This window comes from Drosophila grimshawi, unplaced genomic scaffold (genome assembly GCF_018153295.1).
Source record: "Drosophila grimshawi isolate 15287-2541.00 unplaced genomic scaffold, ASM1815329v1 contig_848, whole genome shotgun sequence".
Lineage (NCBI taxonomy): Eukaryota > Metazoa > Arthropoda > Insecta > Diptera > Drosophilidae > Drosophila > Drosophila grimshawi.
The window spans coordinates 12,100,006-12,225,000 of NW_025063692.1; the positions used below are offsets into that span (position 1 = coordinate 12,100,006).

General features: G+C 39.8%; 15 protein-coding genes across 22 annotated transcripts in view; 7 read left to right on the forward strand and 8 right to left on the reverse strand.

The window, feature by feature from the left end:
• Positions 1-4,587: 4,587 nt before the first annotated feature.
• Positions 4,588-22,217, forward strand: LOC6565980. Its single transcript, XM_001992566.3, has 6 exons — positions 4,588-5,178; positions 18,806-19,104; positions 19,501-19,679; positions 20,013-21,096; positions 21,281-21,904; positions 21,977-22,217. Exons 1-6 carry the CDS (start codon positions 4,764-4,766, stop codon positions 22,103-22,105), a joined length of 2,730 nt encoding a protein of 909 aa, XP_001992602.1. The 5' UTR covers positions 4,588-4,763; the 3' UTR covers positions 22,106-22,217.
• A 1,588-nt stretch (positions 22,218-23,805) lies between these two features.
• On the forward strand, positions 23,806-26,359 carry LOC6565981 (cleft lip and palate transmembrane protein 1-like protein). Its single transcript, XM_001992567.2, has 2 exons — positions 23,806-24,891; positions 25,001-26,359. Exons 1-2 carry the CDS (start codon positions 23,980-23,982, stop codon positions 25,832-25,834), a joined length of 1,746 nt encoding a protein of 581 aa, XP_001992603.1. The 5' UTR covers positions 23,806-23,979; the 3' UTR covers positions 25,835-26,359.
• A 253-nt stretch (positions 26,360-26,612) lies between these two features.
• Positions 26,613-28,794, reverse strand: LOC6566036 (brahma-associated protein of 60 kDa). Of its 2 annotated transcripts, none has more exons than XM_032739076.1 (3): positions 28,533-28,794; positions 27,191-28,477; positions 26,613-26,964 (listed from the first exon to the last, which is right to left on the reverse strand). In XM_032739076.1, the coding sequence occupies exons 1-3, from the start codon at positions 28,644-28,646 to the stop codon at positions 26,809-26,811; spliced, it is 1,557 nt and encodes a 518-aa protein (XP_032594967.1). In that variant the 5' UTR covers positions 28,647-28,794; the 3' UTR covers positions 26,613-26,808. The 2 variants fall into 2 exon arrangements, with proteins under 2 accessions (XP_032594967.1, XP_001992604.1); XM_001992568.2 differs by having other exon boundaries at positions 27,191-28,468; positions 28,533-28,756.
• A 346-nt stretch (positions 28,795-29,140) lies between these two features.
• LOC6566037 (26S proteasome non-ATPase regulatory subunit 5) lies at positions 29,141-31,319 on the forward strand. The gene is made up of 2 exons (XM_001992569.3): positions 29,141-30,396; positions 30,452-31,319. Exons 1-2 carry the CDS (start codon positions 29,261-29,263, stop codon positions 30,810-30,812), a joined length of 1,497 nt encoding a protein of 498 aa, XP_001992605.1. The 5' UTR covers positions 29,141-29,260; the 3' UTR covers positions 30,813-31,319.
• Positions 31,320-31,430: 111 nt separating this feature from the next.
• LOC6566038 (relaxin receptor 2) lies at positions 31,431-56,510 on the reverse strand. Its single transcript, XM_001992570.3, has 18 exons — positions 56,498-56,510; positions 44,809-45,261; positions 44,360-44,471; positions 43,803-43,874; positions 41,887-41,964; positions 41,618-41,689; positions 38,854-38,925; positions 38,595-38,666; positions 38,382-38,525; positions 38,173-38,244; positions 37,112-37,255; positions 36,558-36,674; positions 32,762-32,997; positions 32,593-32,707; positions 32,280-32,424; positions 32,055-32,209; positions 31,820-31,893; positions 31,431-31,748 (listed from the first exon to the last, which is right to left on the reverse strand). The coding sequence occupies exons 1-18, from the start codon at positions 56,499-56,501 to the stop codon at positions 31,459-31,461; spliced, it is 2,427 nt and encodes an 808-aa protein (XP_001992606.3). The 5' UTR covers positions 56,502-56,510; the 3' UTR covers positions 31,431-31,458.
• Positions 56,511-57,610: 1,100 nt separating this feature from the next.
• Positions 57,611-59,697, reverse strand: LOC6566041 (extensin). Its single transcript, XM_043216053.1, has 3 exons — positions 58,966-59,697; positions 57,906-58,899; positions 57,611-57,834 (listed from the first exon to the last, which is right to left on the reverse strand). Exons 1-3 carry the CDS (start codon positions 59,695-59,697, stop codon positions 57,611-57,613), a joined length of 1,950 nt encoding a protein of 649 aa, XP_043071988.1.
• Positions 59,698-61,349: 1,652 nt separating this feature from the next.
• Positions 61,350-62,745, reverse strand: LOC6566042 (2-methoxy-6-polyprenyl-1,4-benzoquinol methylase, mitochondrial). Its single transcript, XM_001992574.3, has 3 exons — positions 62,493-62,745; positions 62,004-62,422; positions 61,350-61,923 (listed from the first exon to the last, which is right to left on the reverse strand). Exons 1-3 carry the CDS (start codon positions 62,617-62,619, stop codon positions 61,621-61,623), a joined length of 849 nt encoding a protein of 282 aa, XP_001992610.1. The 5' UTR covers positions 62,620-62,745; the 3' UTR covers positions 61,350-61,620.
• A 433-nt stretch (positions 62,746-63,178) lies between these two features.
• Positions 63,179-81,860, forward strand: LOC6566043 (homeobox protein 5). The gene is made up of 7 exons (XM_032739074.2): positions 63,179-63,733; positions 74,911-75,243; positions 75,733-75,866; positions 76,055-76,931; positions 77,472-77,849; positions 80,442-80,696; positions 81,138-81,860. Exons 2-7 carry the CDS (start codon positions 74,926-74,928, stop codon positions 81,744-81,746), a joined length of 2,571 nt encoding a protein of 856 aa, XP_032594965.2. The 5' UTR covers positions 63,179-63,733; positions 74,911-74,925; the 3' UTR covers positions 81,747-81,860.
• Positions 81,861-83,738: 1,878 nt separating this feature from the next.
• Positions 83,739-85,793, forward strand: LOC6566044. The gene is made up of 4 exons (XM_001992576.2): positions 83,739-84,045; positions 84,504-84,626; positions 84,723-84,854; positions 85,653-85,793. The coding sequence occupies exons 1-4, from the start codon at positions 83,821-83,823 to the stop codon at positions 85,734-85,736; spliced, it is 564 nt and encodes a 187-aa protein (XP_001992612.2). The 5' UTR covers positions 83,739-83,820; the 3' UTR covers positions 85,737-85,793.
• Positions 85,794-86,004: 211 nt separating this feature from the next.
• Positions 86,005-93,361, reverse strand: LOC6565997 (tetraspanin-9). Its single transcript, XM_001992577.2, has 5 exons — positions 93,280-93,361; positions 88,837-88,937; positions 87,981-88,172; positions 87,709-87,903; positions 86,005-87,042 (listed from the first exon to the last, which is right to left on the reverse strand). Exons 2-5 carry the CDS (start codon positions 88,897-88,899, stop codon positions 86,638-86,640), a joined length of 855 nt encoding a protein of 284 aa, XP_001992613.1. The 5' UTR covers positions 88,900-88,937; positions 93,280-93,361; the 3' UTR covers positions 86,005-86,637.
• Positions 93,362-95,719: 2,358 nt separating this feature from the next.
• Positions 95,720-96,725, reverse strand: LOC6565998 (protein THEM6). Its single transcript, XM_001992578.3, has 2 exons — positions 96,622-96,725; positions 95,720-96,450 (listed from the first exon to the last, which is right to left on the reverse strand). Exon 2 carries the CDS (start codon positions 96,411-96,413, stop codon positions 95,832-95,834), a length of 582 nt encoding a protein of 193 aa, XP_001992614.1. The 5' UTR covers positions 96,414-96,450; positions 96,622-96,725; the 3' UTR covers positions 95,720-95,831.
• Positions 96,726-99,873: 3,148 nt separating this feature from the next.
• LOC6565999 (protein THEM6) lies at positions 99,874-101,174 on the reverse strand. Its single transcript, XM_001992579.3, has 3 exons — positions 100,991-101,174; positions 100,710-100,924; positions 99,874-100,630 (listed from the first exon to the last, which is right to left on the reverse strand). The coding sequence occupies exons 1-3, from the start codon at positions 101,148-101,150 to the stop codon at positions 100,154-100,156; spliced, it is 852 nt and encodes a 283-aa protein (XP_001992615.1). The 5' UTR covers positions 101,151-101,174; the 3' UTR covers positions 99,874-100,153.
• Positions 101,175-103,931: 2,757 nt separating this feature from the next.
• On the reverse strand, positions 103,932-113,614 carry LOC6566000 (regulatory-associated protein of mTOR). 5 transcript variants are annotated; one of them, XM_001992580.2, is made up of 5 exons: positions 113,269-113,614; positions 112,716-113,146; positions 106,279-106,640; positions 105,584-105,772; positions 103,932-105,508 (listed from the first exon to the last, which is right to left on the reverse strand). In XM_001992580.2, exons 1-5 carry the CDS (start codon positions 113,462-113,464, stop codon positions 105,340-105,342), a joined length of 1,347 nt encoding a protein of 448 aa, XP_001992616.1. In that variant the 5' UTR covers positions 113,465-113,614; the 3' UTR covers positions 103,932-105,339. The 5 variants fall into 5 exon arrangements, 4 of the variants coding, with proteins under 4 accessions (XP_001992616.1, XP_032594961.2, XP_043072238.1 ...); XM_032739070.2 differs by lacking the exons at positions 112,716-113,146; positions 113,269-113,614 and adding an exon at positions 107,063-107,285; XR_006246891.1 differs by lacking the exons at positions 103,932-105,508; positions 105,584-105,772; positions 106,279-106,640 and adding exons at positions 111,859-111,925; positions 112,042-112,566.
• On the forward strand, positions 113,614-116,308 carry LOC6566001. Of its 2 annotated transcripts, XM_032739078.1 has the most exons (5): positions 113,614-114,346; positions 114,434-114,823; positions 114,918-115,154; positions 115,366-115,397; positions 115,950-116,068. In XM_032739078.1, exons 1-5 carry the CDS (start codon positions 113,924-113,926, stop codon positions 115,996-115,998), a joined length of 1,131 nt encoding a protein of 376 aa, XP_032594969.1. In that variant the 5' UTR covers positions 113,614-113,923; the 3' UTR covers positions 115,999-116,068. The 2 variants fall into 2 exon arrangements, with proteins under 2 accessions (XP_032594969.1, XP_001992617.2); XM_001992581.2 differs by lacking the exon at positions 115,366-115,397 and having other exon boundaries at positions 115,950-116,308.
• A 69-nt stretch (positions 116,309-116,377) lies between these two features.
• The window catches only part of LOC6566002 (neprilysin-1), a 15,044-nt gene continuing 6,426 nt past the window's right edge, over positions 116,378-124,995 (forward strand). The window contains exons 1-2 of one of the 2 annotated variants that reach the window (XM_032739073.1): positions 116,378-116,476; positions 120,722-121,360. In XM_032739073.1, the coding sequence (XP_032594964.1) occupies positions 120,826-121,360 (535 nt within the window). In that variant the 5' untranslated portion in view covers positions 116,378-116,476; positions 120,722-120,825. Of the gene's footprint in view, positions 116,477-118,263; positions 118,283-120,721; positions 121,361-124,995 lie in introns of those variants that run through there. The other variant, XM_001992582.2, reaches the window with a different exon arrangement.

Consider the following 124,995-nt stretch of genomic DNA (forward strand, 5'->3'; position numbering starts at 1 on the left):
CCAGAAAGAAACAGTGAGAGAGAGAGAGAGAGAGAGAGAGAGAGAGAGAGAGAGAGAGAAAGAGCGAGACAGTCCAACATTTAGTCGGTCAAACTCGTTTCAATTATGTATAACTTACTTAATCAATCGTATTTCCCCCTGTAACTTAGATCAGTATAATAAAACCCATTGACCTCAAAAAAGCGAGCAAATCGTTGTGTAATATCTTTTCAAAAAATTCTGAATCAGAGTTTTAAGTATGCACATTAAATTCAACGATTAAAGGGACATACGATAAACTGCAAAAGGGAAAATGACGCTGATATATATATAGATATATAGATATATATATATTTGATGTGTTTACCATAATTCGCAAATGAAATGTTAAAATTTCACTTTATATCGGGCGGTGCACTATAAAAGGGAAATTTCAAGGCAATTAAGGCAATAACTTCCGTTTTTATTATGATCGTAAATATATGTGATTAAGTTGGGAAGTCGATAGCAGTAAAAAAGAACAACCGTTAATTGATTAGGTAAATCGGTTTTACGATGTGAAAACGTTTTCTTTGAATACCATAGAAAAATGGAGATCATAGATTTTAGTTAAGGACTATGTATAACCCATTCTGTATTCAATAATATCACAAGAATAAATAAATATTTGAAGAGTGAACTGAATTACAGCCAAAAGCAGTGTTGCAAAAGTGTCGCAGTCAAAATTGTCGATTTTCACACATTTGATTTGGGTTTTGAACATTAAGTTCAAGCATTGTCAACGATTCCCAATTCCGATTACGCTGAAATCCAATGGCCCTAGGCCTGAGAGTGTGGATATCTGCGATGGTAGTTTTTACATATTCCAATTCGTATTCGTATTCGTATTCGAATTTGTATTCGTATTCGAATTTGTATTTGTCTTTGTATTTGGGCTTTAGTAGCACTTTATTATTTATTCACTGTTAAGCTGAATTTGAGTTGTTGTTGTCGTTGCGGCCTTTTTTTATATTATTTTTTGTTTTTTGACACTTTCACTTTTCTCATTAAAATATGAGACCGAGCAACGACAGGTTTCTGCTGACAGCATTACAATACGAATACAAATACGAATACGAATATGAATACTTGCTTACACTCGCATACATACACACATACATACATACATACATAGTATGTAACCTTAAAACATACATATGTTTTTCTGTTTTTTTTTTTTGTGTAGATTTCGTTTGCATCTTCATTCATTATACCCGTCACTGTCACACACCCCTCCCCCACCTTTCACCTCTCCCTGCCACCCACTCTCCACTTCCTATCTCTTCTCTGGGCACATTTGCATTCGTTACCGTTGCTTTTGGTGTCACATCAGACACCCTGCCCCCATCTCACTTTTTACACCTTATGCTCTTAAGTGAATGCTCGAATCACCTAGATACATACGAGTATGTATATATGTGGTTAGATAATTACTCAAGCACTTAGATATTATTAAGATACCCATGTCAATATTCAGTAACAAGATCTTGACTATAGCTATATTCTTTCGTCAACCATCAGCATTTAAGCCGCTTTCTTATCTCCTAGGGAATGTGGAAGTGTTTCACTTACAGGGTATGCGCACATGATGTGTATGCCTATCATGGCATGTGATGCTTATTTATCTTGATTTCTGAAATTGTGTCAATCTTCGGTAGCAGCAATAATAGCCTCCCTCTGCCTCTGCCTGTCCCCTCTGAGATACTTTGCATCGTCTCTTTTCCATTAGCATCGATTGAGAAAAACCCGTTTACAATTACCCGCCGCCAGTCAGCACTGAATTCTGTTTCGATTTGCTGATGCTTCTGGTCACATCTTCCAAAATGCACTTTTTGACTTGCCCTTTACACACACACACACACATACTCACACACTCACACACTCACACTCACACACTCACACTTGCACTCACATGCAAACACTCACAGCACTCATGCTCAAAGACACAAGCATGGAGAGAATTCCAGTCATGCCTGCAGTTTTTGGCAGCTATTTTATTTCAGATTTTTAAGAACTGGTTTTATATATTTTTTATTTAATTTTTTTTTTTTTTGAATCTGAAGTACCAAAGCGGTGAACGGTTAGGCTAAAGCTATAGCCAAAGCTCAATTGTGGCCTAAAACGTATTTTCTCAACTTTTCATGTTTGCCTGTTTTTGGAAAATTGAAAAAGCATTGCACGACATTTGGGGGATTTGTTTTCGAGTATTACACAATGGGCTTCAGTTAACAGATTTAGAGAGGGGAGACAAAAATAGAGTGTGAGAGAGAGAGGGCGAGGGAGAGAGAGAGAGAGAGAGAGAAAGAAAGAGAGAGAGAGAGAGATACAACGACGAGAAAGACAACTTGTTAAAGCTGTAGTTCGTTTTGTTGTATTTATTGTTGCTGTTTACAACTTGGCTCGAATTGGGAACCTGAGACTGGATATTGAATCTATATATATATATCTGATGCGGAGGCAGGTGTGCGAGTGTGCGTGTGTGCGTGTGTGTGTGTGTAAACGGGTCAGCATAAAGATAACAGTTGCAACACTTCTTAATCCTGTGTCTGAGTAAGCTATGAATCAATCGAGTGCACATATTTCAATCGGTAGCATCCAAATTAATTGGAAAACAACAAATCTAAAAGCCCTCTTAGAGATAAAATTAATGATCTTAAAGTTTGCTTGAGCACGGTTATTAACAATTTATTCATTTGTCATGGCATTCAGTGTGAATGCGTGATGAATTAAAAAATTGATATGATTTGTTTGCTATACTTTAAGTAACATTAGTTCATTGATTTAACTCATTGATTTGAAGTTTTTCTAGCCTTGCCTTCATCATACCAATAGTTGGATTAGTTTGATTGGTTATTCATTCAGTTGCATTAATCATTAATTTGTTTAATTATTATTTTCGTATTTTAGATAATTTTTTGTGAAAATAATATTTAATTCGTTTTGTTTTTTTTTTTTTGTTGCTTTATTCCCTTGCTAGTATGTATATTCATTTATTTTTTGCTATTCATATGCGCAATTAATATTGATGTGATGTGCGATGACAACTTGGGAATATAAGCTTAAATTGCTTTAAGCATTCCTTATTGAAATTAAGAATTACTGAGTAAATAATTTGCTCATATTTTTTAATTCATTTTCAATACGAATAATGAATACTGTTGTATTCGTTCCTATTCAGATTCAACTCAGATTCAGATTGAGATTCAGACACCAATCCAACCAAAGGTATTTATTTGTTTTGATTTATGCTCATTGGCCATTGATGTCATTATTCACAAAACTCAATTCAGCTATTCACTCACAATAGCCTAGTTCCTTTAATTGATTGATTTCGAGTTATTCACACAGAGTGGCTCACTTATTCATTCTCCCTTTGGATTATTTTGGTGCTCTTCTCTTTCTCTTTCTTTCTTGCTTTCCGAATTTGTCGTTTTGCTTATTTTTTTGCGGCCAACTTTTGCAATACTTGCATGGCAGCAGCATAACACATAAATACCAACAACAACAATAGCAACAACGACATTCGTTTGTTAACAAAATGCTTATTACAACATCGGCGATGACGCAGGGCTTTTTTTTTCTTTCTTTTTTTTTTTACTGTCCAGCAGCAGCAAGAGTTGTTGCTCTCTATTTGCTTTTGTTGCGCTCTCTTTTGCTCACTCACACACTCTCGCTCTCACTCTTATGGCTCTCAATACCTCGCTCTCTCTCTCTCTCTCTCTCTCTCTCTGTCTGTCGGTCTCTCATTTCTTTTGGCAGCACTTTCAATGCGCTTGTATCAATGGTTAACGGTAAAATTTTGCACTGCCGTCGCTCACTTGCGCTTTCAAGCTCGCCGCTGAGCTTGAGCTTGAGCCGCAGCCGAAGCCTCAGTCAACGTCGCCGTCGCCGTCGCAGTCGGGCCTATGCTGCCGAGATTTTCGGTTGTTGTTGTTGGTTGCTCTCGTGCTGCTGCTGCTGCTGGTGTTGCGCAGCTGCGACTTTTTAGGCTGCGTTTTTGAAATTGTTGGCATATTTTTACAGCTGTCCAAGACGCGCAGCCGCAATTCGTTAACGTGCGTTCATGCCAAGCGGTCGTCGCTTGTCGCAGCTCCCGAAACCTTAAACCTTAATTAACCCCTTCCTGCCCCTTCGACGCGTGTGCAACGCAACGAAAGTAAAAGTGCCAAAAAATAAATGTAAAAAAAAAAAAATACGAAAAATACGACAGCAAAAAAGTAAAAAAAAAACACAACAAAAAACAAACCACAAAACTGAGAAATTCTAACGGTTAAAAGAGCCAAGCGTCGCTTGAGCTGCGCTTATTACACAACTGGCGCCCCAAAAGTGAAGACGAAAAGAAGAGTTTTTTTTTTGGTTTTTTGTTTTCTTTGTATAATGTGTTATAATTAAAAAATCTATACATCTTTTTTTTTGGTTTTTGTCAACGCTTTGCTTTGCTGTGATAATGATTTAAACAAAGTGTGCTCAAAGAAATCTTACAGAAATATTTAGTCACAATAATCAAAAATAAGAAACACACGAAATCGAAACCGATATATATTTTGGGATATTTTTGGAGTGTAAATCATTTTTTTTCTTTTGGTTTTTTCAACATTTTTTCTTGTGATTTCCTGTTGAGTGAAAGTGAAGCACACAGGGCAAGCGACGCGCGTCAAACGTGCCCCATCAATTTGTGGGATATTTGCTTCTTTTTTTTTTGTTTTTTTTTTTTCTATTTGGATTTGTCGTGCATTATTCTTTAAATGATGCGCTTACGCGTGCTGCTGACGGTGGCACTGACGCTGACGCTGGCAGCGACTCTCACAGAGGCGGCCATCAGTAGCCAGGACAACAAGTCCTTGCCGGTCATCATTAACCCCGATCAGCACAATGTCATCAATTTGAGACTACACACAGACAACACCAACACCAACACCAACAACAACATTAACAACAACAGCAACAACAACAGCAACAACAGCAGCAGCAACAGCGACGTCAGCTTCGATCTGACGCGAACGCTGCGTCTGCGCGATGCTCTAAATGTGTTCGATCTGTCGCTGCTGGCGTCGCAGTGGCCACGCCTCGAAACTACACGCATGCTGAGCGTCAACTGCACAAAGGACATGCGCCGTTATCTGCACGGCCTGACGGACGCCAAAATGTGGGCAGTAAAAAGTAAGTGGAAAACCAATCGATAAATCTAACTGCAAATGCGAATCTGGATACGAAATGGAATTGGACCAAGTAAAATCATTTTGTTAATGCAGATATATTCCGAGTACAATTCGATTTGATATACAGAAAATATTGCATCGTTTCTATTAGTTATCCATATAAAAGAAATATATTTTTCGTTGTCGCTTATTGAGTGATCAGGCAGCAACTGGCAAATCACTTTGCATTTAGATTAATATACGCTTTGCATTGATAGCTATTCAAATAGCACACACGCACACACACACACACACACAGATAGACACACACACACACATAGATACATGCATGTGTATTGCATATTTAGATTTCTCGCTGGTTTTGGTTTGGTTTGATTATGAATTGAGCCGCTGTTGTTGCACTGGTGAACGTGTTATTTCTGGCGTGGAGCGCGTTTTGGCTGCTCCGCATTCTCAACATTTTGAGTTGAGATTTCGGATTTATCTATATAGTTGTTGAGATATGCATGCGCCGCTGCAGACGCCAAGGTCGCAATTAGTTCTTGCCGGACTGCGGCGGCAATTTGCTGCAACAACAACAACAATAATAACAACAACAACAACAACAACAGCTCGACTCAATTGTGTGCAGTTTTATTTCTTCTTTTTTGATTTTGATTTGTTGCCCAGCTCAGTTTGAGTTTGAGTTTTCAGTTTTGAATTTTGAGTTTTGCGTGCAGTGTGTTCAGGTTTTTGGCAAATTGTTTGGTCATTATGTCAGCACCCCGTGTCAGTTTTGAACAATGGCCCCTAACTATAATTGGATATTGCACATAATGCAATACAATACTCAGTTAAGGCACCGTTCACTCCTGACCAAATTTGTTGGCCAACAACGGCTTAACAACAACAACAACAACAACAACAACATGCTGCCCAATTTAATTTCGTCTACTCATGCTAACTGTCTATCTTTCAAAATTTGACTAGGTACTGCATCTAATTGCTGAGTATTTGAACATATCACAACATATCTCGCAATACTGACCCTTTTTTTCTTTCTTTAAATCAAAAACAGCATTAATCACCCTGTCAAATGAATGGCATTAAAGCGCTGCCAACTTAGCCACATTAACAAGCAACTTCAACATCTACTTGCGTCTAAAGGCAAGTTTTAAAATGCAGATTCGGTGGTAGAAAAAAACCAAAAATACTTTTTGTCTTCTGCCTTTGAGAGGAACTGCAAGCTGCAAGTTTTGCACTGCTTGCTTGCTAGTTGCGCCGCTTGCACTGCTTGCACTTCAGTGGCGATTCAACGTTGCAGCAGCTGCAATCAAAAATATTATGAATATATGTTGTACGACTAGTTTTTGGTTTGATTCGATTTGGCTTTTGCTGTGTTGTTGTGTTGCTCCACGTTGCAGATGGCACGCCCCCTTGGCCGCCTCACACCGACCACTGACCAAGTGAGTGAGCAGCTGACCAGCTGACCAGCTGACCAACTGGTAGACTGACTGACCAACTGACTGACCGACTGACTGCCTGACTGAATAAGTGAATGAATGAGTGAGTGTCTGTTGTCCACACTCTTTGCGACGGTTATGCAATCAATTAACACAAAATACCGTCAAAGACAAAGCGAAAGAAAAAGAAAAGCGAAAGAAGGCAACGGCAAAAATTGAAGTCTTTCATTCGCTTAGTTTCTTTCCAAAGTTTCACTAAGTGTAACTAAAAATGACCAACAACAACAAAATAGATGGCGTTCAAAGCTTGCGCCCAGTTTAAATATTATTCTAGCTTTTATTCCACAAGTATTCGTATTGGCGTCTATTCATTCATTTATAACTGGCTTATAATTGTGATATAAGCGCTTTTGCCGCTGACCACATCGTTCTTTAAGATCTGACCAGCCACTTTAATGGCCAAGATCAATGGCCAAGCAATGCGGTTGAGTTTTCTTTTTGGCAATTGACTTTACATACCCGAACCCCACAGCCAAATGGGACTTTTTGGTTTGTCATAAAATGGTAATATCTTTAATATAAAGATTTGATTACATATTTAATTTTATATTTGATATTTCGCTTATACTATAGCTATAAAATATAATATAATACAATAATTTCCAATTTCTTACAACATATTTAATATAAAATGAATATTAATTTGTATTTTTTTTTATTTGGAAACGTTCTGAATGAAGTCATACCACAATTCCTGATTATTATAGTATCTGACAAGACGTTTTCAAATAAGAGGATTATTAGAATTAAATTGAATTTGAATGTAGATTTTTATGAATTTTTGCCAGATATTAAACAATTCTTGAATTAGATAAAAACGAATTTGATTAACTGCTTTCAAGCAAATTCTAACTGCGAGTTTGCTGTTGAGATATGCATTTGATAACTTGTTCATCGGGTTCGGGTATATGTCAAGTCGGGCCAGCTTTACTTTTAGGCTCTACGTGCGTTCTGACTTGTTGTTGTTGTTGCTGTTTATTTTGTTGTTGTTCTTATTGTTTTTCTTAGTTGCAACTACGCTTGGTTGCTTTGTCTGATTGCTGCAATCGATTGCTGTTGCTGTTGCTGCTGCTGCTGCCGGCCGACAATTGCCACCAACTGTTGCTTCCGCTGCCGCTCGCCACCTCTCCCCATATCTTTGTTAATAGCTGTCTTTGTTTGGTTAGCGCTTTTGCAGCTTGGCGACTTAGTTGAAGGCCAAACGTTTTAGCCATGGCTGGCTTGGCTCGGCTTGGCTGGTTCTGGGCCACGGCATATGTGGAAATCCTGGCAATGAAATACCTCTAAGAGCACAACACCAGAAAAAAAAAACCATTCCATATAGCGTCAAATAGAGCAGACATGATTTGTTTAGTAATCAAGCCCATCATTTTCATTCTACAAGGTCGATTTTTCTAAAATTGCACATATCGAAATATAAAATCGGAATTTTTCCATCTTTTTGTACAGTTGAATGAGCGCAGAAATTACCTAAATCCAGCAAATATTAATAATTTTCTTTTACTGGGAATTTGGGCAAACGAAAAGTTATTTAAGAAACAACATTTTTGGGCTTATTTTAATTCCTAAGAAATTGTTGTTGACTTTCTTATTCTAAGCACTTTTGCTTTAGTTCTTGATCGCTGCTCTCTGCAAGTCTTTGGCACTTTTTTCGATTCTAACTTTTGTCAAACAAAAGAGTTTTGAGGCTTAAAGAGGAAGTGTAAATGTTTGCTTTAACAATCATTAACAGCATTAGGCCCAATGCGAATGATCATTAATGTGTGTGTGTGTGAGTGTGTGTGTTGTGCAAACTTCCTACTCGTGGCTTTCACAGCTTATCGGGCCTTTTTAACTTTCCAGGAAACATGACGCGCGTTACAAAAACACCGGCTTTTTTTGGCCACAATTGCAATTGGCCATTAGCAAATCCCAATAGTTGACCTCGTCTTGCATTTCACAAAAAAAAGGCAATGTTAAGCAAACCAAACAATAAACACACACACACACACACACACAGACACACACAAATCATAATGAAAAGCCAAAATTGTCGTTGGCCAACTTGTCCGTCTTATTGGCCAGCTACCAAAATTGGCAAAGCGACTTCTTGCAATATGCGCGACTCGTGCCTGGCCTGTTTTCGATGTTGCTTGTATTGTTTTTGTTGTTGGTCATTAGCTTAGACACAATAGCCGCATTTTTAGGCCAATATACTTAGCCGACTTTTAGCTGAAAAGGGGCTGTTCGAAGCGGCTTTGTGGGTAGGCTGAGGAGGAGGGGGGAGTGGCTTAAGGAGGGAGGGGGAAACCTGCAGTTACCAATTACAGTCTTTGTGCAAAATGAAACGTCACGCAACATAATTTCTACTGCTTTCCCATTGTTGTTGCTGTCCGTTGTAAATATCAACAATAAAGCAATATGAAAATGAAGAAGCAGACAGACAGGCACAAACACACACACACACACACAAGCACACACACACACACACACAGCGGCACACACAAATTGCACAACAAATAAACACGGCAAGTCAGCGCATGTTGTTATTGTTGTTGCTCTCGCTGGAATGTAAAGACAACAGCAACATTAACATTAAAATCAACAGCAATAACAATAACAATAACAACAACAACAACAACAACAACCACTGCAGATAAGCGCCGACGCCGAAGCTTATGTAATTTAACTTTAATTTTGTTTGATTGTTGCAATGTCTTGCAGTTTTTTTTTTTCGTTGTTTTTATTATTGTTGTTGGCAAAAATGAAATTATGGCCCAAAGCAGGCAAATGTGCGTTTGCCTTGCTGCTGCTGTTGTTGTTGTTGTTATTTTTATTAGCAGCAATAACGGTCAATGTGTGGCATCTGTGAGTGTTTGTGTGTGTTTGGAACACTTTCAACTTTGACCGAGTTTTTCCGCCATGCGTTTTATTTTCATTTATGTTTTCAGTTTATCAGTTGCTGTTGTTTGTTTTGTTTTGTTTTTTTTCAGCCTGCCCCACACACACACACTAAAGACTTAGGCAACAAACTTGCAACGAACTTGCCACGGCTTAGCGGAGCTCAGGCAACACTGTTTGCAAGCGCGCAATTAACGCAATTCAACTTGGCATTTGATCATGAATTATGGCCTAAAACTCTGTGGCAATTGGCGTCTTAAGAAACCAGTTAGCTTCTGCCCAGTTAACACGCTTTAGCCAAGGCTTACTTAGTGCTAAATATGTGCAAGCAGGATAGAATCAATAGATTAAATGCAATCAATTATTTTGTTAAAAACAAAGCTTTTATTTTGCAATTTGCACAGCATCATTTTCAGCGAATGCATTTTGTAGGCCTACAACAACTATTCATCTTACTTATAAACTTAAATAATAAAATTCAAGCAAAGCGGAGATGTTTGCATAATATTATTAAAGTATTTTTGTGACTAACACAGATTTTGCGGCTAAGGATGCGAACCAGTTTCTGCATGAATCAGTTTACATAAGTTCACTCTATGAATTTGGTTTTATCATTTTTATTATTTTTGTTTTTTGTTTTTTGTTTTTTTTTTGGCAAACAGACACAATATTTGCACTTGAGTTGCACTTTGGGCCTGGCCAAAAGAGCTGGTTGACTAATGTGAGTTTGGCTGGCGAATACAAAACTGCGTAAATGACGGCACCAATTTTGAGATACCGTCAGATCGACAGATCGTCAGATCGTCAGATCGTCAGTTCGTCAGTTCGTCAGATCGTCAGATCGACGATGTCTCGCCTGAAATGGAATTACGAATTGCGAATTGTGAGTTAAAAGTTACGAGCTACGAGCTACGAGCTAAGAGTTACGAATTAAGAGTTACGAGTGCGTTGTGTAAACTTATGATGGCCAAAGAGACGTTCCCATCATCATCATGATGATCATCATCTTAATCATCGTCAGCTTCATTATGCAGTATCGTAGATGCTCACATAATCCATTTGTTGTATATATATATATATATATATATATGTGTGAGTGTCTGCTTAGGGCATACGGAATGGCCAGCGTTTATCGCTATTGTTATCGTAATTGCAATCGTTAATCGAATCGGTTTTCAAGTTTAATACGCAACTTGGTCTTCGATTTTTAATCAAGCGATTTCTATGTCGCACTCGTTGCATTCAATTGAAGGTCAATAGACGACTATAGATTTTAGACTCTAGACTACATAATATAGTATATATATATATATATATATACCGTTTATATATAGTGTATACTATCGGCTAGAGTTTTAGTTAGTTGTCTTCAAGTGCATTCCCAGACGAATGTTTGCCCCGTTTTTGGATACTTTGACACTGAGCGGTCGAGGTAAAAGTATCGCAGAGTAAAAAGCACTTCCGTTGGGCAAAGCATTTGCGCGACGTGTTTTGCATTTGGAAAACAAACACTTATGAAATTTGCTAATTGCAATTTTGCATGCCGCTCTATTTTTGGGGTTATTGACCATAATCGCATTTTTTCTTTCTATTTCTATTCGGCTTAATTGCGCACTTAAGACGTCCATTTAAAGTGGGCGTGACTGATTATATAACTGATTATGTGCACAAAAAATACGAAATTTAATTTCAGAAAGAGACAGAGACAGAGAGAAAGGTTTTCGTAATGGGTTATTACGTGCCAAAATCTAATAAAAAATTTATGGTTCTGTGTCGTAGATTATGCTTTCAAAGGGTGTTTAGCCTGACAATAAATTTACTATCTCAGAAGTTTATGAGTTCTTACATTTATGACTTTGAAGTTTCTAATCATAGTCTACAAGTCCAAAGGGTTCGACATAGTTCAGTGATCAAGAATGCTTCACTTACCTTTTTATCTTCAACAATGAATCGCTTAAGAAAATACTCAAAAACTAGCTGAGGCATTCTTGAAGAACTTGTAAGATAATATAGCTATTTTATAAAGTAAAAATTAATTTTCCATTATTACTATCAGTGTTTTGTGCATTTTCATGATGACTTTTGGCATTTGCGTTCGTTCACAAGTTCATCGCAAGATTATTGCTTTGGCTAATTATAATGCCAGTGCAAATGACTGAGGCAGCGAACGCGATTCGAAGTGCTGTTAATGGCACCAAGAAATGCAGCCCTGAAAATGCGCTTAACTACTATATATATATATATATGTGTCTGTGTGTGTGTGTGTGTATGTATATAGATGCCATATTGATTCAATCTGGCACGCACATTACGCAAAGCACACCAACAAAACAAAATACTGTCCATTGCCACGTGTCCGAAGACAGTCTGAAGACAGAGCGCAGCAGCAGCGGAAATGTGGCGGACGGGTCGGGAGAGAGGGGGAAGTGAAGTTGGCGGTGGAGGTGGAGGTGGACGTGGAAGTGGAGGTGGGGTCTGATCAAGTGAAATACCAGTTAGTCATCAACCGAAAAAAATATAAACGGGTCGACAATGGCAATGGCGCTGTAGCTGTAGCTCAAAACTGAAGCTGAAGATGCAGCTGACCTTGTGCTGAATCTCCAAAAAAAAAAAAAGAAAAAAAAATGCTGCGAGCCGAAAACGTGTGTGTGTATTTGTATGTGTGTGTGTGTGTACCTATATATGAAATGGAACTCAAATTAAAAAGAAACTAAACCAAACAGAAAATGAAAAAAAGATACACGTAACACACACACACACGCACACAGAGACAGAGACACTCCCTTCCTCCCTGCCTCTCGCGCACTCTCTCTGTCACTCTGTCACTCTCTCTCGCTCTCCCTTTCGCCTAAAGTGGAGCACAAATTTGCTGTCAATGTTCGCGAAGCTTTCGCCAGCGGCAAAATCTCATACTCATAATAAATTTGTTGTTGTTGTTGTTGTTGTTGTTGTTGGTGCTTTAGAGATGATGACAGTTTCAGACTCAATTGTCAACAGTTTGGCAATGTCGCCCACAGCAACAACTATTGCACTTGAACTCCAGCAACAGCAACAGCAACTCCAACAACATCAGCCCTAACAACAACATTGACATTGAAACTCTGCATTACAAATCGAAGCAACAGCAGCAACAGCAATAACAACAACAATGACAGCAACATCTCAACAACTCAACGATGTCTCCAATTCAAGACCTGAATAACAATCGTTGCTCAGGCATCGCGGCAATTGTTTGCTGTTAAGCAGGAAGTTAAATATCTGATGATTGCCCGACGGGAAGATTGACAGATTGGAGCATCAGACAGGCAGCCAGCCAGCCAGCCAACCAGCCAGCCAGGCAGACAGCCAGCCAGCCAGACAGCCAGCCAACCAGCCAGCCAACCAGACAGCTAGCCAGACAGCCAGCCAGACAGACAGTTAGCCAGGCACGAAGGCGCTTAGATAGTCTTTGTAGACGCGTCTTCAAGCTTGACAATTATCAAAGTGCGTGCCTTAACTTTGATGTGACTCAATTAGGCAAAAACAACACAGCAACAACAACGATCAATTGTGTCTCGAGATATTTAAGCAGCTCACTTCTTAGGTTTAGATCCATAAAGTTGATTAGCCTTTATTTCTGACCAGTTACAGATCACTTTGAGTAACGATTAGAAACCACCCATTCGATTATCGTACTCAGTTTGATTCGTTATCAGTATCAGCAAAGAATATAACAAAGTCTATAGTAAAGTAAACAAGTATTAGTAGAGCTTAGCTATAATATCAAAGATTAACTAAAGGCGAATAGAAGCCACAAAACTCGACAGCTAAACGAACTGTTCCAACCTCGCTTCAGACCTCCAACTAAATGTGCAACACACGCCTCTGATTACCCATCTGTAAGTTTACTGACTCAAAGTTCTTAAATTGTCGTTATGCCCAAAATTGCAGTCAAAGTTCACGTTTTTAATGCCTCACAATAAACCCTAAGTTGTTGGTCATTATTTGAAGTAGTAAAAAAAAAGAAGAAATTAAAATTAAAATGTTAAAATGAAAAGGAAAATGAAAAGGAAAATGAAAACAGTACACCTTGAAAAGCAGTTAGGTAATCGAATTGATGACTGAAATTCCATAACAAATTCCACAAGTTCAGTAATGCGTAGAGATATTGTCGAGAATCGGTTGGCAAGATTGCGAAACTGTTTATAGTAGATATGTTTATTATATCTATCTGACTATATCTGAGTATCAGTGATCTAAGGCACAGATTGTTTATATGATCTCAGTTGCTCAAGTGCTTGGACAGAAGTCTTGAAACCGTTTACCTGCTGGCACAGCGATATTTTGCTATTGAATTTGTTTATACAGACAATCAGAGAGATCTGGACAATAACAAGAATATGAAATTTAAAAAATACGAACATTCAGCAGACCATTTATCTATATATACAGCCTGTTTCTAAAGATAATCAACATTCGTAGCTAACCAATCGAATGGAACTAATATATCTGTTTAGTTATATACATCGCGATCTTAGCCAAAAGATCGCTTGGAACGCATTTAACACTGAAAATCCACAATCATGATTATCTACATGATACTGCGTCTATAAGATAATTCTGAATATATTTACCAATGATATTGAGCTCAAGTTGAGTTTTCCAGGGCGTTGGCCGTAGGCTACATTAAACATTTACAAAATACTTAGATACTTGGATACTTATTGGCTGCTAGGCTAAAAGATATATCAGTACAAAAACTTTTACAGATTCGTTGAGTAGTTTTTGAGAAACTTAATTATATTGATTATATATCTGGAGAAATCTTCAAATAATTAAATATGATTACCAAGTACTCTTCTGACAACATTTTTCGAAATTCCATCGAAATTTTTTTCTCAAATTTACACAATTCTGTTCGGAATTGTTAAGAACCAACAGAATTTCTTGACTATTTACTTAGGTCTTGAGCCTTACGAATTACAATATTGTGTACAAAGATCTTTTCACACTTATTTATTGACTAAGTCGGACAGTTTGACAGTTTTGCTGGAACATAGGCATCGTATTGATATTGTCCCATCATTTGGTTGACAATCGATTAGAGATTTGCTTAGTATTTGTATTGACTTTAATAAATTTGACACCGCAAGTGGCAAAAATCGGAAAAGTTCTTTGGCTTCTTTGGCATAAGCATTATAATTTTTGGATTGGCTGGATCGTATCCCGTCTAAAAGACAAATCCCACGTAAAAACCATTAATCAAATTCAAAAACTGAAATACGTCAGCTGAGCAGTTTTTGGGCATGCAAAAAAAATGTATTAATTGCTCGGGAAAACGATTGCAAATGCGATTTCAAAACATAAAAAATAAAACATAAACAAAATAACAATAATCATATTTGTTTATGGGACTGCAAATGGTTCTGACGCACGTTTGTTGTTGCATTAATTACATGCTTTAAATTTGAGACGCGTAGCAAATAAAAAAATATAACAAGAAATGAACACAAAACGTTTTTATTTTTTTATTGTTTTGCATTTTTTTCTCTTTTTTTTTGTTTTTGTTTCATTTTTGTAACTTTTTTTTTGCAAACCTTTCGCAATGGGCGGCAGTTTTATAATAATAGTAATAATAATAAGTGTCAGACGACTATACAACTACTTATTTGTTGCTGTTATTTCGGTTGTGGTTGCTATTGTTGTTGTTGCTGTTGTTGCTGTTGTTGTTGCTGTTCGTGTGTTAAGCACATTATTTATTATTATTTTTTTGTACAACGTTTCATCAATCAAACACACCAAAAATTTCAACAGCTCATTTTTTTTTTTTGTCGCTGTCATTTTATTGCGCCCTCGGGGCGTGGTACATACTCTTCCCCCCATCCTTTGTTGCTGTTGTTGTTGTTGTTGTAGTTATTGCTGTCGGTTTGTGCTGTAATCGGTTTTAGTGTTAACACCTTTGTTGCGCAGGCGCCGTCGACCCGATTCAGATAAACCCCAATGCGATAACAATTTTTTTCTTGGATTTTTTTTCTCTCCAACCTCCACAGACTCTGCCTTAACCTCCAAGTCTTGCCCAAACGCCTTCTCCTATGCGCCCTCTTACCCCCAACTCCTCCCCCGCCCCTTCTTCCTCCTAATTATGACAAGTTGCTGATTGTTTTCAATTGGCGATTTCATTGACAGCCAAATAGCACTGAGAAAAAATAAAATAAAATAAAAAAAAAGCAGCCAGCAGAAGAAGAGAAAGAGAAATACCCAATAATTGAGCATAACAAGTAGCTGACAGCTATGAAACCTGACGCCTAATGCATGTTTAGCTTCCTATAGACAATACTGATTCTCAGTTGGGCGACAATTATTTAGCCACATATTCAACACGAGTCTTCTTTTACTCTCTCAAGGTGTGAGCATGTTATATATGCCACCAAATATGCCACACTTGCTGTGTGGTCAGGTCAGATAGGGTATTAGATGGTCGCCAGGCGCTGTCCGCTTAGCTGTTCACTAAAAACAGAAATTATTGTCAGCAAAGTTGTGAACAACTCTTGGATTTGTTTATTTCTAATTGTTTATCAACAAAATCATATTCTTTAAATTGTTAACAAACATCACTTCCAGTTGATATGCTGAAGCATGAATGCCAAATATAAATTATACATTTTCGAAACTTATAAACGCTTGTACTTGTCTATTTTATTGTGACTGCATGGCTAAAATTGAATTTAAATATTCCATTTAGAGTTGACTTTCAATAGTTTTTCTTTGCAGGAATAAATTCAAATTAATATTTGTTTATTACTTGCAACAAAGTGAATGATAACTTTTACAAGATTTAATATATTATGAATTAATAGAGTAACTTAAGTATATTACGTGAGTGGTAATTTGGGGGAAATTGAACTTGAGAAACTTCGTTTTTGCTAGACTATCACGTTTTCACTCAGCTATTTCCGCTGTAAGCCAAATTCAACATTGACCTAAGCACTTAGTAATATATTTTTAAGCGATTTAAATGGGGTTCGTGATTAAATCAATGTGCTTTATGTTTACAGTTAATATACAAGAAATGTGGTATGATCATGATTTTGTGAGTTTTCGGTATTATCTCAAAAATGATTTAAGTCAGGTTTTATTAATAGATATATCAAAGTAACATTCAATTAACCTCGCAGCTGTTAACTGCTTGGACACTGATTAACTACCGTAACTACCATTCCAATTGGACAAGTTTTTTTTGTGCATTTTTTTTTTTGTTTTTGTTTTTTTGGTTTTTGTTTTGTTTGGGATCTTGAGTGTGCAGCGAAGAAAGACCTTGTCACTAGACAAGAATTGATATGGGTAAAGCAGCGAGTACATGCGAGTACATGAGGCAAAAAACCGAAGTGTTTTTCTTATGTTTTACTTAGTGTATTGCAGCTGGGGTTAAACGGTAGTCAAGAAGAGACCTAAGAGTGTGTGGTCCATAGACCATAGACCACCTGGTTGGGTCTGGCTGACATTTTCCGGCAGTTCGCTTTGGTATTAAGTCATGTACGCAATCACCTTGATGAAGAGCCCGTCCGTGTCTGTCGCATTGGAGTCTGTTTTTTGGTCACTGCTGCTGTTTCATCGGTTGATCATTTTTGTTAAACGCTTGAATGACACGTTCAATTGAATATGAGACATACAACAAAATAAATTTAAAAAATAAAAATACAACTACATCAACATCAACAAACAAACAAGCAAATGGACAAATAAAAACCGAAATCTGACTAGTTAGAGGTCCCACCACAGATTCGAGCTGAGGTCTTCAGCTGTTACCACCAAAAAACTATATAAAAGACTGGCCTAACAATTACATAAAAGCCAAAGCAACAACACCGACCAGCCGAAATCAAATGACCTCAATCGCAAATTAAACTGAAAAGCAAAAAAAAATAAATAAAAAATAGTAATAAAAATAAAAATATACACATTACAAAAATTAAAAAGGTATAGACAAGGAGAGGGAGATTGGGTGGGGCTGTTATAGGGAAAAAAGGTTTTTGATGCAAGCAAAAATAGGTCAACGATTTTTTGGCACATTTTTTAACAGCTGGCCGAGAATTGATTTTATTAAATGGAGGCTAATTTAAACGATATGTGATATATGGCTTCATCAATTAACACTGCCTCAAGTTAAGTAATTCTCCTTGTATTTAGCATTTAGTGTAGCTTATTGCCAAATTATATCCCAATCTTTCCCCGCTCCTCGTGCTCGTCAGCAAGCCCAAACTGCATTTGCTGCAGACTGGGCAAAAGGCTACTGACTACTTCATGGTCATGGCCATTGGCGCACTCAATCAGCCCACTGGCCGATCACAGCATTTGCCAGCACCGCCCGTTTGCAGCCCCTTTGCAGCCCCTTTGCAGCTTCGCCCCACATTCAAAATAGATGTTGCGTATGGTTTTGACGAGAGGAGAAGTACAATAAATAAACACTCCAAAAAGTTGTCAACTGAAATGCCAAAAAGTGTGCAAAAACAACAACAACAAGTTGTTGCCTCACAGTTGCAGCTTCAGATTTTGTTATGTTTTCAGTTACGAATTCAGCAAACTGGTTACTACAACAACAGCAACAACAACTGCAACAACAGTTGCTGGCCAACCAGCCAACTGGTTACAAGATAAAAAAGAAAAACAATAACAACATCAAACAACAACAATAAACAGCAAAATCACTGTGCAAATAATGCAGGGGAAGATCGCATGATAAAAAAAAATACAAATCTGGAAATCCACAGGCTGTGCGCGCAACATGTTGCAAGCAGGGAGAGTGCAGTGCGGGGGAGGGGATGTGGAGGCGAAACTGAGGCAAGCAACATTATATAATAAACTGCAGTCGCCGCAGCAGCAAAAGCAACTTTTCACACACACCAAACAAAAAGAAACCAAGAAAAATAAGTAAACAAGTAGGAGTGAGCCCGACTAGCAGATACCCTGTATGCCGCAGAAAAAACTTACACACAACGCTGTAATTTAACTTCTAAAAAATTTTCGTATTAATATCACAAGGCATTGATGCGATATAATAGAAAATTTCGAAAAACTGCAGGTTGAAAACCATTTATAAACGTATTTGAATGGTTACAGGGTATTGAAGAAGGAGAGCCAAAAGTGAAAGAAGGCGATGTAGGGATTGGCACAGCCGGGCTTACATGAATTAAACATGCCCTTCTCTTTAAACAATTTTTTATTTTGTTTTTCTTATTTTTTTTTCTTTGACTTTTTTGTCCGTTTCAGTGGACGATGCTTCCGGCCATTATACATCCGGTTTCTTCTATGGCAACAACTACTGGATGGGTTCGTTGGCCCTTTGCGATGCTATTTACGATGGCAGCAGCACCCTCTCCGGCGACTCCAGCACCGCCAGCAGCAACAAAAGTGATAGCAAGGACACCAAGGATAATCGCAACAACGGTCTGCCCTTTGCCGAGGCCTATGCCGAGGCCTACAGCAGCGTCTACAATGCGCCGCCTCCATTTGTGCCCGGGTTCTACGTGCTCAAGATGCAGCTGAATGAGACGATGCCAACGCAGATGGTAAGCGAACTTATCCAACTATTCGCCAGTCGAAGCGATAATTAATCAATTCAATAAAGTTAACAGAGTAGTAACTAAGCACACAACTAATTGATGTCAATCGAAAAGCTTCTTTATTGCAAATTGTGTTCAAATCACTTATCAATCTTGTTGGGCTTATGTTAATACTTCAAATCCGATCCCTTTTTGTAGTAATTAATAGAAACAATGCTTCTTCGGCCCTTTTGATCTCAAATAATTGTATTTGCTTATCAACTCCTTAACTTATCAATAACTCTATCCTAAACCATCTTCTTCCGTTTACTTTGCTTGTCGCAACTCGGCTGTTAAGATTGGAACTATAGATTTATATATTTGTTATAATATCAATTGTTAACGTGTCTTTCTCTCTCGTAGCTGCGCACCCTTTATATGGGCATGTGTCTGCCATCGAGTTGCAGCATTGCCGACGTGCATCAGATGAGTGGCTATGCTCGTAGGGATTTACCCAGTCGGGAGCTGAGGGTTCTGGACATACGGGTGCCGACGGACAAGGAGTTTAACATTTGGTCAGACAAGACCTTCTGCTTGTTGCTGTAAGTAATGCAATCGCTTCAATCACTATTTCGATAGCCAAACAAAACTCACTTTCAAAAATAAATGGCGCTAATGCTGAGCACAAACACAGTGTGAGTTTTTAACTTGGCTTTAAGCATTAGCGGCCCCCAAATATGTATATACATAAAAAGCGAAACTATCCATTCGGGTGCCAACCAGACCCTCCCTTTTTTTTTTATTTATTTTCTTATTTGTGTAGCTAATTAACAAAGCTCTACCGATCTCCTCTACCCTCTCTTTTCTCTCTCTCTCTCTCTCTCTCTCCCTCTCTTGCTCTCTCTTTCTCTATGTGTATTCTGTGTCGTCTTTAGTGTTGTCTCTTGCATTGTGCTGGGTTTGATTTGCTGCGGCACCCTCTACGAGATCTATTTGACACGCCAGCTGCAGGAGGCACTGCGTCTGCAGGACAAGGAGATGATGAACAACAGTGAGACGAGCTCGGGCATTGGGTGTGCCTCCTCCGACTACAGTGACACGATGACCGCCCACGATGAGGCCCTAAAGCAGTCGGGTCAATCGGATTCGCTGAAACAGCTCGATCAGCTGGTGCTCAATCTGCCACCCAATGCTGACAATGATAGCGGCAATGGTCTGGCTCTGCATCATCATCACGAGCTGGAGCTGGAGGATCATCATCATCATCATCATCATCACGATCATGATCATGATCACGAGCTGGAGCTGGCGCATCATCATGACCATGAGCGGATGACGCAACTGCAGAGCGTTAGTGCCAGCGGCAGCAGCAGCGGCAGCATCACCAAAAATAACAACAAGAACAACAGCAACTCCGATGAGCACTTGGAGGGTCATCTGCATGAGCCGGAGAAACTGAGCATCTACTCGGAACTGCTATTATCCTTCTCGGCCATCACGAACTTCAATGCGATCTGTGATCGAAATGTGGGCGCCGACACGATACCCTGCATTCATGGACTGCGCGCCTTCAGCATGGCTTGGGTCATCTTGGGGCATACGTGCATTGTGGTGTTCAAGTACTCCGACAACATGGAGATGCGCAAGGAGGTCGAGCAGAACTTCTTCTTTCAGGCGATCACCAATGGGCCATTCAGTGTCGACACGTTCTTCTTCATCTCCGGCTTCCTCATCTCGTATCTGTACTTCCGCACGAATGCGAAGGGAAATCTGAACAAGCTGAGCAAGGGCGCCAATGAGTTTACAGCTGGTACCGCTCACTTTTTTGGACTGGTCGCCTATCGGTTTATGCGCCTCACCGCCCCCTATCTGTTCGTCCTTGGCGTCGTTCAGGTGACAATGCGCTATCTGGCTGCCTACTCTATATTCGATCCGCCCACAATGGATCACATCACCTGCCCGGATTACTGGTGGCGCAACATACTCTACATCAACACCCTGTTTCCAGTTGATGAGATGGTAAGATGCTCACTTATCCATAATATATATATACATATAAGTCAACTTACAATTCTGATCAGATCAGAAAATCTAGCTGAGCTAATAAGAAATTATCACAGATGCTGGACACATTTCTCAATTAATCAAACCTTCTCTCTCTCTCTCTCTCTCTCTCTCTCTCTCTCTCTCTCTCTCTCTGCAGTGCATGTTGTGGAGCTGGTATCTGGCTAATGATACACAATTCTATATGATCGGCGCAATTATTCTGATTGTGGGCGTGCGCCACTTCAAACTGTCTGCGATAACGACTCTGGTGTTTCTGGTGCTGTCGTGGATAACGACGGCAGTGATTGCCTTTACGAACAACCATCGACCCAACACCGATGACCCCCTCGCCCTTTTCGACAAGATCTACGATAAGCCCTGGACCAGACTGGGCCCATATCTAATTGGCATGGCCGTCGGCTGGATACTGTTCCGCACCAATTGTAAAATCCGTTTGCCTAAGCTGACTGTGGCCACTGCCTGGACTCTGGCCATGCTGAATCTGTTCGTCCTGGTCTTTGGGCTGTATCGGACGGATCTCTCTCAGTTTATGGCCGCCGCTTACAGTTCGCTGAGTCATTCGGCGTGGGCGCTATCCCTGGCATGGATCACCATCGCCTGCTCGACGGGCTATGGCGGCTATATCAATTCGTTGCTCTCCGCCCCCTTTCTCTATCCCTTCTCCCGTGTCACCTACTGTGCCTATCTGGTGCATCCCATCGTCATACGCTCGATGGCCCTCAACTCGGATGCGCCACTGCACCTTGGCGGCGATTTGATGGTAACTTCAAAACTCTCTCTCTCTCTGTCTCTCTTTTTGGATTATAATTCTGATGTTCTTCTGTATTTACAGGTCGTCATGTTCTTTGGTCTATCGGTCGCCTCCTATTTCCTGTCCTTTGTCGTCTCGATGTCCTTCGAGGCGCCGGTGGTCACAATGCTGAAAATCTTGTCACCTAGTCGAAAAAAACGTATCGCCTAAGCCGGCGTCCCATCACTCTATTTATGCGTTATACTATACTATAAACGAGTACATACTATATAAAAACATATACCATATAGACAACCTTTCCCATTCAAACATACCCCACTCATGCATATATATATATATATATATATATATATATATATATATAAATATATATATATACCTAATATTCTATTGGAAACTTATCTATTCCCTTCGTTTAGCACATTCCCAATTGTCCACATATTTATAGCATCGATTGTTCATACATACATACCCATATATATATATACATATATATCTATCTCTGTCTCTATCTCTATCTTTAACTAACTCCATCTCTGCTTAGTCGATTTTTATTAATTCATTTCGCATTCCACAGACTTGTATTTGCCTCTATCTTTTCTTCTTAATTATTTTTTTTTTGTTTCATAATGTGTACATTTTAGTCGTTTAATTTATTCCAAAGGTTTGGAAATTTTGTGCGTGACGAAAAGTAATAGTACTTAATAGCTATAATTATAAACATAATATACATATGTTAAACAAAAAATCACAACTCTAGTACCTAATTTTACAAGTTCATGTTGTATATATACTATATATGTAATGTGTATAAACCTTTAAATAAAACAGCTACCAAATAAAAATAAGAACTTTAAGTTTAAATTTAGTTTCGATTTCGATTACTAACTGCCACAAACATGAGCTGTATGGATTGACGTAACCCATTGAAACAGATACATTTGTATCTTACAAATACTTTTTGTTTCCTGCAGATACTTTTGATTCCTACTAATACTTGTGCATCTTACGGACTCTTGTGAATCTCACATACTCTTGTATCTTACTGATACTCTTCAATATTACAGAGACGTTCTGCATTCTACAGATTTTTTCTGTATCTTACAGATACTTCTTATACTTATTATAGACTTACAGATGCATTCAAATCTGATCTGATCGGATTCGTAACATAAATGAGATACAAATTACTTAAGAGGGTAAATTTGCCGTTTTAGTGAATATCCGGATGTCCTTGGCCTGCCGATTCGAATAAAGCAACGAAAATTGCGAAAATCCTTTTCTGAATTCGACTAATTTTCTCTTTCTTTTTTGTCGCGCCTAAAAGAATGCTTCATTTATTTGCTAGGTGGCAATTTAGCCAATGCAGTAATCCAATTTGAATCGCTGGTGCATGCACATGCTATCATCCTATACAGCAACCAGAAAGTAAATCGATACAATGTGACCACACTCGCATCTCCATTATAACAACACAGGCAAATGCAGGTATGCAGGTATGCAGTCGATGGGAGTGTATTTTGTTTGCGTTATATATCATATAATGATATCGCAACCTGTCTAAATTTATCATATATTGTATTCCATACAACCAAAAATCGGTATATTGTCATTCAAAATGTTCAAATCTTTAAAGCTACTGCATAAATTAAATTAAAGCCGCTCAACTCTGTTAAGAGTAGCGCTGTTATCGCACTGCAAACTCAAACAAAAATCAAAATACTTCTGGTTCGCATTGCGAATGCATCATTAAATCGTCTCACAGTTAAAAATAATTTGAAAATTTGTTAATTAAATGTACTTACCTTATCTAATGTTAATTTAATTAAATTCTCTCAACGCTGCACTGTTATGAAGCTGTTATCGATGTGTGGTCGAGGCGCGGCATTTTACAGCACTGCTCGCCCCACTGCCAACACACAAAAACTGAGATACGCCGGCATTTAGCGCACAACGATGTGCATTAATTATACATTTTCGTAGTTGCTTGCATTGCAAATCATTTAGCTGCCAACGCCACTCATACAATCCTTAGTTACTTTTTCAGGCGTTCGGTAAATCCATCATTGCCATCCGTCACCATCATGGCAATGCCGTCGATCTCAACGCTGGTGGGCGTGGCATTTTTAGCCTACATCCTGCATTCCATCTATCAAATGTCGCAGCTCTTCACGACACTCCAGTGCAGTGACTCCCCCTGCTACACATCCTTCCTGGCGGATCGTCCACGCATGCAATTGGCACTGTTCAGCTCGATCAATCGCAATCCCATCGCGTCCGAGGTGCACGATATTTACAAGGAGAAACGCTTCGATTATTGGCGTCAGTTCGATCACGACTTTCAGCTGGATGTACCGTTAAAGACGCGCCGCAATGGCTCCCTCTATTTGCATGTAGTGCTCGCGCTGGAGGGGGAACCCCTCGAGTGGCGCACACTTCGTCGCGATGGGCCAACGGTGCTGCATACGCTCAACCTCTGTGATTATATGGTGCCACGGGCGGAGGCATTCAATCTCCTTGGCGACACCGAGAAGCAGTCGGCGCCACTGACGAAAAAATCCAAAAAGGCAGCAGCAGCGTCTTCTACAACTACTACATCTGCCTCCAAACCCATTACACATATACGCTCCAATGTGTATGTGACACTGTTGACCGATCTGTTCTCGCTGTCGCAAGCGGATGTGCCGCCCGAGATGGCGCAATTGATACGCGTGAATCGCATGCAACAAATACTGCCCATACTCCAGACAGACAGCTTTAATACGCGACTCAAAGATCTGGTGGCCGTGAGGAGTAATCTAACCGAATTCACCTTCAGCTTCCACTACAAACCGGTTGGCGTGGGAAAACTGCGACTGATGCTGCTCATGGAACATGCGACTCAGGCACTGCTCACGATTGGCTTCGCCACCAAGGACATCGATGAGGTCAAAGGCATATTCTCCGATACAAATGTATACCTGCTCTGTGGCACCATCTTCATATCCAGCGTCCATGTGAGTAGTTAGCCAGGGATGAGTATCCCTTGTCCCACTCTCTCTCGAAATAATCGTTTCAGTTGAGTTAAGATCAGTTGATTGTATTATTAATTCGATTCGATTGCAGATGCTCTTCGACTTCTTGAGCTTCAAGAATGACGTATCCTTTTGGCGCAAGAAGCAATCGTACGAGGGACTCTCGACACGAACAACAGTCTGGCGCGCCTTCTCGCAGTTTGTCATCTTTCTGTATCTGTTGGATGAGGAGACATCGTATCTGGTGCTGGTGCCCGTTGGCCTCGGCACCCTCATCGAGCTTTGGAAGTGCAAGAAAATACTTCGACTAGATTTGAGCTTTAGCTCGTTGATCAATCGCAAACTAGAGGAAGTGGATCAGCGTAATGGCAATGGCAACACCAATACCAATACCAATCCGAATGCCAATGCCAAAACCAAAGGCCAACTGGCCGAGCAGCAGACACAGCAGTTTGATCGGGAGGGGATGCGTTATCTGAGCTATCTGCTGTATCCGCTTTGTCTTGGTGGTGCAATCTATTCTCTGCTCTATCAGCCGCATCGTTCCTGGTACTCGTGGACACTAAACTCGCTGGTGAATGGCGTCTATGCCTTTGGCTTCCTCTTCATGCTGCCTCAACTATTTGTGAACTATAAACTCAAGTCGGTTGCTGCGTTGCCGTGGCGCGCCTTTATGTACAAGGCATTCAATACGTTCATCGATGACTTCTTTGCATTCATCATCACCATGCCGACGGCTCATCGGGTTGCCTGTTTGCGTGACGATATTGTCTTCCTCATCTATTTGTATCAGCGCTGGTTATATCCTGTTGATAAGACGCGCCTCGATACGGGCGCAGCGATCAGTGAGACGCCTTCGCAAGCAGTGGCTGGCGGCGCATCAACAGCAACAGCAGCTGCTACTCGCAGCAAGAAGCGAGACTAGATTAGTAGGATCATCACATGGCTTAGCTAGGAGTAGTTGCACATTCCGTCGATTTCTTTAGCAATTAGCAATTAGTCGCAACCATAGGCTGTCAATAATAACAATTCCACCCGTAACTAAATAGCGCTCTCCACACGAAAACTGTTTTATCTTTACAAAAACAAAAACAATTTTACGATTTAAGATTTTAGAATAGGCTAACAAACAAAGCAATGCGACACGATCAATTAAATTCTATAATCGAAATTCATATAATCCCACAAATACAAATATTGTCAAATTCAATGTCTATTTTACACTTTAGTTCCACATAAAACGTGTCCTTTAATCACTACAAATAACTATTGTTCTATAACTGTATTTATGTACTTATGTTGATTGTTGTTCATTTTAAATTATTATTGTATACTCTACATGTGGATTGCTATCGATGAACAAGTTTTACTTAAACAGCGACCTAGGGAATATTTTATAAATGGATTCAAATATCAAATATAACCGTCATATTTTGTAGTCGAATTTCAATAATCTGACAGATATATACTGCCAAAAAAAATAATATGCTTACTTCAATATCTCAAATACGGACGTGGGATTCAGTTTCGTTCATTAGGCTAACTCGGAAAGTTACTAAAATTCTGTTGCCTATTCAATCCCAGAATATAGCATGATTACTAATCAATCACTTTCGGATAATTGATTGTACGACAAAGGATGGCTGTAATCTAGTCCAGCTTCTGGCGCAGCTTCAACTGACAGATTAAAGTGTGTAGTTTTGAGTCTATTTTATATGGATGTTTTTAATTGTTGCAGCTGAAGCCAGTTTTTGTTGTTGGCAAAAAAATAGTGACACATAATTATATATAGTATACATATATAGTAGCATTTAGAGCTTAAATTAAACTGTCGAAGGAAAAAAGAGTTTCGCAGTGTGCACAATTTGAAGCACACACAGCTACAAGAACCTAACAGGCTTAGCCGTTGCGTATGCCCAGCGCCTGCTCCAATTCGGCCCGCTTCTGATTGACCTTGGTGAAGAAGTAGCGCGATACGGCCTCATGCGTCCACGGCTGATAGTAGAACTCGGCGCGACGCTCCTCCTCCGGATTACCAACCACATCGGTCATTAGCTGCAAACAAAGAGAAAATTAGTCGGAAAATTGGGCGACAATTGGAGAATTTTCCAGCAGATTACAGTATTATTAGATGATTGACCAGTTATGTTTAGCCAAGTCGCATGTATATCTGCCTGACTCTCTTTTCTGATCTCTTAATTCTTATCATTCTGCATAGGACGTAACTGCATTTATCTGGTCACCAAGAAAACTCTACTTGATGGTAATGATGCACACTCACCTTGAGATCCCTCGTCTGGCTGATGATCCAGCGATGGATGAACATTTGCGGATCCTTGGCAAAGCTGAGAAAGAATTCGCGATTTGTTTTCATTTGATTGATGGTATCGACGGTCTCATGGATCTTCGTGTCGAGGCCCTGGATTTCCTGCTGGCTGGCAGTGCTCATCAGAAAGTTGTTCATTTGGTTCTTGAGCGTGTCATCCACTTCGACATCGATGTCGTAGCAGGCGGTCTGTTTATTCTCCGCCCCGCTCTCAATGAAATGATTGATGACAATTGGATCGGGTGGATGTAGGAGCGGATTCAAACGTTGCGGTATCTCGGCGAATTTCATGCGCTGGCAGCTAAATATCTGCTCCAGATACTTGTCACAATTGATATACTCGCGCTCATGGGCGTCCTGCAGTTTATGCGTCTTAATATACTGCCACAGGGCCGAGATGATGACGGGCCGCGTCTGGGTGTGCACGCCCAGCAATCGGGCCAGTCGTGGATCCAGCTTAAATTGCAGCGGCTGATAGTCAAGCAGCAGGAGGATGGTGCAGCGTACGTTGCGATCACCCGGCCTCTTCACCTGAAATCCATCCGTCTCCTGGGTGGTGTGTGTGCGATGCCATTCAACCAGATGATTATCCGGCCCATACAGCTCCTTGTCGAGCTCAATGACCAGCGATTTGAAGAACGATGAGAACTTCCGCTTGATCTTCGTATTCGGATCCCCTTTACCGTCTTCGAGCAGTCGTCCCTCGACACGCAGCTCCCAGGATGCGACAGCGCCCTCATCGCCATCATTGCTCGGCTCCTTGCTCGGATAGAATGTATTCGAGATAAAGATGCGCAGCTTGCGCTTCTGTTTCATCGGTCGCTTGAGCGCCTCCTGTATGTCCAGGCGTTTGCGCATTATGGTCGCATCCAATTTGCGCTCGAATGTCAGTAGATCCATATACGCTTGCGATTCGGGAACCAGGTCTCGCACCTTTTGCGGCAGGATTTTGTCGGCCAGTTTCTTCTTCTTTTTGGCGCCACCACCACCGGCAAACTCACCCTTGTTGGGGCCGCTGTTCATGTTGCGCGATTCCGCAGAACGTTTGCTGCCGCCACCACCGCCGCCAACGCCAGCGGAACCGCTGCCGCGCAGTCCGGTCTGAAAACTGGGCTGGGTGCTCCGTTGGAGGAGCGAGGGTCCGGGACCGACCCCAACACCGACGGGAGCAGCGCCCACCACACTCCCAGGCACAGGCTGCGTTGTGTTCGGGTGCAGCGGAAAACCGCGTGGCTGCAAACACTTTCGACTTGTCAGTCCAGAAAATGCAATTAATCGATTTTGAGTCTTGGCTTACCGGGAAACTGGCGCCGGTTCCGGGCCCGGGATAGGGACGCATGCCAGGCGCTTGTGGCGGTGGCTGGTAGCGCGACTGCACCGGCGCTTGGCCAGGCGCAAAGCGTTGCGACATCTTCACTTCTGTTTAGTTGTTAGTTCTCCTAAATTACACCACTTTTCTTCGGTTTAATTACAACAACGCTTCGTCACAAAAATTTTTTTTGTCTTTGTAAAATGGCGTCGTAATTAGGGTTGCAATATAAAACAAAGTCGACATCGATAAGTAGAAAGCAGCACCGACAACAATAGGCAAGAAACGGCCACACTAGCATCGTATAAACATCGATTAATATTTCAAGAAAATATCGATGACAATTTAAATGTCAGAGATGAACTCCGGTCTACAGGGGTATATAATTTTCGGCGTTTTCAAGATAACCCCGTTCTTTCTTCTTTTATTTTCTATCAGTTTACGTATTACATCTTAAGTTTTGGCACTAACCGTATGGTATTAATTTTATTTACATTTTGTGATTGGTGGTGGACAAGAAAATATCGATATATCGATATTACTAAGCATCCATATATATTTGGTCAATGTTTTCGCAGCCCATCACTGGACAGTGACAAGCAGCTTTCGGTCTGCCACTTATCGATAAACACACACAGCTGCTTGGCTCTTATTATTTCAATTTTAATTCAATTTTGTTGAAGTTTGCTTGCTGTGCAAACCCAAAGCTCCCAAAAATGGAGGAGGAATCGTGGCAGGCAAATGTGGATAAGCTAAGTGCGCGGGGAGACCGCATGGAGACACTGACGACCTTATACACGCATATCAACAAACAATCGAGTATGTCGCGCGGTGCAATTGAATCGCTGCTGCGCTCGCCGGCACTCTACGAATGCGCCGCCGTCGGGGATGCAGCGAAGGAGCCGATGGTGAATATATCCATCGATTTGATACGCACTTGCCTCGAGCAACTGCAGCTGGATACAAGTGATGCTCAGCTGCCGAATCTGTTGAGTCAAGCACTGCAGCACTCCAATCCCGCACTGCGCGCCCTCGTCCTCAGCCTTCTGCTGAAGGCGCTGAGCCGGCAGACGAGCGGTGCTAATGTCCTCACACTGCCCAATAACGGGTTGATCCTCCATGTGCTAGACGAACTGCTGCAACCGGAGTCGCAGTGTAGCACGACTGCCATACAAATTCTGGAAATTATGTTGGGCCAGTGGCCTGCGGATTTGTCCGTGCATTTAAAACTGATGAAGATGTGTACAGAGAACGAGGTCATACGCTGTCGCGCCTACGAGTTGGGCGTGGTGCTAGCCAAGCGCAACTCGGCCGCCTTGGACAATGTTGAGTTCATACTGAATGCGGCGCTGAGTGAGCTGGACAACGACGATGTCCTGCTGCAGGCGAGCGTCATGGAGATCCTAGTGCCACTTGCCGAGCAAAATCACTGTCTCAACTATATGGAGCGAATGCGCATCTTCGATATCATCAGCAGTCGCGTGGAGCGCATCGACGAGAATCCAATGGACACGCTGCTCATACCAAGCATTATGAAATTCTTTAGCAAAGTTGCCGCAGTGCAGCCGCAGAAGATCATCACCGGCTATCCGCGTATGGTGGCCTCCCTCTTCGATCTGATACTATCCGAAGATGTGGATTGCCTTCCCACCGCCATGGACGCGCTGGCCAATCTGGCCAGCAGTGTGCATGGAAAGACGCTGCTACAGCTCCATCACATGCCAACTATGAAGAAAATTATGTCAAAATATTCTGACTTCATTAAGAACCTATCGGCGGCCTTAAAGATTCGACTGCTTAACTCCCTGGATGTGATATATGCCCAGGAGTCGCCAGCCAGCGCTGAGATCAGGTGCGCAACTCAATAAGATCTTATCTCTTATTTGTTATTAACTCCTTTCTTGCAGCTCCATTTTGAAAATGTGGTACGAGAGCTTCGCTGGTGGCCAGCAAGTAGAAAATATTATGGAGATGCTAAAAACACCCTTCCCGGATCTACAACTAGCCGCTTTGAGTCTACTTAAAACGCTGTGCGGATACGTGTGGGGCATTCAGGCTGTGCAGCACACCGCTGGTGCCATTGAGTTTCTGCTTTCCCGACACGCTGATCTGCACAAGGATGTGAAGTATCTGAAGTGGGAGATTATGCAGCAGCTGTCCGTAAGCAGCGAATTCACTGCCGTTGAAACTGTTCGTTTTACCACCTATGTCAATGAGGGACCCTATCATGTCCAGAGTAAGGTCAACATTGCCACCGAGCCGCAGTAGATTTACATTTGGCCTGGCCATAGGGAATACATAACTGAAAACACTCACATAACAGATCTTTGGAATATGTAATAACTTTTGTATTTGGAGTCATCGATTGCGATTATGCTGCAAGCCAAATACAAACTGTAATTAACCCATATCAATTCTTGATTCATTTCATTTAAATTTTAAGATTCGCATTTGGATATCTTTCTATCGACCGCTCAATGAACACTTAACACACTTAAAACATTGCAAGTGAAACATATCTGTAGCCACCACTACAATACTTAATTCACATCAATTTCGTGCTGCGATTTTTTCAATTGTGGCTTTTCTGGGTAATAGAACTTATCATTTTGCTGGCACACCAAAAATCGACAAACAATGAATTGATATACATTTTTGACTTAACGTTTCAACACAAGTCAATTTTTTTTTTCGAAACAAAATAACAGAAATTGTAAAATGTAATTGCAGTTGTAAACTGCGTGAAAAACTCCAAATACATGTATATTTAACATATACCGAATGTATATTTTTTAGAATTACATATGTAGGTATAATAAAAATTTTAACTATAGATCACATGTACAATCAACTGATTAGAACCCATCCCACCCTCCCCGCCCCCCTTCGGACACACCAACCACCTAACCCCAGCCTAAAGGTAGCTCATGTGCCTGTGCGACATACGCTTGCGTCCCGATCCACCAATGCCAGCGTTGCCCAAATGCGCCAAGCTCACACTCAACCCGGACTCATAACCCGTTTGCGTCTGGGATCGCGTCTCATTGTTGCCCAGCGAGCAGGTGGGAAGCGTGTGGCAATAGCGACGCAGCTGCTGCTTAAAGGCGGCCGTCGTCAGCGTGTAGAGCACCGGATTCAAAGCCGAGTTAACCGGCAGTACCATCACCGCCAGCCAGGCATATAAGTTCGGTGAGATGACACAACCTGAAACAGCACAGCATGAGCCCTAATATACAGAGAGAGAGCGAGATAGAGAAAAAGAGTTAGATAGGTACCTGAAAGTGCGGCTATTTTGACCACTATAATGGGTAGCCAGCAGGCGCAATCTGTCGTCACAATGATGGCAAACCTGTAAATAAGTAAGCATAAATCATGATTACGCCTTTGGAGATATTTCTCACAAGTTCTTGGCAAGCCTGCAGTTCCACAATTCAACTTTCTTACGGAAAGCAAACTGCTTCGCCTAGTCGCCTTCGATCATCTAGTACCAACAACCAACGACAGACTCACCGTGTGGCAACTACATTCTCGCGTCCGCTATGCGTGCTCCTCATGCCGCCGCCAGAGTCGCGTATCGCCTGCAACATGCGCACATACGAGAACAGTATGAAGACCAACGAGATTGTGTTGATGCAGATGAACAGTAGCGCCGAGTACTCCCAGCCCTGTGAAATAAACCACAAAATTAAGCAATCTTTCTCTCTCTATGTTCGTTGGAGCCAATCCGCTGCTGACCTTGGCATAGGGATCGTGTATGTGCAACGAGAGGCAGACTCCGTTGTTGCCATAGAAGTGCTCTCCAAAGTAATCGTTGGGCAGCAGAGGGGCTGCAGCGAGTCCAAAGCTGATGCCCCACACCAACAGCAGGCGCAATACAATGCTGAAATTTGAAATGCATATTTCATCTTAAGCTCATCATCACCTGATCTGATATAGTGGTTAGATTCACACAAATCAGATGTAAACAATTGAAAGGATACGGTGCAAGTTTTAACTAAAAAGCTGCAAAAGCTGAATTTGAAGAATATACATTAATACTTAAATTTACCGAATTTTTTCCGTATCGCGTGGCTTGAGGGGCCGCGTAACGGACATCAGCCGATCCCATGTAACCAATGTGAGCAGCAGTGTTGAAGACTCGCAGCTGAAGGTGCTCAGAAAACCTGAAATGAGTCCGATTAAATTGGGTCTGTAACATCAGACATCAGTTAACAGACCAGCGAAGGCGCAGAGTTCGCTGTGTCGCCAGGTTTCCTCGTGCTGAATATACTCGCCGCGAAAACTGATGTCGGCGCAGGCGATGAGCGTCAGGTAGATGCCCATCAGGAAGTCACTGGCCGCCAGGTGGCGCAAATAAAGTGAATGCTCCACATTGCTGCGTGACTTGTAAAAATAGCGACCAGCCAACACAAGTAAATTGCCAACCACTGCAATTGAGGCCATCACCCAAACACTGCAATAAGAATTAGAGTACCAAATCTTAGCTTTCATAGAATAAGGTTACTTTGGTAAATATTGCTGCAATTCTACAAACTGAACCGATTTTCAATAGCAATGCCATTTTATTCAGAATTCAATCCATACTGCATTATTTTTTCTTCTTTTTTATTATCTTTTGTTTTTTTATCAATGATTGGTCATCTAGAAGGATAAAGAGGTGTTGCTAAGCTATGCACATCGAATATCAAAAGACATAAATTTGGGCAATTAAAGCTAAATGTTAGGGAGGTCCTCGCACAAACCAAAAGCCCATTTGCTAACTATTCAATGCTACTCGATGCTATTGGCCAATTAGGTGCAATAGCCTTTGTTCTTGTTCCGGGTTTGCGTATGTGTGTGTGTGTGTGTGCTTGATTGTCACAAATGTCAATTGTCTGGGTGCTCATTACTGTAGTATTGTCGTTGGAATTATGATTCAGTTGCCAAGACACGACGCATCCTCAGTGTCCTGGCACAAGCTGGTGGAACAATTGCGAACGCTGCCACTCTTCTTATGATGATGATAGCCTGTGCCCATCTAAGGGGTGGAGGGAAAGGGGGAAAACGGCTGCTCATCCAGTTCCAAAAATAAGTATAATTTACTTCAGCTTCAAGCTTGCCACTATTCATTAATTTGCTTCACTAGTATTTGCTACTACTTACTACATGCTTATGTGAATGGGTAAATATCAAATATAATATAATATAACACTAATGACAAAGCAAAGAAATGAGATGCGGAAGCAAACTATGTCAATTCAGATTGATTAGATTACAACAAATAAAAAACTTTAAGCATATGCATGAGTTATCATTTCTATGACTACTTTCTATTTTGTTGTAAGTACCTCAATAATAAGTAAGCAGTATCTCATCTACCCAACGCAGCTTACTTTCAGTTTTCATTTTGAGCTGGTAAAACGAATTCGACTCTAACAAATTGTTCAAGTTTTTTAATAGCTTCTGATTAGAAGTTGAGAGCCACGTTTACTATCAAGTTTGACAAGTCTAACGTGAAGATGTTGATTCCTTATGACATATATAATTTACATAAGAAAACTGAAGAATTGTGTGTATTCGTAGTCTAGCTTAAATATCGCATTAAATTCGGTAGATCAAACACAAGATGACTGAAGAGGAGGCTGAAAACAAATAAAGAAATGTAGAAAAGTATTTAATTTTTATGAAGGCTTCAAGTAAAAATAATAAAATATAGCAGCAGGCATTCCACGGAACCACAACGTGTCGGTATTTTCAGCCATGTTACTTAACGTATGTGTGCACACACACACACACACACACACACACAGTCTTCTAAAGTACAGTGTTCATATTTGCTTAGACACTTCAACACTCAGAAAAATATATTGAGTTTTGTTTTTCAAAACAAATACAAACATTGTTGGACCAAATACCGAAATTTTGATTTTTTGTCTAAAGTGAATTCGGAATAATTTAGGAACTTGAGAAAAACTTTAATAAATTGAAGTGCGTAATATGTTCCAAATTACAAATCGGTTGTGCATGTACATAGTTCTATTTTCTCTCAGTGTATAAAAGCTGGACGATTGAGTATCCTGAAAGACACACTCAGACTCCCATTAGGCACTTTCACAGAGTGAAAAAAGGAGTGGTAAATGAAAAGTGAAATGAAAACAAAATTCAAAACTCAGGCAGCACGCTGAGCGTGTAAATTGTAAGCAAACAAACAATCGACGAAAGGAAACTGAAGCAAAAATGTAATTTTCATTTGCTCATGCAGATGCCAGAGAAAAGAGAAGGGTGCATTCGGGGGATGAAACACTTCTGGCACATTAGTTACACAAGACTCACAGTGGCGGACAGAGACAACCAGATAATCACTCAGCCAAGTTAGCGGATGACAAGTGCTGGCTGGCTGAATTTCTGACTGGCTGCCACAGTCGGTTTACCCAGTAAATGAAATTGCCAAGTGGAAAAGGCGTTTGCCAAGTTTTGGCTCTCGCTGCGTGCAACAACCTACACAATGCAATGCAACACCAACACATGGGGTGTAAGCAATAATCTTTTCATACCCTTGCACATTAAACTAAAATTAAATTGATAGGTGATCTATCTAAAGCAGACAGCAGGTAAACTCTAACATAGCAGACGACAGAGTAAATTTCATTACTATTTTCGGAATTTCACAAACAATTTTTTGTAAACAAAAAATGTTTTACATTTGAACTTTATCAAAATATTTTCTTTTACTAAGAAATTAATTTCTCAAAAATTGAAAAATTAATTTGTTTTATTTTTTCAGTTTTCTAAATTTGGCAACAATTCCATTTAGCACTGTAGTGAAAAATGTTTTGAAAAGTTAAGCAACTTTCAAAGACTCACTCAGTATTTATCTTTCTGAAGTAAGCATTAAGATATATTATCTAAATATTAATTATTGTCATAAATAACGAATCTAAATTTGGAAACGCAGTAGCTTTGCTTATTAATGTGTCAAACAGTTTCAGTTTCAGTCACATAAATTATTTGTACACACTGTCTAGCACTCAACATCGAAAAATTATCGAAATTTTAAATTGCATCCAAAATAGACAAAACTAAAAAAAAACTAAAAAAAAGAAGCAGACCAGACACGTTAAAAGTGGTCAGTATGCATTTTGAATATCAGCGTCAAGTTCTGGAGTCCAATGCCGACATCAGCTCCGCTGCCGTTGACTTGGACCTGGTCGCTGCACGTAATCGTGGTGGTGGTGTGCCATGCTCCGGCCGTAATGGTCTAGTCTTCGGGCCACCATCGTCAGCCCCTTTGGGCAGTACGGATCATCAGCATCAGATGCGAATGCTTGTGCTGCGGGAGCGTCTTCGTCGTGCCCTCTACAACTGATGCACTCATAAAATAGATCGCCAGAATATAAAAGCCGAATAAAACATTCTCAGATAAAATTGAAAAGATTAAGTCAATAAATAATTCAGCTGCGTTTCATTCCTTTTTTCTAACAATGTGCATTTCAATTGATTCAATTTCTCAACTAACGTGCTAAATATAATCTAATCGTTCCCAGAACTTTCGAAATTGTGAAAATCTCTTATTGGGAAATAATTTTAAGCTAGAAAGTCTATTTGAATAGAAAACAAAAGGAAACTGAAAATGTTATTATCTTTTCCTAGATTCAATGGATTTGGAAAGGGAAAGGGCTTAATACAAATAATTATTTTCGATTTAGCGTTTCTTATTGAAAAATACTAAATGATGAAAGTTACATGACCATGGGCAATAAATGTTTTCGACAGCGATTCCTGGTTGCCCACATAACCGTTATGCACAGCTAAGAGGCCCTGGCTGAGCTTACAAAACAATATGCATTAACATAAGAAGTAAGCATAAAAGTAAGCAGAAAACATAAACGTCGAGGTTAACTTCAACGAAGGCATCTTTGCACGCTGTATGTTGCCTGAGTTGGTTGCAGCAGCGGATTACGAGAAATAAGGAAAGCCCCTTCTGAGACACACAGGTGGCAATGAGGGTTAACGTTAACGTGGAGTTGTACTTACCTGCCGCGCAGTAGCTGATTGTCGAGCAGGTGATAAGTGCTGCTGATTCCATCGCCACGGGGATCACAAACACGCACATGCAACGCGGCGCGGCACAAATGGAACCACGAGAAGTAGCTGCAGACAAGCAGAGAGATACACATTGAGAGAGTGATGAAACCAACAAGTAAAAGTGCTTTTGTCAAGAGTGCTCGACTAAAAATATACCCTGTACACAGCACTAACAGTGCACAGAGAAAATCAAACTTGAAATAAGAACAGAGTTGAGAATAGCACGACTTGATTTAGTCTTATTTATGCCACAACCAACTCCATCAAATTTATATTCCTGCCTTTAAGCTTATACTGCTGTTTTCAAATTCGAATATAGCATATATATAGCATATATAGCATAGACGACGTGCGGGGTCGACTTTTGATACTAATCACGAATTGATGACAATTTCATAACACTTTCATTTTGATGTGTACAGGGTATTTTGTGAGAAAACAAAAACGCGAAGGTTGGCAATTACGAACAGAGTCCTTTCAGAGATTTGTCGGCTGATACTTACATAAAGTGAAGACTGCTCAGATTTTGCAGCACAGCCGGATCGAGGGTCTTAAAGCGATTACCCGTCAGCAGCAAGGAGCTCAGATTCTCCAAGCAGTCAAAGGCATGCAAATCGAATTTCTCGATTTGGTTCTCATTCAAATGTCTGCGAATAAGAAAAATGTTTATTATTTGTAATGTATGTGTGTGTGTGTGTGTTAAAAATGGTAGTTGTCCGTTTGGCGTTCAAGTTTTATCATTAAAGTTGTAGCACGTAATGTGCCACAGCCATTTTATGCATGCCACAGCATGCAAATCAAATCGGAGCTGCTCAATATGCATTAGATACCAACTGGCCAATGATTACTTTAGTTTTGTGTTTTGTGGCCTATGCAAACAAAACTATCCAATTTATCTTCTTCTTTTTTTTTATTAGCTAATATTTCTTCTTATCTATTCATTTCATTTTTTTTTTTTTTTGCGCTCACATTCCAGCGAGAGCGTTTGGGTTTGTCCTTTTCGGTCGTCATTATCGAGAAATGAAATTCCGCAAAACGAAAGTTTCACAAACACAAAAGAGCGCTGATGTTGCCAAACCACAACACAGACATCCCATGGCATGGCTGCCATTGTCCGTGTGCTGGTCCTTTAGTCCTGTTTTGTGCGTCAGGCTAAGCCTAAGCAAATTGAAAAACTCCCAGGACAGCTAAGCCGCGACAGATTTTTATACATGCCTATCAAACGCTTCGCCTTTTGTCACGCTCTCCCCACAACATATTTCCATCGAATTTCCAACAAAAATAAAATAAAATCAAATCAAATAAAATCAAATAAAATAGAAGGGCATGCACATTTTTCAGACTTAGTTACCCGTGTAGTGAGACCTTTTTCTTTGTTATCTAATTATACACTTAAATGAGTTTGCAAAAAAGTGTAATTACTTTTGTGATTAATTATGTAATTATGGCGTATGGAAGTCCCTTTTCGGCATAATCTAAGGGGTATTTGCATAGTCATACACGTGTGTTGTGTCTCTTGTTTTAAATCTCTTTGCGGCTATTTTGTATTTTGGTTACAACTTACAATCCTTGCAGATGGCTAAGGTTACAGAAGGTTCCGTCGCGTATGTAAGACAATTGATTGCCGGCCAGAAATCTGTAAGCGGAAATGTAGACAAAAATTTGTACATTGTGCAGAACTATGCAGGACTTTAAGGCAGCTGTTGCCCCTCAGTTCAAATGGAGGTAGTTTCGAATTGCCACCCCTTCACCCACCTCCTGCTGAATACTTACAAGTGTCGCAGTCGAGGAAATGTGAATGTTTTCGCCGCAATGCTGGCGATTTGGTTTTGCGCCAAGGACAACGTGTGCAGATGGAGCAAACTGCTGGGAAACATGCCTGGATGCAGCTGGCTCAAGCGATTCTCATTTAAGTAGCTAAAGTGGTTGTAGATTGACTAATAAGATACATAATACGACTAGGGGCAAATAGTTTGGACCACTTACAGCACCTCCAAGTTCTGAAGTTGAGCAAAAACCGGTGCCTCAAAATGCCCAATGAGATTACCGCGCAGATCGCTGGAAGGATTAACAGGATTAAGTGAGTACAGTAAACTTAAACCAAGAATGAGTCCGATTCTTTTAGATTGAACACGTTCGATGTGCTTTTATATATAAAAAAATAGATTTGAGAAATATCTGGCAGTCGGAGAACAAATTCTAGGACATATTGCTTAATGTATTAGATGTTTCCTCAAGTACTTACAGCTCCTCCAATCGCTGCAGATAACGAAAATCGTCAGTGCTAAGGCTGCTCAGATGATTGCGTGCCAAAATTCTGCAGGTTATATGAACAAAAAAAAATGTTTAACTTGTCGCATTAGTTCTAATGTGATTTTAATGTACCAAAGTAAACAATATACAAGACTAGACAGGCAGAGAACAACTGGATAATCATAGCATTTTAATAAACCCATTAAGTGTCATCTGCATGCCTGCATGCAAAACACCCGCCTGCATTTCCCACTCCCCCTCTGCCACCCTCTTGCACCAAATTTGGCAGTCCAGCTAAATGTCAAAGCGCCAGCTGCTGAAAAGTTGAAAACCAACCAACCAACGCCAATGCTACCAGCAGCTGTGCCTCCGGCCACTTCTCCTGATTTACTCACAAAACTAGAGATGAGCAGATGAGCATTATGCCCTTTTCTAAATTTGAATTTCTTACTGGAAATTAAGCTTGAGCATAGCAAAGTCTGATATAAATAAAGCTGGAATCGTCTTGAAGTAGTAACTCTACAAATGGCCTGCACCAGCGATCATTGTTCGTTTTCGCTGAATTGGTACTTGAACAACAATCAGTTCTTAGCTCGCCCATTTTTACCACATTTCATTTGTCTGTTGATTTGTTTAGTCTTCCTTTTTATTGATGATGCCCATGCTTTCTTTCCTCTTTATTCAAATTCATTTCCAGACAGATAATCATTAGGTTTTCGGCTAGAATACATTAGCATCTATTTATAGTGATTATCATACAATTTACTAATACACATACGAGAAATACGTTTTACTTGATGATTGGCCAGTTTGTGCGTTACGGGGTTAATTTTCACTATTGTGCTCAACTCTAATTACTATCGGTATGCCTCAACTGGATAACTGGCTAACTGGCTAACTGGTCGTAACTAACCTTTCCCGCTTTTGGCGCAAAGTGTAACTGAGTTGTTTATGTGTTTTTGTTTTGTTTTCTATTTTATGTTTTAGTTTCTGTTGTCGCCGTCTACTGTGTTGTCTTTTTGGCTTCCGAAGAAGATGACGAACAATAACAACAAGCAGTATTCCCTTCGTTCTGCTTTCAGTGCGGCTGCACACAAACTTTTAGTTTTGGCTGCGAGTGCTAATATTTTTATTATACACCACCTCAACACACCGAGTCGATTGAGCACCAAAAACAAAAAAAAAAAAGAACAAAATAAATAAACTTAGAGTCGAGCGAGTCAAGCACAAAAGCACAGAGGCCACAACAATGGGCCACTTTATGGCCCCAAACTGGCATACGATGCGTATACGCAACAATAGCTGCAGACACAAATACAAACACAAACACACTGACTATCAGCTGGGATATATAAATTTACTCCCACGTGCGCAGATTCACACACACAGACACACACACACAGACACACATGATGATACCATCAACAATTGCTAGTGCACATAACTGTCTCGGCTTTTATATGCAATCTCCTCGTTTAATGCATGGGCGTGTGTGCATTTCTATCTATGGTTATTGGCAATTACAGCATTTTTTTGCGTTTGAATCCCCCTTCGGGCTCGACATCATAATAATTTCATGCCCAAAATTTGACAGCCCAGTTTATTTTCTCTCTTTGTTTTTCTTCTTTTTTTTTCATTGTTTTTTATCAAACCCAATTTGCAAAAGTACAGTTGTGCACAAAAGGCACTACACAAAATGTAATGTAATGCAATGATTTGCAGCAGAGCGGAATGGCAAGCACTATATACATATTCTATATATATATATATATATATATATTTATATATAGAGTAGTTGACAGCATTATCGTTTAATATGCTTAATTTGCAAGCGATTCCCATATGTATTTTGATATTGAAGATACATGCGAAATTTAAAATTCCCAAAATGCATAAAAAAATGACATATCAAACTAATTATTAGTTGTAAAATAAAATGTTGATTTCTTCTCTAAACTGTTATTATATATACTAAATTTAAGTCAATAAGCCGTTACCAACGCCATCCTTTTCGAAAAACTCGACCGATTTTCGATTTGCATAAGTTAAAAAAATAAATAAATTTAACTATTGCATTTGTTGTGAATTTCAATTTGAATTGGTTACTTTAACTGTCGATTTTAATTGCTATCGCAGTCAATTCAATTTATTGTAATTTTAATACATTGTTTATTATTTATGAACAGCTCTTTCCGGAGTCCCAAACTATAATCTTTTAATGCCTTCTGTCATTATTTTTGCTGGCAAATAAATTTGTTACACATAAATAACAGCACATTAACGCCCTTAACAACAACTGACAACGACGTCCATGGGACGTATGCTTAATTTCCCCAGCGCCTGTTGATAGGCAACAGTTGTAATATAATTTGGATTTCGAGCAAGGTTTATAATTTAATTGGAGAGTGTGTACCACATAGAAACCTGATTTTGATCAGGAATTTAAACTGAGTTGATCCAAAGTCATATTTGCTTATGTGTTCCAGTCAATGCAGCTTGGTTGATTAAACTAGACCGACTTTGCTTCACGACAAGATTCCCATTAAATGAAATGTTAACCTTTTATTTAAAACCTTTCCTTTAGATATATATATACGTAATTATGTGTGTGATTTAAGTAATATGTCCTTAGTGAAGCATTAAATTTGTCTACAGGCGTAAATCCCTATATCTGTTGTATATGCACAGTTAACGGTTTCTTTTATGCGGAGCTGCTGAGCTCACTTAATTATATAATAATCAGTAATAATACTTACAAAATTCTCAATTGATTGCCTGGGGCAAAGAAATGCTCTGGTAAACGCGATAATTTATTATCATCCATATAACTGAAAAATCGAAAGAGAAGAAAAATGGAAGGCGAAAACAATTCAGGACACGGTCCATTTCCAGTAGCATCCACAGCAGCAACAAATAAATTAAGTGCACATAAATAACAAAAGTTAATTATGAGTTATGCCCCCAACCATACAATATAGGCTCCAGCCCATCTCCTCCTCCTCCCTGAGAGGAGCGCAATACTTACAGTGTCTTTAGTGGAATGGCGGCCAGTCTATCGAATGCATGCGGAAGTATCTCACGGATTGAGCAAAACTTCAGCACCCTGAATGTGTGGGGATAAGATACAGATACGCGCTCAGTTACAGTTACAGATAGACTTATTGTATGCAAACAGAAGCATTGAATTAAACTGAATAAAACTTCAATTCAATTGTTAAGTTTTTTTCCGCACGAAGAAAATGCGGCTGCGAAAAATTGTAAAACGCAACAACAAAAATAAACTGCCAAGTTAAGAATCAGAAGTTATCTTTACTCCAAGGCCTTTAGCCGAGGCGTGAAAGCAAAAGGAATGAAAACTCATCGAAATTCAGATATGTGTACTTATTCAGTTCTCGAAACAGGAAACTTTCATTTTGTTTGTTTTGTTTGTTTACTGAATGTGAAAGTTTTAACTTTTTCTTAAATTTATGTTTTTCTTTACAGAATGTCGACTCAATAAAGTCTTAGCCAAACTCATCACAATTATAAAGATTCCGTACTGCTTTTTGGCACAGAAACGTTGTATAGAAGTTGGAAAACATTTAAAGGAATTATTACAAAAATTCAAAAACTGACTTCAGGGCATTTTCGGATTGAGATCTCATTTGGTCAGCTAACTCCCACATATATTCTTCGTTTTTGGCTCAGCTGACGACCTGCGGTCAAATTAATTTCCACAGATGTTCGTTGCCTACGCACAACAGATGTCTCAGATGCCCCCCACCCCATGCGGGCCCCGTGCAGCCTCTGGATTCCTTGGTGATTCCTATATCATTAGGACGTTGCTCCATATTCAGAACAGTTGGCAGCAGTTGACAAAGGAGTTTCTAACTGGGAGATAGGAAGTCAAGTTCCATATGTGGCGACGATGTTCCCCACTGGTGGATTTCCAAGTGCTTAGGCATAAGTAATGTGGCCAATGGGCAATATGTTCTCCAACGAACACACAGACAAACCATTGCATACTAATTCTGGGCACATACTCGTAGCTATGAATTAGCTGCACTTACGCTGAGAGAAACTAAAAACGGATTAGCTCGACTTAATGACTTAATGAACTACATATACGTAATATATATCTATGCTGATTTTGTGTGCTGATTCGATGGGCTCTGATTGTTTGATTGCTGTTTTCTTTTCTCTTTTTCTCCTGTCTAATGTCTTCAACACACTGATTACAACCTTAACATTGCCTCTTCTCCTTTCTCTCTTTCTCTGTCTCTGTCACTGTCTCTGTCTCTGTCTCTGTCTCTGTCACTGTCTCTGTCCCTCCCTCTGTTTTTCTCTTACAAAATGCTCAGGCTTAATGCTTACTAAGTTTATTTTCTTGCGTGTTGGAATATCCTGTGGTCTTATTCTCTATTACATTTGACCACAACAATTTGAATTGCTTCATTAAAATAAAACTGAATACTCTTGCTTAAAGTCTGGCTGACGGCTTTTCGCACAAATAGGCTAAGGCATCAAATTTCAAATACAGCTTATCATATTCTGTTTTGTGGCAACATTTTCGGTTCTCACAGTGTTAATAAAGCGTCTCCCATTTTGTCACAGTATGTTGAAGCGGTTTAAGGGCTTTAGTCTGTTCGTCGTCGTCGGGGTCCTTTAACATAGTGGCACATAAACTGCAACCGCCTGCAAAACACGATACGAACTCTATCTGCCCATACCAGCAGCACCGCCCCCCCTCGTCCTTCTCCCATGTACCTCTAGATACCCCATGGCCATAACTCTAGTCAAGTCTGTGTGTAATTTGTATGTGCGACAACGTTTGGCTGCTTAATCGACACAGCAGGACGGTAATATCGAGGGCTGTATCTTTGAAATTTCAACAGCTAAGCGAATGCTTGAATTTCTATTTTTACCAACATTTGTGTGGGATTTGAGGGTCTCTTTACTCACAAGCTCTCCACATCGGGCAGGGCGCTGAAGAAGGTTTCGTTGATGACGTCAAAATGGTTGCCAGTAAGGTCACTAAAAACAAATACAACCATAGCATAAGTCAAATAAAGTCTTACAAAAAGTATTCAGACAATTAATCAATTGATCAATCTATGACAATAATTTAGCATACTGAAAAAATATTGGAAGCCTTATAGCTATTCCAATCAAAAGAGCTTCACAAAATAAAAGAAATTGGTTGATTTGAACAATTAAATAACCATTTAACAATTGTTATAAAAGGTATAGTTAAGCTTTCAAGTTAAGTCCAAGCATTTACTTTCATTACTGAAAAATCAATTAGTTTCTTTAGAATTTTTTCAATTTTTGTTTAATATTGAATATTGACAGATCCGATTTCTTATGTTCCTGTCAAGATTCATGTAAAACGGCAAATATTATTCGAATTTTTTTTTTCAAAACACACTTGGTAATATTTTAGTAAACAAGGGATAAAAGCAATGTAATTTTAACAGGAATCATTCGAAAGCTGACCTTGATATTTGTTCAGTACTTACAGCGTTGTCAGACTGTTGGTGGGCAGATGAGTTGGCAGCGACGTCAGTTTCTGAAAACGACACAAAATCTCATCGCCGCGACAAGGACAACTGAAGTTCGTATTCGTCCAGGCTACGAAACAAAAAAAAGAATAATAAAAATTGAAGCAAAACAAAACGGGTTCACGTTAATAAGTATTTGCTATCATAACACTTGATATCCCCATCAGGGATTCCATTTAGTGAAACGTATGATAATTCTATGAATATAATAAGACATAACATGAGAGCGAGCTGTGGAGCGGAAGGACATAACTCGAACGGAGCTATCCTTCACTAGTTGGCGCCACTTACTACATGGTCGACACTCATAATGGAACGCTTAATTACTTCGACCTTGTTGCTACGCCAATCATATGGGGCTGAATGGTGAGGGGGACGGGGGACGGGGGACGGGGGAGAATACTCACAACAATCGCCAATATGTTTGTCATCCATGCCCTGACGTCCGAACGAGTTTTTACGAAACAAGTGATCCCAGTACTTGGCATCCGCCTCATTCACGCAGTTCCACTCGTCCGACCCATCATCGCAGTCGACGCTCCCATCGCAGTTCGCACGCTGCGGCACACACTGTGCGGTAGTGTTGCAGTGAAAATATCCAGGCGGGCAAGCATCCTTCTCGTCGGGCAGCAGTATTGCGGAGTCAATTGCATCCATCCCATTCACCTCAACTTTCAGCAGTCCCAACTTGTGAGGTGACTCTTTATCTCCGTGTTGCGCGACCACGCTGTTTCTAAGCGCCAAAATTCCATTGCCTTGTGCAACACCGAACCTTATCTGCGCGACACCACTCGTAACGCCCGCCAAGGTCAATGTCGTCACCGAGAGGAGGATGGAAAGAGTGCACAGGTTGACAAATGCTGTACAAAAAAAAACAAATACATATCTTAAATAAATACAATCATATCATAATATAAATACAATCATATTAAATATAAATAAATATGTACTTCTGCAGCTGCGAATAAAATAATAGCTCCACTCGCATAAGCAATGTTGTCCATGGTATTTTAGTATCTTAGAAGTGGTGCTATTTTTTCTTCACATTTTTATACATTCATATATTCATATTATTAATACTTTCTAATATTTAAACAGCAATTGAAATACTACATTTAAAGTCTGAAAGGCGATTCCAGCTCGAATTCATATTCAAATTATAGCTTCAAAAAGGCTTTCCTTGTAAGTATTTCTATTAGGAATCCTTCGTAACTTTTATAAAATATTTTAGAATAAGCTAATATTTATTTTATTTCAGTTTTTTTTAATGAAAATTAAACAAGCAAACAAAGTTTGGTTTTTATGGAAAGGTCAATGGGAAACAATTCATATTTATTAATTAAATTGGTATTTTAAATACACAACGCGCAGAATATTTGGAATGAAAAAGCTGTCTGACTGAAGGCCAAATAATTATAACGTGAGTAGTAAATTATGAATTCTATTGATTTGGCAAATTGGAAAATGCTGCTCCCATATGTAGATATATAGATCGGCAGCTCTATGAGCTGTGAACGCCCTCGATTTGATTACAAATTGAAAACACCACAGCGCAAAACATTTTCCTTCTTTCAATTTTTTTTTTATTTGTATTTTTTTTTTTTTTTTTTTTTTGGCTCCAATAAATCTTGTTCTCAAGTAGGCCAAAACAAGTGGATGGCTGACAGCATTTGTCGGCTGATTTGAAAGGGGAAGCGTATAGCCTGGAATATCATATATATTTTTAATTTACTAAATTGAAATAATAAAGTCGCTGGATCAGCAAACTATATCTGAGAGAAGGTTTTGGCATGTTAAATAGTGATATTCAACGATGTTATTGAATGAATTGAGCCGCAATTCCCATATTGGTTCGCAGCACTTTGGCGATTAATCATTTATCATTTTTAACGATTGCATTTAATGCAGTGCACTTTTTACGATGCAATCGCCAGATGGAGGATTTGAGATTGGGATTGGGGGTAAACAGCAAATTTCGCATTTCGCATCGAATATGCGAATGTGCAAAATATGCAATTAAATTGTTTGTAATAAAAATTATGTACAGTACATTTGGGATATGGCTCAATGGCCCGTAAAATTCTATACGGGGTCCTTGAGCGATAGAGGTACAGAGCGAGAGAGAGAACTGGTAGATGGATGTGTGTGTAGGGGAGTGGGGGAGGTGTGCCAGTTTCCGCATCATCGATAAGCCATCAATGTGGTTGACTTTTTGATAGCCGCGTCGACAGCTGCTCAAGCAAATGAGAATTCCATTCGTTCGGTTATAAAAATGAAAAAAACAAAATATGAAAAAATATAACAACGAAATGTAAACAAATAAATGTAAATCAGACAAAAGGCAATAACAGGTAACAGCAACATCAGCAATAACGACGAAAAATTCAAATTGCATGAACAAGCAAAAATTAATCAAGTAAAATTAAAGATAATATGACAACATATATATTAACACACAATGTCATCAACGAGTAACTGTGAAACCCTGAATATAAATACACCTGCACATCAACATACATATGTATCAACATACATACAAATATAAAAAGAACTACATTTTCAACTTTTCAAAAGTGTTAAGGCATTTTGTTATGGAAAACAAAACAACAGCTTCCTACAGGTAAACAAACGAAAAGTTAATTGTAAAAAACACAACTAAAATCAACAAAAGATTAAACTATTTACAGAGGATGCAACGTGGCTTCATGAGGACCATGAACTTTATATACCCTGTATATGCAGATTTTTGAGAGATGATTAATCAAATTTGGCATTTCAATGTATTTTAATATGGGCACCAGTTAAAGGAAAAAAAATTTAATATTTAGCACACATATTTCTTAACAAAAGAATAAATACGAAATGAATGTTCTGTAGTGAAAAGCAGGGTCTCAACAAGTAAGTATTTTAATTATAAATACTACAAGAATTTCACTGGGGTTTGTTTAAATACTTTCCATAATAAACAAAATAAAAAAGCATATTTAAAATATGCCATAAAAAACATGATAAATGAAAGCAAAGTATAAATATATAATTTATAAGCAAGTAAAAAAAAAAAACATGTCTTGTTAATTAGGGTAAACCCATGAAAAAAAATGACAAGTAGCCAAAACAACAGGATTCATTTGCAAGAGTCGCTGTGTGATTATGCACAATAGCCAAGCACAAGTTTAACTGGCAACAAGAGGAACAGCAATAGGAACTGCATTAAAAAGGCTGCAAAGGATGTGTGGCAGAGATGCGAACAATGAGAGTCTGGGTAAATGTCAACAGCTCATAACTCTCAGTGGCAGCAATGAAAATTAAAGTCGGCGTGTTGCAACTACAATTGCAGCTGGCAGTCGCGATTGTTGTTGTCAACAAACAGCAAAAGAAAATCAGTTGAAGAAGGAGACCAGCACGAGGCTGACTCCATAAAAGTGTAATTAAGTGCGACCGCAGAGGAAAGAGCACGATGTGGGCGAAGGAGGCGCTTGACACGTGTTGCTAATGTATGTGTTCCGAGGGGGTCAATACGCACAAGAAGATGAAGAAGAAGAAGAGGAAGAAGAAGAAGAAGAAGCAGTACTAGTAGCAGACGTGGTCCTCCGTCCCAGATTGTATATACAAATATCCAGTTCCCATTTCAGTGTTGTTGCTGCTGCCGTTTGTCAACACATTTGCCAGCAAATTGAAATGTTTGCGGCACTGGCGATGCTGTGATTGATGACATCTAAATAACGTGAATTCGCATTGGGGCAAAAACCATCATCTTCGAACGTACAAAATTGCCTTGGCCTTGATCAAAATTGTTGACCTCAAACTTTCACCAGCTTTAACCGCATAAATATGCACTGGCAGCAGCCATAATCCGCATCGTCTCGCAGCAGTCTTGAACGGGCCCACTTGCAACATGCTACACTTAGACAAAAATAAGCCCTAGAAGTTCAAGAGTTAAGCAACAAATGTTGAAAAACAGATATTATTATGGAAACGCTACAACGCTTATCTCAAATCCCGCATAAGTCTGAAATTGTTTTTCACCACAAACCTTCTATTAAATATCTAAAAACTTTGAACATTTTCGAAAACTTGTCTTATTTATTAACTCTTTCTTTCTGAGTTGATGGTTAACAAACTTTGATTAGATAAAAAAAAGGTTGATTCTATTTTATAAGTGATAACGCTGAATTTTGAAAAGAAAAGTTCTCGCTTGTCTCTGCGAATGTTCGTTTTTCTGAGTGTATCACGTAGCCCATTACGTCTTACCGTCTGGTGAAAATTATCATTCGTGTCTAAAGCAAACACACTCAGCCCGGTCAGTTGCCCGCTTTTGTTTATGTCCATTTGAAATAATTAAAGCAAATGCCTTCGCATGCAACTAAGCAACAGTCTGCTACCCAGAGGGGGGTGTGAGAGGCGGTTGCTTGCCACCAAAATAGAAACTAAAGCCATAAAGACCAAAGCAACCGATCGACTTATGCCAAAACACACACATACAATGTAATGGCTGAGGCAAGTGTTATCGGGTAAAAAGAGGGTGAATGGATGCGTTTTTTGGGTCGAGTTGTGTTTTATTTTAGTGGGGTTTTAGGACATGTAAACAAATTGTCAAATCGCCGATTATAGGCCGACTGCTCACCGTAAATAAGTGCTCACTGTATTGAGGCATTGCTTCGTCTGCTTCTCTTCTTTCTCTACTTTTTTTTTGGGTTGATTGAGTTCAGTTTGTTTCTTTCTTCTTATTGGCAATCGTAAGGCGATTAAGCACACCTTTTGGCTGCCAATTGGTACTAAACGAGGACCTTTAAAAGGCGCACAGAATGGACCAAAAGGGAGTAGATCTTCACAAAGGCAAATTATAATATCGAATTTGAAATGAATGAATGAAAAACCGAACTTAGAATAAAGAATCCATTTGAACATTAAGGAAAAATGTTAATTACTTGTCCTAATTGACCGACGAATCAAATCAATAGAAATTAAATTACATTATTATTTACATAGGCAATTTATAGAAAAAAAAAACGAATTAACAAAAATAAAAGATTTTAGATTAAGACATTTGTTTGTTCTACGATGAGGTAAGCGCCAATAGGTGATTTGTCATATACACATACATACATACATACATACATACGTACATATGTATGTATGTGAGTATATACTCAACCCAAACAATAAGCATATCGTTAGTGAAAATTGTTGTGTTGGAAAAACGACTGAGAAATTCCAAAGGTTTTATTCACTTCGTGCTACTGTTTAGATTCCAAATTTTTTCTCTTTATCTTTTTGATTTTTCTTGTTATGTTCATTTCAGGTTGCTGTTTTTCGGCTGTGCTGAATACACTCTGAAAAAAATGCGAAGTTTGTCCTCAAATCTATTGAAAACGATTTCAAAACGCTTCAATTTCATATACGTAATACTTTTTCGGAATGAATTAAGTATTATTGTTTTTAGATACAAAAAAAAAAATGATTTCTTAGACCATATAGAAATAATCCTAACTTAACTAAAGAACTAGATTCCTTGAAATACATTATTTAGGTCTCATTTTAAGTACATGTATTCTTAAATCAATGCTTATATCAATTTTGAATAAAACTAAATAAGTTTGAACCACAAAATTTAAGTTTCTAAGCCAAGAACTGACAAGTAATAAATTTGCATCAAATGCAAATATTCTTGGATTGTAACTATTTTGTAGAAGAAGTTTCAAGAAGTTTTGAAATGATTTCTCTCAGTGAATGTGTGGAATACAAACAGAGATCATAGTCTACAAAGGCAACAATACAATCAATGCAAACATTTTAAATACAATTCAAGTTTTGTAAACAAGCTGCTTAAGTAACCAATAACAAAATACAAAAAACACAAATACAAATAAAACTAAAACATTATAAACACAAATGGGGCAGCTGAAAGTATACCCTCAGCATAGAGACCACCTGCGACCCCCTGCCAATGCCATTGTTCATGTTGCGGTGGCGCAAATTTATTTTTAAAAGTAAATCGTCGAATATTTAAATGCTAAAACATTGCTACAAACTCTTGTGGTCTAAAAGTGGACCACTTGGGAATGCAGATACCCCGCATACCAATGGGTTAATTGTTAACCCATTAAAGCCAAGCAATTGCTCTGTTTACCAAGGAATCTTATTTGCTATACAACCATTTAATTACATCATGAGCCTCGATTCTCCACAGCGACAACACTTGAGATCCGATCCCTTCCTGCCTGAGAGAAAGGGCATTAATCATAGTCAGTGAGGGGGAGGCACAAAGGCAATAAGTGGCAACAACCAAAGCACAAATGAATATAAATGCTATTTGCCCAAAAGGCCTTCCTCCCAGCTAGAGATGGACTCGTGTACAGACTTCAAGCGCATATCTTACAAATGAATGAAGTCTTAGTATGAGTAAGACACTAAATATAAACGTATTTTAGAAAAATTGTTATGTATTAATAACAATCCTAACAATCCAAACAAACAAACAAACAATCATTAACTAAAACATTCGAACAAATTGCCGTTTGTTGTCTAAAGTTGCGTTATGCTTGTGTGTGATTAGATCCCTTTGACAATCTATTTGAGTCATCTAAATGAGTAGTGTGATCACGACTCACGCCAAGCTCGTCATCTCCATTCAAGATGACTTCCACTTCCACACTCACTTTCGCATTTGCATTCGCAATCCGTTAAATAAAATGGTTTGCTGATAGGACGATTAAACTTGAGCCATTCAAAGCATTGGCTTAAGCTTGCCATTGCTGCGGCCCTTACACTTCAATCAAGAAATTACACATGACATTTATATTGGGTGCCGGGACACACACACAAACACACACACACACACACACACAAATATTCACATACACACATCGGATTTCCCACTGTGCAAATATTTCATTTTATGGCCTGCTCCAAAGTAATTTTGTTTTTCTTTTCTTTTTTTTTTGTTTGTTTTTTTGGGTTGGGATGGTTTACGATTTTTGATGTGTGTTTATCTAGAAGTCCGAGCTTGACAGTGGCACGAAGTGGTCAGCCACCACATGTTAATTACTTGAGGCAAGCTTGATATGCACATGTCAGTTTGGCCAACCGGCCAAAACCCTGAAAGGTCAAATCCAAGATCTACATAACCGATACTACATTATTAATTTTTATGGCAGAACAGTATCGCTCACTCTATCTTAAGTGTGAAACAAGCATTATTTTAACACGGAGCCCTGTAGCTTAATCACATTTTTTTATAATTAAAAAACACGACTGGGAACACAACTGGCCAATTCTTGGCTAACAACCGTCTAACCCTTCATAATAACAATTGAACATATACATAATTTCTGAATTGGGGAAATAAATTTAATCCATATTCGATTGCCTATTATAAATTTATTCGTAAACACTTTTTCAATTACTTTTGGCTTCTTTTTTTCAAAAGTTTATTTGTTATTGACGAATCACTGAAGCCCACAGCGAATATATTACAGAATTCTGTTTAAATTCCAGCCATAGGAAAAGTTCTAATAAATTTGCTACCATAGGAAAAGTTCTAATACATTTGCTACCATCAATTTAAATAATCAAAACTAGTTGCGAATGCGTCTTAAGGGACACGGTCTTAGCCACAAAGTTGTAATAAGTTTTATTCGTTTTCAGATCCCAATAATCACATCGATTTCGTACAATCCGTTGAGACCCGTTGAAGAAGTGTATTGGAGGCAATAGTTATTGGCTGTAACGGTAACCGCTCCTTGCATTGGTCTTAAGTGCTTACGAAGCTGAATTTCCGGCTGTCACAGGGTCATAAACATTTGGCGTCAATTTTGGATAGACAATCACTCAATGGGGATTCGTTGTGGAGGCATCTGCCTTGACATGCCCTTTTTCTCATCACTTAGCTCAATTACACACTCAAAGTGTCCTCCCATTGAGAGGTAATCCCGAAAACGAATACATTCGAAATTTCACTATCATTTCAGACGACACTCATCGTTGTGGCCTAATGTTGCGTAACCTTTTTGCCTGTCATTATATCTGCCTGACAATTCAATTGGGTCTTTGTAGAACCAAAAAAAACAAACGAAGAAAATTAAAATAAAAAAAAACAGAAGTTTGCCTGTATTTGAATTTATAAAATTATATGATTTTTATTGCATTCTGCAGAGGAAACATCGAATTACAATTGCAGATTTGATTATAAATCCAAATTTTTTTATACTAAAAGGGAATGAAAATTTCCAATATGAAGACAAAAGTCATGATTACAGATTACCCATTAAATTTTTGCCAGATTTGTTGTACTTCAACCAAGAATTTATTCCAATCTCTAGTTTGCCTTTCTTCCTCTGTGTGCATTGCAAATTTAACTTATCAAACTCTTTTAGTCTTGCAGTTCATTTTGTCGGTCGCAGAGTATATAAAACACACGTATTTTGAATTGGTCTTCGCTTTAGGGCTAGACCCATTCTATAAACTTGTCACTTGATATTGGGTTTAGTTTTTTCCATCGATTAGCAAACAACCCCCGAAAAATGTGCGATGAGGGGACTCGAGGGGATAGTTGCGGGTACGTCATTAGGTGCACATCATCTGGGTGCAGAATGTGAGAAGTGCGGCAATAAATAATGATTGCCATACTCAAATTACAACAAGTATGTTTTGGATTGCTCCAATGGACTTATGCGCACCCAACTAACCCAACTCATTTTTACGCATTTCTCCTTCTCCCTCTCCATCCGCATCCGCATCTCCAATCCCATTCCTATTCCCAACCCTACCATCCGACGTCATCATATCAGCTGCGGGCGACACGCGCTTAAATGGAAAATCGGAACATTTGGCTATGCGGCAGGAACTGAACTTGAATCCAAGTGACCCGCACCTGAACCATCTGTGTGTGTGTATATGAATAACGTTGTTATTATTATGGGTAAACGCCTGAGTAACATTTATTTGTTTTTTCCTGGCCCAAGCGAAAAGGAATGCTCCTGCTCAAGTGGCTGGTAAGTTGTGCGAATAGAGAATCAGCAAAGTGTCTAAATAAATACAGCTGAGATGGGGGACAAGAGAAGGGAACCAGCTTATGTCCTGCTCGAATTTTTGAGATTATGTAATGCGTTAAACGTGCTTTTTGTAAATCTCTTAAGCAATTGTCGCTGATGGGGAAGAGTAATTTCTAATTAATATATAAGTAAAAGAAGAACAGAATGAATACTAACCGGTCTCTTGCAAAAACATTGTACACAAAGAAGTAACCCAACTAAACTATGTAGCGAACTATGATTATGAACGAAGGCTCAAAACATCTCAAAACATATTATATCGGATTGTGTCGCCGGAGCCAGGAAAAGATGTGGTATCCTAGGGAAACATGTTTTAAATTCCAAGGACATGAAAACCATTCGTGCAGCAATTGGGGTTAATGGAAGAGCTATAGGCTCAGAAAGGAGCAAAGTAGATCTAACTGGTTGGCAGTGCATGCACATCCCCAATAATAATAAATATTAGATGCAGAGTTAATCAAATCAGCCTTAAATTCAGTTCAGTTTTGACAAATGTCATAGAATGTTGTCGAGTTCAAAGGCATTTTTTATTTGAAAAATAGTTTTGTACTCAATCCAAAAATAATTGTGACGAGTTTTTCCAACTTGTATTAAGCAAGATATCAAAAGGGATTTACACTTATTAAAGCACTAACCTAAACCATACCCAATAAAATTGTAAGTTTTTAGATTTCTTTTAAAGCATACATTTGATTTGGCTATAACCTTTTTCCTTTTTTTGGGCTTAACAAGTAATAAACAAATATTTGCATTGAACTGGCTCTTCATTCCCATCCGCAACTTTGATGTTACCCAATTTGGAGTTACTTTAGATACATTTCATAATTAAAATTCAAATTTAAATGTCAAGAGGAGACCACACCACTTTTGGGAGCTTCTCTTTTGGCCTTTGCTTTTCACCTTTATTTAGGCTTTCGCAGAATGGTTTTTTTTTTTCATTTGGTCGCCCTTTGGGGATCACCATTGGAGTTCATAAATCCCAAACATCTAACAGCTGCTTATGTCCATATCTATATGTAATCCTCAGACTGCATTGCACAAAACGATAGCCGTATTAAATGGAACCCTGTGTGGAATTGAGTGGCATCGCATGTGCTGCTCATGAGCCGCCGTTCTGACCGCTAAACTAGGTTTCTATTTGCATAAGCTGCGAACTGGTCCACAACTAATAACCCAACCCGTTTTTTTTTTTTGCCATTCGATATTGCGACTTGAACTATGGCTAGTTGAGGGAATCAATGTAGAACTGTCCACAGACCACAACCGCAGCAAATGCAACACACATCGCTAAAGTTATATTAAAATATTGAACCATCATAGGAACAATCAGTCGAGAGATGAGTTTTAAGCTGTGGCATCGAGATAGGCATTGGCATGCATGTTACCCTTTCTGAGCCAGTATAAATACATAATTATGGAATATTCAATTCACAACCAGTCGTGACACAAAAACATAACAAGTTTTCCCATTTTTCACTAAAATTTAGATGTCAGCAGAATACTACGCCCTAAAAGGGCGTGCAATCTTCTTGTTTTTAAATACATTTATAAGCGAAAGTTGATGTTTACATCTCATCTACTTGCTACTTGCTGCTACTTGCTTGAAGATCGTTTTCTACTAACTGAAAGTAGGTGTCTCTCGCAGAGAGGGGGAAAATATAAATACCTAAAAATGCCGCCTCATATGTTTAATAATTTTAATCTTCGTAGACTATCATGCTCCATATTGCGAAATACTTGAATTTTTCTCTTCGAATACACACACACACACACACACACACACACACACACACACACACACACACACACACACACACACACACACACACACACACACAATTCGCGGTTTCTTCTCGTCGTCGTTTTGATTTGGCCCCGCCATAAATTTAAGGGACTCCACCGCATCGCATTCACGCTTAATGACATTTTATTACAACAATTTAATGGGGTTACGCTAAATCGGAACTTGAAACAACGGATATTAACGACATTGCTACACTCTCCACTCTCCACCGTCAACCCCCTCGCTTCCCCTCCCACTACCACCTTCCACTTAACCCAGTCATTGTGATATTTCTGGTCATCGTCCGTTTAATATCATATTTTAATATGCAAATTACAATTTTCATTTAAACCAATGGCAAAGAAATTGAAAGCATAAACACAGCTGGCTTATTGCACGATTTTCGTGTTCGAGCTGTGACTTTAATGGTATCAGTTATTGGGTCTACTGCGATTCTATGAATTTCAACAGCGCTCATAAAATTAACGCCGTTTAAGATGTCTTCGCTCTATAGCGACATCCATTTACCCATCAAGTTAATCAATTTAATAAAATTTGCAATTTTAATTCTCGCTGAATACTGATAAATTGCTCAATGGAAGGCTTGTTAGGCCCATCCATCAATGAGCTAAATTTGTTTTCAGCTTTCTTTGACATTTTATAAACTTCTATTTATATAAAATGCCATTTCAGCATCTTTTGAGAAATCAATCGTAAAAATAGTCTTCATATAAATAAAATTGGGTCAATTTCCAAAGGTGAATTTCATTTAAATTTGGAAATGTTCCAATTTTATTTTAAGAGTTTTAGATTAAAGAACTGCAAGTAACTTTTCTTATGGCAAAGTATTTTCAATTCGATCGCACTTCTACTGTAATTCCCTACAATTTTATCAGCTCTGTTGACAGCTCGATTTGAAAATCTATTCTGTTCCTAAGTCGGCAGCTTAGTCCATAATTCTATTCTCAACTCAATTTTCAGCTCTGTTACCAAATCTCAATATTCTAAACAGTATTCGCAAATATTATATTCAAAAAGGTGAGGCATCGTAGGTTTCCAGATTATAGAGACACATGCCAAAAATGTCTGTGTGGGTTGCGGTTTTGTTTTTAATGCAGTTATTGAACATAGAATGCTGCCAAAATAACGACTATATAAATTAATTGTGTCTATGCACAGATCCAACTGAAGGTGGGCCGAAATCGACGTCAACATCAAAATCGAAATCGAATTAAAATTGTTTATTTGTGCAAGACTTACGCATTGTTATATTTATTGTCACGACAGATGTGGAAACTGAAACTGATTGTTTTTGTCTTTTTTTTTTATTGTTGTTTGTTTGTTTAGCTTTTCCTCTTGCTACTCAAATGCAATAAACAATCAATGCAGATCTAAAACAATTTTCGAACACCGCACAGCGACAAAAAATAATGAAAACATCAAGACGATCTCTGTGAACAACAACACTTGCACCTTCTGGATAGGACTTAAAACTGAGATCAGCACGAGTTGATTTTCGATTTATATAATAATAATTTCCTTTTTTACTTATATTATTTTTAATTTCCGCAAAAAAAAATAAACAAAATAAATTCGTAGTGTGTCGAATTTTCGTAAGATTTTTGTGTTTTTGCGCGCAGACGTTGGCAGCGCGCTTGCGAAGCTAACGGTCGCAACTGAATCAAGCGAGCGCTTGCAACATGTGGCATGTGGGTAAAGACGATGTCGATGCCGGCACCCGATGATTCCCAATGCGCGACGCCCGATTCCCAATTGCCGATGGCGAAACGTAGCCAACAACATTCCATGAATGAACAGCTGGCAGAATTTATGAATGAATAAAGCTGCGCCAAGTTCAAGGTAAAAAGCTAAAACGACTAAAAGCTCATTTTGCTATTTTATGCAACGCATTTTAACGGTTTCACTTTCCCCACATTTGAGAAGCTTGTCAATGTGAGAATTAATAATTGTTTATTATCAATCAAATTATAATAATGCTTCATTGTAAAGTTAATATTTTTTTTTACAAATTTTCTCAAACAAGTCGTTTATTTTTTGTGATATATATATAAATCAAGAACAAATATATATGTTCTACATATTTGATGTATCTGTTGTTACTCCCCTCTATATATTTTGTACCTAGTGTTCTCTTATATCAAAATAGAATACATTTTTCTATTCCAACTTCTAAGTTCAATCTGATTAAGAAAAACTCTGTTATATTGTTTGATAAATAACTTAAAAAATAATCATTTATTATACATGGAAAGAATATCATAAAATTAGATGAATGCGATACAGTAAAAAAAAAAACAAAAAAAAGGAATGTTGATAATATGGACAAGATGGAGACCGTGGATCACTTTAGAATCAGTAGAGCTGATAGCCATGATGCTGTTGTTGTTGCTGTTGTTGTTGTTGTTGTTGCTGCTGTTGTTGTTGCTGTTGCTGCTGTTGTTGTTGCTTTTGTGCGAGATTGGCTTGGGCGAAAATGTGCTCGATTTCGGCATCGCTCAGCTGATCGAAGATGCCCTGAAAACTGTTTCCGGCGGCAGTCAGCTGTGCCACTTGGGTACCAGCTGGTGGTAGATAGCCTAAGGAGAGCAGAGAAAGAAAGATGGTCATAGAATAAAGTCAAGATGGTACAGCTAAATTTAGCATTTACCCTCAGCTGGTGCACTTCCGTAGGGTGGCAAAAGGGTTACGGATGGGCGACTGTGTGTTGCTGGTGGCTGATAGAAGATCGGCTTCCAGGGCTGTTGCGATTGTCCGGGTTGTGCGGGTTGCGGTGCGGGGAGAGCGGGCTGCTCGGGCTGCTCCGATTCCGGCCGTGGCGTGTTGGGTATCTGTGGTGAGGCGATCGCTGTGCCCGTCTCTGGCCGGACGGGTTGCGATCCGGGTAGTGGCACAATGCCGCCCGGAAATTGCGCTTCAGGCTGCACAAAAGTGGGCGGCTGCTGGGGCAGCGGTGGCTGGACGGCGGCCGGGAAGAATTGAGTGTTGGGCGGTGCAGCGGGAAAAGCGGGATTGATTGGGAAGGCGGGACGGGCGGGGAAAGTGGGACGTGCGGGGAAAGCAGGATTTGCTGGAAAAGCGGGACTAGCGGGAAAAGCGGGAATATCGGGAAAAGCGGGACTAGCCGCCACAGCAGGAACCGTAGGAATAACTGGAACAGCAGGAGTAGCGGGCACAACTGGAACAGCGGGTACAGCGGGAATAGTGGGCACAGGTGGAACGGCGGGGAGAACTGGAACGGCGGGAGTGCTAGGAATGCTGGGCACCTGTGGCAACTGTGGAAACTGTGACACCTGTATAAACGGGAACTGTGGAATACTAAACTGCGGAAACTGTGGAATTTGCGGTATCTGCGGAATCTGTGGAATCTGAGGAATCTGCTGAATATCTGGTATCTGTGGCACTTGCGGCACTTGTGGCACCTGTGGCACTTGTGGTATTACAGGCACATCTGGCGTGGGCTGCCCAGCAAATGGAGGTGTCGGAAATGGCTGGAAAACGGGAAACTCGGCGACCGGCGGACTGGCAGCGGCAAAACTAATACTCGGCTGCAAAGCAGGCAAAGGCTGTACCGGTTGTACGGGATGCACTGGCTGGACGGGTACCGCTGGTGGACCAGGTGCGATGGCCTGGACATAAGTGGGCTGCAAGCGATACATTTTGGGGATTAGAAAAAGCAGCAGCAGCTAATAAAATTATTGGTAATTTACCTGAACCGCTTGATGGAAGTGTAGGGGCCTCACAGGTCGATGCAGATGCTGATGCGGATAGTTGACACTGTAGGTGGAGACGAGAGCATTGCCGGGACGCAGCACATACGAAGGTGTTCCAGTGACTGCCGCTGCAATGCCGCCCACCGCAGGCAGACCCTGCAGAGCCGGTAGTGCTGGTAGTGCACCAGTCACAGCTGGTAGTGCACCAGTTACACCTGGTAGCACACCAGACACTGCTGGTGACAGTGCAGTAGCTGTGGGCAAAAAGCCCGCTGCTGCAGCAGGTGCATACGGTTTGATGTGATAGCCCGCCAACCCGGCCGGATACTTGACAAAACCGTGATGACGATGATGAGCGTGAGGTGGGGCAGCTGCAAAGAAGCTCGCACCAGCGGGTAGCTGCAAACTATAGCCATACTGGGCGGCATAGGTGCGGGCGGGCCAATGCGGTCCAAGTGCACCGCCACCATGAAGTATTCCACGCTTGTGCTTGCCCGTCTGCTCCTTCTCCTTGATGCCAATCTGATCGACAGCAGATGTCTCCGTTTCTGGCAGCGGTTGCTGCTGCTGCTCCGTGATGATAGTGGTTTCACTGCTGCCGCTGCTGGTTGTGGCCACTGTGCTGGGCGTAGTGCTCAGCAGACGACTCGAATGACGCAAACGGAGAGCGGCCTGAGCATAGTTGCCGTGGCAACCCAATAATGCGAACAGCAGCAGCATCCTGGCCATAATACCATAACTGCAACCCATCATGATTGGTAGTGCTTCTATTTAGTAATCCGTATTAGTTTCTTCTGCTTTTTAGCTTCGATTTACTTTCGATTTCGTTGTAGCTGTTGGTGGATTATGTCAACGCGGCGATTGTTGCCAAGAAAATGAAATGAACTTCCTTGGTGTTTCTTGTATTTATAAAGCGGATATCAACGGTGCTCCGCTGCCGATGACTGCCACTGCATACCAATTGGTGCACTATACAGCACGCACCACACTCTTACGCATACACACACACACACACCACTCTCATCGACATGACCAGCGGCAATTGGGCAGTTTATGACTTTTACGCGGCCATTTCACCTGACCCAACGATGGATTATGCTAACGTCAAGCAGCATTATCAACCCCTCCCCTCTCCCCGCCCCGTGCCACCATACCTGCCCCCACCCTATCTAATGCACAGTGGGTCGAAATGCATCAGCCAGCATTTGAAGAGGACATATTAGAGAACAATCTAATTAAAGAAATCAGCTAAAGAACATTTGTTTAATCTTGTTATTTTATCATTATTATTGAAAAATTAGAAAAATGTTTATAATTATTCTGCTTACAAGTAAAATATATATATGCGAGAATCGTGTTATTTAACTAAAGCAACACAGCTTTAAATTCTATTTCCGTTTCAATTGATTTATATATTTTCTCTCTCTCTCTCTCTCTCTCTCTCTGTAACTCTTTCCCTCTCCGGTATCTTTTGATATCACCTTTAGGAATATTGGACAAATCATAAGCATTGTGCACCTGACAGTGGAGTACAGGAAAGATGGGCTATCTGACTGTGGTTGTATCCCACTGTTGCTTGCCTGTCTGTCTGTCGGTCTGTGTGTCTACCTGTACAGGTATGCATGCATCGCACGTTTCTTCACGTACTGCGAACAAAAATTGAAAGAAAAAAACTTTTGTTTTCATTTTGCATGTTCCGCATTTGTTGGTGTTGTTATTCTTGTAATGGCACATTTCACTTTTAGGCGCTAGACAATAAATAAAAGAGGGGGTGAGGAGTGGTGATTGGTGAGCGGGGTGCGGGGTAGTGGTGCCCAAAAAGGTAACTCTTGATAGTTTATGTTCATGTATAGCCTTTTATGACTCGGTTACATCACCAAAATGCATACCCATCAAAATTGTTGGCCACCAAAAACTGGGCCAACAATTAAAACTAACAAAGTGCAGCAGGGGGGACAAAAAAACAAATTACTTAAAATACTTCGATAAACTAGCAATTAGGTTTAGTGTGTATGTGTTTGTGTGTGTGTGATTATGTGTATGGAACTCCAATTGATTTTTATGGCATTTTTTCAAGCGATTTGATTTTGATTTTATTTCGTTTCGTTTGCCTTAGATTAAAATTCAACATTCACACGCATAAATTTCACTTGCACTAAATTTGATGATTTACAGCGGTGAGGAAGGAAGGGAAGGGAAGGGGAGAGGAGAGGAGGGCGAACAAACTCTTGCGAGGGTGTGGTTCAAGGGGAATGAGTAATTCGCATTATATCACAAATGAATTTTCAATTAGCCCACATTTTCACTTTGGGAACTTTTGGAAATCTGTAAATATAATTTCTTAAAATGTAAGCCCCCAAAAATAAATACACATATATATATAAATACGTTCCGTCAAGGTCTTTCCCAAGCTTGCCAAAAACTTATAAACCCATAAATTGCTTGGCACATGTAATATGTTGACCATGTTTATCCAAAAAACTTTAATTTTAACAAGCAAGGAAACAATAAAAAAAAAGGGTGAACAAAAAAACCAGTTACAAAACGTGTTTAGCATGTTTAACAAGATGACAGCTGGACTCGCAGCGTAGTAAATAATAATAATAATAATAATATTAAACTCTAATAGGAATTCAGTGTGGTTCAGTACAACTACAGCTTAAAGCCAGAGTGTATGCTGACTACGCCAAACGTTAGATTCTCATAGGTCGCATGAACAAAGCCCGCGTTCTCGATCATGCTCTTGAACTGATCCTGGCGCGGAAATCGTCGTATGCTCTCCACAAGGTACTGATATGCCTGCCATTGTCCAGCCAGCAGTTGACCCATCGGTGGTATCACCTGAAATGAGTACTGATCGTACAGCCACTGCATCGTCTCATTTGTCAGATGACTGAACTCCAAGCACATGAAGCGACCACCTGGCTGCAGCACCCGATATGCCTCGCTAAGCACCTACAAATTTATTTATTAGTATATAGATACAAGCTTTTACTTAACGTTTTTAATCTTTGGCTTTATCTCTATTAACCTACCTTATCTACGTGGGTGCAATTGCGTATGCCAAAGGCAATTGTGTAGGCTGTGAAGCTATCGCTTTGGAAGGGCAGCTTCTCGGCATCGGCACACTGCCAATCGATGCTGGAATTGGACAACCGCTCAGCAGTCAATCCTTGCTGGCGTGCTCGCTCCTCGCCCACGTTCAGCATATGCTGATTGATGTCGGAGATGGTGACGTGACTTTTCCGCCCCTGGTGATTGGGCTGTTTCTCGAGGTACTTCAGATATCGAAAACTAATATCACCCGTGCCGCCAGCCATGTCTAAGAGACGCATGCCATGCGTCGGACCAAGTCGCTCAATGAAGATGTCCTTCCACACACGATGGATGCCCAGCGACATTGCATCGTTCATTGTATCGTAGGACTGGGCCACCTGCTCAAACACCTGATGCACTGGATTGCCAGCAAATATGATGGTTTCAGTTTCGGTTTTAATCATTATTATTTTGTTTATATCGCTCACCTTTTTGCTCCTTTTCGGATTCCTTTACCGTTTGGTAGCCGAAATGTGTAGTCTGTTCTGATGCAGTTGCCGCCGTGCGGCTAAGCGTAATCCGGGCCAGATTCAATAATTTACGTGTACTTTGCATTGTTATTTAATTCAGCTTACAATGTAATTTACCAAATCACAAATGTACTACAGAAATTATTATGAAATAATAATAAATCGGTCGCAGTCAACGGCGGTAACAGCAGCGAACAGCTGTTGTCTCAATGCAATACAAGTCGCTGTTATTTCACACAATTTATCGATATATATCGCTAAGTGCACCAGATTGAGCAGATCGCGTTAACATAGCAACTCTCTGTTGCCCATTTACATCAAAATAGACAAAAGCTTACCGTTATTTTGAAATATGCCTTCAATTTTTTAGATGTTAAGTGACAAAGTACATGTAATAATAGGTAATTCGCCACAAGGCCCATAAAAGATAAGACATATTACATGTTTGACATTAATTAGGCACCAAATGAGGAAGGCGACCAACGACAGTTACAATTCTGATGAATTCAAAAGTACATCAGTTTGCTCATAAACAAAAACGAATATGATAGTTCGATAACATCGTATTCGATATTATATGCGAAGCAGTAAAGCTGGTATTCTGCAACTGGCCAACTACGGTCACACCGGTTAGTCAGCCGTTCAATTTGTTGCTGACATTCAAGCGATAAAGTTGTGCATCGTCCTTTACCGTCGCTCATTGCCTCAGTTGTTTTCTGTTTTTTTTTGTTTGTTATGCGCGCCGGCTGTTTAAATATCAAACGATCGCCAAAAAACAAGACTTTTATTTTGCAAAATTCAAGCGCACTTTTTGTTCAATTTTTTTTTGCTTATTCTGCTGTCTGTATTTTTGTGTATGTGTGAAAAATATAAAATATTTATGAATTGTGAATATTGTTGCCATGCCGCATACGGAGTAATAATAATATAAAATATGCACCTGTCTCCCAGTAGTCAGTGAAGCCTGAAGAGCCAAGCCACAAAAGTGTAAAGTGCACTCGCCAGCAAAGCTTTTGAAAAACAACCAATACAAAAACGAAAACAAAACAAAGAGGCGGAAAGCAACAAAAACAACAACGACAACAAGAAATTTGCAACTCGAGAATTTTTGCGCTCCAATTGCAGAAGAGCTATTGTTGTTGTTATTGTTGTTGTTGGGTGTGTTTGTCTTCTTCTGCTAAGCAACCAACACAAATGAGGTAAGTAAACAGACACACTAACAACCACACACACACACACTTCACAGCCTGCATTAAATACTCAACTCCAACGCCCATCGCAATTTTACAACACTTGTAATTTGAAGCCCATTTTCTTTTTGTTGTTGTTGCTTGTTTATTTCTGCTTAAGTCTGAAGTTGCCAGATTGTTAAGCCGCCTAACGGAATGACATCGTTTTTTTTTTTGTGTCATTTTCTGTATTGTATTTTTCTATGCTTCTGTTGTCGTCTTATGTTATTTTGATTTTGTACTTTTAGGCAACACACACAAAAGTGCGTTAATTGCGTGCGGCCTTCAATTATATGTGGCTTAACACAAAAATGTTGTAGCCGTCATCATAAATAATTTATTTATTTGCTCCAGATTTACTAACTACGTTTTCTGTAGCGCTCAATGCAACTAGAAAGTTCTATTCAGCCACACAAAATTGATTATGATTATGATTGCCTTTGCCCCGATTGATGTATTGCTGTATTGACCGATTGGTGCCTTGCGGCCGCTTTTCGCTTATGCAATTTTGGCCATTTTTTCAATCAATGTTAGCCAAAATACGAAATTTGTGCAACAGCAAAAGACTTTCGAATGGCGTCGTTTTGGCCACCTGTTGTTGTTGTTGTTGTTGTTGTTGTTGTTGATATTGTTGTGGCTGTTGTGGGCCAATCGAATAATTGCATTTCCTGGCCAGTCGTCATCGTCATCATCATCATCTCATCAGTTTGTTATCATCATCATTACGCTGACGTTAATTGTGTTTTAATTATCAGGCGTTATTCAAGCTGGTCACACTGCATACTTGCAAATTGTGGCAAAACCGTATTGCAAAATGCAACAAATGCAAAATACGCCAAGTAGCCAACTAACCGACTAGCGGATACCTTGTGTGCTGTCCGCATTATTGATTGATTACCCATCGCGTATTTATCTTCCATAGCCTGCAGATACATTTTGCAATAACACCAGCAAATTTCAGTTCGAAATGCTTATCAAAAAAAAAAAAAAAAAGAAACAAAAGTTAAGAAATTAAGCTTATATTATATCTTCATTAACTTTTATTCGTGATTATGCGTTGACTATTTTCACAAAAAAATACTGCAAGTCTCAAGCATTATAAATATAACATCAGAATGCATAATACGAAATGCCAATTCGTGTTTGCAAGCGTATCTCGCAGATACACAAAATTGAAATTATAAAAATGCTGCTGTTTTTGTTGTTGTTATTTGCTGTTGTTGCAGGCGGCCCCACAAAAGGCTCCTTTTGTAATTCAAAACTGCCGGCAAACTGACAAAAACAAGCAGCAACAAAACTGCAACCAGTTGAACGCCCAGCGGCCCAGTCGCCCAGTCCCCCAATCCTGGTTGCTTTACACAGAGAACAATTGTGATATTTAAATCAAGAACGATTTACTCAACATAAGCCTAACCAAGATTAAACATTAAAAATCCACAATACAAGTCAAAGTCACAAGTCTAAAAAATCAATTTGGGAAAATTCGAAACTTTTTGTTTTTCAAATGATCTTAATTCAAGTTGAAAGAATACATTAAGCAAGCTGAAATATCATATTTAAAGTGCGTTTTTGATTGCTTGGCAATACTAAATTAGTAAAACTAATTCAAATTTCAGACTAATCAAATCGTACATAAAATAATAGTTTTTGTCTTTAGATATTTTAATCTTGCCAAACTTTACAAATGGGAATTGTGGGGAATTTGACTTGAACTTTTCTCTCTCTGTGCCAATTGCCCAGCCAGTTGGCCGCTTTAGACGGCATTTTTGTTAACAGTCCGACAGACGGACAGATTAAGTTGCGGACTGGTTGGTTAGTTGGTTGGCGGACTGGCGAATTGGCATTTGTAGGATAAGCAGCCGACCAAAGCAAACCAAAGCAATGCAAAGCGAGCCAGTTTTACAACAAACACTACAACAAAAGCAGCCGACTAACTAAACAATTTCAATTGTTTTTGCTGTTGTTGTTGTTGCTGTTTTTGTTGTTGTTTTTGTTGTTAATGCCTTGGAGCAAGGGTGTTCGTAAGATATGCGCAAAGTGCATGTAAATATTATAATGCATGCAACAAAAAGCAAAGGGAAGGTATAAAAACACGCGAAATGAAGCCACACACACACATATATACATATACACATACACATACACATGCGCATACATTCACACACACACACATACATAACTCATAATGAAGTGTCATGCCACTGCATAAAAAGAAGATCTGCGGGAAATGTAGTTAAAGTTATCTAATACCAAGCACCATCAAAAAATAAAGAAAACTACCAGCAACAGTTATCTGAGCCACAACGAATATTGCATACTCTTGTAGAACGTCAATATTAAAGTTATATGTTGTAGTAGTCCGACTTTGATGTTGCTTTTAGGCCTACATCTTATGAACTTGTAAGAAATGAGTTTAGACGGGATACCTTCGTATCTTGGTCTCTATTGGATTCTATGACAACTATATGCCAACAGCAACAAGACGAATCCATGCCAATTCGCAAACCGACGAACATGTCTATATCGACTGGGCTGGGATGATGCTGATCAAGAATATACATATACAGTTTAAAAGTCTCTCTCTCCTTCTGGGTCTAATTAAACAACTATTTCGTCCAGTGTACAGGCTCCACTTAGTCTCAGCTGTACACAAATGTAGCAGCGTATCTTGTTCTAACCAGTTTCGACTTTTCATATTAAATGCGGGCATTTTTGCCACTGCAATTTGACAATTGCAGCAGCGGAGGAACAGGCCCAAAGAGAGAGAGAGAGGGAGAGAGAAAGATAGAGGTGGGGGAGAAAGGGAGGAGTTGGAGTGGGGTTGTCTGAGATTGCTGGCAACTTTCGCTAGAGAATATTTGCCTTCGCCTTCTTTTGTATTATTTTTTGTCTTCACTGTGCAGCTGAGTTACCAGAGGCGTAAGAAATGCCACGCCCCAATCCCCAATCCAGTTTTGTGGGGCAGACATCGAGATTTTGTATTACATTGCCTGGCAGCTGCACGCCGCCAGCTGTTTGCAACGCAATACGCCGTCAATCCTGCGACTGCTGTGTGTGTGTGTTGCCCACAGAAAATAAAAACGCGTGGGCAAACGAAAGACTCAGGCAGCAAACTTGCCGCACTTCAATTAAAATAATAATAATAATAACAACAACAACAACAACAGCAGCAGCAAGAGCAGTGGCAGCAGCAGCTGCGAACCACCAATTTATGCAAAACAATTCAATTCAATTTTTGCCACCACTCGTCGGTCATTTACCCGCACAATCGCATTAGGGCGCAACAACAGCAGCAGCAACAACAACAGCAGCAGCAACAACAACAACAGCAACTACAACAAACGTACTTGAAACAAAAGTTTCGTGTCACGCCTCAAAAATAAATAAATAAAAGCATCGACGCGTCGATCGTTTCACACGCTGCTTGTGCGGCATGCTGCATGCTGCATGCTGGATGCTGCATACTGCAAGTGGGAGGCAGCTGCTGCTGCTGCTGCTGCAGGTGTGTGGGAATCTTGGCAAATAGCAAAAGTTCAATAGCATCGCATCACAGCAGCCAGCATCATTAACAACAACAGCAGCTGCAAGCAACTTTTGCTGCAAGATACACTCGCAAAAAGTTTTCAGCTTGGCAATTTGTGCACAGCGAGAAAAGAATCAAACATTTCGTGCCAAAGGTGCACAATTATTTTGATTAATTGATTTAAGCGCACTTTTACTATGGCATAAACAATTTTTACCCCCCCCCCCCCTCCGCCTCCGCCTCCCCGACCCCTTTGACCCGTCACCCGAGTGTGGCCATTGACTGATGCAAGCGACTTCAATGTGGCATTAATCAGACAAGCACAGCAATCTTCGCACAGAGCGATGAAGACGTTTATTTCTTGGCTTGTTTCTCTCCCATCGCTCCGCATTGCACGCAAATCCATTTCCAACAAATAGCAGATACCAACCACCAGCCCAACCACCTCCCTCTACTCCCCCTTCGCCACTATTCCTATTATTATTGCAATTATTGCTGCTGCTGGAGTGTTGCTGCTGTGTTTGTTACTGCTGCTGCTGTTATTGTTGTTATTGCTGCTGTGATTGTTGCTGTTGCTGTTGCTATTGCTATTGCTATTGTCCCATTGCCATATATGAGTCGCTTTTAATCGCACGCCTGGCGCAAGCGCCCAATTTGCTCGCGATTTTAATGTGTATGTCCCCACCACCCAATCACCCCCATTATCCATTAAATAATATGGGATGTTGTGTAAAATGGGTGTATGTAATACGCTTTGATAGAGGCATCTCCGATCTCCGATCTCTTTTCTCCCTTCACAGTGCTCTGCCTAACTAATAACTAGAAGAGCAACACATATCAAAATTGTATTCTTGATTCCAATAGGTAAACTAAGCATATTTTCCTTTGTTTCGGAAAGAAACTCCTATTGATGGAGTCAACCAAAGTTAAGGAGTTTAGTTCAAAATATAGAATATATAATTGATTTAGATCAGAATACCCACATTCCCCGACAATCGTTTAGTATCGAATTGTCCACAAATTGTAAAATTTAAAATCCTTTCTTTTATTTTCAATTATTTGTTGTATTTAGAAATTGAGACATTTTTACAAAAATGTTATATAAATCATTAAGATTCATTTTAAAAGATAACGATAATTGTCTATACATTTATATAATAATAATTATATACATAATAATACTACTAATTAGAATCATAGTTTTATTTTATAAAAAAAAGACAATTTCTGAAACTTGAATTGCTGGCAAAGAATTTTCACTTATTTTCAGACGAGTATTTCATTATGATCTCAAAGAGGACAGAGTATGTGCTAGTCGGCTATAGTATCTGCTTATCTGTTTTGGGGCTTAAGTATTGTTGTCCATTTGGGCAACATGAGCGTTGCATAAGCTCTGACGGTTCCGACTAATTGTTGCTGCTGCTGCTGCTGCTGCGGCTGGTGGGTGAAAGCGCGCCAGAAAGACAGCCAGCCAGCCAGCCAGCCAGTCAGTCAGTCAGTCAAAGAGTCAGTCAGTCAGGTAGCCAAGCCAGCATCCTTTTTGGTTGGACGCACCCAGCTGCTGCCGCCTGTCTGTGTGTCGCCACCCCCGCTGTCGCTTCAGCGCGCTTGGCCTGCCAATGTTCTGCAATTAAAATGAGGCACATGCAACATGACGCGAGACGACAACGACAACGACAACGATACCAGACGACGGCAACGGCAACGGCAACGCCAGACGTTGCGATATCAAGTAAAAGTCGCAGACAGCTTTCTCCAAGGAGCAGCCTGCCGCCTGCCTGTCAACTGCCACAAGCTTTTGCTGTAGCTGCTGCTGTTTTTGTTGCTGTAGTTGTGGTTGTTGCATGCAGCTGCTTCTGCTTCCTTGCCCAAATGCAGCATCACGATTATATATACCATGTGCAGCATCCTCCTCGTCGCTGTCTGTCTGGCTGTCTTTCTGTATCTCTCTCTCTTCTTTTTTTGTTGTGGCATAACCCACGTTGACATTGCACACACACATACACATACATACATATATATATATATATATATATATATAAATCTGGTGATAAGTTTTGCCAATTTCACCAGAAAAATGCTACATGCTGAGTGCAGGCTGTGGTAGGAGAGGCGAGGTGTGGGGTGGGTAGGGGGGAGCAGGGGGGTTAAATTCGACAATTTGTCACGTTGTTGCTGTGGTTGCTGTTTTTGTTGGTTAGTCGTGCGTTTATTTATTTGCTTGGCTGATTGGGCCGCCGCAGCAGCGGAAGTAAAAGCCGCTAAAGCCTGCAGGTGCGCATCCACAGTTAAACACACAACCACACACTCAGTCACGTGTTGTGTGTGTGTGTGTGTGTGTGTGTGTGTGTGTGTGTGTGTGTGTGTGTCTGTCTGTCTGTCTGTGTTTAATTCGACAATTGCTCACATCGCGCACAAATTTCTCTTTTATTTATGGCAAATTTCTTTTGTCTAAATCTCACGACACAAAATCAAATATTAAAATAATGCACATTGAATAACAACACACAAAAACAACAGCAGCAACAGCATCATCAACGGCAACAACGACAACGACAACCACAACTAAAAAACAGCTAAACAAATATGACGTGTAAATATTTTAGTATTTGATTTCATATATATATCTTCTTTTTTTTTCTTCTTTTGTGTTAATTAAAATATATATGTATATATATATATATGTATATGTATGTCCGCTGCTTTGTTAAATTTTGCACATAATTAAAGCAAGCGCTGCCTTTGTCAGCACTTTATTTTTGCCACTGTGGTTTTTCTTTCTATTTGTGTTGTTTTTTACTATCGTTTTGCATTGCATGCCAAATCAAATGACTTGGGCAATAAACTTGCTGGCGAAGCGATGCTGCAAAGCAGAACACTTGCCTCATTAGGCAGCGCATAACTTGCGCTGGCGAAGATGGCAAAGTGTGTCTGTGTGTATGTGTGTGTGTGTGTCTGTGTGTGTCTGTGTGTGTGTGTGTGTGTGGTGGGGAGCGGTGTCAGGTGTAGTCAGCTAGTTTAATGAGCTGTCAATGGCAAAGTCGTCACTTGTGTGGCTGGCTTTTTCATTGCTTTCATTGACTTGCCACAACACACTTTAAGCAAAGTGATTTTTATTTATTTTTTGTTTTGCTTGCAACTGGGTCTTGCTATTATTTATATTTGATATAATTATAAATATTGCTTAGGCCAATGAAAAGATGTTAACCAATTCTGTAAGTTCTTAAATTAATTTAATTTAATTTACTTACTTTTTTTTTAATTTTCAACAACTATTCTAAAAATGTGTTTAGATATTTTGGCTGGCAGGCGTTGGGGCAGGAAAACAAAAAGACATGCAGCTGAAATAAACATCAATCAGAGTTGAGCACCATCATCAATGATGATTGATAACCTTTGTGTATTCCATAGATCATAGACTACCACCGATATCATAGTCATCCACTTGATTGCCACTTGAAAGCTTGAAAGAGCATTCCAATCGACAAAGAGAGAGAGAGAAAGAGACTCTCAAGAGACAGTCCCCTTTCATCATTATCAGCAACCGAACATACGTCCGTCATTCGTCGTTCGTCATTGACATCCGTTGTTGTTGTTGCTGTTGCTGTTGTTGTTGTTGTTGTTGGCGGCTTCTTTGATAGATGCAGAGTTGAGAGTTGGAGTCAAAGTTGGAGTTGGAGTCATGTGTCCAGCTAATCACAAAAGCCGCAATCGCAACCGCATTGATCATAATTACGATGATAATCAGCAGAGCAGAGTCTGCCACAAATTATTTGGCAGTTACAATTACAAGCAATGAGATATCTGTGGAAAGTCTTGTACACAGAAAAAAAAACAAAAAAAACAATAACTAAAACGTGCTTGCATAAATTATGTTTCTTTTACCACTAAATTTCAAGACTAATTTGTGCTAAGTATTTCTTGTATGGATGTATTCAACAAGCAAATTTGTCTGAGTTCGAGAAAAGTTAATTTCCGAAACAAGTTTCAGATATTTATGGGAATAGAAAACAATTATACCGTTTGACTTAAGGGAGGAAGTGGATCTGGATCACTAGGTAAATCAGATGCTCTAAAAATAGCAAAGAAAATGCAATTAAAATTGAAGTTTTAGCTAACTTCAATCAAATATTATTTGACTGATCTTAAGTCTGATCTTTAAATTAAAGAACAGATATTATGCTGTTATTTTACTCTCTGTGTATGCTTGGATTATTTTTCAGTTTGTTGTTGTTGTTGTTGTTGTAACTGGCCTTTCACCTGCACTTTAAGCCGGGTTTCAACTTGCTTACTGTGCAATTAGTTCTAACGACTCGCCATTTCCGGCCACGCCCACTCGTTACATTTCTCTCGCCACTGGCCGCCACTCGGTGCGCATTTTATTTATATTGTTGTTGACATTTGTTTCGCTTCGCTTTGCAATTGAAAAAAATAAAAAACAATTGTTGTTGTAGATGTTGTTGTTGTTGTTGTTGATGTTGTCGCTGCCTTGACCGCATGACTGTCATGGCTGATGATTTTAATTTATGTGTACAAATTCAAGTCGAAATTTCCATAGAAGTCGTTAAAGCTGCTCTTTTTTCTCTTCTGCATCTGGCATCTGCTTGAAAGAAATTTGTTGGACAACAACAGCAACAGCAAAAATAGCCAAACTTTATTACAAGTAATTCTCGTTAGCTTGTTGCGTTGTTGTCGTTCTTCCTCTACTTCTTCTCCTCCTCTGTTTTCTTAATCTGCTCTGCTGCTACTTCTCCCGCTTTTTTCCTTTGCTTTTTTGAGACCAACAAAAAAAAAAGGCAGCTGTAATTATTTTTGCCGGTCTTTTTTTAATCGTGACTTTCTCTACATGCGGGCATCAAAATAATATATGTTTTTGTGTGTTTAGTTGTTGTTGTTGTTATTGTTGTTGCTCTTTTTATGCACTCGCATTTACAGCTCTTATAAAAGTCCAGCCTCCAAGAAAATTATAATAAAAAAACAAACAAAAAAAAAGCAAAAACTGTGCCCCAGCCAACCCCAGCTTGAATGTGTTTCACTTCACTTGAATGATCTCCAGTTCATCACGTAGCATTCAACTAGTGGTTCTCATTGTTTCTGCTGTTGTGCGTGACATGTGCTTTACTAGTTGGATTTTAGTGTCAAATTCAAATTGTCGCAAGACTCGAACAATTGAGTTCAATTGCGAAAATTTCACTTGAAGTGCAGATAAACCGAAACAAAATTATCAGCTGTGGATCAGACAATTGAAGAAAGAACAATAAAGTACACATCTGTCTTATTGTCCATCTAAATTCCATTTGACAGCTATATATAAATATAGACATTGCACATTTTGCAAGACGATTTGTTCTTTGAATTCTGTCACAAATAATAACCCTCTTTGGAGATCCGCTTGGTTCCCTCGACTCTATTATTCTTAGTTATTATTTCTAAGTGTTTATTGTAAGCTAAACCCATTGAAAATGGTTGAGGAGTGAATAATAATGTTATGCAAACAGTCTATGACAGCCAAAAGAAGCCAGCTAGAGTATATATATTCTTGATCATTATCAACAGTCGAATCGATCTCTAAGTTCTACAAACTTCTTATTTGGAATATAAGTTCTCGCATACCAAATGCAGATAAAGGGTAGTCAATTTGATCGATAACTTCGCCCATTGCTGCATTGTTTGACATCATTTATTAAAGTTGGCTGAGAAGCATGGAAGAAATTTGAATTTGCATATATACCAAATTACACAGAAGACGGCCTAAACACTTTCTGCAAACATAAAGCGGAAATTCGAACGACAACATTTTTGCATACATTTTTATATGTATTTGTATTTATTTGCAGCCGTAATTATTACTGATGTTATGCACAATCCAAGACAATTTGCCGCCACATATTTACCATCGTTTAGTGTTGTCCCTGCCCCTTTTCTTTTATTTACCCCCCTCCACCCCTCTGCGTCCCCAACCGAGCCACTCGTTTCGCACGCCCTTCTATTACACCAAGTTTGTTGCCTAAGTCTTTCGTTTTGCTGTGCTCGTTTATATTTTTGTTGTTGCTTTTGCGCTGGGGTCGTAAGTGACTTGAACTTTTGTGCCTGGGCTACCATTTTGGCGTTATGAAAGATTTGAGCATAAATGATTTATAGTGCCACATAAACAGTTAATAAATACGTTGTAAGTCAACAACAGCAGCAACAACAACAACAACAAACAACATTATAACTTTAACGGAATCTCAAAAGGAAAACCAAAACAAAAAAACCTAAAATTGTGCATAATTTCAATAATAAATTTCTATAATTTTCAACTTGTTTGTTGCCTGTCGATTTGTCGATGGTTGTTATTGTTGTTGTTGTTATTGTTGTTGTTGTTTGCCGTCGGTTGCTGTTGTCGCTGTTATTTTTATTGCCCCTTGCTGCAAGTGAAGCGTAGAATTACGTGAAAGAAAAGTGAAATTATGCACCGAATGCCAATCGCAGCAACAAGTTGTTGCTACACTTGTTGTTGTTGCCGCTGCCGCTACTGTTGCTGCTGCTGTTGCTGCTATCTCTGCTGCTGCTGGTGCTGCTGCTGGTGCTGCTACTGGTGGCTGTGTGTGTGGTGCGTGAAAGCAGCCAAAACGCTGAGCATTGAGAGTCGCCTCATTCGATGCGTGCGACCCAATTTCGAAACTCAATTGCAAGTTCAAGTTTCTTCCATTTGTAATATACCCTTTAAACGAGTCGCTTGGTATGACAAATTGATTAATAGCTTTGGGTTACGTTAGTTTTGGGCTTAGGCAATCCGACTATCTTACTTAATCTCTAACTTATTGATATGATTTCAGTGTATTAGACCATTGGTTAAATAATATATAATTATTGTTTAGATTCGTATCGTGGTAGTTGGAAGTTGGTAAATTACCTGCTTCACGGCATCTTTCCCATTGATTGAGATGAGTGGAGAAGTGGGTCTTGTAACTCAACTTTGTTGAGGAACTTATATAATTTAAATTACTTATAATTTAAATGTCTTCAAATATTGTTATGAAATCGAATACTTATGTATTATCTTCTTGATCAACAATTCTTATATACCTTGTGGTCAATAGACGCATTCATAATTTGAAATGAAGAATACTCAAGTCATTTTGTTGCTGTCATTTTCATTCTCATTTCTTAAGACACGTTCTCGATTTAAGATTTTTAAGCTTAGTTAGGGTTGTAAGATAATGTCGATAACACCACATATCTGCCACAACTTTGAAGCTAGAGTGCGGTAAACTTAAAGGTGTACATTATGCTGATTCATTTAAAGAACGACATTTAAATATCACTATCATGACTTGTCCTTCCCGCATCCTAAAGCACACTCATTCAGCTAGCGTAACCAAATGCCTATTCAATGGCCAAGTCACGCCTAACAAAAAAGCGTATTCCTCATTCGGTTCGGGCTGACGGCGATGTTCTCATTTGTGTTTTTTGTTGTGTGTGCGATGTGTGTGTTTTTGTTGAAGCTGTTTGCTCAAAGCACATTCTTTCACTTCTCAATGTTGGCACGCAATACACGTCTTCATATTTATTCTCTATGTATACTTCCACTTCCACGTTAATGATCCCTCCCTCCACCCTCCTCCCTTTCTCTTTGCAGTTGTGGTCTGAGGCAATGATGATGATGATGTCGACGTCGACGTCGATGACTGACTGCAGCAGCAGCAGCATGCAAGGATCGACAACGAGTAGCGCCTCCAGCGATGTGATGACACTGACCACCACAGCGGCATCATCGTGGTGTGCGATGCCGTCGAGCACGCGTCTGCGTGTAGTGCGACTGGTGCGGCCGCATCAGCGACGGCTGCTTGTGGTGCCGCCGGAGCGTAGTGCCACCTTTGGATTTGCGGTTCGCGGTGGCAAGGAGCATGGCATCGGTTTCTTTGTCTCGCACGTTGAGCATGGGGGCGAGGCGCAGCTGAAGGGCTTGCGCGTAAGTGGGTCACAGCCACAGTGGGTCAAGTCATGTCACGTATCTCGTATACAGCACCACATAGCCGTCTACGTGACGACAACACCCACAAATAAATTATAGGTCTCAAAACTTAGAAAATCGCCAACACTTTTTTTTTGTGTTGCTTTTTTGTTATTCTTTTTTTTAGCAAGTGAATTTCTGAAGCGAGAGTTTTAGCTATAAAAAAAAAAAAGATTTCTTAATTTATTGAAAGGGTTTAAGTTCATTTTGAAAATTATATTAAAGCAAGTGAATTTCTAAAATCAGAGCTTCTTTTTCTAAAATATATTTTATCTGTGGAAGAGTTTTAAATTATTATTATTTATTGTGTAATTTTTCATCAAATGAATTTCTAAAACCAAAGCTATTACACTTAAAATATTTCGGAATATGATTTGAATATTAAATGGAATTTCTGCACTCTTAACTCCCTTTCATCCGTTTTAATTTGGTGTTCACTTTTCACAGATTGGCGATCAGATCTTGCGCATCAATGGCTATCGACTGGAGGATGCGGTGCACAAGGAGTTCATACAGCTGGTGGCCAGCCAGGATCGTGTCACGCTCAAGGTGCGCGGCGTTGGAATGCTGCCAGTCAAGGAGTACGTAACACATCAACACAGATTTTACAAATTTATATTCGTAGTCAGCTGTTCTCCTTTCCATTGAAGTTGATCAGCAATTATCAATCATCAATTATCGAACTTTTAAAGTTCGAAGCAGTAGCAGAGCAATATTGCTATTGATTTCAATACTTCTTTCAGCCAACTAATTGAGAATTTTCTTCCAGGCAACCGGATGAGCGTCTCTCCTGGAGCGTTGTAAAGCTGCCCAGCGTAAGCGGAACACCGTCAGAGAGTTCATTCAAGACGACGACGACAGGGACGGGTTCGGGTTCGGGCACGGGGACGGGAATGGGAATGGGGACGGGAGAACGTCGAACGGCCAGTCGTGAGATAAATGTGGTGCTGCATGTGGCACCCCGCACTAAACTGGGTCTTGGCATCTGCAAGGGACCCGAATGGAAACCCGGCATCTTTGTGCAGTTCACCAAGGAGCGGAGTGTGGCGCGGGAGGCGGGTTTGCGGCCGGGCGATCAAATCCTCAGCGTGAACAGCATCGATTTCTCCGATGTGCTCTTCAGCGAGGCAGTCGCTGTGATGAAGGGCTCCAGCCAGCTGGATATGGTGGTGCGCACCGCTGCCGGCTGTGATCTGTTCCCAGGTGAATCCAGCGGCTACAACAGCTCCGCCAGCTCGGTGACGGGCGATCAGAGTCCCTGCTGGGCGGACGCCAAATCCAAGCGACTGACAGCGGTCCGCGAGGAACCCACCCAGCAGCAGCAGCAGCAGCAATCCTCCAATGGCGGCGGTGTGCAAATGCACAAGCAACTCAACAAGACAATCATTAAGCTGACAGAGAATGGCACCTCCATCAACAACACCTACATAGCCAATGCCAATGACCAGCAGCAACAGTCCGTGGAACAACACCTATCCGTCAGCCGCAGCACCACAATGCGACGCAGCTGCTCGGCGACAGCGCCTGCACCACCCCCACCAGCAGCCATGACCAACTCTGCCAGCAGCAGCAGTGCCGGAGGCGGAGGCGGCAACAGCAGCAGTCTCTCTAGTGCCATAACCGAGGAGCTCAAGAAACGCAAAGAGGTGAGCTGATATACCCTGTAAATAACGCTTAAAACGCTTGCACAGGAAACTATAATTTGGTCGTAAAGCTTGTAACGCTCTAAATAAAATTTAGCTTCTTGTCGGACAAATCTTTGGTTTTTCTAAGGTAGCCGTTTCTTTTTTGCCTCGGGCTCAAATCATTTGCAACTTGATTAAAATTCAAACTCGAAAAATTCTCAATTGAAAACAGTTGCGGAATAAGCCAAGTTCGATTGTCTTTCCCTTTTTACTGATAGTAAAAGTAAAAGTTCCTGAAATGATCTAGAAATATAACTTATAACAGAATTGAAGCATGCAATTTATGAACTACTTTTACTGAAGTAACTACTTAATTTCTAAAGAGTATTTGTTACTTCATTCAAGCACTTATGTGCTTATTTAAAAAGTAGATATTTGACTGACGAATCTTTAGTTGACTGTTTATTGTACTAGAAATAATAATAAGACAGAAATCAACGAATCGTTTGGTTTTCACTTTGTGTTCTGATTGTTTCTAATTGTTTCTATTATTGTTTGCAGAAGCAGCAGCAGCAACAGCAGCAGCAGCAACCACAACAACAGGTGGGGCAACCACGCAGCAGCCACTTGAGTCGAGGCAAAGATCGAGATGAGCGAATTGAAGATCGCTCGCACAACAAACAGAACAGCAACAACAATAACAACAGCGGCAGCAGCAGCAGCAGCAGCAACCGCAGCGTTGCACAAGTGTCGCATAAGCGTGAACGCACCACAAGCTCAGGCCGAGCTGGATGTGTTGGTGGAGGAGCAAATGGTGGCAACAGTGGTGCAGCGGTTGGTGCAACTGCAACTGGCGATCAGCACACGGCGCTGATGGATGAATTTAAGCGGGCGCATCAGCGCATGTTTAGGAACGGGTTCCATGAGAGCGAGCACAAGGTGAGCAGCCAAAAACCCAACTCACACACGCACACACACACACACATTTATTGTTGTTATTGCTACACAGAGAGAAACAAAAAGCGTTATGTATTCTGTACTATATTTGTGGCAAAGTCTTTGTCACAATGTTATGCACAATTCTTGAGCCAAGTGTGGCAAGCTTATAATTCTTTATATATATATTTCTTAATCTCAGCAAATTATTAATTATATTGAAATGTATACTTGAATCAAGTAAGTATTGAAGTGTACACAGAAAAATTAATAAATAATATGTCAAATAAATTCAAAATTAACAAATAACAAAGTAAATTGTCTTGGCTTGCACAAAAAGAAGAAGAAGCTTCAGTTCATTATACATTCACGTTCGATTTTCTTCGATTATATGTTATATAATTCCCAAAAGATCTCGCAATGTTTTTTAAAAGAGTCTCAAAATGTTGTATTTTCGCATTGATAACAAATCGTAGCTGGATGGAGCATTTTGTACTCTCCGAATTTCCGTATTGGTTTTTATTTCTTTTCACTGTTTTGTGAACAATTGTTGCATTGTTGCAACACACACACACACACAGAAGTAGCAGCAGCTGCAGCAACAACAAATGCGCTGGCTACTTGTAAAGGTCAAGAGAGCTGCGGAGTTGCACTTGTTGCCAATTATTGTTGTTGGCTGTTAGTTGATTGTTAGCCACGTGAAGTATTTGTTGTAGCCACTTGAATGAGGGCACAACAAATGAGTAGGACAGAGATGGAAAAGAGTACTGTGGGACAGAGGGAAAGAGGAATAACTGAACAGTTGCGGCAGCTGCAAATTGCAATTGATCGACTCAAACTTACTCATGGAATACATATTTCCTATTCCCTCCGATTTTGAAAAAACAATAAATAATTTGTACTTTCTTTTAGAAATAAAGCTGAACAGAATTGAATTCATGAAAAGTAGAAATGTTCCTTTATAATCCACAATTAGAATACCCTCTACAAGGGTAAAACATACAAGTAAAAAGGGATTATCTGATAAGTCAGGTACAGCGGAATATACTATTATATTACACTTGGCAACAGAGCAAAAATAGTGCTATAGTCGATGACGCTGAGCTAGTAGATACCCTGTACTTGCTTGGCTCTAAGGTTACCTAAATCGATTATGCACTTCAAATTGAATAAATATGTGAGAAATACAAAAGATATAAAGGTCAACCATAGCACGAGATAATATATAATTAATTAATTGGAATATATGTGAATTTTGATATGTATATTCCTATATACCTATTATTATCCTACCCTTCCAGGGTATACAAATGTGTACGTCACATGCAGTACTGCGTATGCAATGCAATTTTAGTGCTTTTCCAGTGAAAAATAATAATGTATACCCTAATCTAAGTGTGTGTTCAGCAAACACATGCCTTACAAGCAAACGCCAGAGTATTGCATTACGTATACGTACTCATATTATTTACCTTAGAAAAGTACTAGATAGATTAGCTTAACATCATCATAATACATATTGATTATTTGCAAAAAATAATGCCCATTTCTGAGCACTAGTTGCACAATGCACAATATTTACTAATAATAACTACGACTTATTCAACTCAATTTAAAATTCTATTTTTTGCCCGAAATTTTTGACTTGAAATATGATATACACATGTCTGTTGTTGTTGTTGTCTTTTTCTCAGTGTATTGTTTGTCCAGTGACCTTGTCTGACTGGGTTATTTGTTGATTGTTTTCGTAGCTGAAAGCTTGACGTTTATACAAATTAGTTGGCTTTCCCTTTATTTTGGGCACACAGTATTATCTTATTGCAACAATGACAAGTGGTTGTCAGCAGCACCACAGCAAATGACTCACAACACACACACACACACACACTCAACCAAATAGAGACAGGTGTGTGGGTGTGGATGGGTATGTGGATGTGTGTGTGTGTGTGGATGTGTGTGCTGCTCAATGAGGTGTGCTCTTATCTTATCACACAACACAACACAACACAGTGCTGCCGCTGTTGCCGTTGCCAGCAAAGCTCTGGAGCTGCTTGAAACGCTCTCTCGCTGGCTCGGTGGCGTCCAGTCGACCAAGTTATTCAGCGGCGTCAACAGCTAACAACAGTGATAAACAACAACAACAGCAAGAACAACATCAACAACAGCAAGAACAACATCAACAACAGCAGCAGCAAGAACATCAATAACAACTAACAGCAATTAGAAGTCGTATTGCTCTTAATAGTTGAGAGCTATTAATTGTTTGAAATGAGTTTGCTACGTGCCAAAAATGGTGGCGCTGCCGGCGGCAACGATGGGCGTGCCAGCGATATGCCAACGATGCGTCCCGTTAGCATGGGTCGCCCATTGGTTGTCATGTCCACCTATGAGGTACAATTAACAACAGCATTCAATTCCCATCAACGTCCATCCATTTATCCATCCATCCATCCATCCATCCATCCATCCATCCATCAATTATCATCATCGTCAATAGTCAATCTTTCGAGTCTTTCAAGGCCAACGCAATTTGTTAAATCGTTTTCGATTTTTATTATGGCTTTTATTGTTTTTCTTTTCTTTTCGTTTGTGCAGGAACGCGGCGAGACACTAAAACGCACTTCGATAATGCCCGATGATAGCTGCTATCGCAACAGCACCAACAACAACAGCACCAACAACAACAGCACCAACAACAACAGCAACAACAACAAGAGCACCAACAACAACAGCAACAACAAAATGAGCAACAAAAACAGCAACGGAAGCAATCGCATGTCGCTGCTTAACGGCAACAACAACAACAACAGCAGCCACAATATGAATGGAACGCTGGAATTACCGCCACCGGTAAGTGTAATTGTGGTGCATACACTCAAAGAAAAAGCAAACAATAAAACTTTCATCTTAAGAACCACACAAATCGCCCTGCAAAACCAGTTATACAATTTTTTGCAATTTTTTTTTTAAATAAATAATAAAAAAAGAAGCAGCAATTTCATTGGAAATGCATTCAGCTGGAAATTGTAAAACTATTTGTTTAATTAATGCATGCATGTGAAATTTACCGTTTAATAACTTCATTTGTGTTTATAGAGTTGCCACGCTGGCAACTCTATTTATATAAATTATTATTAAATATTATTTTGAGACTAGTTTCTCGGCTGCTCTTCTTTAGCTATTAATTAATTTGTTAGTTATTGTCGCCACGATAGCAGCTCACTCTTTTTATCTAAATAATAATACTCAGCTATCTTACAAAAATGCTCATCTATTTTTATCTCGCTCTAGCCGCCGCAATTTGCCAATCCGCTCAAGCTAAGCATTCCCAATGGCAATGGCAATGGCAATGGAAAGAGCAAGATGACGACGACGACGACGTCAACGTTGACGTCGCCGCGAACGCAAGCGTTGTCGCCTGTGCGCAGTCCTGGCATCAATATTGGAGGCGGCTTACGTGCGCCAGCCACGCCCCAGCCGGACTATGATGCCGCAGCGACAGTTCAGCTGCGCAGCAATGCAACAGCGCCAATGACAGCAACCACACCAACAGCATCATCTGCAGCTGCAACAGCAGCAGCAGCAGCAGCAGCAGCAGCGTCAAATGGCAGTCAGCAGCAGCAGCAGCAGCAGCAGCGACGCACATTGCGCCTGGGCACCGTTACAATTGGAGAATACGGCGAGCAGCAGCGTGCTGGCAGCCGTGAAACTCTTCGCAAAATGCCATCCATTGGTAGCGGGAGTGGAAACGGCGCTCAAACAAACGGCATACTCAAAAATGGCAACCGCAGCAGCGCCAGCTTCAACAACAACAACAGCAGCAGCAACAACAACAGCAGCAGCAGCAACAACAACAGCAGCAGCAGTCGCCAGCAGCAGACCATTAAGTTTGGCAACTGACGACTGGTGGGCGCCAATTGCAACGTAGCCGTAAAATCATTTGTGCAATATGCTTTGCTGACAGTACAAAAACAAACACAAAAAAACACAAAAAAAAATCAAATGAAATGCGAGCGGTTTATTTTATATTTATATATTTTTTTTATACCATATTTTAAAAGATAATTGCATATATATATATATATATATATAAATTTTTTTTTTTGTATTAATATATTAATTTGTTGAATATTTGTTAATATTATTTAACAATTAAATGCTTAGTTGCTAATATTTAATGTACGTAATAACTATACGTAAACTATAACCTAATACCTAACCCTATACATATAGTATATATTCTATATATATATATAAATAACGATTTGTAATAAAAAGCGAAAGCAGACAGACAAAAAAAAATATGGCACAACAAGTCTTTGATAAGCTGTGAAAATATTTAGCCGCTTGCGTCAGCTTGTATTGTGGTACTCGTCATGGATCTAAACGCTTTATGCACACGCAACCTTTTTTAACAAATTGTTAACCAGAATCCGTGGGTTTCTTGACAAACTTACTAATGCCATTTGATATACCCACGTTGCTTATGCCCATCAAAACCCATACACAAATTTTCCATGCTTTTTTTTATTTTTATTTTTTGTTTGTTCCTAGATGACCCTTTGGTTAGGCTCGTCATCGAAAATTTGTTAGAGTTCCTGTCACAATGATGACAATGCAATTGTCATCCTAAGAGTATGCTTAAAGGCTTCCAGTTGTCTGGAACTTGTTTTGGATATAGATGTGATTGCTACCCTAAAAGTATGCCTTACAACTTTTGCTTTCCCCAGCTATGAAAATGATTTTTAGCCCAGAGTAAAATTGGGATTTTAATTTATCTGATTATGATAATATAAACAGAAACTCATATAAATTAATCCGATTTGAGATAATTCCAACTTAATAAATTAATTGCATTTGTTGTCTATTTTATGTCTAAAAGTGATTTTTGTTTATCATACATGAAAACAAATTATCATTTTTATAGCCTTATAAAAATATGTGTGAATAAGTCTATATATATATTCCTGATTAGCAACAACAGTCGAATCCGATAAATCCGTCTTTTGCTTACCCAACTCGCAAGTAGCTCATAAAATAATAAAAAAAATTATCAATTCAGGACAATCGGTTAATATGTTTCTTGTAATCTCTTTGATATTTTCACAGTTACACAATAAGCAGCTTTGCAAGTTGGCCACTTGGCAACTGGCAACTGGCAAATCTTGTTCCCTGATGACAAGACAAGTCTTTTGTTATGTATGTAGTTGTCTTTTACCCCATATAGATAAAGTGTTTAGACCAAGTTGTTTATATATTTTCGATTAAGGTTTTAATTAAACTTTGATGCATGATGATTAATTTTGTATTTAGAATGGTAAATTGAAGTATTATCATTATTATTATTATTAATTCACGGAGATTGCTTAGTTTTAGTATTGGTATCTGAACTGCCCTTAAGAGTTATTGACCTGCATTACTGAGAAGTAAAAGTTTTTGGGTCATTGTTTTGTTAATTGCAGTGAGTTGCCACCTTTTACTTTTCGCCCCTTTACGGCAGTTGTTGCAACTATCCAACTGAATGTGTACACAAGTAAGTATCCCTCCATTTAATATGTATACATATTTATGGCCTGTATCCCATTTAAAAATGAGACGAGAGACGAGAGTTATGACGCTATACTCGATGGATGCAAATTTTGGGTACAGAGTAGCCCCAAGTCGAGTTTTACAGTTAATCCGTGTGCATTTGGCAATGGCCAAGCCGTTATAACAATCATAACATAAAAAAAAACTAAAGAAAACATAAAATCGAAATTGAATTCGAAACTGAAACTGAAACTGAAACCAAAATTGTTGCGCAGACGCAGACGCAGTTGACTCAGACTCAGACTCAGTTGATATTTGAAACTGGCCGCGAGCAGACATAAAACTCGCAATCGCAATCGCAATTAAAGTTTTCACCTGAGGTTCAGTTGAGTGTTGCTTTCGTTGCATAAGCGAGACACGTTTCGCAATCCGCATATATTTGATTATGATGATGAAGCTCTCGCTCTTGTGGCTCTTGCTGTTGCTGTTGATTGGATCTCAGCAACGATCAGTGCTGGGCAAGCCCTTGGCGCCTACGACATTGGATGGGGCCACGCCCATTGATGCACAAGTCTCGGCTGCCGATTTTGGTGCACTCGATGCCTTTGCCGAAGATGCCGCCGAGGGCTCCCCAGAGTCATCACAGTCAGCCAGCGAAGCAGGCTTTAAGGTGAGTTCCAGTCACGTCTATGCACTCGAAAAAAAAATTATTAAATATGGAAATATATCCCAAACCATAAAATAAACAAATAAATCAATTTACGCTCATTATATGCAATTGAAATTAAATAGAAAATGTTCTGGCTCATTTTTATACTTTCTCTGAATATTTTTGATTTTAAAGAAACATATTTCTTAGGTATAATAATTGAATTAGGAATGAATTTCAAATTATATTTACGTTTTTATAGAAGAAAGTAAAATACATTTTACATGGGAGTCAGCAAGACATCATATTTAAATTATAGATTTCTATCTCCAAATAATAAACAAATTCTTTGTTTTATTTAATATAACATAACTTCTGCAGAGCAAAGATTGTTTTGTTTGTTTTTCTCGGTGTAAACAGTTCATAGTCTATATATGTTTGATATACATATATATATATATATACATATTTACTTCAAGATCTCTTTGTTGCCAACGCCGTCAAAAACGGCGGAGTCTGTGAATCTGGAGCATGAGGGGATCCCATCCAAAGTGCTCAGCACCTATGACAATTCGCAAAAGAAAATCGCGGATATTTCACATGTGAGTAATACATATAACAATGTGTACAGAAACAAATATGTGAACAGATATTAATTCAAATATGTATGTTAATTGTGGCACCATGTTTGGCGACAGCCTGTGCCCATTTTGGATAGCATCAGCGAGCATGAGAAGTATGGCAACAATGGCGACAAATTCGACGCTATTTCGCGTTCACTTGTCAATGGTTACGAGGCGTTTTCCAATCTACTCAACAGCTTTATACAGGTGAGTGTGTAAATACATCCGCATATCAGTGTGTGTGTGTGTGTGTGTGTCTGTCTGTGTGTGTGTGTGTGTGTGTTAGACGCTCTTAGTTTGTTTTCGTTACGCTCGCACGTTGCATTGCACAAGAGACGCTTCAGCCTCAGCTGTGGCTAACAGGTGACAATTAATTTTGCAACCCTCTGCCCCCCACACACACACACACACACAGTCTGAAGGTCGTTGGCCTAAACAAACTTATCAACTGTAAAAACAAATTAAAAATGGCCCGGCCTGTAAAGTATACGTATAAATGCTCTTTCTCAACTTCTTTCACTCGCCATCAACAATGAGAACAATGCAGAAAAAGTTGTGCATTCGATTCGATTTTTAAATAATTTCCAATATTGGACAAAAATTTATGAATTTGCTGTGAGTAAATTTATCTACAATCGAAATACAAATTGAATCAAGCAAGTGAAAATGTTCAACTTCTTCAAGTATTTCAGATACTTGAATGCCTTACAAGAACATTTCTGCTTTAATTGGTTTGTGTGTAAAATAAATTGGTGAAAATGATTCGAAATAAGGCACTCAACCAAATGAAAAGAGACATTTAGACATTTGAACTTTTAAATTAGCGAAACGAATAGAATAAGTCGTTGAGCTTACACTCAGGAAAATAATCTTATAAATCAAAATAAATGAAAATAATGGAGGCTGTTGGCTCGTCTTCTGTCGTTTGACGGACTCTTAAATTAATTGTATTTCTTAATTAGAGCGCTGTTGCAATAATGTTTCTTTCTTTGCTGAACGTGTTAGAAACCCAAGGAAATCGCGCGCACAGTTTCCAAGGGGATCACAGCCCAGTTGGATATTATTGGAGGCAAGCTCGTTGGCTTATAAGGCGGAACAGAACGGAAATGGAACACATTAACGAAACAAACTGCAACTAGTTGAAAATGGAACTCAAATTGTTTTGTTTCGTTTTTTTCTTCATTTTATTAGTTTATTTTTATGTATTTTTTTTATTTAAATAAATAGTTTAATTTATTTTGTAACCTATACACAATCTTTTTTGTTTTATAATCGAAGTTGTTTAGGAATGTGCTTGATATAATAATATAATATGTATATAAATTAAATATATATATATATATATATATATATGCATATATTACTTTGTATATGGTATACTATATCTCATTGTTTTTGTTTTTGTTTTTTTTTTTTACGGGCAGTTGTTGTTCCAATACTTAATTGCCGTACAGTAACATACTGGGTCGATATGGATAGGCATAGAGTTGCACATATATCGTACATAGTATGTCTGTAGTATATAAACTAGATGAGCACATCACAATATGGATACACCACTAACTAACTGCATAAATAGATATATAATATGTAAGGCACCCCTTAACGAAAGCTGAGTTCACAACAACAATGTTGTTTTAGTGAATACTGGGACAAAAAAAAAACCAGTTAACAAATAAACGAATAAGATTACTAAATACTAAAAACAGGCGTTGTGAATTCAGCTTTTTGGGCTTCTTGATAAATGTTTTCTTGTTTTTCCTTCTTTCTTTCAGATATGTTACGAGTATTATTTGTAAAAAACAAAAAAAAAAAAAGAAAAGATACACAAACTAAGATTTAAATTAATTTTTGGCACATTTCGCAAAAGAAAAACCTAGAAAATAAAATTAAACCAAATCAAAACAAACAAAAAACATGAGCAATTAATGTGCAAAATCGTTTTTTGCTTTAGAAAGTCAACCGACCCCGGGTCAGCCTAGAGTCTAGTTCAATCCTCCCAGCTGCTGGTGCGCGTCTGCGGATCGATCGATGGCGAATACGATTTATATGTGTCCGATCCGCGCTTATGCTTCACGGTGCAGAACAGCAGCATTGACGTGATCAGCCCGAACAGCTGCACAAATGCAATCCCCAATCCAATGGCCCCAACCACATTCAGCTGCCCGTTGAACCAGCCCTGCAGCGAGTGTGCACATCCCTTGTCCCACCACAGCGACGGATTCTCCGATCTGCCGCAATCGACACGCATCAGTCCAGCATCCCCAGATCCCTCGGTGATCAGCTGGCGCTGATCATACAGCTGGCGGCAGCACGAGTCTGGCACCCATCGCTTGCCACTCCACGACTGGATGTCATACCAATCCTCGTACGACGAGACGCCACAGCATTCAAACTGCAACACAGAATACACAAAAAGAGAATTTAGTGCTTAAACCAAGATCTAAATTAATCGGAGCAAGCCATTTAGAATTGAAGACACTTAAGTTCGTATAGTTTAATCCTGATATTGTCTTGAAATAAGACTGTAATCAACTTGAGTTGCACTTAAATTTACTTCACTTCTTCACTTTTTTGAAGTACAAAAATGATTTTACTTGATTCAATTCAATTTTGTTTCTATTTGTATAACTCTAACACTAAAACAAGTAAGCGTGCTGTAGTCGAGTGAGCTCGACTACGATTTCCCCTGAACCCAGCTGTTATATCATATATATATTCTAAAACTCTTGGCAAATTTCCCAATCTGATTGAAATGAGATCTGTATGAGGATATATTTTCGACCATAACTTGGGTGTTTCTTGACCGATCTTGATGAGATTTAGCAAGTTTATCAATAATATGCATATATATATTCTGTATAAATTAGAGAAACGGAGGCAGTTATCGATAAAAAATAAAGCAAACTTGATCTGCGCCTGGTATACGAGAACCTATATTCCAAATTTGAAGTCTCTAGCTCTTAAAGTCTCTGAGATCTGTGTGCTTGGAGATATCTCCTGTCTCCCATACACCCTACACCTGCTCAATAACTGAACTGAAGATGATAAAGAGACTTACCGACTGCTGAACGCTGTCCCAAATCGCGGCAACGGATGGTGCCACGAGGGAGCCACGATCGCTGGCATTATAATGACGCTCGATGCCGAAGCGCAGCTCGTTGGCCAAAGTGCGTCCGAGTCCGCCGCGAAAGAGGAACGCTATCGAACCGACCAGGAATTCGCTCATGAACAGCATCACAATCAGCATAAAGTACTGCCGTCCAGTCAAGTATCGAAATATGGAATGAATGGATAAACAGTCGTCCCTGTGATGTAATTGCAAACACTTACCAACACTAGCAGGCAGCGGGACTGCACCCAGGCGCCGCAGCAGCCAAAGAAGCTAACGACAAACCCAACCCCACCGATGCCCATGAAGATTGTGTCCGCGCTGAGTCCGGCGTGCTGTGGCAACAGCGTGGCATATCCTTCATAGCTGAGGCGCAGCCACAAGCCGGCACCAAGGAAGGCGCAGCTGCACAACTGTAACAATAATCGCCAATCGATATTTTATCGATAACAATAATAAGAGTGAGTGAGTGAGAGACAGAGAGAGAGAGAGAGAGCCGAAGATTTGAATTAAGTTTGAAATAAATTCTTTAACTGAGAGTGTAAAACTAAATTTCAAATTATATTTTGTGATTTAACTCTTTAATCAAGATTCGTTTTCACAATGCACTTGTTATTTTAGTAAGTATATCTTTATTTTTTTGAGTGTATCTTTATTTTTTCTCAAGTCGTCTAACTCCATTTGAATTGGCTCTTGTATTCAGTCACAAATTGTTAAGTGCACAATCATTTCCGGCGTTTTGCTACTATTCAATTACTATTAGCAATTATCGATAGGCGATTGCAAATCGCTTTGCTCACATTCGGGAGTCTTGGGAGTTGCTCAACAACACCAACACCAGCAACAACACCAACAACAACAACAACAACAACACCAACAACAGCAACAACAACAATGCCTGGGGCGAATGCGCTGAGACAATGGAGCAACTTTGACACTTCCGCTGCAGACGAGGCTGAGAACTCTGCTCGGTGCCACATCGATTTTTATTGTTGTTGTTGCTGTTGCTGTTGTTGTTGTTGTTGGAGCAACATATCTGCCCATGAGCAGAGTTGTCGGCATCTGTAGAGAACTCACCCACAGTATTATGTTGAGCCAGCAAAAGGTGCGGCGGATGCATGTGTAGCCGGCGTTGCCCATCTTCTTCTTCTTCTTCCGGCTGGCGGGGAAGCTGCTTACTGCAAGAGTATAAAGAGTTAGAGAACATTGAGAACAGCAACACACAGGCAGAGACAGGGAGCGGGAGGGCGAGGAAGATGTATACACATTTGCGATTTGAGTCAACAAATCTCACATCTAGCACAAAAAATACGCAATTTAACAAAAATATAAATGTTATTTTATTTATATTTATATTTCACTATCTAATTTCAAGCATATTTATTTACATTTGTATATTTGTTAAATATGGGCTTAAATGAAGGCACTGCCAAGTCTCGATTTAAGCTGAAAATGTGTTGGAATAAAGAACCCAGATGAAGAACACAGAATTACATGTTCGATTCGAGTTTTCTCTCTGTGTAGAAATAATACATAAATCACGCGCTGTTGGGTATTTCAATTTGGTGGCAGAGTTTGGGGAGACGAACGCTGCGCTGCATTCATTAGATACATTTGTATCTATTAAACACAAGCGACACACTTCCACGCGTGTGTGTGTGTTTATGTATAAATAAATTCAAATTCATAAATTTGAACAAATTATTTTCTTGTTTTATTTTTTCCATTGTACTATTTCCTTTGCACGATGTAACTGGATAAGTGTCTGTGTCAGCGGGGTGTGTGTAAATACATATACACACAAACACACATGCATAAATACACACACATAGATATGTGTGTCTGTAAAAGTGTGTGTGCGAGTGTGTAAGGCAATTGGTTAGCCGCAAAAATTGCAGCTGTTGCATATATGTAACAATAATTTGTATTTTTTTTTTGTTTAGCTTAATAAATTTACGACTTGCAAAAAGCAACAATGACAACCAGCAAGCGAACGCGACAACAAACACGATTATTATGAAATTCTCCAGCAGCTCAAATTACAAGCAAACAGAACGGCTCTTTTAAGGGACGCAGCCAGCTTGGGGCATGGCATAGATTTAAAAAAAAAAAAAAAAAAAAAAAAAAACAACAAAAAAAAGCAAAAATCTCGTTGCCTAATTGTTAGTTTAGCTGCAACAGGGTTTTCCCTTTGTAATTGGCCTAGGTCAGTCCAAGCACAGTTGACCCCAATGCAATTGATTTGTTTAGCTTTCATTGAATTTGCCGTAAAGCGAACTTTAATTCGTAAATATTCGCAAGAAGAACGTTCAAGTTGCCACTAGATGCGACTCTCAGATACCCTGTACGATAATCCACTTGCCAGACTTCTTGATATGAGTGTAGCTCCTTTTGAGAACTCTTCAAAATGACTTTAAATTGCATTTGTTTACTGCTTGTTGCTAATGGACTCGCTGGGAGTCATTGTTATTGTCTCATTCACAGTAAGTTGCAGCTTCTAAGTTCGAATATTTTGTGAATGACTAACACATATCAACGACTCTTGTGCACAATTAGGCTACAGGGTATATCAATTTCCGAAACCTCATGTCAAACTCACACACATCAGATAAAGAAGAAAAAAAACGTCTCGAAAATATGCAAATGACAAAAGAATGCCGTGAACACGACACAAAAATCTGCAGTCAACAGGTTGTCATTGTAATTCTGTACATATATATATATATATATATATATATATCAGCAATCTGCACACGAACAAATCTAAAAGCTCTTTTCATTGTGGTTTCCATACTTGTAGAATCCATCGAAAAAATACTATTTGAAAGCAGCTATTTCGCTGAAATGAGATATGAATGAAATTATAGTGATGAAATCGGGCTGATGATATATGATTAAGTATAACTAAGATAATGATAAGTGAGCTTATATTATCCATATATACCATATATAATTAAACAATTCAGCGAGAACAGGTTGCTCAAAACGACAGCATTTAAATATTGCTGGGAAATTATAGTTTAAGCAAAAGTCAGTTTAACAAACTCTTATTGTATGTCTTTAAATTTAATAGTTTTGGAAAAAGGAAACACTTTTTGACGGAGAAAGAAACCGAGAAAAATGAATTTGCTACAAACAAGCTTTAAGAAAAAGTGAACTTTAGTTAAAAGTGCTAATAAAATATTAAATATAAGTTGAAAAAAAATAGAAAAATAAAAATTGTTGTTAAGAAAGAACAAATAGAGAAGAATTCGATCAAGTCCAACTAATTTGAAGCTAGTTTTATGGTTTAAGAAGAAGTGAATTAAAGTTTACAGAAATAGGCAGGGAAAGTTTAAGAAATGTCGTTAAAAATAATCGATAATTTTGGTCAGAGTTGCTTTGAAACAAGCTTTCTATAGTCAAACTGGGTTCGGGTGGGTAGTGGGAGGAGTGTTTAACAGTAAGCACGCGCCAGCAATTGCAGATTGAGAGAAGACGAAGAAGAAGAAGAAGAAGTAGCAACAAGTGTTAAACTAAAGTGTTGCATGCAACAAGAGCAGCAATTGAAACAACCGCTGTTGACAAGCCTAACCCTGATCACGATAACGATAACGATCACGATAATGATGATGATGATGTTGTTGTTGTTGTTGTTGTTGTTATTGTTCTTGTTGCCGCAACTAAAATAATAATGAAATAGTTGCAGATGATGCGAGGCCTGCCTTTTGGGGGACACAGCCCAAGTGCGAACAATTGCTGCCCCAAACGCAACAACAACAACAGCAACAACAATTGCAACAACAGCAACAGCAACAACAACAACAACTGTAACTGTCGCTCGCTTATTTTCCAATTTAACTCAATAACGAAACGGACTTAATGCCATTTGGCGCTGGAAATTTGCGATTTACTTGCTCACACGCCCACCGCCCACTTCAACTAGCACTAGTCTGTGTTTATGTGTGTGTGTGTGTAGTGTGTGTGTAGTGTGTGTGTGTGTGTCTTGTGCGGATGTGCAAGAGTGATTTATGTGCACACAGGGAAATTGCCCATTTGCCCATTTGCCCAAATGGCTCCGTCCAGTTCACAAGGTCTAAGGTCTGCCTAGCTAAAGGGTTAGCCCAGGGGCTTAGAGAGGGGGTGCTAATCTTGCTACTACTGCTAAATAGCCGATAATCCATAGGAAATATATAATATTACTTTGCGAAATCAATTTTCTTGAAAGTAGTATAGATTATCTCAAAAATAATCATATCTATTATTTGGATTCTTAATATAATTCTGAGTTTTTATAAGCAAACTTAAGTGAAATCAACCTTATAGCTTCGAAACGTTAGATCTGACTTAAAATAAAGCAAATACACTAAAAAAAAAAAGAGAGAGAAAATAGCGAATTCTATGCCCAAATCAAGTGCGAGTTTAGATATCCTGCTGAGACTGTTCTGGAATAAGCCAAGTAGAACTGTTGCCCTTTTCAAATCTTAAGTCTTGAAATAAGATATTTCGCATATTTCAGATTTGATTATATTAATTGAAACCGACTAAGCCTTAATCTAGAAGTCGACAACTTTTTATATACAAATAAGCTTATAGTGGACATATAGTGCTTGATAAAAGCATGTTGGTTCTTATTTATATAACATTAAGTGCTTCTTTTGGAGGCAAGCAAGAGTTTAGCAATAAAAACACAGTTGTACTTGCAGATAAAATAGGATTTTTCTCTGCGTGTAGCTAAACGAAATCAAGTGCTGTTTTTAGTGTCAAAGTTGTGGTTGTTGTTGTTACTGCTGTTGTTGCTGCTGCTGTTGTTGCTGGTGCTGTTGCTGCTGCTTCTATTGGTAATGTTGCTGCTGTCAATTTTCATGGGCAACAGTTGTCAGTTGGCAGCAAAGCCAGCATTCTGCAAGCCATTTTCACTGACGCTTGACCAGCCGCCAAAGTTGTTGTTGTTGTTGCTGCTCAAAGTGTCGCGTTTATAACAACAACAACAACAACAACAAAAAAGTTTTCTCTTTTTGCGCTGACTGTCTGGTCTTTTGGGGCAGGAACAGTGGAAGGGGGGGGCACACGTTTAAAGGGGCCAATCTATGCATCTATCCGGCTTGGAGTTGTACGACCCGTCCCCCACTCCCCCTCTCCATCACCCCTTGCCCCTTTTGCGGCATTTCTTTTCAGTTGCAAATTACTTCAAGTTGTTTTGGAATCTGGTTTTTGCTGACTATTGCTGCTGCTGCTGCTGCTGTTGTTGTTGTTGTTGTTGTTGTTGTTGGTGTTGTCGCTGCGTCTGTCAATAAACTGCGCAAGCTGTTGATTTGTTATTGTTGTGCATAATACTCGGAATACCACAACACTATTTACACATCGCCAGACACATAAACATTGTTCTCTATGGGATACAATGCATTCAAGCTCATCCGCAATAATAATATATAAAAAAAAAAAACAATGTTTAATTGTAAGAATTTCATTAAAAATATTCACATGCTATATAGTGATTAGACATTGTCTATATATATTATACTTAAAACACATACATACATGATTATAGTGCTCAAGCTCCTCAAAGTGGGATATCGAACTTTATCGGCTTAATCCTTAAACACAATTTTCACATTCAAAAACAACAAAAAAAAGAGAGAAACAATTTTTTTTTACAGCACTATTTATATTTACAAACTAGAAACTATTTTCTTTAGATGCATAAACATATATAAATATATATATATATATATGTATAATTTTTTGTGTGTGTTTTTTTTTTTTGTTAATTTTTCAATTTGTTGCGTTTTATTTTAAATGTGTTGCAGTTGTTGTTGGTGTTATTGTCTCGTCGCGTAGTGTTCTATGCGCTCGCAGCGGCTGTTCAAAATAAACTGAAAACTAAAATTGAAAACTGTAAATTCTCCGCAGTCCGCTGCTGTGTAAAAATAGTCAAAAGAAGAGACAAGCGGCGACAAAAGCACAAAGGCAAACGGCAAATCCCGAGCCGAGCGCATGAGAGACACGAACGAACACAAACGAGACGAAACAAATGAGTTGAACATTACGGTTGTTGTTGTTGCTGCTTTTGTTTTTGTTGTTGTTATTGGCGCTGTCTGCATGCAGCTGCTGCTGCTGCTGCTGCAATGAGCTTTGGTGTTTGTGTGTTTGTGTGTAGAGGGGGGGTGGGCAGCTATCACTGCTGCAATCTCTTTTTGTGTCTCTGATTCTCTCTCTCTCTCTCTTTCTCTGTCTTTTTTTAACATCTTCGCTCGTGTGCTGGCTCTGCTCTGCGCCGTTCGCGTTCTGCATACTTATGAATGAGATTTATGTTTGGATTTCAGTGTCACGTTTTGATCCACATTTCAAAAAAACAAACACAAAAAACTAAAAAAAAAATGAAAGAGAGAACCAACCAACACTAAAAAAAAGGCCTATAACGAAAAATGATCACATTTTGGCTTGTGCGCGCTCTGTTTTATGGCCCATTTAGAGCTGCAGAATTTAAGAAGCTTTTAGTGAATAAATCGCTCATACGTCCTGTGAACGAAATTATAAAAAAATACATTAATTGACATAAAAGGTATTTCTGACACGTAGAAATAATTAAAGACTTTTTTACTTTATTTTTCGTAAGTCAAAAAAACAATTTTTCAAAATCATGCAGCTTTTGTGGTTTCCGATGCATATCGTATTCTGTGTTATGCATCCCATTCAGGTCGAACAAGCTGCGTCGTGCAACATACTTGCTTAGCATAAATACCTACATAATACATACATGTATAATTGATAATTTAAAAAAAACATCTCGGCATTCGACTCTCTGCGTAAAACTGAAAAGTAATCTTAGAATTTTCAGGCCATAACTCCGCACATCCGATGTGCATCATTTTTAGATAAAGCAAAAGCTTAATATGATTACGAGCTCTCTGAAATTCTTTGGGGTTTTTCGAATTGCGTAAACTATTAAAAATAGAATCGCTCATACGACATGTAAGCGGAAGTCAAGTCTAAATTAATAACTAGCTGGATGCTCATCCACTTAAATAATTACCATTCTACAAAGTAACTGTTTGCGAAAGCTTAAAGTCCTCTCCAGATGCTGTAACTTACGGCTTTTGTTTATTAAGTAAACAATTGTGATTATTAATGACAGAGTCTAGTCAAAGTTGTGTTCGAAGTGTAAGCCCAATAAATTATTGTTTTTTATTTATTCATGGAAACACTTTTTTTTAGTTAATGTGGTCTTTTTTCACCATTCCTCAAAGAAGAGGGCACAAAACGTATGCAATAATAATTGATGGCTATTTTTGGTAACATTTAAATCAATGATTTAATGACGAGAGTGAAAGTCATGCTTTCGACGCCACATAATAATATAACATAATGAACAATACAAGTTCGTTTAAATATCGCAACACGGATTACAAAATATATTGATAAATCGGTGTAAAAAGCTTTTTATGGTCCGCATTTCTTATATGCTTGCGCTGAGCTTAAAAGCTTACAGTTTATTGGCGCTTGTGTACTGTATGTGTATATATCTAGATATATATGTGTATGTGTGTGTAACGGTACTGCAACGGGGCGCCTAATTTAAATTAATTTTTGCTGTTCTTTTGCGTAGAGAAACTGAAAACGTTAAACACGCAGAATAAATGTAAATACAAAGTTTTTTACTAATCATTCACAGCGTAATTTTATTGCGTAACGTAGCTAAATGCCGTTATTTACGTTTAAGTAACGTAATACAATTAATTACATTATCTGCTTGTTACACTTGGCAGAAATGTTATTACGTTACGTAGTTCGCTACGTTACGTCAAGTTACGCTATTGCTAGCAAAATTGAGACAAATAAACAACAAATAAAAAATATACACAAAAAAACCCCCTTTATTTATGCATAAAATACAACTAAACAAAAAAAAAAAAGGAAAGCAAAGAAATTAAGCTAAACACAAAGAGAGAAAGATAAGATGAGATGAATGAAGAATGAATAGAAAGAAAAAAACACAGCTGCGCATGAGCAGAGACGCTAATGATCCCAGGCCCAAGGCAAGAGGAGTTTATTTCAATTTTCAAATTTCAAATTTCATTTTAAATTTCCATTCATTTCTCTTTGCGCAACTTCTCGCTAGACACCTCAATGGCGTCAAGCCAGAGCTTGAGATCCGCTGGCATCTCCGGCCGTTTGGCCGCCTCCGGATACGTTTTGAGCAGATCATTCACATTGCATTTGGTAATGCACTGCTTGGATAAGGCGACGGCGCGCACAAATCCATCGGCCAGCGTAATGAACTGTTGCTCCAAATAGATGGCCTTCTCATCCCACCAGACGAGACGCGTCTGTATCTTGTACGGATGGAAGATGGGTATGGTGCGACGATAGCGTACACTGCTGGCACCCTGAACGGCGCCGCCGCCACGCTGACGCACCAGCTCATAGAGATTGGTCAGCGCATAGAAATGGAAGCGGGCAAAGTCCAGTTCACGCAAATAGCGTGCATTGTTCATGTGCCGGATGAAGATGTCGACATCTTGGGAGGTGCACAGGCCGTAGATCGTTGTTGTGTCCGTCACCTTGCGCTTGCCTTGAAACAGCCGGCCGATGAACACCGTGAAGACGCAACGTATGAAGTAATTCACATCCCAGATGATGTACAAAATGAGCAACAGCACCAGAAACGACATCTCTCACCTCGAATTCAGTCTGTGTGTGTCTGTGTCTCTGTTTTCGAAATAAACCCGTTAATGGCGAAAGTTTTTGTCGAACACACATTTGTATGTAAATATGTCGTTATTTTAATTTGTGGGGATGTCAACTGTTGGAATTGTTGAACCCGTGCGCCCCCAAATTCCCTGAGCTTGTGCATGAATATGCAATATATCGATAACTTACAAGAATTTTAAATTACTCAATTTGCATAGGCCACGCAATTCGCAAACTATCGATTAAGGGGAGAACGCCAAATTGATCAACTGCTAGCGGCAAGCGACCAAACGCAACTGATGCGAAGATACCAACAAGTGCTACAACGAAAGTTGTCCACTCATCGCAGCTACTCAAATACAAAAGAGAAAGACAGACCGAGAGAGAGAGGGAGAGGAAAAGAGAGAGAGAGTGAGAGAGAAGGCAGGCATGAACATGCTTAAAGCCCACGTCTCAAGTTCATGGCAAAGCCGCAGTCAGTCAAGTTCTTGGGGGTCCCATACACCGTACATCAAGAATGATGGAATGAGACGTGCATGCTTATTTTGTTACTTGATAGTATGTGTGTTGGACAGCTATTGAGAGCTAGAGAGAGAGAGTGCTCAAATCACAATGACAATACGCAGCGAAAAATATCAATAATATTTGTATATATTTGAGAAAGTCTGCAGGTAACAATAACAATATTTTTTTGTTGATTTGTGTCAAAGTTCAAAATCATAATTTGGTATTTCACAAATAATTATAATTTGACATTAAAGTAAGCACTATCTGACTAATTCAAATTATGGCCTTCAATTCGCAAAAGTTTAATTTCCAATTATGAGAAATAATTACAAAATAATAATTATGGTTGCTGTTTAACAGCACTTGAAATTTTGCTCAGTGCTCGAAGTCTGTTCTCTTTCTCTCTCTCTCTCTCTCTCTCACTCTCCCACTGCTACTCATGGTGCAGTTGTGTTATTGCACTTGGTATATTAACTGCTTATTCGCAACTTGTGCATTTGTTTGCTTGCGCCCTCCTCTTGTGACGCCAGCAAAGTGCCAGTGATTGAGTTGAGTTGAGTAATTTCGAAGTATTCTTTCTACATTCGAAATTGCTTCGATTTGGTTGACAAATGGAAAAGTTCGTTTACTTTCGCACTTTCTCAAAGTGCGCTCAGTTAACCGGCTGCAACAGATGTAGACACACACACACACACACATACACATACACACACTCATACACATTTATTTATCTACACACACACACATAGGAAATTGGTCTCAAGGCCATTCGAATTGGACTTCCCTTTTTTGAACTTATCAGCATTTGAGTTCAGTGGAAAATTCTTTGAGAATGTTTAATCAACATTCTTACATTGTATAGTTATTTTCTAACTAACTTAATCTACATCATCCTTATTTCTGCATTTGAAACATCAATTGTGGAATTAATCACTTAACACTGCCCTGTATTTCCCAAATAGGAAACACAAAGTTTGCAAATATTTCGTAGAGTGCACGATCATTGTTGAACCGGTAAGTTGTGTTAAATCTAAGCAAAATATTTGCTTAAGCACTTTCCAGCACTGCCTGCTCCACTAAAGCCCTCTCCCCATCCAGAAATGATAATGCAAGTTGTACAAATTACTAGAGATATATGCATATATCTAAGCACACATCATTCATATTTACCAGACTAGACTAAACACACACACACACACATACATACATACATAAATCACTTAAATATGTGTTATTAGTGATAGGCGTCAGTTATAGTATTAGTTTTAGAACCGATTTTGGTTTTTATTACACAGTATTTGATATTCGGCTAGGTGCACTTACAGACAACTTAAGGCTAGACTTAAAGCACTTGTCAACATTTACACAGTTCACAGTGCACAATTCACACACACACACACACGCGCGCACACACACACACACAAATTGTTAAAAAAAAACAGAAATACTACAGAATACAACAAGATGAAATGCTTTAGCGGAAAGAACAGAATTCCAAGCCCAAGCACTCCAAATAAATATACATATATAATATATATTATATATATATATTTATATACAGTGTCTCGCAGCTTATTTCGGCAGTGTCTAGCAAAAATTTTAATTGCCTGCCATAAACTAATAATACAATATTTTTCAAAAATTCCAAAGACCTATGGCAGGTACATATATTAACCACCATAATGACTATATGACCCCCATAAACTGGGGTTTTCCCGCCGGCTGGGCCGGGTTATGTAAAAAAGTACCTTAATTTATGGTCACAGCTTATTTTCAACAGTGACATTATGGACACCTGGGTGCCATAAAACCCGGATTTTTTACGTAATGTTGATTATTTTCGGTATAAATAGACCAATCCTTCATAGTCAGTTTAGTTATATCCTGCATCTCGAGTGCAACCAGCCAACAAGGACTATGGGCAAGCGGACTACCATTGAACAACGGAAACTGATCCTGGAACACTTCAGGATTGGATATTCATATCGCCAAATAGCTAAAATGGTAAATCTGAGTACCACAACTGTATTCAATATCATTCGGCGCTTCGTCGACGAAAATCGGATAGAGGACAAGGGCAGAAAGGCACCACACAAGATTTTCACCGAACAGGAGGAGCGGAGGATCATCAGGAAAATAAGGGAAAATCCCAAGCTATCGGCTCCAAAACTGACTCAACAGGTGCAGGATGAAATGGGGAAAAGGTGCAGTGTGGAAACTGTGCGCCGGGTTCTGCGCAACCATGACTTTAATGCCCGAGTACCAAGGAAGAAGCCCTTTATAAGCGCCAAAAATAAAGGGACTAGGATGACATTCGCCAAAACCCACTTGGACAAGGATTTGGACTTCTGGAACACAGTCATATTTGCAGATGAGTCCAAATTCAACATTTTTGGCTCGGACGGACGGAATTATGTGTGGCGACAGCCCAATACTGAGCTGAATCCCAAACACCTAAAGGCTACAGTGAAGCACGGCGGAGGAAGTGTCATGGTATGGGCATGTATCTCGGCAGCCGGCGTCGGAAATTTGGTGTTCATTGAACCAACAATGGACAAGAATGTGTACCTCAAAATCCTAAAGGAAAATTTACTCCAAAGTGCCGAGAAGCTAGGAATCCGACGTACTTTCCGGTTCTACCAGGACAATGACCCGAAGCATAAGTCCGGAATAGTACAGTCCTGGATTATCTGGAACTGCCCCCACATGATGATTCCACCGGCCCAGTCTCCAGATTTAAATGTCATTGAAAATTTGTGGGCTCTGCTCGAAAATAACATCCGGAATCACAGATCCGATCTCAAGAATGCTCTGCTGGATGAGTGGAGCAAAATCAGTCCAGAAACGACCCGGAAGCTGGTATCTTCCATGAACAATAGGTTAAGGGGAGTTATTAAGGCTAAAGGATATCATACTAAGTATTAACATCCTTATTTAAGTTTTTATACGCCAAATATGTTACTTTTCTCTAGACTGTTGAAATAAGCTTTGACCTGTATTTTGGATAAGTTTTCAGTTTTTGACTAATTTTAGTTAATTAATTAATATTTTAATGAAAACTGAAGTTTCCTTTTCAAACGTGATATAACATAAAACAAATTGACATTTAAACATTTTGCGTTTGTTTCTTTGTTTAAACTTTATAGCACTTTAAAATTTTTGCTAGACACTGCCGAAATAAGCTGCGAGACACTGTATATTAGACTGTGGTCGGTCAGCAGCCGCTTCGCAGATTCTTGCTGGACATATCATTATATTCGATCCATTTGCACAGTTCCGGCGGCAACGGTGGCTTTAACTTTGCCGGCATTGCTAATGTTGCAGCTGATGCTGTTGTTGTTGTTGTCGTTGCTGTTGTTGTTGCTGTTGTTGTTGCTGTTGTTGTTGTTGTGCTTGCCACATGACCATTCTCGGCCTGTGCGACAGCATCCAATGTTGTCATCGTCGCCGCCGCCATCGCCGTCGTCGTTCCAATGCCAACCGGCTGCAGACTGGCCGTGGAGCTTAACGTATGCCTCGATGCCTGCAGCGGCGTTGTTGCCGTCTGCTTGGGCAACAGCTCGGCCATCACGCTGTCCATGGAGACATCGATGACGCGCTGGCGACAGATGACAATGCAATGGACAAACTGATCCGAGGGTCGCACAAAACGATGCTCCATAAACAGCGATTGCTCGTCCCAATAGATGATCTATGTTACAACGATAGCAACCAATTCAAGTAGATATATATATATACATATCTTTTCGAAAACACTTTCTCATACGCACCCTCGAGATGATCTTGAAGCGATGAAAGGGCCGAATGAAGCGGCGATAGCGTATTGTGGCAGCACCCTGAAACACAGAGCCACCCAGCCGGCTGATGGTGCGATACAGCTTGGTGCGCTCATAGAAATCGACGCGTGCAAAATCCAGTTCACGAAAATATCGAGCATTATTCATATGATATAGCAATGTGTCCACATCGTTGCTCAAGCAAACACCTATCAAAGTAGCAGATAGGAAACTCTTTTCAATAGTCGATATAGATATATGTATATATGGCTTACCATTGACTGTGGTGGCTTCCAGGATGTGGCAGCGTCGCTTGATGAAGCGCGCCAACAGCACACAGAGGCACATGCGCAGGAAATAGTGCAGCTCCAGCAGGCCATAGAGCAGGACAATTACCAACAGGCAGCTGAGCGCCACATAGCACAGCTGTTCCATTGCCAATTCCAATTGTTCCTTGCCAACAGCTAATTAAAAAAAAAAAAAAAAAAAACTAACAAAAAAAAATAATAATAACAGCGGAGGGTGGAAGCCAATCAAGCGCTGCTGCTGCTGCTGCTGCTGAATCGTTTTGCTTTTGGGTTGTTTTTTCGACTTGGTTTTTTGAATTTGTTGTGTTTTTTGGTGGGTGGGTTGTTGTCCTGGCTAAGGGCTGGATGCTGATGCGTTAATGAAAAATTAGGTCATTTTGCTGACGTCTCCCGCAATGCCGCATCAGGTGATTGCATTTTTTATTTCTTGATTATTGACACACACACACACACACACACAGACAGAGCGAGAGAGAGAGATAGACAGAGAGAGAGAGAGAGAGAGCGCGGTTTGTGCAAAGGACGCGTTTAATTGTTTTGCTCAGTTACCGATAGACGTGAGAATCAGTGGCAATAACAAACGAAAACAAGACAACACACACAAAAATTGGCAACAACAACAAATAGCAACTACAACTACAACGTGTGCAACAAAGTTTTGTTAAGCGACGCGCCAACCGCAACGACAACAGCGCACTAAAATCTTTTTGGCCAAATACTGTTGCCTGGCGCCGCTGCCGGAATAATCCAAGTCGTCGTCGCTGTTGCTGACAGCGACGTCTGCGCGCTGAATGACGTCGGCGTCGTCGTCGTCGTCGTCGTCGTCGTCGTTGTCGTCGCTGTTTCTCTCTCAGCGTTGGCTGGCATCCTCGCACAGCTTTTCCACAGCACACAGAAAGCTGAGCGACAAAAGCTGTTTAAGGGTTGAACCTGTTGCAGCCACAGCTGCCTGAAAGCTTTCTCAAGCTGCAGCTTCCGCTGCTAATGACAAAATACACAAAACAAATGGACAATACAAATATATATATATATATATATATATATATATATATCGAACTTCTCCAAATCGAACTTAGACATATCCATTTGATGGCAGAACTTTAGCTCAAATTTCGCTAAGACTAAAAAAAAATATTAAAAAAAGTCCCTTCCTTTTCTAGATTATTTTAAATTTGGAGTTGAGGCATTGTTAAAAATAAAATTGATCTCAATTTGAGTGCATTAAAAAACGCGATTTGTCAATACGATTTTTCAGTTGTGCATATATAATTTATGCATTACCTGTTTTTTTTTCCACATAAATTTGCCAAAACAAACAACGAATTGTGCAAATTCGAAAAATGCTGCACAAATAAATGCAAAGTTCTAAACTCAATTGTTTTTTGAACCAGGCACATACACACACATAATGTTAATATACTCTAAGAAAATCGGGCGAAACCCGACTTGTCAAAGCTACTGGAAACTGCTACACATTTCACACTCGAGATTATTTAGCGCTAAAAAAAAATTCAAAATAATAATAATATAGATATATATATATATATATATATATATATATATATATATGTTAGTCTGAAGGAAAATTCTAAAAGAGGGTATCTGTGGCTGCTGCGTACTTTTCCCAAGCTATGCAAATATTGACAGATTGAAGTCTATATATGTAAGCACGTTGCTTCTCATACCTTATATCAGTATCTGTACTTTTTCAATACTGCAAAAGTATAGCATATATATATATATATATGCCAGCAATTCTATTCAAAATTACAACAACAAAAACACGGGTTTCTAATTAAAGATAAATAAAATAAAAGAGCTATCCCAAATAGTGACTGTGATCCTTTTGAGACTCGATTCCTAGCAGTAGCTTATCTAAGAATTAACTATGAATCTGCCAGGATCATAACAATTTCAAACAGTTGAGAATTTACTAAAAATTAATAATGAAAAACAAGTGTCAAGGAATGCGGAATATTCAAATTGCAATACTTTATACACTGCAATTGTAGCAAATGCTCAAAGTTAGTTAACTTTAGTGTGTACACACTTTAAGTTGATACTTCCGAATAAAGAAAATTACCAATTAGCCGACCCCACAGGAAGTTTGCCTACAACAGCAACAGCAACAACAATAACAAGGCTGTGGGACAATAATAGAATATGTGTAAGTTCCATATTTGTAGATGCGACTAGGTTGCAATTACATTTTCAGTTTTCACTTTATTTGTTTTTTATTTGGTTTTTATTTTTTCGATTTTGTATTTTTTTGTGATTTTGTGTTGAAACAAATTGAAAGGTTCAAAATTCCAGGCAGTTAAGATTGCATTTGTTTTCCTGTTTCTATTGTTGTTTCTTTTTTGTAACATTGAAGCGTATGTATTCAAATATAGATAAATATATATATATCCATAACCATAGACAAGTGCTATGTACAAACATGCTCTGCATTTAACATTCTTGACGGGGCATTATTTGTAATTTATGCGATTGTATTTCTGAATCAAAATTATATTACTTCTTATTGTTTTTCTTTTGTATACCCATGCAGTGTGTGTTCAATATGGTTAAATTATATACAATATGGTCTTTGATGTTTAGAATTGATGTGTCTGTCTATCTTCATTAAACTCGCTGCAAATGTTGAACAACAACATTTTTCAGGCTCAAAACAGATATATTTTTTCTTGTATATATTCTTCACATATAAACTGAATATGAATGACAGCAATACAGATTATTGTTTGTTTATTTCTGCAAGGATACTCAAGTTTCCGTATCTTCCGAACTTTTCGCTAATGCTGCTTTACATTTCGCTACATTTTTGTCTTTTCGTACAAGTTTTACAATGTGTTTTCTGCGTTTGTTTTGCTATTGCTGCGGCGCATGCAAAATAAATAATATTAACTTTAATCATTTAACACATATTTATTATTATTATTACATTTTTTTTTCTTTGTTTCGTTTTTACACTTTGGAAAATTAAAGAGAACAAAATCACTTACATTTACCTTAAATCTATGAAACGGGCAAACAAAATACAGATTAAGCCAATTAATTGATTGCTTCTAATTTTCTCCTTAATTAACTGTTATTAGGCTCAACATTAGGGGGTGCAATGGGTGCAATGGGGAGTGGGGGTTGGGAGGTTGTTTAGATAGCAATGAATACAGGCATATATTCGATATATATACGAGTACATTATAGCCGATGTTTCTATACGAATATGTTGTATCTGTAGTTACAAATAAGATGAGAAACTTATAAATGTCTCAAATATATATATACATATGCATATATATATATATATATATAAAGATATATTTGTATATGCACTTATAAATATATTATAGGTATGTACAAAGGCTATGCGGAATTTGCTGGTTTCTTGGGATTTATATATATATATATATTTATCTATGTATAGGAAAAAAAACCACACTTCCAAAAAAAATTATTTATATATATATATATATAAATATGTATATATATGAAATTTACACAGAAGCAAACATAAAGTTATAGTATTGACATATTGATAGCAGCTTAGCGGCAAATTATAAAGTAGCAGAGGTTAGAAGTACGAATTGTACAGTTAATATATACATATATATATATATATATATATAGGGTATATGGGATATATATTCATAATCGACAACTTGCGGGTTCACAGCATGGCTACAATCTAAACTTGCTCACGCTCACGCTTTACTCTCTTTTTATTTCTCGGGCTCTCTCTCTGTCTCTCTTCCACTTTATCTTTATGCTTATCTTTATCTCCACCTCGCTTTTTTTGTGCCTTCTCAGTGTCTGTATTCAGTGTTGTTTTGTGTTTCTCTTGGGCTTGGATGGTCCACATTGATTATAAGGCATACAAAATACAAACATATTTGATAACATGCCAATTGGGCTTTCTTAATTTTACAATACAATTCCTTACGCTGGCTTTCTTTTAACTTTCAGTGTTTCAACTAACGCTATTCATTATCTCTATTTGCAACATTTCGACTCATCTACAGCATACAGCTTCTCCTCCCTTTCTTTTTCTCGTTCTCTTTCTCTCTCTCTCTCTCGATTTATCCTCGACATCAATTCAAATTTCAAAACTTCCGACGAATCCTTTTGGTTCCTGTTAAATTCAGCATAGTTTTTTTCCGGTAGCGGAGCAGCAGCAACATTATCATTATCACCATCAATTATCAATCAGCACCAGGCAGCAGCAACAATTCCAATTCCAAAACCCAATTTCAATTCCCAGCTTTCCAGCTCTCTCTCTCTCTCTCTCTCTGTCTGTGTCTCCATCTCTGTTCATCTCATTTGGCTACTTGGCAGAGCGCCTCAAAGTCGCAGCGTTCGACACTCTCCTCATAGTTGCGGCGCAGCGTTGACAGCGGACATAGATCGTCATCCTGTGGACAGCCGGGCAGGCGCACCACTCGCTCCTGATGCATGACAAGCACGTGTGGATCCTTCGCAATGCAGCTGCAATTAATCATTATGCATTAGTCATGTTTGTATGTGTGTGTGTGTGTGTGTGTTGGTACAGTGAATACTCACTCATAGCGCACAAAGGCCAAATTGGTTGCGAACGCATCGATTTCACTTGTGCGCCAATGGCGCTCATTTCCAAAATCCTTATGCGTCAGCGGCCGCTCATCTCTGGCCACGCCCAGATGGGCCAGCATCTTGAGCAGCGTTCCCGAATGGGTAAAATAGAATGTGGCATTGGCGCGCGGCCTTGGCGTACTGTACACACATGCAACAAAACAATAATAACAATCAAGTATTTTCAATTGAGCTTAGATTAGCTTAGCCAGTATTAACTTAAGAAATTCCGAGAATCTTTTTTGAAGCTGCACTTCAAATGATTGTGCGATAAACAACTATTGGAATTATCTTTATATATATACATATATAACACATATTAGCTTGGATCTCATTGCTTAAATAACAACAATGGCTTGCCTTGATTTCAACAACTCCAGAACTGATCCTGAGCCTAATCTCAACCCAAAGCAAATCTGTAAGCTAATCAGAAAGTCGACTTGAAACTTGAACAAAGAATTATCTCTTGGCAAATCTTGATTTGAAATGTTTCATCAACAACATTGACACCAATCCTAAACCAAACTGTAAAGCTAATCTGAAACCAGAACGAATCTGTAACCTAAACCGAAAGACGAAAGCGAAGTTCGTTGCTAGAATTATATGGTAAATAAATATTAATATTCGTATTTAAAATTGAAACTCACTCGATGGCCGCAAACATGTCAGCGATTGCCGGGCAGGCAATGCGATGCGTCAACTCATAGCCGTAGCCATCGTTCCAGTAGTATTCGAGATCCTCGGCAAACTCCAAGGCGCTCAAGGCGGCGACATTGAAAAAGCGACACCAGACGGACGGCGGCTTGTGGCGTTGCCAGGCCGTCTCAAATGCGCACACGGTATACATGAGCTGAACATCCTGGGGGGTAAGGTTCATAATTTGTGTGCTGGAACGCACATGCGCCACGGCTGACTGCATCGCTGGCTCCGCATAGAAGCTACGTGCATTAAACATTGTTTCAGGATTCTTATCGACGTCCGTTTTCCAGCGATTGCAGAGTTTATAAAACTGTAACGAGTTTCAAGTAACGAACAACGAGTTAAATGAGGTGAATTACTAAGAGAGAGAGAGAGAGAGAGAGGCGAAATGGAAGAGAGTGTAGCAGCTGCATTCGCTGTAGCTGCTCTTGCCATACCGCTAACGAGTGACAAGAGAGTAGATGCAGCGAGTGAGTTGAAATAATAATAAGAACTACTCGTTACTTGATTTTGATAATACACTCCAACGATTGTAACAAGTGCAACAAAAATAAAGAGAGAGAGAGAGAGCGAAAGAGACAGGATAACATCTCGTGTTCTTTTCGCTACTCGTTGTTGAAGATGACTTATCGAATGACAAAGTCAAATTTTTGCCTACAGTGTAACTTAATCGTTCAATAAGCCTACTTCATCATAGGAGGATCTGCTAGATTTACTAGCAGTACTATTTACCTGATGTTGGGCTGTAGACAGCAACCGTATTGTCCACAAAGCCCACAGCCAGTTGCACCTTATAGGGATGAAATGACAGGCATGTGGGATATCCAATTTTCGAGCCCATAAATCCCTCGTTGTTGCGCAGGATGCTCTGTGTGCATCCATTTAGCGAATAGATGCTTATTTTCGATGCATTGCCACAGGCAACGGCATCCGCCTGCTGATGGCATGCCATCGCTGTAATATCTGCACCGGCGTCCCACTGATGTAAGATGCCGCCGCCATCAGCGCCAGTGCGACTGGCACGTATATCAATGACGCGCACCTTGCCAGCCGTACAGCCAGTGACGAGAGATGACCCCTCCGAACGCAGGCACGCATGCAGAATAGGTGACGAATGCTCCAGATAGACATGGACACGAGCCGATTGCGGTGGACACCGTTTATCGAAGATACGCACACTGCCGTCCGTGCAGCCGGCAACGATCAAATCGCAGCGAATGTTTGCCTCAAACGGCGACAGGACGCGCACCGTTGTCTCGCTGCGTCCCAGATGCAGATCGCTCAGTCGCAACTCTCGCTCCACATCCCAGATGCGTAGATAGCGATAATAATCGCTGCCAACGACCAAATGCTGACTATACTGCTGCCAGGCGGTGACAATATTTGTGCTGGCCAGCGAACTGATGCCAGCGGAGTGAAGTGATGCCCCCGCCAAGCCGGCACCCGTTGAACCGCCACCAATGCCCGTTAGGCTGGTGTTCGAGGAGCAGCTAACGCCACTGACACCACTAACGCCGCCGGCATCCGTTATTAGGCGCTGCAGATAGGAATTGTTGCCGCTATAGTTGTGCCGAGGCAGTGCATCCCAGGCGCTAATCAATCGCGTCGCTGTCGTCGTCGCTGGCATCATTGGCGATTCGGATGCGGTACCAGTTGTGGAGCTGCCAGCCGACTGCCAGACACGTATGACGCCATCATCGTGGGCAACGAGCATCAGGCCAACATCCTGGGCATTCAACAGCTCAAAGCTGCTGACGCGCGCAAATTGCGAGGCACTTGCTAAACGGGCATAGGACTGTGAATGCGGCCAACTTTTGTTCTTGCTGATGCTGGTCAGTTCGGGCAGTGGCGCCTCCGTCACATAGTTGAACACCGAATTGCGCACGAAATCGTAGACGAGCACCTTCTCCTTGTAGGCGACAGCGATTTGGCGCTCATATGGCAATAGTTTCACCAGCGATGGCGTAAATTGGGTTTTCCGTACAAAACTGAACGCATCCAGCCGGATGCGCTGCTTGTGATTTTCGTTGAGCGCCTGAGAACGATCCTGCTTATTGCGCAGATAGCGAAATTCACGGATGCGCAACGCCGTCGAATGGCGATCGATGGGCCAACGCTGTTGGCCCTCCTCCTCGCTGCCATCTTCGGCGCAGCTGTACCGGTGCTTGCCCGGCCGTGTGAAATATGAGATGGCCCACGGTATGAACTGTGTCTGGAAGATCGGTTGCAATTGCATTGACTTGCCACTGTTGGCGGCATCCGTATAATGATTGTTTTCGCTGCCGCTACTTCGCGCCGAATGATTGCCGCCACCATCGGCTTGGCCAGTGGCTGAAGCAGCTGCCGCAGCAGCAGCAGCAGCCACAGGAGCAGTTGATGGCATAGCTGTTGCACCACCAGCACCACCGTCTGGCTCATCATTCATAGAACTGGTGCGCAATTTACGCTGCTGTGCATCCCCACCGCCGGACATCCGCAATTTGAGTGCCCAGCGACTGGCCGAAGCGGGCGCAAAGCCAGCTGCTGAACCAGCACCACCACCACCACCAGCTGCACCACCCACACCACCGGTGGCCGGTGCATGTGTACCGCCAACTGGCGGTGATTCACCACCAGCGCCAAGATAATTACAACGTGTATTCGGACTGGGCGGCAGACTAACACTCGAGCTGCCCAAATTGCTGGTGTTGAGCTTCTGTTCGGTGTCCCGATCCCGATCCCGTCCACCTGTGCAGCCAGCGGTTGTTGCATTTGTTGCCTCCTTGGCGGTTATCATGCACAACGCAGCATCGCGTACATGTCCAATGATCTTCTGTGCCTTTGCCGCCACTTGAGGGTACGGATCCTGACCGAGATTGTAGATGCCCTGCCACAGTTTGGTGAAGATGTACTGAAAGGGTATCGCATTCGTTGTATTACTGCTACCGCCACTGCCACCCATGGATACATTGACAGCGCTGGCACTGATCATATTGAAAATGAAACTGGAAAAACCCATACTGACATGCGGAGCACGATCCAGGCTATTCGAGGATTGGGGCGGCGTCGGCAGGCCGTGCGTGATGCTCGCGGACCGCTCACCGCCGCAGGAGACTAGCGATGAGGTGTGACTGTTCATGTGCTCCGACATGTACACGGTGACGAATTGTGACTCGAAGAGCAACACCATCCATTGCAAGGCCGCAGCCAGTTCGAGACGGACGAGGGGTGACATATCCTCACCGACCGTTTCCAGCAGTGTGATGGCAATGATCCGATCAATATTATTCGCCTGCTCCTCGCTGCGATCCGTTACGGAACTGATGAATGTGCCCAGGGCAAAGACGGCAGCCGCTCGAACTTCGGGTATCGGATCACGGAGCAGCACGTAGAGCTTCTCGTGCGCCAAGTCACGGGCACCGGACCAACGTGCCTTCTCGAAATTCTGCCAAAGCATGCCCAGGCAAATGGCCAACCATTGACGCAACAGCCAACTGCCATCGTTCAGCTGCTCCAGGCATATGGAGAGCAACGGCCCCTGGAGCGCACTCGTCTGGCCGAGCAGGAAATTGTGCACAATGGAGGCGAGCACAAAGGCGGACATTGTCCGATGTTGTTTGCTAACGCTAGTGTCCTGTAGCACGGTCAAAAAGTATTTATACTCCTTGACCAGATCCACCTGGCAGCTGGGATCGACGGCCAGTATCTTGGCCCAAATGAACACCAATACGGGGCGCAGTTCACGCGTCGAACTCTGCAACAATTTCAGCACATAGGGAAAGATGCCGACACCCAATGCCAAATTGACCGCCCACGGTCCCAAGTCCAGGAAGCGTGCCAGCAACTCCAAGGCACGCAATCGATGCACCTGGGAGAGCAACACCTGCAACACAATCGGCAACTGTTCGGGCGGTGTACGCGACTCTGATTCACTGTCCAGCCACACCTGAAACGCGGTCAACTGATGCTCAAAGAAGGGCAATTGACGATATGCCGCCTGCTGTTCCAAAATGTCGGGCAGCTGTTGCAACGCCAGATCCACAACCAGATCCCAGGCCTTCCACATGGCATGACGATGGCAGGGTGGAAGTGCCGGTAACGAGACTGGTGTACAATCGTGACTACGCAGTATGCGTTCCGCCAACAGGAAATTGCGAAACAGGCTGGCAACGAGCAGATCTTGACGGAACAGACGCTGAAACAGCTCACGCGGCAGCGTATTCCATGCAATCGTATCCGTAATGGCCGTAAATATCCAATTGAGCTCACCCATCATGGTGCGACGATCGTTCACCTTGCCGGGTATCTTGTCAATCAATTCGCTTTGGATGCGCGGCACCATGCCCAGTTTTTCCTGCATCGCATACCACTTGAGGGCAATATTAATTGGTGTCGTCAAACAGCTGGTGAATAGATCTGCAGGCAGTTGTGCATTCATTGGTAATATCTCATTTGCGGCACATGCAGCCAAATGTATACAATTCTTATAGCTAACGAGCTGAGAGGCCAGCTGTGTACCGGCCAATGCTTGAGCGGCCAGTGCCTTCTCTAGTTCGTGTTCATGCTGCTCGGCGAAGGGCTGAAACGAGTTGATGATGATGCCCGCATTGGAGCAATCATAAACGTAGATCGATGGTGCCGCCATCCAATTGATTAGCTCAAAGATGCTCAACGGTATGTATTGTGTGAAGGTCTTATTGAATACCCAGATTTCACCATTTGCCGTCGGCTTGGGCACCCCATGGCCATTATAGTGGAACAGGATCCGTTCACCTTTCGCATTGCGACGCAACGAGGTGCACAATTTCTTTACATCCTCAACGGTTGGATCGTGACACTTCTTGTAGCGTGCACGCGGCTGCCACCGTTCATATTGCATTTGAAGATTGCTACCGATTTGCTCCATCGCTTTGGGTGCCGACACCGAACTGGGATCGATCCAACACTCCAGTCTCGAGCATGGCTGTATCTTGACCACATCGGGCGGATCGACGCCAATGTTCAGGCAGAGGACGAGCGCAACACTGGCCGTTTTCATGCGCTCCCGAATGCGCCACGCGTGACGATGGTAGGCCCATTGCACAATTGCTTCCCGATGCCGCATCGCTGAGAAGCTCAATGGACACATTTCGTCCTCAATGATGCTACAGTTGGATAGGTTTACATAAGTTAGGAATGGTTTACGCAGCGGCGTTTGTGATTTATGCTGTTGCTGCTGCTGCTGCTGAGGTTGTTGTTGAGGCTGTTGTTGTTGCGGCTGCTGCTGTTGTTGCGGCTGCTGCTGTTGTTGCTGCTGCTGCTGCTGTTGTTGTTGCTGTTGTTGTTGTTGCTGTTGTTTTTGCACTTGCTTCTCCTTGGAGTTGCGTGCTGTTGCTGTGGCGCCTGCAGTGTTTGGCATTTTACGTGCATCTTCGTCACCAACGACATGCAGCAAGGTTACCTTGTTGCTGCTGCTGGCAGCAGTGGTGTTGCCAGTGTTGTTGCTGCTGTTGTTGTTGTTATTGTTGTTGCTCTTGTTGTTGTTGCTGTTACTGCTGCTGCTTGTGCTGCTGCTACTGCGCTCTCTGGTGGCAATCGTCGAAATTGGCAATTGCAGCGCCATCCTTTTGCCGTTTTCTGCAAACCAAAATTAAGCTAATGCTTATGCACATGTATATATCACAATATATATGTATATAAATTTAACTATATATATATATATATATGTGTGGGTGTATGCTGTATATATTTACAAATTTATTGGCAATTGTTGTTGTTGCAATTCCACAAAAATTGTCTATGTAATTACAGCAGCATGCACATGCACATCGACGACGACGACAAGCAACAACAACAACAACGACTGAAACGTAGGCGAAGAGAAGGACGAAAACAACGACGGGTAATTCTGCTGCTTCTGCTGCTGCACATAACCAAACAATTTTGCAGCTTCACCACAACGGCGACGGCGACGGCGTTGTCCGAGTTGCGCTGCTGCGTTTTTCAATTGCCCAAATCAACAAATAACAGAACACAGAAACAAAAATGACGTAAACAATTGTTTTTGAAATGAATAGCGTCGAGTAGCAATTGACAGGACGCACGCTGACTTAAGTACGAAATACGCACTTGCGGCACTTCGTATTCCTCTTTTTCACTATATGCGTGTGTGTGTGTGTGTGCTGTGTATGCTTATGTGCTTGTTCGTCTATCTCTTCCATTATGCCTATTCTTTCATTCGTGGCCACCGTTGATTTGGTATGCATAGGGCTGCCAGACTGCGTCGTTTTATAACCGCCATATTTAAAAATCGAAAAATCGAGTATTTACATTCATTCATTAGGAGTCAACCCGTTTCTTAAGTACTATGATATCTATATCTATATAAATATATAAATTGAACTTCTAGTTGTGTATTGGAACTTACCCTTAGAACTGGATCACGATGCAATGGTTCTGGATAGGTAATGGCGTGTATGCGATGCCGTCCAAATAATCCAGTTGCAAAACTCTGAGCGCTTTTCAACGTACGCTGTGTGGCGGTGTATTTCATATAGAACCATTCTGGATTGTAAATATCGGGCAGTAGATTGGGAAAGCGCGATTGCATGCGTTCGGCGAGTTCAATTAATTCATCTTCGCCCTCGGCAACTAACAGTTTTTCATCATTCGCATCGATGTGGTCCCAATTCCAGTGCCGCAGCTGATTTAGTTCGTCTGCGCAGAAATTGGGTTCCGATTGTTTCAAAAGGAGTGCCTTGATTTCAGTTAGTCGTCTTTTTGCATGCAAAATAACTGATTCGCTGGGATTTCGAGTTCCATGGCGTATTATGGCCCAAACTCGCGTCGGGTGGCAACCTTGAACAAAATAAAAATAGCAAATATGCGACGAATGAGCATGTGCAGCGAATAAAACAAAAACAGCTGTGCGTAGATTCAAAAGTAAAATCACGTTTTTTTGGCAATAACAAGCGGCATACCATCGTATTTTGGCGAAGAATCATTATAATTGGCAATGGCACGATATGGTGTCTTTGTGGATAATCGGCGCTCGATGTCAGAGCGATCCACGTTGTTACAGGCAGCAACTGCATCAGCTGTTGTCAGATGATGTTGTAGCAGCAGTAGCAGTAGTATTAATAAAAGCGGTATTATCAAAACGTACGAATTAAGCATTTTTCCAGAAAGGGGAAAAACTTGTCGGGTAGTAAAGTTAAAAACAACTAAATAACAAGTTAAAAACTTAAAACATTGAAGGAAAACTAACTACACACTTTCAGCGGCAAAAACAGTACGAATAAACAGCCTACAAAAACAAACGAAGATTATTATAAAAGGAAGCTGCAATTACTTAGGGCATGCTCATAAACCGAAAATATAAAAACACACGCATACACACACACGCACACCAGCAGTGTTGAGCTGGTGCTGCCAGACTCACACTAGTGCATTTATGTGGCAACGCTTGAAAAGAAATGCTCGATAAGTCGTTCCCGGCGATATCAAGCATTGCTCGCTGAGTTGCTCGAATTCAAGTTGCTTTTAGCATTTGACAGGAGGACTGAAATTAAGCAAAAACGTCTATAATTAATAAGCGAAATAAGCATTTTGTTAAGCAAAAGAAGAAAAAGTGAGATGCCACCAAAAAAAGGCCCTCAGACTCGGTCAATGGCAAATAAAGCCCTAACCGAGAAAAAATCCAATACAAGAGCTATCGATCCACCAGCTAATCCTAAGGCTGCCAAATCTCAAAAGTCCGAGCAGCAACATAATCATACTCAAGCCAGCAAAGTTGCATCAACTTCGGGAGCAGCAGGAGTGATCAATTGTTCACACGTTGAAGAGGCGACAGGAAAATCATCAAGCAAGATATGGAATAATGATAACAACAACAACCGCACTGATGAGATTGATCCAGAACTGGGGGATAAAATAAAGTTAATGCTTCAGCCCGTAAAGATGACACCAAAAAGGGGCTACACAGAGGATGATTTAAAGAGCTTTCTGGCTAGCTCAACCTTCAAATCAGTTGATTTGGCTACTCTCAGCACGGCACAGGTGAACACTTTTTTTCATATATGCAAAAAATGATGCTTTAGAACGGACTTCTGATATATGCATAAAGGTGTTCCATTTATTTTGCAGCTATTCCAGCGTTTTATTGACGCCACATCCGGAATAGACGAGTTGACACTGGTTGAACTGATCGATCATTATCATCTTGGCATCTTAATGCAGTCGTATAAGCCAATGGAAACAGATTGCATGGGTTACCGTTCCGAGCTGTTGGACGCTGTGTCTAAACTGTGCATCGATTTGCCACCCGATGGCGTCGAATTTATTGGCACTGTTCTATGTGATAGATTTGTAATTGGCAAGAGCATGGAGCGTTTGGATAAAGTCGTTCAAATGCAACAGACCCTGTCGATGCTCATTATTAAGGATGACTTCAGTTGCCAGATTGCGATGAGTATTCTGATGGCCACATTCGTCAAGGTCTCGGGTGTGCCAAGGAAGCATACCAATACTGATATTGTACGTACTTAATCAAAACCGATAATCATAGTTCAGCACTACAAAAAAAAACAACAACAAAAAAAAAACAGTCATTAATCTTTGCCAATCGCAGATCACTGAGGTCTTCGAAATGGTCAAGCTCGTTGACTGGATGCAGATGAGCAACGCCGGTAGTGTGGCGGACTTATTTGTGCTGGTGCGCAGCTTCTCGTTGATCATCAACACGCATCACAATCAAAAAGCACATGCCGACTGGAACAAAGGAACGAGCAGTAAAATACAGGAGTATTTCCTTCGTGTGCTACGCACAGTGCGCTGCGTCCCCAACTATGGTTTACCTGAAATGATGGTAGGTGACACCGATACTGATTATAGCGACTTTACTTCGAAATTGAGCTATCCTAAATTGAACTAACTTGAGTGACAATTCTAGATACTTTCTTATCTGAGACTCAAGTCATAAAGTCGAATTCCTAACTGGAAATGTTGATTGTTTCATTTAAAGTATAGCTTCATCAATTTTAATAATCGTGTATATTCTGTTTTTAATTTAATTGCAGGTGCAAAGTTACATATGTGCCGCTTTCAATTGGTAAATTTTTAATATATTTTTTATATGAATTACTTGCAAACAATTACTTGTTTTAGTTTCAGTTAATAATTAATTGTCTTAATTTGATTCGGCCGTAATTGAGTATACTTATTAATCGTTGAATTAGCCATTCAAATCAAATGCAAAATTGTCGATTAATATCGCTCGTTTGATACGCATGAATTTAATGTGTCGACTTATTTATTTACTTTAGACACTTTATAATTTTACCGTTACGTTTGCTTGCAACAGCAAACAATCGTTGTGCATAACAAAAATACACTTAGTGTAATTTCCGGAAATAGTCGATAACTGTTTCTAGTCGATGTGAAAATGCACTTAAAACATCTGTCAAATTGTCTGTCTGTGACTAAAAGTCAAAAAAAAAAAATACTGGTTGAAAAACGGTTAGTTCAAAGAGAACGAACAAAAATCCAAATTGAAACCGACAGTAATTTGAAAAAAATAAAAAAAAAGAAACGAACCGGTTTATTGAAAGATATGCAAATAATTAAAGCTAACAGAAACCAAAACATATTTCTTATTTTGCAGCATTTCTCAAACAAATGCAATGGGCACGTCAATAAGTATGGAAATGTAGGTGTTTGCAAAATAAGCTTTTTGGGGGCGGTCAAAAGCTCACAACTCAGAAGCGGCTGGCCGCCCATGCCGGCCCCTAACTGGGGCGTAAGTTGGAAGTTTTGGTCGACATTGGCGGCGTTGGCTTAACGCCTGGCATTCCGTCTGCTTAACTTGGCTTTGTGCATGTACGAAAATTCATATGTTTTTTAGTCGCGCAACGAGCAACCAAAGTGACGGACCCGTTACAAATAATTTATCAATATAAATAGTTAGTTAAACTGTGAACAAATTAAATAAATTACATCGTGTAGAACACGGACAAAATCTTATGTATATTTTTATTGAAATTTTTGTTTGTTTGTGTTGTGCTCATTGTGTTATCCTTGCTGCAGTGCTTTGCAGGTCCTGAAAAGCGTTTGTTGTTCGACTAGCATATGGCGCCGGAAAATGCGCCGCCGCACGTGCCAGCTGTTTATTGCGCCAAAAACTAATCAGAGGTAATGCCGACCTAACGGTTCTTGCCCCCACCCACACCCCTAAAACAAACACATTCATTTTTTTTTTTTTTGGAACTTTGTATTTGTGATTTGTTGCACTGTCGCACGCAACCGAAAAAAAACAAACTTTACTTCATTTTAGCACGCCACCTGTTGGTTGGCAGCTTTTTAAATGCCGTTATGCCGTATGGGGAGCTTAAAGCGCACAATGATCGATTAATGACAGTTTTATTTATGGAATTCGCAGCAGAATTTCTATAAGACCCGTTATCGCAGCTGACCGTAGATAAAAATAAAACACACACACACACACGCACAGGGCCAAACATTTAAAGACGTATTTAAATAATAAGCAGTTTGGATTAGAAGCACGGTTTGCCCGCTCAAGCTAAGCACATGTTCTGGACACGTGAGTTCATGGCTTAAAAATCTCGTAAGAATCCTTAGCAATCCGTAAGCAATTTATTAACCAAGTTTTGAAACAGTTTGGCCATAAAGAACTAATGCATACAGTTACAGTAAGAAGTAGAATAAGTAGAATACAATATTGCCTATATTGCAAAACCAAACGCGTTTGAAAAATTGTAAAAGTAATTGCGTTCATTTGGAATACGAGCAAAGAAAACAGAAAAAATAAAATGGGAAAAAATAAACGGAGTTATCAAATATATTCTTTTTACAAACTAATTTAAATAAATGGCCAATATCGATATATCAAATAAACCTGTTGCATCTAATATCGTGCATTTTGAATTGTTTTCAATTGGGGAGTCCAAATCCGAAACAAAAACCAGAAATGGGAAAACAACGAAATCAACGCAATCAAGTCAAATCAAAACATATCATATCATATATGAAATGACCACAAGCGTCTCAAGTACTACTTGCACTAATATTAATTTTCGAGTATGATTAATCTGTGGCGAAAGACATGTACATAAAAATACTAAAATATGTATATATACACATATATATACATATATATATAAAAAAATATATATATAATGGTCTTATCGCCCAGCGGGCGGTAATTAATTTTTTTGTGTTTGGCCAATGGACAACACGAAAATTGTTAGTAAATGACGACGACATGATGATCGAGCGATAATAATGCCAATGATAAATGATTGAATGGCAAAATCACAGCAAATGGCGCATTCTTTTTGGATTTTGTTTTTGTAGTTGCCTATTTGTTGTCTTCGTGTTCGCAGCGCCGTCAGGCAGGCTGCCAGAGGCACCGCATTTTTGCGTGCGTGTTGTGAAACGTGCCCAAATAGTTCTCAACACCTGCCAAAGTGAGCAGAATGATTGTGCATGTGTGTGTGTGTGTGTGTGTCCTTCTTTCTTTGCCTGCACTTCCTTTGCGCGTTTACTCAATTGAAAAGTTATAAGGCAAGGGGCGACAGGCAATGTGGAAAAGTAAAGAGAGCTTTTTTATGCGGCCGGTGCTGTCAAATCGGTTTTTGCCGTTAGCGCTGTGCGCTGGCGTCGCTGGCCGCGATGGCGACGGCCGCGCTGCTTGCTTAAAAGCTAAGGACAGTTCACAGCGTTCAGTTCGTAACGAGTAGTCGCCTCGCGCGGTTTGGCGGCACGACAAACAAAAAAAAACAACAACAACAACAACAAATAAGCACAAAATACACACACCGATACGTCCCTTAACCCGCGCAAAACACACACACACAAACACATCACAACACACAAGCAACTAAATGTAACTGTTGCTTTAAAAAAGCGCTGATACAAAAATTTAAGAACTGTCAACAATAACAACAACCAATCATAAAGTGGACAACAGCAACAAAAGTAATGTCAAAAAAAAAAACACATAAAAACAAAACCAATAAAATGCAAAATATCAAACAAAATACAAAGTAGCAAAAAAAATAAATAAAAGCCAAAAGCAAAAAAACAAAATAAATTAATTTGTTAAGTTAGTTTCAAACAAAAAGCAATTAAATTTAAAAATTATGATCAGAAAAAATGCTCAACTTGTTATAAGCAATGCAAATTTAATTTAGGGATTTTGTTTTTTTTTCCTTCTATTTTTCTATTGTAAAAAAGTATTGTTGTTGTTGTTGCTGTGTGTGTTGCCAAGCCGAAGTATTAGCCTAAGATTTGCATAATCGAAAAGAGCAATTAGTATTTAGATGAGTATCATCATCACGAGATCAGTTGAGCGTGCGCTAAGCCGGCCTCCAAGTCTCCACGCATCCAGTTTGCACACTCAGAGAAAAACGCTGTTCCAATTTCCATTCAAGTACAACCGGTATTCAATTCAATTCATTTGGTTTTTGTTTTTCTTTAAATTTCAAGCACAATTCGACTTGGATTATTCTTAGCCATAAGTTGAAATTATTATTGTTTTCAAAATTGACTTTTGCTGCTGGATAAATGAGACCCAAAAAATACTCATTGAAAGCCGCATTTTGATTTTTTGTCTGTTTTTTTTTTTTAGTTTAAAATATGTGTGAAACATTTATGGTATTAATATAATATATAAACTTTAACTCTAGATTCAATTTAATTTAGTTTTGTGCATTAAATCTTCAATTTTTTAAATTCAAGTAATTAAGTTTCTTATAAAGGAAATATATCTTCTTTCAAATGTGAACTGTTTGCAATCATTTTAATATTTGGTGAATACTTGCATGAAAGGAATATATTTCATATACTTGGGATGGGTTATTAGGCATTATTGGCAACGTTTGTGCTTAACTTGAACTTGAGCAGATATGGAATAGTCGACTTTCTTTTTTTCTGAGTGCAGTCAGTAGCCTCCATATACCCTGGCTGGCTGCGGCGCAGATGCGGCCCACGCTTATTCACTGTTCTCGCAGAACTAGTTTTAAGTTTTTTTTTTTTTTTTTTTTTTTTTTTTTTTTTTTAATATATGTTTGTGTTGTTTGCAATATCTGCTTCTGTATCTCAATTAAAATTTAAATACTATAAAAAAAAAAGAAACAACAAAATTGAAATTTGATCACCTTTTTGCATCTCTCTATCGGCGGCGTCTCCGTTTGCTGACCCACCACAAAACATGTTGTTGGCCATGATCGACAGATGGGCGGACAGACAGACACTTCACCAATCAAAATATGATTGGAGCACAAGGAGCACAGCAGATGAAATCAGCATCGGTGATCGTCATCGATTTGAAATTTAACAAATTCATAGTGCGATTGATGCCGCTCAAAGAATTTCCAATTTCTACAAAACTTCAATTCTCGTCGAATATTTTTCTTTTCTTCAAATACTTTTCATAGTCTGATCCAATTGAAGATGTGTAAAACGAGTCTAATGAAATTGTGCAAAAGTATGTAACAAACAGAAGGAAGCATCTCTCTTCCTTAAAGTGAATATTGAATATTGTAGAATCAACAATATGGCCAGGATCAAAAGCCAAATCGAGCCGTCAGTCTGTATGTCTCCGAGACTATGGAACATAAGTTCTCGTAAGCCAAAAGAAAATCTATAGAAATCGAATATCTAAGACGTGTATTACTTGGATTGGCAATATCACCACGTTGAGCTCTCTACACAAATAAAAATCTTACTTGTTATATATAATTTAAGAAAATTCCCCAATTTTAATTATTTTGTTGAGAAAAGTAGAGCTTAACTTATTGGCAAAGTATTCAATTTTAAAAGGCGATCCACTCAAAACCCAAAGTTTTCTAATCTCACGTATCGAAATAGCTTAAAGTTATATTATATATATATATATATATATATATATATATACACACACACATGTAAATCCATAGACAAGTTTTCCTGCTCGAATCCGAGAATGTAATTTAAATCCCTTTAAAAAATCCGTTAAACCTTTTTATTCAAAGTGTCAGCCGGCTGTTTAATAATTGAATTTATTTCAAATTGATTTAACGATTAAATTAAGGCAACATGCCCGAATAAAATTGCCCTGGTCGAACAAGCCAAGCACCTTATCTTCCCGCTTGTCAATTAGACATGAGTAATATGAATGCTCGACTAACAGATGCCCTGTGTATTGAAAAATGTTGTGCTATGCTGCTCAAGCTGCAAGCAATGTTAGTTGATAGATAGTTTAGTTATAAATTGGACGATTAGTTGGAATTTCCACAGTTCCACGTGCCCCGTTTTCATCTATTTTTTGTTTGTTTTTTTTTTTGCTGTTGTTGTTTTTTCTTGTGTCCATGTGACATGTGATTGATATTATAATGCGAATGTGACCGTTTAATATCATGCTTTTTTTTTTTGCAGTGCTGTCGACGCAGTGACAACTGTGAAGCCGTGCACAGGTGGTTGATTAAACACAAGCAGCGTGTCAATAATTCATTGAGATAAAAGGCCAGCGCCAGAACGATATGTTGGTCACGCCCACCAAATCAACCAGCGACAACTTGCCGCCGCCAGCGACGACGACCACGACGACGACGACGAATCTTAACAATGGGTATCTGCAGTCGAGTGCACTGGACGAACTGAATGCAACGGTAGTCTCACCGCTGCTGGGTCAACAACAGCAACAGCAACAGCAGCAACAACAACAGCAGCAACAACAACAGCAGCAACAACAACAGCAGCAACAGCAGCAACAACAACAACATAAATTACCAACAGTTGTATTTCTCAGTCCGGACGGCAGCGGCGCCGTTGGCAGCGCCCTGCAACGGAATGTGGTCACAGCAGGGACAACGCCGACGACGGCGTCCACAACGACATCGCCGGCTGTTGCCAGCGATTGGCTGCTGCTGAAGGAGGCGCAACAGCGACGCCGACTGCTTGTCCTGGCCATAGCCTTTACAGTCCTTGGTGCGGCTATCGGTGCGCTGGCCATCTATTTTGCCAGCCTGCATCAGCATTGCCAGCGCTATCAGCGCAACGAGCAACAGGATGCAGGTGAGCCAGACAGAAAGAGAGCGAGAGAGAGAGAGAGAGAGAGAGTTAAACAGGATGAGCACACAAATGTATACGCACCAATGCCTACACACACACACACACACACGCATTTATATATATATATATAAATTGGGTCACAATTCAATTACGTTGGCATTCCTTGTCAATCTGTCGAGAGAGAAATGCAATTACCCTTCCATGACTGACAGACAGACAAATAGGAAGCCAGGCAGTCAGGCATTATATATATATATATATATATATATATATAAGCTGACACGGTTCTCAAATCAATTTTAAGTATTATATCAGTTCCAATTTAAAAGGAACAACACAAGAATTGATTCAGTTATTTTTGTTATTATAACAACAAAATAAGAAGCGAACACCTTAAAAAAATAAGTAAAATTTGCAGCTTTTTAAGGCACGTTGGAAACTTAGTTGAGTTGAGGTTCTCATGTTTCCCTCGGATATTACATCTTTTTCTGGCCTTTTCCTTTTCTTCTTTTCCTATTAATATAAAATTCATAGCGTTGGCTGCTGACTGCTGACCTAGTTTAGATAGGTGACTTCTTGGTCTTCGTGGTTTGCTTGCCTTAATTAATCTGACAAATTCAGTGATATATATTAATTCAAATACCTCCCATAAATTGTATAAAGTTTAAGGTCTCTTAACAAATATAAATGCCATTTATTCAAGCAGATGAATGCTTGATGAGGCTTGCGATTCGTTGATTTTCGCATAATATAAATGCTTTTGCAGATGCTGCACGTTTAGTGAGAAATTGTATTATGACCACTTCTGTGAGGGTATCAATAAATTCATTTCCTCTGTCATCAGAACATGCGAACAAAAGCAACAGCAGCAGCAGCAGCAACAGCAGCAGCAGCAGCAGCAGCAGCAGCAGCAGGAGCAACAGGCAGCAAGCAGCAGCAACAGGCTGCGCTGTTTGACTCTTATCTCTGTCTGTGTTTGATGCAGTCCTGGCTAACAAACTAGCGACACACCTCCTCAAAACCCCACCGCCCCACCCCCTGGCCCCGCCAGGCACCCCCAAAACTGATTGACCGACCCCAGCTGTTGTGCTGTATTCGCCTTTCAATTCCAATGCTCTTTGGAAATTCAATTACAAAATATGTCAAACAACGAGCAACAACAATTGTGAATAACAATGGCAGCCGACTGCCTTTCGACATTTCTGCCTTTTGTGTTGGCTCGCACATTCCTGTTCAAAAATACATCCCTATCACCTGCCCCCAACCCCCCCAAGGATACTACACGAAAAGAAAATAAATCGAATAATGTTTTAGGAAGGTATTTTAGTATTTCGACAAATGAGAATATTACGAGAACTCTCAGTGTGAAGTAAAGTTTGTTCAGCTCCCAATGCAAATACATTTTCCAATTTATTCAACAATTTTGGTTTTATTACACATACAAAATACAAATATTTTACGCTTAAGTCTTTGCACAAAACATTGTTTTCAAAGAAAAAATTCAAATTTGATTTGGTTTGTTTGTTTTTATTCAGAATTGTTGTGCTTATATTGAGTGAAAGGTGTTTATATCTGGGTTGGCTTACTCGATTTACAATGTGGTTCGACACTTTTCTCTCTGTGTACCCTGCTATCAGTCGAGATGCCCAGAGCTCTGTCGTCTTTTACTCATTGCTCAGTGCTCAGTGCTCATTGCTCATTGCTCAGCTGCATTCATTCACATACATTTCCGCGCCGTTACCCCTTGCGGCACCAGGCCCATCCTTGGGGCTTGTGTGTGTGTGTGTGGAGTTTTTATCTACAACATTATCTAACACTCGCTTAATGTACACACATACATATATTTCCATTTTGGAAAACCAATCAATTCGTCCATGAATTTCATTTTAAACATTTTCTTCTTTTTTTTTATTATTATTATTACTTTTTTTTGCAATCGATTGGCGGGAACCCTTCGTCTGCCCCCCCTTGCCCAAAACATCACATGTTTATATGGGCGTTGTGAAACGTGCTTTTAATATTTGGTGACAAAAAAATAAGAGGGAAAAAAAAAAACATTTCATTCATCGTTCCTCTTAATCGCTTCGACCGCGCCCGGCTATCATCAAAGCCTATCTGTTGCCCTTCTTTTTTTTTACAACATATTTAAAAATAAATATCACAGCTATAAATACGCCTGGCACCTTTAATATGGATGGAGTCCATATGTGGGAATGAGAAATTGATTATTTCTCTGCTTGAATATACATACGTCGTAACTTATCCATTTCAGTATTATTATTTTCTTTTTTTTCTTCTTGCAACTCAAATAGTGATGAGGTATTCATTATGATTGGGTGCTTTAAGTTTTAGGTGCTCATTATCGAGTGAGTTTATTGGGGATTCCATTTGTAAATTGCATATTTCTCATGAATTATTGCTTTTCTTACATCATTTCAAAATTACCAATTTAATTGAAATGTGTTAGGCACGAATAAATCATTTTCCACGTAACTGTCAATATGAAAACTCCTTAGGGTCCTTCCGGCGAATCTCAGAAATCATTTTCCTTTGCCACCAGCCCCTCCATACTTCACCTCTTTTCAACACACCCCATATTAACCACCCATTACTCATTGCTCATTTGCCGTTAGCCGTTCCACTTTCTGTCATTAAAGCTTTCAATTAAGTCGGACAAATGAAAATTATGAACACCGCCACAAGTTGCATAAGTGCTTCCATTGGCAAGCGTATTTTATTATTCAATTAGCAAACGAGTACCAGCACCCTGGCTGAGGCCCCAGGACTTTCCCCCCCGAGTTTCCACAGAACACAACAGCAGCGCAACACTGACTTAAGGGGGCAGCCAAAGGAACAATATTAAAGCAACAACTACAAATAAAAAAATACAGTAAATAAGCACGTGACAGAGCGTGTATCCTGATAGGGTTCGGGGAGGGAGGGTGTTTTGTACTCGGTGCATATTCACTCGGAGAAAAATATTATACAACTTTGTGCTCAATTCATATGAGAAACGCAGTTCACATTCTCAATATTGATCAAATTAAAAGTGAATCAAAAATTGAACTTCTTGAATTATAAGCTGGAAGATTTTCCTTTTATATTAAGTACAACATTTGCTATTTAATATTCGATTCGAACAACGTTTTTCTCGTTGTGTACATCCAATTATTAAAGGTGACATGCAACATGTGTCGCCTGTCTTGTCTCCTACTTCCTGTGCCTCAAGCATCGACCATCGAGCATCGGGCAATCGATGAGCTATCGACCGATTGAAAATATTATATTCACTTAATAATATATGAGCTGCCAGTGGGCTGCCAGTGGGCTGCCAGTGGGCTGCCAGTGGGCTGCCAGTGGGCTGCCAGTGGGCAAGTGGTGGGAAAGTGTTCAGTTTACAGGGCTGCTTTTGATAACTGCCCAGCAAAATGGGCGAGCAAAGGCTTGTGACGACTTGAATGTCTGCATACTACATATATAAATATATATAAATATATTAATACATTTGTGATCCACATGATTGAAGCTATGTCATCCGTCTGAGCTAGAACTGCCACATTTTATATGTATCAATATTTGTATACAAAATATGACTAATAATAGAGTTAGATTGCGATTGGAAATGTTACTGTTGCCCC

Coding starts and splice junctions, on each gene's coding strand:
- LOC6566043 (XM_032739074.2), top strand. CDS start 74,926: ATGATGATGATGATGTCGACGTCGACGTCGATGACTGACTGCAGCAGC. Junction 76,932..77,471: donor AGCTCAAGAAACGCAAAGAG/GTGAGCTGATAT, acceptor TATTGTTTGCAG/AAGCAGCAGCAGCAACAGCA. Junction 77,850..80,441: donor TCCATGAGAGCGAGCACAAG/GTGAGCAGCCAA, acceptor TCGTTTGTGCAG/GAACGCGGCGAGACACTAAA.
- LOC6566038 (XM_001992570.3), bottom strand. Junction 32,708..32,761: donor CGAACTCTGCGCCTTCGCTG/GTCTGTTAACTG, acceptor GACTCATTTCAG/GTTTTCTGAGCACCTTCAGC. Junction 32,210..32,279: donor TACACGATCCCTATGCCAAG/GTCAGCAGCGGA, acceptor TTTATTTCACAG/GGCTGGGAGTACTCGGCGCT.
- LOC6565980 (XM_001992566.3), top strand. CDS start 4,764: ATGATGCGCTTACGCGTGCTGCTGACGGTGGCACTGACGCTGACGCTG. Junction 5,179..18,805: donor CAAAATGTGGGCAGTAAAAA/GTAAGTGGAAAA, acceptor TGTCCGTTTCAG/TGGACGATGCTTCCGGCCAT. Junction 21,097..21,280: donor TGTTTCCAGTTGATGAGATG/GTAAGATGCTCA, acceptor CTCTCTCTGCAG/TGCATGTTGTGGAGCTGGTA.
- LOC6566001 (XM_001992581.2), top strand. CDS start 113,924: ATGCCACCAAAAAAAGGCCCTCAGACTCGGTCAATGGCAAATAAAGCC. Junction 114,347..114,433: donor CTACTCTCAGCACGGCACAG/GTGAACACTTTT, acceptor TTTATTTTGCAG/CTATTCCAGCGTTTTATTGA. Junction 114,824..114,917: donor AGCATACCAATACTGATATT/GTACGTACTTAA, acceptor TGCCAATCGCAG/ATCACTGAGGTCTTCGAAAT.
- LOC6565999 (XM_001992579.3), bottom strand. CDS start 101,150: ATGGAACAGCTGTGCTATGTGGCGCTCAGCTGCCTGTTGGTAATTGTC. Junction 100,925..100,990: donor GGAAGCCACCACAGTCAATG/GTAAGCCATATA, acceptor CTACTTTGATAG/GTGTTTGCTTGAGCAACGAT. Junction 100,631..100,709: donor GCTTCAAGATCATCTCGAGG/GTGCGTATGAGA, acceptor GTTGTAACATAG/ATCATCTATTGGGACGAGCA.
- LOC6566037 (XM_001992569.3), top strand. CDS start 29,261: ATGGAGGAGGAATCGTGGCAGGCAAATGTGGATAAGCTAAGTGCGCGG. Junction 30,397..30,451: donor CCAGCCAGCGCTGAGATCAG/GTGCGCAACTCA, acceptor CCTTTCTTGCAG/CTCCATTTTGAAAATGTGGT.
- LOC6566036 (XM_032739076.1), bottom strand. CDS start 28,646: ATGTCGCAACGCTTTGCGCCTGGCCAAGCGCCGGTGCAGTCGCGCTAC. Junction 28,478..28,532: donor GAACCGGCGCCAGTTTCCCG/GTAAGCCAAGAC, acceptor ACAAGTCGAAAG/TGTTTGCAGCCACGCGGTTT. Junction 26,965..27,190: donor GCCAGACGAGGGATCTCAAG/GTGAGTGTGCAT, acceptor CTTTGTTTGCAG/CTAATGACCGATGTGGTTGG.
- LOC6566044 (XM_001992576.2), top strand. CDS start 83,821: ATGATGATGAAGCTCTCGCTCTTGTGGCTCTTGCTGTTGCTGTTGATT. Junction 84,046..84,503: donor CCAGCGAAGCAGGCTTTAAG/GTGAGTTCCAGT, acceptor ATTTACTTCAAG/ATCTCTTTGTTGCCAACGCC. Junction 84,855..85,652: donor TACTCAACAGCTTTATACAG/GTGAGTGTGTAA, acceptor TGAACGTGTTAG/AAACCCAAGGAAATCGCGCG.
- LOC6565981 (XM_001992567.2), top strand. CDS start 23,980: ATGGCAATGCCGTCGATCTCAACGCTGGTGGGCGTGGCATTTTTAGCC. Junction 24,892..25,000: donor TCTTCATATCCAGCGTCCAT/GTGAGTAGTTAG, acceptor ATTCGATTGCAG/ATGCTCTTCGACTTCTTGAG.
- LOC6566000 (XM_043216303.1), bottom strand. CDS start 111,437: ATGTGTCCATTGAGCTTCTCAGCGATGCGGCATCGGGAAGCAATTGTG.
- LOC6566041 (XM_043216053.1), bottom strand. CDS start 59,697: ATGGCCAGGATGCTGCTGCTGTTCGCATTATTGGGTTGCCACGGCAAC. Junction 58,900..58,965: donor ACTTCCATCAAGCGGTTCAG/GTAAATTACCAA, acceptor TATCGCTTGCAG/CCCACTTATGTCCAGGCCAT. Junction 57,835..57,905: donor CGGAAGTGCACCAGCTGAGG/GTAAATGCTAAA, acceptor TGCTCTCCTTAG/GCTATCTACCACCAGCTGGT.
- LOC6565997 (XM_001992577.2), bottom strand. CDS start 88,899: ATGGGCAACGCCGGCTACACATGCATCCGCCGCACCTTTTGCTGGCTC. Junction 88,173..88,836: donor GGCTCAACATAATACTGTGG/GTGAGTTCTCTA, acceptor TTATTGTTACAG/TTGTGCAGCTGCGCCTTCCT. Junction 87,904..87,980: donor CCCGCTGCCTGCTAGTGTTG/GTAAGTGTTTGC, acceptor ACTGGACGGCAG/TACTTTATGCTGATTGTGAT.
- LOC6565998 (XM_001992578.3), bottom strand. CDS start 96,413: ATGTCGTTTCTGGTGCTGTTGCTCATTTTGTACATCATCTGGGATGTG.
- LOC6566042 (XM_001992574.3), bottom strand. CDS start 62,619: ATGCAAAGTACACGTAAATTATTGAATCTGGCCCGGATTACGCTTAGC. Junction 62,423..62,492: donor ATCCGAAAAGGAGCAAAAAG/GTGAGCGATATA, acceptor CTGGCAATCCAG/TGCATCAGGTGTTTGAGCAG. Junction 61,924..62,003: donor ATTGCACCCACGTAGATAAG/GTAGGTTAATAG, acceptor ATAAATTTGTAG/GTGCTTAGCGAGGCATATCG.